We start from the raw sequence: 144,179 nt of genomic DNA on the forward strand, positions 1-144,179 counted from the left end.
GTGCAGCAAGTCACTCTGGGCTTGTCTGTACCCTCACTCCATAGCTATACCAGTGGCAGAGCCCTCATGAAGCCTGCCTGGTACAGTTTTTCCTGGTTCCCATGGTTTGGCAGCAGAGCTGGGTTACTCAGTCTGGCCCTGCACACAGCCTGCCACAACACACACCCCTGACGTGTCCACAGGGCACTTCTGTCAGCTCCTGTTCACACCTCTTGAACATAGTAGGAGAGTACAGCAAGGCACTACCCAGCCATGTGTCTTGTAGTTTCAGACCCATCAGAGTACCAGGCAGTGCTTTCATGGGCTGGCCTGCCTGCTAGAAGCCCCTCACAGCATTCAAGAGAATATTCTCAGCAGGAGCACAGAAAGACTTGCTGGTGCAGGTACCCATTTTGAAATACTTAACTGCTGTGATACCAGAAGATTGCATTACAGGGAAGTCTGTTCATGGCCATACTTGAAGGTGCAGGGCTTAATCCACACCCTCCTGTTTTAGCATTTGCCTTGCTCAGTGTGGTGGCCTTTGAATTAAGTCATGAAATCATTGCAGGTGCTTTTTAACAGAAATCATCTCCACTAAGTTTCCTATAGACAGCTTTGTAATACCATTGCCTTCCCTTGTACCAAGGGCTGCTGTATTTAACTCAGTGACAGGTTTCTCTTCATGGGTCTGGGTTCCACCTTCACAAAAATCCTTCTGTGCAGGGAACAGATTAAAAGAAACAACTGACTAGAATTTGGCTGAAGTCTCTAGACAGCAGGTGGGGAAGGTAGGTTGAACACTGTCCGCGTTTTCCTGCTGCAACTTAAGGGTTGTAGTTCAACAGAAATATCCTCCCTGTGACTTGCGTGATTTGTATTTCTCTCTGCATACACTCCCTGGTGGGGCAGCAGCTTTGGCTATCAGTATTGTCAGTTAACTTCAATTTGCAGAACCAAAGACAAGATAATTATGCTCAGAATAGAGCCAGGAATGGGAGCTTTGCACTAAGCTGCACAGAAAACAAGAGGTCACTTAAAGACTCTACAGCAAGTCTCAGCCTACTTTAAACATCTTCCACTCCTGCTGCTTTATTTCCTATCCACCCACATGTTCATTAACAGGTTTAGCAGTATTTTTCCAGCAACATGGGTAGTTATACTTGCATATTTTCCACAGCACACTCCACTTTCAATCAGTTACAAAGCAATGTCAAGGAAGTAGTTATCTGAATTATTAGGCAACAGGGTACAGCTCCCAGTTTCATTGCTGATTTGACTGACTTAGTGTTACAACATCCCCAGAGTGCACCCAGGGAATGACCAATAGCAAAAGCAAATGTCTGTAGGGGGTTACAGGTGCAAAATCATGCTAGTTAACATCCTTTCTGGGAGAAAAGAGTTTCCCTTAATTAGGTTCTCCAAATAAATAAATCCCAAATCTCCCCCCACCCCAGGCACTTGACTGCTGACAGACCACATTACCCTTTATAGTAAATCACCCCAACTTGCATCCTGCTTAGTAAATACACCAGATTGCAGGAAACTTCAGTCTGGAAAGTAAAATGAGTCCAAATTCCCTCTTTCCCACACCATGAATTCTTGGCAAAAACAAAGCTTGATGTCATTATTGGGTGGGTGTCAACAACTTGTTTAAGCGAGCCATTTGATAAGACGTGGAGCTTCCTGCAAAGTTGCTACTGTTCCGAGTAGTGTGTGCGTTTCTCACAAGATGAGTGTCTGAGGCATTTATCACCAATAAAGCAAGGGAATTATTCTGCCTAGTAAATATGTTTGCCCCTTGTAGACCAACATCTGGATTGAGTTATCACTTAAGCCAAACCACTTGACAGGTTCTGCCTTGAAAAACATCAAGGAGTTACCAGATTGATGTATTTTGCAATCCTCAACTATTGTGTGAGCTTCAGAATTTGTGCAAATCATTTTTTCTAAATATCATAGACAAACTTTACATAGATAATATCGGTCATCTTTCACAAATTTTCTTTCAGTAAGTCATCTGTTGTTTATACCTCCTGCTAAGGAAAATATGGCCTATCAATAAACAGAACAACCCATCAGCACAGATCTCATTTCTCTGATTCTAACCATGTTTCACTACCAGATGACTCACCAAGCTCATGTATATAGCTCTAAAATGAAATAAACCAAGGGACTAACTGAAAAAAATTTATTGCACCAAACAAAGCTATAAATTAAAGAGCTTTCAACATATAAAAAATAATGGGATAGCAAAGCTCTCTAAAATCATTGGAGATTCCTGCTGGATATACCAGCCAACAAAATGTGATGACAATTTACAGAGCAATCAAATCCTCACTTAGAGCTGCACTTAAGCTTAAAGTCTAAGTACAATGGCACCTTATACTTTGTAGAAGCAGGGATCTGGTTCTCAGGTGTTTTATTGAAGCCCCTTTGTTGTTATACACTGCCAGTGATAGATTGAAGCTTAGCATGCCTATATGAAGGAGCAGCAAAAGCAGGTTACTTAAGAGAAGGCAAGCCAGAATCTCTGGCTAACTATTAGCAGGGAGGGCAGTGCCCTCAGCAGTACAGGGCACAGTCCCACACTACTTAAATAAAGCAAGCACAATGAGTCTAATGCAGGCAGCCACAGCCTAAACTTTTAAGAGACCACCCCACAAAAATAAGACAGCCCCAAAACACATTCAAAGCAGCAAGACACAGACTAAAAAAACCTCCAAAACCCCCCCAAAACAGCACAGTTGCTCTAAAAAAGAAGCAAGTGCCTGAGCCCAAGCTTAAATAAGTCTGCTGGGCCAATAGGCAGAGGGTGTGTGATGGAGGCAGCAGGTGTAGTTGTTCAGGCCAGCAAGGGCCACCTGGTGCCCTCAGTGCTCTGACAGCTTTTGTGTCAGTTGTCTAGTGCAAATTCTTCTTGTAATTGTGTATAGGAATGGAAATATGGAGGTGTGAGCTTGAACAAAGCCACCTGACCTGTAATGAACACCTTCTGCATCTGCAGTTGCCATGACCCAAACAGTATGTTGCAGACTGATGATGCACCATTCTCTATGCTGCCTGTGGAAAAGCAGCCCCAAAATGCAGCAGATCTGCTGCCCTAGCTATGTAGTTTATCCATACTTCAGGAGAGAAACAACAGGGCCACTAACTGGATTGTAGTCCAGAAGAATGGAGTAAGATTTGCCTCAGTAGGAATTAGTGATATTCTTTAATGCCTGTCAAGTTTCCACTGTGTGAAAGTAACCCTTGATTTTTCAGAAAAAAAAGATGAAAATGTCTTTATGTATCTTTAGATCTTCATTAAGCTGCTACATTTAGCGAGAGATTTTTCCAAAGCACCTCAGAGGATTGAGACATTCAATTTCTCTTGGTTTAATTGAGTAGTCAATTCCCCGACCACCTTCAGAAATTGTGTCTTTAAAGCTTTGTTCATGCATAGGTGATTCTCAGCCACAAAAATGGTAACACTTTCTTAATTTATGAAAAGAAGTGACTCTATTCAAAACTCACAGGCAGTCCTCTATGGTGGGAGAGGAAGCACAGCCTTGTGTAAGTATGAAAAGAGAAATGTAAAGACTAGCAAAAGCTACAAGCGTCCAAGCATGGCAACTATGGATTTCTCTTTAAAGTCTGCAAGTGTAATGTGTTTCCATAAAACTCAGATCTCATTCACAAATATCCTCTTCTGGCACACACTTTCCATCACAAAAGCAGAGTAAAACCATTTATGGAGCTGCTTTTATCATCTTGCTTTAGATATGCAAAGGGTGGGTTTGTTCTTTTATCAGAGAAATGAAGATTTGCCTAATATTCCAAAGCAGGAATGGGATAATAGCTTCATCAATAAAAATGAATAAAACAGATACATGATGTTCTGTTCCAAGATTTATAGGTGCTTTGAGAGGAACATGTGTCCTTTCCTCTGCTGTCTTAAAGTCAGAGCAGAAGTGATGGGGGGTGAGATTCCTCTGTAGATGAGACAACGTGCCAGAAAGTTTGTCTAGCTGAAAGGCAAATGAATGGAGATTTGAACCATTTGACTTATGCTATGAGATCTCTCCCCTCAGAAGCAGCTGGCATAGCAGGGATGGGTGTCCTTTTAAGTCCTAGATTTCTCTGCCTATTACACACGTCATGACTTCAAACTTAACACATTCTGACTTATCTGTAGGAAACATGAATGTCTCCTTGAGCACAGGAAAACCTTCCAGGCAGCTCAAGAAACTGCCCACAGCCCACCCCCCCAGTCAGAGTGGGGTGCTGTGCACTGGGGCACTGAGCTGGCTGAGGCCACCTCTCTTTTTGATTCAGCAGCTTACAGCATGTTGACATGGAGCAGCTGTAACCAAGGTGGCTCTTGTTGTGGAAAATTGTCTCTCTTTGAACACAAGCTGGGCACGGTCAGGTAATTCTGTTCCTTGGTGAAAAGTAGTACTTAACAGACTTCCTCAAGGCCTTGTTGAGATGCAGTCCCTCTACAGAAGCTAATAGCTATCCGAAGGTTAAGTGCCCTGTACTGGCAACAATGGGTGGATCAACATGCCAGCTCTGTACTTTCTGGTCTCACTGGCTCCCAGAAATCCCCCTTCAGCTCTGTTTTCACATGAGGGAAGTTTTCTGTGACTCATATAATGTTCTTTCATTTCCCTTTTTTTAAAAGGAAAATTCTTACTGTCAGTATTTAGGCAGTTTGATAGTGCCCTGCTTCGCTTAAGGTGGGCTGACAACTTCACAACAAAGCATTTTATTCATTGGAAAAAGCAGCTAAACGGAATGAAAGCTTTCTGCAGGAGAGTTTCTGCAATGGGAGGAAGAAGAATTTACTCTTCACTGAAAGAAAATCTTAAATGAATATGATCTCATATTTGGAAATGCTTCTGCACTTTGTTTCATCACAAATGACGGGGTATTAACAAAGTAGAACCTGGACAGGATATTTCAATGTTAGCAAAACACAGTGTTTTAGTAGTCCCCAAAGTGCTTTTTACCTCCTGCCCTAAGCCAGCCTCTAAAGAAGTCAGTTGTGTACTAACTGGTCTGCTAACTTGACTGCCTCTCCTTGCACAGTGTGAATACCTTTTCGTCATTATCTCTGTTCTCTCTTCCAAGCAATAGACAAAAGTAAAGACATGCATGCAGCCACTTGGCTGCATGCTTAACTGCTCAAAAGGAGGAGACAAGTCACTGGATCTGTATGTATCACTTCCTTTTCTCCAAAACTAATTTTTACATGGAAACAAGCAAACAAAAAAAAACCTAGGGAGCACAAATGCAAGACAGCTTCATCCACCAATTTACTATGTCTTGCTTAGCTCTGTGGAGTCTGCCTAGGTCTCTTCTGGTTGTATTTTGTGCCATTTTGTGCCTAATTTCTCCTGGACAATGTTTCTTCCTTCCAACACCAAATCACTGCCCCTGAGCTTTTTTAAATAGTTCTAGTTTATAGGGGATGTGAATTTTCTAGCGTTGGCAGATACTTCAGCCTTCCTAAAAGCTCAGAATGCTAGCAATATAGCACATGGGAAGAATTTTTTTGCAGTGGATCCTGTTCTGCCAGTGCAGAGTCACTTGTCAAGGACAATAGTTGTTGGCAGAGCATTAATATGACAGAATTGGGCGTGCTGCCAAGGAAAGCAAACTTCTTTGTGGTTTATGCAATGTTTCACTGGCCTGTCAGTTTGAAATCACCACTGATGGTGAACTGAAAACTGCCTTTCACCATGAGTAGGAAAAAAAAAGACTACTCATCAAAATGGATAATGGACTTTGCTGAACCCCCACAGCAACAAAAGCAGGTTGGGTAGATCATGCATGTGTGCCTGCATGTGTGTGTTTGGGTTTGTGTGTCTTACAACAACTACTCCCTGCGTTGGAGGACCCCTGCACATTAGGTGAAAAGGTTTACCCTCTACAAAATGGAGGTTGGAGTGAGGTCCTCTTTGCATTGGCTTCTGAGAAAACTTGGAGATGATGCTGATTGCATGAAACAAAGAGTCTTTCAACTTCAGAGATGTTGACTACAGGGCCATCTTTGTACTTGGAAATTCTGCCTGTTTGTTGTTCCAGGGATCATGGGATTATCCAAATTGGCTTTAAGGAGCTGACTTGCTTTTGCACAAGAGATCTCCTGGTATTTAACAAACTAAATGGACAGTTGCAACTGAGGTCCATGAAGTTTCAATTATTTCTTGAGATGTCTGAGCTAGGAAGAACAGTGCTTATTGATTCTGATCCTGTCATTCATTCACGGGCAGTACTCATGAATGCCTGGAGAAAGGCTGTGTCTGAATAGCTAAATGTCTGTAAAGATTTTAATTCACAGAAGGAAGGGGGCCATGTGGCTGTGACCATGCCAAGGCGCTAGTGATATGTGTGACATCTCATCTGGCATCACAAGCTGATACACAAGGATGGCTCTTATCTCTAGACACTTGCTACTTCAAACCTTTCCTTATTGATCACACTTTTAAGGGTCTCCTAACCCTTAAAAAGGAATCCGCTTCCTCTTTACTTACACATGCACTAAATTAAGGTAAGACAAACGGATGGTACTTTATTTCTAAATGAGAATGTGCACAATGGTTCGTTGTGATCCAATTAATCCATTTTATCTTTACGTCAGAACATTCTTTCTGAGTGTTCCGGGGAAACTAATCTGCTGGTGAAGTGTCATGTCAGCTGAGCCTTTTGAGGCTGCCACTGTACAGCATCCCCCTGTATAGTGTCTTCACAGTCAAACAGAGAGTGGAAACGATATTGTATGATGCAGCTGATCTCATAATTGAACAAGCTTCTTCCAAAGGGTTACGACTGTGCCCCGTCTACTTCTAGAAACTGCCTGAAATGACACATGCAGACTGTGCACATGAAATGAAAGTGTGTGTGCTCGGAGCTTGCTGTCAGGAGGCTGGTTCCTCCCTCCAGCTGCTCGTACAGTGGTTAGCTCAAGCTGCTGTAAGCTGCAGCCCTCTCTTGGGTGAAAGGCACAACAGTCTGTATGCTGCAGAACATGAGCATGCAGAACATGGTCACTGAGTCAGCAGAAAGCCGGTTTTCTTTCACCTCTCTCTAGCTGCCTGGAGTTAGATAGAAAAATATTTTTAAGACAGCACTGAAGCATTTCCTCTTCGGCTGGAGCTTCCTGTTTTGCCTACGTGGTCCATATCCATGCTTCACACTGCCCCCTCCTTTCCCTTCCCTGTCTGGAATGGCTCTTGCTTTTTGCACCTCTAGCTCAATGTGCTCAGTGCATGAAGAGACTTGCAACGCCCCTCCATCACCCCAAAAATAACCCTCTCAAACACTGAATTCTCTGCACCATTGAATATCAAGGTGGTTTCAAAGGATGAAATAAAAATTTTCTGTAGCTTCCAGTAGATTTTATAATTTCGTTGCCAAGCCATTTTTTCCAGATATTTGATTTGTTAAGGGAAATTATAAATGTTATAAAGAGGACTTGATGGGACTAGCAGGTATTTGTGTCTCTTGGGTGCAGGTGTACAGGGAGACCAGCTTGAGTTCAGAAAGCATGAAACATCCTTCACCCTTAAGGCCTTCTTATTTGGGTGACTCTGCTTTTAGCATAATAAAGTTACCACTGGATAACACGTAACATGCTAACCTGTGCAACCAAGAGACTGCCACCTGTTCTGCCATCTGAGGCTGCGCAGATCACTTTGTTTAACCATGCCCTGTCCAGGAAGCATATCAAAACCTTCGAAGGAAAGATTATGTTACAGTTATAAAGTGACTCTGCTGCCCTGATTGACTCTGTGGCTCAGGAGTGGTGTCTACCTATGTAATGGAGCCCCAGCTCTGGGGAAGAATTGCTTAACTTTGGCTATAGCTGCCTGTGCTTTAGCTTAACCACCCTGCTAAAGACTTCAAAACCTGTAGCACATGGGACATCTGACAAGCTGGTATGAAGAGGTGAAATAAAGTAATTTTGTGCTGAGAGCTTCAGGAATGGGAGAAGCTGGGATTTCCAGTTACAGGTGTGATGCACTAGGGGGGCTCAGCAATGAGATTCAGTTCAGATCTGTTTTACATTATTAAAAAAATGCTTTTCATCAGAGATGGAGTTTGTGAAGAGCAGATTATGGAAATGCCACTATTTGGTTTTAGGATCCAAATGGAATGTGTAAGGCTTTCTGCTCCTTTTCACCTGGCATGCCAAACAAGCAGCCCTTATTACCATAACTCCCAATTGTGTGAGTGCCTCTTTAAATTCCTATCTTCCTCCAGAGCAAGGATCGCTCAGGACCCTGGATCTGACCTGTGACCAGTACAAAGGGGCAAAGGAAAGTGAGCAGCTTTCTTGCTCTTTACTTTGTTTGCGGCGAGTCTGCTCATGGGAGATAAAGTCTATTTGTGACTTTATTCGCTTCTCCTTTGAGGTATTTGTGTTAACTTCTTGTTGTATAAAGATGTAAGCTTGCGCAATGCTTTCAGACTGTGCATCACAGCACTAATGCTTACTGCAGTTGGTTCTGAACCAGTATGTTTGCTGGTCTGTATTTTGGTTATATTTGTAACCGAAAATTGCTCCACTGAAACCTCAAATTGTGTAAACGAGAGTATCTCAGTACCATAGTCCTAAAGATTCTGTGTTCATTTTAGGGGCAAATGCAATTAGAACTACTAGTTTCACTAAGCTGGTGCCTGCTGTCTCTTCAGCAGAGTTTGCAGAAGGCATCTGTGTTTATTCCTGAACTGGAGAGATTTTGCTTAACTAACCTGTACTAAGAAGAGCTTGGGAACTGCTGGACTTGGAGCTGAAGCAGATGAAGGTTATTTGTGTATAGTGTTCTGTTTTTCATGAAGGAATGATCAAGGTGGCCTTTAGCAGATGTAATAAAATAAACTAATGAATAGAAAACCCTGGAGAACATGTGTACTAACACAGATGTTGTCTCAGGCTTTACTATGGCCCAGAATTAGACAGTCACTCTATTATGGGGAGGATTGCACCAAGCGATTAGTGAGGTGACACCCAAGCCACAGGGTGACTTGCGCCTCTGAACGGGGTGGTTGTTAGTGCTGATAAGCTGTTATGGCATGCTGTTCCCTCAGGGCTCCAGGTAGGCCTTGTGCTGCAACTTATCTCTGGCAGAGGGACAACTAGACTGCACAACACAAGGTAGAGATTTCCTTGAAGGACTTATGTAAGTAGGGAGCAAATGATTTGTACTTCAAAGTAACAATGCTGCAGGGACAAAGCTAAAGGAGCTCAGAAAGACAATCCAGGAGTTAGTCACATCTTTGATGTATCCTTATCTTATCAGGATATGCAGAGATATAAGGCCTCTGTAGAAGCTGGACAAGTGACAAGTTTTTGGCTGTGTAAAGACTGAGTCGATGGGCCTTGATTCCTTAAGGTGAGCAAGTTCTGGAGGACTTTAATCCTAGAGCATTAAAAAAATAAAATGACATTGCAAACTATGAACTGTAACTCTCCCCCATAAACCTAAATAGGGCAAAAGCCTTGGCTGGATTACACACACTGTGTTGCAGCCTTGGGAATACTTACTTAAGTCCTCCCAGCTTCTGAGGTTTGAGGTCACCATCTCCAAACTCAGGTGGCTGCTCTTTGTAAACAAGATCCTGATCCACTTGCTTCAGTTATTACAGAAGAGCCAGCTCTGTGTTTGCCTGCCAGCCAAGAGCCTGGATTACTCTATGACGGAACAGAGCAAACCACTCTTTAATTTTCAGTTCAGGGAGGCTTGTCTGTGGGCTTCGTGAGGCACTTGCCCTTGAATCTGTTTCCTTGTCCTGGAGGAGAAGTGGTTAATGGGGAGATAACCACTGAAGGCTTGAGGGCTTTACTTTCCCCCCCCCCCCCCTATGTTATCTGCTTAGCGGCTAAATCAAGGAGATTCTGTCTACTTTTGTGGCTTTGTGATGTTGCCACCCTTAATCTGTTACAGGCTATATCAGTGCCGCCCCTGGGGACAGCTGTGTTTTTCTGGGAGACAAAATAGGCCTTGGAGCAGCATCACCTGTTACAGTGCTCTTCTATCCTAAGATTGCAGTGGTTTCTTTCCATGATGTTAGGGAGAGAACATTTCCTCTGAGAAAACAGGTTTCCTGTTCCTTGGCTTGTTAAATCTTCTGCAGTGCTTCTGATATGCAAGTGCCAGTGGGCACGCTGTGCACCAGTGCCTAGTGTCTGCTTGGATGCACTGGGCATGGGCAAAGAGCGTCTGTTGCAAGGCTGAGCCTCTGTGTGTGTGCAGCAGTTTGCAGAGCTCAAGCAGCTTGCGCAGCACTTATGCTCTGATCATAGAGTCTGGAAATCCTGTGCAAAGGATAGTGGGAATTGACAGGGAGCACTGGCTCTCACCTTCCTACATGAAAGTCTCTTTTGGGTCTCCTTAGAGCCTCTTTAGGGTCTCTTTAGAGCAGCAATTTTTTGTCTGTCTTTTCATTGTACTACCTATAGGCTTTAGATGAGCAGAATCTTCAGTAGCTAAGCTCAGTAGGCACAGCTCTCTACCAGAAAGGAAGTTACAGTTTTTCAGACATGGTTGTCTCATTACATTTGTTACAGATCTGTTGATTCTTCATCTTCAGATGATCAATAACCTTTTGTCAAACTTGTACTATAAAACCAACAGCAACTTTTGGAGTGACAGTCAACCAAGAAAGGGAGATATCTCACTAGTTCTCTACTGAAATTATTTTTTTAAGGAATAGTAGTGGGATCTTTTCTTTATGATCAAGAAAAGGTAATGTACTGTTGAAGTTAATTTACCCAATTTACATGCTCAAGCCAAGTTCTCAAATAGAGAAATACATAAAGTTTTCCCTTTTTTCTTTCAAAATAGTTGTCATTTTTTTTCTTCAAAAAGGGAAAAGCCCACAAAAAGATGCCTCATCTAGGTTAAGACATTTCCCAGGAAGAGACATGGCATACATTTGAAGCTATCTTCTGAACAGGTGACTGAGCATAGGGATGGGCATTGTGTGCCTTATTGCCACAGAAGCAGACCCATCTGTCAGAAGTATAATTTTGACAAATATCATTCAGGGCTTGGCAGTCTGATATGGGAGGTGCTATCACTTGCCTTCAGACCTCCTACTTGAGCAAAAAGGGATGACTGAGCAGAGCACTTCTGTAAAGAGAATGACCTGGTTATCTACGCTCTCTCAGCTCAGCTTGATTTTTCAAGTGCCATCCAAAGATAGTCCAAGTGACTCTTGAAACAATTGTGTGATCGACTCTTGAGCATACAGTGCTTTCTCTAGCCGCCTTGACCTTTGACAACTGAACTGGATTGGCAGCTATCAGTTCTGAGCATTGTGTTCTTGGGTAATCACTAAGCCCAAGTAGCCAAGGTTATGTATGGCGAGTCAAGAGCAGAGGGAAAGGCTTGATACCTGCTGCAGTCCAAGGTACAGAATCCCTGCCTCAGAGCCTCTAATTTTAAGGTTTCTAATTTCTGTCCGCTCAGGCTATCAAAATGTTCCCAACAGTTTACTTTTCTCCCTTTCAGTTGTAAGGGAAAAAGACTTCCCTTCCAGTTTGCCGAAGCAGTAAGCCTAGTGCAGGCTGAATTAGCAGCAGGGCACTTGAGTGGTTAACCGTCTTGTTTCCCATCTGCATAGGAAAATGTCTGTTCCTCTAAAGCTATTGCTCTGTGCAATAGGCTGCTGTCCTTCCTGACTCTCAGCATCCGGCAGTAACTTCCTCCCTTCAGATGAACTTTATCTATAGAATTCTTAGTAACTGGAGGGACACGTGAGAGTCATGAGATCTGCTGGTGTGAGCTAGCCTCACAACACTGAAGCTGAGCTTGCTTTCCCTCACCAGTACCCACAAGAAAAATTTCCCTTACAAAAGGGGAAATTGATGCTTGGGTCACCCAGCTCTGAGTTCTCCTACACAAGGTTGTCACGCAAAAATTTTAAAGAAGAATGCAGTGCAGTATCAATGTTAACAGTGCTGTCTCATACTTGGTTTATATACTGACTGTGGAGTTAATAAATTAAGAACTTTGGGGCTCATATTCTGTTTGTTACATTTAGATTTTGTGACATGTTTTACAGTCCTTAAAATGCACTGCTTTAAGCACTCATATAAGCACAAATTATACATACATGAACTGTTCCCTTAGCTCCTAGTCCTACTGTTTGGTCAGGAGTCAAAGGTCAGGGTTCTGGATGATGGTACAAGTTCAGCTTTAAATTATACTCTGAAAGACTTTCCTGTGTGTTTGTGGCTATTTGGAGGCATTTCAGCACTAGGTAAAGAACGCTGGCTTTTAATTACAAAAGCAAAAAAACTGAAAACAGTTTCAAATGCTATATAACATAAGTAAGATTATTTGGAAAAGGGATTTTAGGGTTGCTTTGCTCTGATAGTGGCATGGACTGTTTGACCCACCAGGCCTCTGGATCTGCCTTTGGTGACCCACATACCTGGAATCAACTGCCAATCCTGTGTGCTTAGGTCTCCACCTCTCACATACAAAGAAATTATTGTCTCTAGTGATGTTCCATGTCCTTACGTTTTTCCCAATGCTTTTGTTTTTGCTTCAATTAGAAGGCCCAAGCCCCGTGGTGGGTAATGGGAAAAGCTGTGTTGCTTAGTGCACTTTGGATCACAGTTGTGGTTTACTTGGATGAACTCTGTCCTCGCTGCAGTCCCATTCTCTACAAACACTAATCAGAACTGATGGTTGAATTCAGAGTCCTCAAAAGAGAACACACTGTGGTTCATAGGAAGGTGCCCAGGAAGGGGAAGAGGTTTTCAGACCACCTTCTTGACAGAACAGTGAAGCTAACAAGTACCTGTTTGGATAGACTTCATATGACACTGATGTCTTTAGGCCTCAGTGAGCCTGATTCCCAGTGAGAAATTTCAGTTTCGATTTGTATTCTTAGACCAGTGGGTTCTCTTTGCAGATCTACAACAGATCTTATGTCACTTAACACCAATTTGGTTCTGCCACCTCTTCTCTGTGAAGATGATCAGCTCCTTGAGACGGGTGTTTCTTCTGCTGTAATAGAGCCTTAACATCCTTCTAAAGTAGAAAGTTGTCTTAAAAAGGATAACGTAATTTACTTGATGTAAATCAAACACAGTGGCATTCTGGTATGACTTTTCTATGTCTGTCTAACAGAAAAAGAGTGGATTTGTTCTGATGATAGAACACTCTCATATCCTGAGACAGATATTAAGAGTTGTACATGACATATGGTGTAGTATCATGGATGATCAGTACCTACTGCACCAGGTGCTATACAAGGCAAAAAAGTAGTTAGGTACTAAATAGCTCTGAGATTCCTGTGGCTGTGCTCCAACACTATCAAATGTCTGTTGTTCTATAGTGTCTGACAACCTGAGAATGCTTTTGTGGGGACTATGAAAGGGTTTCTCTCTTCACTGCTCCTAATAATAACAAAAGTGTAGGACCTTAATGTCTTTGAGACACCTGACAAGTGTGAGTCCACCTTTCGAGCCATGCTTCATAAGGATCTTACCTCTGCTGACAGTTGAGGTAGGGACTTCAGTTAGGTCAGTGTCAATTCAAAGTGGGAAGGAAGCCAACGGGCAGCTTGTACTTGTTCTTTTTGTCCCTGGCTAAGATGGATTCGTAAGTTATTGAAGAGGAAGGGGGAGGGGGTAAGAAATAAAAACATCTCTAACCAGCTGGAACTAGATGTCTCCTAGCAGGACAGTTACAATTTGTCAAACAGAAACAATGCCTAACTGTTTGCCTTGCAAGTAAACATGACCAGAACAAAGCCTCAGCTGTGTATGTGTGTGCTTGTGAACCTCCTTGCACTTACTTTACTGGCTGTCCACGTGCTGGTCAGTGTGTGGCTTGTATCTTTAATCAAAGACAAAAGGAGAGGGATGGGCAAGGCAGCAACACACAAACATAACCCTTCCATGCACTGAGAGACCTGCAGTTTGTCTGTGCTGAGCCTATGGTATGCCTCTGGTGTGTCTGACAGATTTCTCTGTGTAGTTCCACACATTAGTAAAAGCAGAGTTGGCAAATTAGTTCAGATGAATTAGGACCAGATACAATTACCTCATGGAGCTCTACAAACAAAGAGCTATCCTAGTGAGGCTTACGAGCATAGCTAATTTGGTTACTAACATGGTCATTAGTGCTGCATGGTGAGAGAGGGTGCTATTAGCAGCTTAATGCTACCCATGCACCTTTATTCTAGGTGCACTGCAGCACTGTTCAGCTGCCCACTGTATCATCTCACATGTTGAGAAGTTACTGTGCTGCCTGAGTAGTCTGAAATTCCCCTTTCATTTTGTACAAGGGAACATCTCAACCATTAATCTTCAGCTCGTAAGACACAGAGCTGGGAGATGCTGATAGAGAATCCACTCCTCTACTTCATCACTCTTGGGTCACAACACAGCTACTCTGTTCTGATTGTGAAAGCTGGAAACAGTGAGGTTGATGCTTTATTTTTCCAATGTAATTTTCAACTATAGAGTCTCAAAACAGTAACAATACGTAACTCATTTGTCACTGAGAGTGATAGGAGGGAAGAATGGGAATGTGTCCCATGGTGCCAGCGTGAATTTGAAACAGAATAGTGAAGTTCTGATGAAATTAAAAAAAATTAGTCTAATTAGCCTATTCACTTAATTAAAATTATTTTCTTTTGTGTCAGTTTGTCCAGGTCAATGACATGCGGGGTGGGGTTGGGGGTGGGGAGATGATGTGTGTCTTGGAGCAACTATGACATTAGAGAGGGAAAAGAGATGGTCAGGGAATGGTGAAGTGTAGGACAGGGAACAGGAATGCTGGAAGGAGAAAAAGAAGTATTGGGAGTGCTGGAGATTGAATGCCCAGTTTAGTTGACTTGCAAACAGTGAAGGACTGTCTTGTCATCCAGGGAAAGACAAGATGACTTGATATTTCAATTTGGATATGGCGCTGAGAATAACATGTAAAGGAATTGCCCTCCCCGTAGGTGCAGGGTCAGGCTGTGTGATTAAGTATCTGCAAACTGGCATTACAATCCTTGCTCATTTTCTGTCTGCTTTTCAAGATCCTTGAGGAAGCTGAAGCACTATGGTTTCTAGTTATGCCCTAGCTACACTATTCTCTTAGAGCCTTTTAGTGTTGAGGTCTCTGCTACAACAGTGGTCTCCTCCTCAGCTGCCACCTTTCAGTTTGTTCTGACCATGGAAGACAATGCCAAATAGCAGCATAAACGGATCCTTGGCTCACAGTACTTGGCAAACCAACCCTGGAACTGATTAGCCTTTAACTTCACTTATCTGCTTAACAGCCCAGCTGTCTGAAGTAAGAGATTGGCACTGGCGCCAGCAGACTTAGGAAGGTGACACTGTATTGGCTCGTACTGAGTCTATATCCGCAAGGTTTCTTTTAGGGCTATAAGGAGAGCACTTCACGAAGGATGAAGAATGAATGGCTTATTTTCTGATGTGCATGCCAATATCCAAAGACAAGCGAGGGTTTTGAAGCCCTATATGATGAAACAAAAGCCTGGGAGCATTTAAATAGCCAAGGGTATGATTTAATGGGTTATAAAAAGATCCCAGCACAAATGAGGCTAACATATCTTGTGTGCACTAACCAGGTGCCCAAGCTTAATATCTTAGACTTCAGGGGATGCAGCCACAGTGCTCATGCAGCAAACAAGTAGTCTTTGATCCATCTGACACAGGTCCTTCACAGTGTACTTCACTAATTTCCCCTTAGGTCAGCCCTATCCTTTAAGGCACTTGCATCCCTTTTCCAGTCTGTGTGTTGTAAGTTTGGAGTTGTGCGGGTTGGGGATTTTGCTTGGTTGATCACTGCAGAAAAAGGAAAAAGTTTTTGAAAACTTTCAAATTAAAAGAGGTAATTGTGTCAGAACTGAGAAACAGGGCATTGCCAGGCTCCTGTCAGTGAGGGGAGCAAGAGCAGGATAGGGGAGGAGGGGGACATGGAGAGAGAGCACAATGGCAGTTAGTGGCGAGTCCTCGTGTGGAGCAAGACTGTCTCCTGGCAACGTGTAGCAATCAGTGGACAGAGCAAAAAGAGCCTGAATGAGGTGCCAGGGTCCATTTCAAGTGTTTTGGAGAAATTCGCTGTTCACTTATTGCAGACCTGCCTAGTTTATTAATAATGTTTCCTTCTGATGTAATCTTCACTGCTACAGAAGTGATGACAAGAAGTGTATGTAGGGCAGAGATCTGTCCGTGGAAGAGTTGGGCAGCGCTTTTGCTTGGCCCTCTTCTGGACCTGTTCTTTGGCCGTGACATTTTGTTGCCAAGCATTTGGTTGCCATGCCAACTTTTCAGCATTAAATCATAATCCAAGCACAGCAGGAGTCCAAAAGCCTTTTCAGGTCTAGCTCCTGTTCTCTCCCCAATGATCCTATAATGGGTTGTGTGAGCAGGATTGCTTGGACACTTCGATGGCTTGTCAGCAACAGCCTAGATGAAAACTTACCAGCAGGGAAATGACAGTTCCCTTTGGAAATGGGTACAAAAGTTAATGGGAGTTATGCCTGGAAGATTTCTAGCTTCCCAGCTCTGCCACCTGTCTGAAATCAAGTCCTCTCTGTCGTTCAGCTTGCAGTGCTCCACCGACGCAGACACAGTCACAGACACTGACACTGAGCCAGGGCAGCACTGTTGCTCAAAGCCTGCTTGGGGGCTGGCGAGCTAGGAAAGACTTCCATTTTCCAGGTTTGCTGCATTCATTAATGCATGCTTAGCATTAAGCCACTGCATGGATTGCCTCACAGTAAGACTGTTTCTGGACTATTAAAGACATGCTTCAGATTGGCAGGATCAAGGTCTTAAAACAAGAAATACTCCATTGATAACAACGTGTATTAGATCATTAAAATGTTGAAATATGTTGAGTGCACAGTTTATGTGTATTCTCCTTCCATAACAGATCAACAAAGAGGCACATAGTAATGCTGAAATAACGCAAAATAAAGAATCTACTCTGGGAATGAAAGAACTGAAAGGATGGTTAGAAAACCTGTGAGTTCCGTTTCAGCCAGGCAGGATTTCATGTTATTCCTATCATATGAAAATAGCTGAACTTATATCTTAATATAACTCTGAGCTTGTAAGAGCAGGCTGCTTAGTAAATGGGGGGTAAATCAGTGAGTGGAATCAGAGCAATTCTGATGAAAAAGCACTTGGTTAACAGTGAGGCTGCGTTTTGCAGAGAAGAGATGGGACCTGAATTCTCCCTCCCAACTACTTTCTTAAACTATTATTCAGCAGAAGGCTGTTTGTTCCTTTAATGAAACTGAATACCTGCAGCTTGGAAATTATCAGGTGCATCAAAACACAGGTCAAAAAATAGAAATGGATTTTTAGACTAATTTTGTCAGGAGAAACAATCTGACTAGCTTTGTGTAAGCCTTAGGATTTGGATCTGGGGTGTCAGGCATCACTAGGGAGAACTGCATTAAAAGTCTGTATTTTTTTAAATACTTCAAATTTCACTGTTAATTTTGGTGGCGTTTTTTCTGCATTTCAAAATGAATGGAAGATTTCTCTTTGCTTCCCTCTGGTATCACAACATTGGTGTGAAAAGCATCCCAACAATACAATTATATTAGGTTTTTAATTTCACTGTAGAGAATCCTGTTAGCCAAATATGACTTGGGTTGTTCTTTACCTGCAGTGTGGAGTGAAATCAGAGCAGTTCTGCTTGCTATTTTCCTGTTTTCCATAATGTTGTTCAATAATGATCTCCATGTCGATCTGCCCTAGATTTTACCTGATTTCCCTCTTAAATTGCTTTGCTAAGTCTGTGTTTGGAACTAAAGACAGTGCTGGGTAATGCCTGTGCAGGAAAGAGCAACAGCTGTCCTGGCATTGAAGAGACTTTCTTATCAGATGTAAGGTAGATGATCTTGAGTAGCTGAGGGAGCCTGCTAATGCTGTTGAACAAAACAGAAAAAGTTGATGCTGTGTCAAAGTCTGTGAATGACTGAGGGAAAACTGTATCCTATAGGACAGGGGTCCTGAGTAAGATTTTGTGTGCTTACTGAGTTCTCCTCTTGTTTGGCATTCAGAGAGCACATGTATGTGTCGCAGTCCAGTTGACAGTATTTGTTTCCAGCTTACAGACTACGTGCCATATGCTGACCTTCCACTACACCTTATGCTGTCATTTGAACCTGCTCGAAGAGGGGACACAAAATACTCGGGCTGCTTTGTGCTCCTCTTGTACAGTAAAGCCAAATGCCTTTCACTGGCATGGTGCAGCACGGTGAAAAGCAATGGAGAATCTGGCCCTTGTGCTGCAGAGAGGAATGATCTTTTCTTTTGCTCTCTTGTCTGGAATGGCATCTTAGATGTCAACAGAGCATGAGAAAAAGAAAAGGACTGATGAATATCTAGGACACAAGGGTTAAAAGAGTGCATGTTAGCACTCTGATCCAGATAAATTTTCTTGTCTCTGCACTGGTACAAATGACTATACAAAGAATAAGATACATGGGTAGGGGACAAACCTGTTAAAAACAGATACCTACGGAAGCCTAATATTTAAGGTCAAATGGAAATTGATAACTTTTGGACCTGGCCTGCTGCCTTGGGTCAATGAATTCACACCATGTTTACAATGAATACTGCACTTAACTTGCTCTCAGTCTCCAATTCTGTCAAAGAATATGCTAGCAAATGCTGCATTGAAATACTAACTATACTTCAGGCATCAAGTGAAGAGGAGCCTAATACTGAATCTTTTCTAAATGGCACCTTTTATTTAAAGTACTGGTAAATGAAAGGGCTCTGTTTATCCCTAAGAAGGAAATAATCGAGTCATGTAAAATGCAAGATTCTCTAAAGGACATAATTCCCACACTAGCAGATGACACTGGGAGAGTTTTTCTAAAAACAAATACTGTGGCAGTTTACAGGAGCTCTGGTTGTGAACGAAGACCCGTTGTACTGGCTGCTATACCAACACAGAATAAAGACAGTGCTTTAAGTGTCCAAACTCTGTTTTTAAAGCTAAAAATACCTATTCAAAGGTTCCAAAGATGCTCCCACTTAAAAGCACATGTTCTTAAAGAAAGTACTAATTATGTGGTGGATGTTAACTGTAAAGGCACATGTTGGGAAGCTCTGATTTCATGCTCTCTAGATAAGTATAGTTCAGTAGCTTGGACATGATTTGTTCTTTTCAAAACCAGAAACAGTCTAGTGAGGCATAAGTAGAAAAGGATTTGGTAGTTTGATCATAATTGCAAGTGAAAGCTTGCATGCTAGTTGAACATATATTTTTATTTCCCTCAGCTTTCATCTATGATGTACAAAGGCTCTCAAGCAAAACTGTCATTTCTGTTTGACTCTGTATTCCACCTGTACATTTATACTGTTAATCTTGACATATCTCAATGAAAATTGAATTATTAATGTATTGGATATACTTTAACAAAGTACATAGAGATTTTTATTACATGAATTAAGGGGGACCTTGACTTCAAATGCTTTAAGTCATAATTGCCAGCCCTTGCATATCATTGTGTAGTCCTTCAGTGCTTGGTTCTTTTCTCATAGACTAACATTCTGCGTTAATGCACTGATAGGAAAATCATAGTTACCATGTTAAAAAGAACAAGGCAAAAAGGTTGAGAAATGTAACCGATTCTTACCTTCAGGGCCCAGAAATCAGAAGAGTACTAGAGGGGAAAAAAAATGGAATTTTTATTAATGTTGTTTGACTGATGTCTTCAATGACTGCATGCTGAAAGGCCGATACTGGCAGTACATAAATGCAAGCCCCTGGAAGAGACTGCTTGGAGTTTTGCCACAGATTTTGGCAGTCACGTCTTGGTGATGGCTGACACTTCAGGACAAGGTTTCCTACTTGACTTCGTTAATTACTCTTCAGCTGTTGTGCAACATAATACAGTAGTGAAAATACAGTGAGAAGTCAGAGGAAATACCTGCAATGCAGCATGGAGTAACCACTGTCTGGACTGGTGTGTATACATTGGAAATCACATATCGCAGTTTATCTGCACTCTACTTCATTTTCATGGTGTCCAGGAGACAGTTTGTGCAGCCCCTAAAGCCAGAGAGCGGTCTGGATTACTCAAACCCAATTTGCTTCAGGGGACCATTTATAGGCAATGTGCCAGACAAATATGCAGTAATCAGTTGTGATTCTGTAGAGCTTCTAGTCTAAAGCAGCACAAGGAAGATGCTCAATTCTTCAGTTTCATGTCTGGTCAGAGACATGGCTGGCAGTGTGAGGCTCTCCTCACTTGCAGACCAGTTGTCCTCCTTCCTAGTCAGCACTTCTTTGAGTCAGGGTTCCCATGAGCTTAAACAGAAATGCTGCAATAAGGAGGAGATAGAGGTGCAGGAGATTTCTTACTGTATAAAAAGAAATGTCACCAAGCAAAAATTCTATCAGAGGAAAAAAGGAAGTGAGAAGGAGATTGCCTTTATGCAGTAGCTCTGTTGTTCTGTTTTGCAGAGATGTTGGCATGATTACAGAAGTGTAAGGAGGATCAAAGAGGCAGTCTTGCAGATGACAGCAGCTCTTGCCAAATCCTACTTCTTTATAGTCTTTGCTTCAGGGAACTCTGACAGCAGTGCTGAAGCTCTCTACTTATCAGGTGGTAGGTTAAAGGAAAACTTGTCTTGCAGGCTTCACGCTGTAAATGCTAGTGTTTTCTTTGCCTGTGCAGTGTGGTGTCTGCCTTAAAGGTTATACACATCTATACACCTGATTACAGGGACAACTTAGATACTTTTTCCTGGAAAACTAGGACTCCTGGATGTGGGACCTTCAGGAAAAACAGGATGACAAGCAAGAGGCTACAAGAGGCAGAACTATCCTGTGGGACTGGGCTATTTGATTGGTTGGTCATTGGTAATCCATCACTAAAGCTAGCTTCAAAACAAACTCCCCAATCTTGTAGAGGCAGAACCTGGCAGAACTACCACAACTTTTAGCTAGAAAATGTTACCATAATCCTTGGCGTGTAAATTGAAGCACGAACAGAAACGCCATGTCAGTAAGGAATCATGGCTAACCTGGATGTCAGTTAGTATCTTGGTGGGCGGAGGAGATAACTGCAACTGGTTAACCACCCTGAAATGGTTGGGAAGGCCTTGATGAAACAGGCCTTAGGAGTTAGCAGCAGTACTATACCTTGCATCACTAAGAGGTGGTCCATTACCAGTTGGAGGGAGGGGTTTTTTGCTGCAGCATCTTCTGTTATGAAACAGTTGAGCTACATGGAGATGGGATGATTTCTGTTTTTTCAGGCAACATGGCTGAAAAAGGACCATCTCTAGCTGGTTACAAAGTGATCGCTGCACATTAAGCTCCAGAAGGCTTTTTTGGAAAGCAGCTGTTGGGAATATGCACACATTTTGTTCGTAAGTGCTTCCCACTGTCTTTGTAGCAGCTGCCCGTAAGGCTGTTAGCAGGCACCAAACACAGCCTGACCACAGAATGCTAAAGAGGGGCAACTTCCAGGGCAGAAACAGAAACACTGAAAACCACCAACGGATTCTCAGTGATACTCACTTAGCAAAGAGGAAGCTATCCTTGGGCAAGGCTCTGTACTCTGGCTCTGTCAGCCAAGCCAGGAAACAAGCCTGGTTTTCAGCCCTTGCAAAATGCTGTGTGGCACTTGAACTGAGTGATTGAGGTGGGAGTGCGAGGACAGCAAGTAGGCCGGTAGGGTTGTTGGTCTAGGTTCTAGCTGAGCCACGTGATGTGGAGTAGGTTGCATCTTTATTATGTAAACAAATATCAATGGACAGATAATTTTTCAATGGTGAGGCACACAAGGCTTTATTCCAGTCTGACACAGAAGCAATAAATAATAAAACCAAGCAAGTTGCCAAGGATTGTATGGGCAGTGTAATCTGTCAGACCCTCAGAGGTTAGCTTGTGGGATAGGTGAGGTGGTAATGAAGTAGTTAAATCCTCAGGGAAGGATTGAGGGAGCAGTGGGAAAAGGGACAGCCTGGAGAATGCGAAAGAACCTAAAACTAACATGCTTGCAGAGGAAGGGAGAGGTAAAGGGGGAGTATGAGGTTGGTCAAGAACTGTATTCTAAAACCAGTCGTACCCTTGTTTTCACTTGTAGAAGAAAGGAGGAATTGAAGCTGCTCACCATTCTCAGCGTTTCCTCTAGACTACAAGACAAGTCTCAAAGGGATCTCACAAGCTCATCCTGTCTCTTCTCCTACCACAGAGCAGGATTAACTACATTTATTTGTCTAACCTGTTACGAAAACCTCCTTGTGCTGGAAACTTCACTCTCTCCCCGGGCAATTTATCAAGTACTTAATTATCCTTGCAGCTATAAAATTTGTCCATGATGTTTAACTTAAATTTAATTTTGTATAATTTAGGTACACCTTTATCTGCCCTGATTAAAGGGAATATGGCTGCACAGACTGTCCCCTTCTCATTTGCTGTTTTTGTAAATAATAGGCTATGTACTGACTCTGTCTTTTCTGGGCTAAACCACTCCTTCCACTTAATATTTACTGACAGGCCATGTGGTTTCCAGACTTCTTGTGGTTCTTGCTGACATACTCTGGAGTTGATCTGTTTGTCCACACCTCGTTTTGAAGTGCAGTGTGCTACTTGGGCACAGCACTCCTGTGGATATGGAATAGAAGGGAAGGGTTACTTCACACCTCTTGCATTCTCTATTCTCGTTTAACACAGCCCTACTTAATGCCTGCTCCTTGTCAAAACCAGATGATACAGTTGACTTGGGTCCAGTTCGTGATCTGTTGTAACCCCTGAATCCCTTCCTGCAGAAAAGAGGAGTGACTGGTCACCTCCCTTCCCCTGCTCCAGTGCATTGAGCACTATACTCTTGCCTGTACCTACCTACACTCTTGTTTTTCAAGTCACATTTAAATCTAGTTTTATTCTTCTGTGGTACACGCAGGCCTTCTGGTTCAGTGTCAGGTTTTAGAGGCATGATCTCTTTTTTTTTTTTTTTTTTTTTCATTAAAAGTGACACCCAGATTTTCTGTGGAAATATTTAACAGCACTGGGGTAGGAAAATAACCCCCTGGAAATTTGCAAAATATATTTTTCCATCTAGACAGTGGATTATTAATAACCAGAGTTTCCTAGCAGTTTTTGTACTCCCATTAAAATATTTTCCCATATACTGTTTCTTTTGCTTTTTACATTTAGAATGTGCGACAGCCAGGTCCCAGGCCAGAAAGGGAATGCTGCTCTGTCCTATCTTATCTGTACACTCGCTATGAAGTTCCCAGGATATGATTCACAGCAGCTGCTGCTTTCCAGGCAGCACTGCACTGACTGACCCTCATATGCCTACAAACTTCAAATGTCAGGATTTTCCTGAGGTGCAAAAGCAGGAAAACAGTTGTCTGGGGAGTTGTGGCTCTCTTCCATATTCATATCCCAACTAAACCTGATGGCAATTTGGGGGGGCTAGAAAAAGGTACTTCTTGGGCCATGGGGCACATACTGACAAACAATTGGAAATGCTGTTGTGCAGTAGAACTGTGAGGTCTTCTTTAAAGATGGATTTGTTATGATGCAGTGTACCAGGCCTGCTCTTCCTTCTCTACAGATTTGAGTTGGTACAGATGTTGTAGCACTTCTTGCTGGACTGTGATACTAGTATTATTGTTTCTCTCCTGAGGTTGAAACAGTCACACTGTGTGACTGCCCAAACTAAATGAGAAGATGTCACTTTGCAGCATTTCTCAGCAGCTGGATCTGAGACTAGTTTCTTTTTGTGGTTGCTGAGTAATGGGTTCAGCATTTCACAGAATCCCTGGGAGTTTTTCTTAGCCAGTGTCTCAGGCTTCTTTAGAAACATGTTTCTTTCTCCCAGCAGTCTGTCAATGAGGAAGAAGACCTTATGTGACTGGTGGAGCCCCATGCCAGTCCCCTTTGTCACTGGAGTGGCTCTGGGTAGGAAGAGGGAACATGTTGCTTCCATAAGAAATCCACTGCCTTGTACAGATCATTTATAACCAAAAGCTGTATTACCAAGGCCAGAGCCTGTCTGTCAAGTGTGGCAGTGTGGGGAAGGAGTTGGGTTTTTTACCCTCTACCCACGCCCATGAAGCAGTAAGGAGGGATTTAATACTTGTTTTATCTTGCATAGTAGGAGCAATATTCATACCTGCACCTACCAACCAACCAGTACTAGGTTCATGGCTGGGAGGCACCCCTCCTCTGGAGCTTCCCAAGGCTTTGATCACAGATGTTTAGGGCTGGGTGGGGGGAGATGTGTAACAAAACTCACCTGTAGTGATAGGCATGTTCCTCAGCTCCAAGATCATCTGCTGCTTCTGGCTCAAGGGCTGTGTGCTGTCCTGGGCTCCCCTTCTCTCCCTTCTCTTAACACTGATGCAGAGATGTGGTATAGGAATGGATTGCGGTCACTTGCCAGGTCTTGCCATATGTTCTTGGTGTGACAGGCAGCTCTAGTCTATGTGGGATCCCAGGTCTCTCTCCAGGTCCAGGAGAGTTAAAAGGTGGTTTATGGGCTTGACTGACTAGTTTTCTTAGAGGGAAATAGTTTTAAAAAACCCTGTTGTAGGCATCACATATATGTCCTTCAGCTTTATTTCAGGAACACCTTTTCTGTGCTTTTTCAGAGAAGCAGTGCTAGGCTTTCCAGAAGACTTTGCCCTAGCTGTGTTTATCAAGCATAGGGAATATAACACCAGAACTTTCCCTTTGCATGCTTCACAGTACTAGGAACTCTTGTTCAGCCTAACACCGAATGCACGGTAGGTGGTACTAATAAAGGTGCATGTGAGAGGTGTGTGATGCAAGCAGCCCTAAATCTGAATGTGCGTTCAAAAAAAGCAGCACAACGGTGTCCTGACTCTGCTGAGGGGAATGCTTTTGACTTCTGTTACACACTGGGGAGGAAATGTCTGCTCAGGAGCTCTGGAACTCAGGGGTCAGGGTATATCCTCCCTCTTGCCCCTGCCTTCCCTCCTCTATCTAAAGTGTGTGCTTGTCCAGTCAAATGAACTCTGAAACAAGCCATAAAGAAGGGAAGATAGCAATGAGTTCCTGGCCTTTTGCACTCCACCCAGTTCTTGCTCTGTTTGCTTTTGTTCATTTCCAACTCAAGTGAATAAGGCTATGGTTGACCTTAAACTTCCTCAGAATTAGGGCTGTGGTTTGGAAATTGCTTTAGGATCTAAAGTACAGAACCCAAAATCCAAATAAAATAGATATTTCTACAGCAACACATGTTACTTTCAGTCCCATAAGAAAGTGATGATTTGTTATGCTTCTGTCTTTTCTTTATGTGACACTCTTGGAACTTTCTACCTGTAAGGCTTGTAATAATCTTGATGGTTGTCTTCATACACCCAAAGTAATGCAGGAGGGAGGCTACTGGATGATTTCCATGTCCGAGATAAAAGGTATCTGCCTCCCAGGGAAGGGTCCTTTAATTAGAAGGCAGTCAGCTATATTACCTACAGTGACTGATACTGCTTTCTCTTTCTGGCAGTTGATGATCTCATGCAGCTTTCACTTCAATTTCTGGAAGATTTTGTGCTTTACAGAGGAAAAAAATATCCTTTGTTATGTCAGTTAAAGAATGTGAAGCTACTGAGAGGTGTGGCAGGTCGGTATTATTGACTATCACTGTACGCCACAAATCTCATGTGAGCTGTTCCTTGTTTGAAACAGCAGCTCTGGAAATCTTATAATTAAGGGAGAGTTTTCTGGGGAATTTTAAATAGACCTCTTTCATGACGGTGAAGAGAAGCTGAATAAGTGAATCCTAGAAGCACAAAATCCATCAACCTAAGAAATATTCCTGCTTGAAAAAAGAAAAAACCACTACGATTTGAGTGGGAGTTGGGACTCCCTGGTTTAACAATTACTTGAATACATGGTCTGCCTACTTAAAGCATATTTGAGTCATTGATGTGATGATGTGGGCATCTCGCAATGGGAGGAATAGGTTAATGGTGTAATGCTAAGTCCTCTCATACAATCTGCCATTTGCCCTCGGTGTCCACCAGTGTGCAGTCCAACCAAGAGAGCACACCTTATTCTTTATATTCAAGGGTTATGGCCTTGAGAACAGAGACCTGAAAAAAGTCTTTTTGCTAAGAGTCACTTCTAGTAGGTAGCTGTGAGGATGTAGAAATCTACACTTTAAAAGCAGAGAGATAACAAACTAGTTAAGTCAGCAGCATCAAGGCTTTTGATGTAGGGTAAAAGATTTCTTGATTTATTTTTTTTTTTTAATGAAAAGAGGTAGCTCCTGAATTATTTACATAATCCTTGCTTAAGAAGTCATCAGAATATAGTGAATTTAACCATCTGTTGGTTGTAACATTTCTGCTCTGCTACAGCCATCAGTGCAGAAAATGTTGTCTATCCCTTAGGAATACTTGAACATCCTAAATTACTTGGCTGAGGCTGGGCTCAGAGCTGAGTTATTGCTCTGTGACAGTGCTCCTCTCTCTCCCACAGTTGCTTCCAGCTGTCCCTTGAAGAGAAGGATTTCGATGCCATTTCCAAGCTGACGGGCAGCTGGGGTGGCCAAAGAATGTCTCTGTCAAAACAAGCCTAAGACCCTATCATGTTCATTTTCTTATTCACAGTGGGAATTTTGCACTGTGCTTTCTTGAAGAGTTTCTCAAAAAGCCTATTTTAGTCAGACATTTATGTTAGAAGATTTTGAAATGCAGTCCTAGTCCCAAAAGAGACTATTTTAAAAAAAATAGAGGGCGGACACCCCATGTGGAATCAAAGCATTGAGCACTTCCCTGTGTGTCTCTCTCAAGCAAACTCCAGCAGCCAACAAGCAAAAAGCTTTCTTTGGTTTTTTAACTGTCAATGTTGATTGTGGAAGCTGACATTTCAGCTGGGTGTTCTCGCACAAATCCTGAAGAGAGAAAAACCAACAAACTTTCTGAATTCATTAGCATCTCTTACAGGTGAGATGACGGTGGAGTAAAATTCTGCATGCTGTGAGTAACAGTACTGCAACTCAGTCCTTGTAGTGTGAGATGAAAAAAGTCTCACTGCTGTTACTATATTTGCTCTTCAGCTTCAAGAAGAGTAGAGAAGTAGGAGACTTTCATTTTGATTAGTCAGTGGCTGTGAATACTCACAGAAAAGAAACTAAAATAAACAGATTATCTTCATATACAGACTCACTCTGCAGAGTGAAGCTTTCATGCAAAATTGCATAGGGAACTTATGATATGATTTTCTATGGAAGCAGGTGTTAGACTGAAGCTAAAGTCCATGGCCTAAATAGTTTTTTAATGAGTTATGCTTGTTACAACATGACATGAACAGCTGACGTGTTTCTGACTGAGATTGAACACTTTTGCCTCCCACATGTTGTAGTTCTGCGACTTATTTCTGACAAAGTAGTTGCTCTAACTTAAAACTTGCTTCCAAAAGAGTACACCATGAGCAAACTGCTTTAAGATGTGAATCTGATTGTCCACTCTGGAGTTGATATAAAATAAAATTTCCCCATGGAAATGGTGTCCTTTTTTTTCACCAATGTAGACTTGATCACTGATGGAGGTGAAATGTATGAAGTGTTTATGGATATATTTCTTTCTGATAGACCAGTAGAAAAAGCCACAAAGGAAATTAATCTGGCCCTACTTCTTTCAGTCTTGAAGTTAAGGCAGGAAGTAAATCTTTATTTTCTTTTCCCGTGAAAAGTTATAAAACAGTTGTGAATCCTTGCAGAGGATCAAACAGTGGAACTAGACCATTCTTTACAAAAGAGACTTTAATTGCATGTCATCGGTTTGTCTTTGCAGCACTGCTCTAGCTGACCTTCATTTTATCTTGCGTCCAAATGTGATGCATTGATGTGTCCTGCTTGGCTGCACATTTACATTTGCACGTGTTCTATAGCAATTAGCTTTTTCTCTCTCCCTTCCCCCTTTCTTTCCCTTCAATGTTTAAGCCTCTCAAGTCATCTGCTTCCTGTCCAAAACTCCTGGAGTAAACTTTTGCAAACCTCTCTAATAGAAACAGGTATCTAAAAATGCTGTGGGTCTGCTACCTTCCCAACTGTTACAGCTCTGAGTCCACAAAACTTCCAAATTAGCTGATCAGATGGAATGTTGCTATTTTTCGACTGTTTTTGCTGTGTGTCAAGTCTTGACACCGAGCCAGTCTGAATTGGCAGCAGATCTCTGAAATAAGCCATGGGGAAAGCAGCAAAACACAGTCATTTATCTTTGAAACAAAAGCACTGAAGATGGAATGTCTGATTCTCTTCTCGTTTAGACTGGTGTAAAGCAGGCACAACTCCTCTGAAATTGAGAACGGAACTGCAGGAGGAGAGAACTGAGCTCTTGCCGCTTTGGCAAAAGTGAAGCAGCAATTTTCTGGAATAGAGAAAGATCTACTACTTCACTGAATGAGTGGGGAGAATGGTGAAAAACAAAAGCTTAACATCCCCTAGAAAGATTTTTTAGATTGATTTGGGGTTTTTAAGGTATATGCTCCCTACACTGCTGGTGTAATTCCATGATTGTAAAAGCTTCTCTAGATTTCTGATGGTGACACTGACTGAGTTTGCTTAATGTGATTCAGTTCTCTTGACAGCAGGATTTCTTGTCTTTAAAAAGTGACAGACTTCAATAATTTGCAGAATGTTGTTTATATTTTTTGCAAATGAGTTTGGTTCATCTTTTCACCCCTTTTATCCTAATAGCAATCCAGAGTAACTATTGACTTGAGTGATGTTTTGCTGGCTCAGTGCTGGTTTGAGATCAGACCTGGTGCTTAAAACTTTCCTGTGTTCAGAAGGGCGGTATTTTGAAACAATCTGATCATGACTGCCAGTATGTACAATGCGGAAGTGAGAAAATGCTGAGGAAGTAAAATGAGCTGCTGAATGACACAGATCTCACCAGATCTTAAAGGGAAACTCCAAGGTTTCAAAAGAGCTGTTTTGAGCAGCTGATGACTCAGAGTAACACCTGTGATACACAGCTCATCTAATCCAAGCTAATACAGGGATGGATCCTATACTTATTCAAGTGGTTATCAAGTGCAACTCCTACTGAAGTCAGTAAATGGGACTTGAGAGATATGTATCACTTCCATTTTACAAAGAGGCAGTCAGTGTCTTTGTGCAAGAAAGGGATTTTTTTCAGCGTCATCCAGTGGATTAGCAGCAGAGACCAGGTAAATTTAGTCCTGTGTCCCAGTAATCTGAGTACATCATACGCTGCTTGGAGATTTTAGAGTCTGAGTCTGAGCACATGATATTGTGTGGTTTGCTGTATTTGTTTGAGCTTTTGTGGTCACCTTGTTATGTAAGAAATGTTCCTTTTCTCTGTGTGTTCATATACAGGTGTGTGTTTGTACACACACACACACACACACACACACACAAGTAAACTGAGTAGCAGAGGAAAGGAAAAACCCCAAAGGCAATTCAAGACAAATTAAAGCATAGCCAAATTTTTAGTTCAAACATGACATGTATGTTTGATTAAATATATAAAATATTAATGAACAGTCTTAAAGCAGCTCTTGACTTTTGGGGGGCTTTAATGTAATTTTTCTGGCTAGAGTTAAATTATATGGGTAATAGAACTCTGGTGACAATGCTTTATGTCATATTTAAAAAGTGAAGAACATAAAAATCTATCTTTTTTTTGGTGTCTTGTAGGGAATTGAGTCATGTTTATAGTTTGTTCCTAGGTGCTGTGAACTGTGCTAAAGCCTGGGCTGTATAACCATATCATCATTTTCAGCATGGTTGCTTTGTCAAGTAGATGGGAACTAGTGTGACACAAAGACCAACCACTAACAGGCAAACTATGCTTTCCAGTGGATAATTGTTTTGCTCATCTCCAGCATGAAGAAACTGGGGTTTTTTTCCTCCTCTTAATTGCAGCTACACTAACTACAAAATGGGCCCTGTGCTAAGTGCTGTACAAAGAAATGGAGAGCTTTTGCCACTGCACCTTGCAAAACACTGCAAGTGGGCACAGGAAAAACCAGGGGTTTTAAAACACAAATTAAGCCAGGAAGGTTGTGGCAACACAATTTTTGTTATGTCCTAGTTAAGTTTTCTTTAACTCCACAATCAGGTGGGAGATGGCTTGATCAGGAAGAGGTGCTGCTGCAGAGGAAGAAAAGTGACGTAAGCTGAAGGGAAGCAAGGGGGGTGAAAAAGAGGAGAAGACAGAGGTGAATTATGTTGTGCGTCACTATTAGGTTATTTACATTAGGGGATAAGAGAAAGGGGTTATTTAAAAAATAACAATTCAACTTTTTTTTTTTCTTTCACAGCATTTCTAGCATAATTTTAAAGCAAATGTAGCTTGTCTACCAAACTTTGAGCTCTGTGGTTCACTGGGAGAAAAAGCTGGTCCTACCAAAGAAAAGAGGTGTTTTGCTTTGTCTTGTCTATGTGACAGGCATGTGCATAAACCTATGCTGGAGGTGGTTAAGGTGCCGCAGCTTCTCATGTGGAGGTTCCTGGGTTAGGAATGTCTGTCAGCTATGTTCAGCAGCTGAGTTCACCGTGCAATTACCTGGATAGTTGAACTAGCCTAGGTAAAAGGATGGTATTTCACAATGTGAGAATTAAATCCAGGATGGGAAAGCCGGAGAGAGCTATAGCTTAAAATGGTATTGCCTTTGGCAATTTTTGTACTGTTTAAGCTTAAATTGTAGTTTGGAAACGCCTACTTGACCCTGTAGTTTTAAGCACAGACTGATCTGGGAAAACAGAGCTTGGTATACTCTATTTATACTCTGTGCCTCACAGTTCTGAGATTGGACAATACACATGGTGAGAATTAAAAAAGGAATAAGAAAAAAGATCACATGCTTTAGACCTGACATTTCAGACTAAGCAGATGTATATGAGTTGATGTATTTTTCCTGAAGTGAGTAAATTTCTACTGGTTTTGGCTTTTGGGGAGGGAAGGATGAGATGCTCTTTCCCTGAGGAACTCTCTGTGGCTTTTTGCATTTTTCAGTCTTGAACAAATTTCTTATTTACAATATAAAATAGCTAAGCTGCACATTTTTCATTTTGACATGTGAAGGCAAAAATAATTGTGCTTTGCATTAGTAGGCCAAAATGGTAATATGTTTCTGTTGTCTGCGTTCATTTTTAGTTCAGATTAAAGAAATTCTTTTGCACTGTGTTGGGTGGGTTGAAAAGCTATATTATGGACTTATTTCTGTTCCCATGACAGTGTCAGTAAAGGCTGAGAGTAATTTTGGCCATGTCTAGACAGTGGTGTAAGACATAATGTCGGCATGTGCCATGACAACCTTCCATTTGAAAACAAGGTCGGTGAGTGCTTCTGGCATTGCTACAGATAATTATCTATGTGAAAGTTGACAGCCATATCAACTGACAAAAATTTTTATATGAAGTGTGTTCAATATGAAGATGTAATTTAACCAGCTATTTATTTGTTTTAGTTGGTACCCCTTCCAGGGAAAAAAGCAAAAACTGTTTTCTCTTACTCTGCAGTGTGACTGGAACATAATTTCCATGCCAGTAGGGGCAAAGGAGTGATACCACAGACAAGAGAAATTAGAGTATGTTTTCTTTAAGAAATATTTGGTATGCAAAACAAAAAAACCTCTGTTTGAAAATCTGGCAACTCACCTTAAGGCGTCTTAAAACATGTGAACAAGCACATCAGCAACTTCCTGTTGCGGGCAGTGCTGTTTAAGTGTACCCTAACAGTATGGAGAGATAATGCACAGCCCATCTGGAAAGCATGCCACAGCCTCTTCAGAAAGCTCTTTGCCTTGGAACACATCACATCCTATCGCTCTCAAAAAGCAGAGGACTATGAGAGCAAATTGTCTTCAGAGATTCTGCTCCTGTGGCAAGAGATGGGAGATCATCTGTTTCTCCTAAAAACACATGACTCTTCTTTATATTTGCAGATTTCATGGCGGTGAAGTAAACTGATGCATAAAATATTTTTATTTTCAACATAGGCAGCCAGATTACTGACTTGTTAGTCTCCTGGCACTGCAGGTTGTCTGCAGAAGCAGGACAAGCACCTGGGTCTCCTCACTGTTAGTCCCATGCACGGTTCCCTACACTGTGCACTTTTCTACCTTAAATTTCCTGTGTATTGCAAAGTGGGGTGAATATTTAAGTCTTGTCTCTGCAGCCTGTATTTTTCACAGAAGTCTAGTGTTCGTGAGCATGAAAAGAGTATAGCCTGAAAAGAGCTTGCAAATAACATTTTTTTTCCCAATGCAGTCCTGTCAGAGAACTTGTGATCAAGGGAAGAGCTGAAAGCAGCACTCCCTGAAGGGACAGAAATTCTGTGACATCTGAAAGATCCTTTCAGGAACAGTTACCGCATTGTAGATGTGCAGAGCAACATTCCCTACATTTGACAACTACTCTGCATTTATAGCCCTACCAAAAGACTTTTTTTTGTAACTTAATTATCAGAATAAAATGTTTGTTTTAGACATGACTGCTGCTTCTTCGGTCCTTCTTGTTGAGACCAAATTCTCAGTTATTTTCAGGGAAGAAAGAAGTGAACATGATAAAGTGCTTAGCCTCAGTCAAGATACCTTTCTAAGGTCTGTAGTGCTACCGCAGTTCTTCAAGACAGTGTTCATGCCGATTTGAACCTTGTGGGACAATTTTAATTGGCCTGGGGAGACATTAGCTGATAGCAAATAAAAAAAGGCACCATGCTTGACTGACCCCCATTAACAGATGAAGTCTTTGTAGGACCCCTCTTAGTACTTCTGTGGGATCTGATACTGTGGCAAATCATTGTCCAAGTCCTGTGGCTTTGGCTTCTAAGGTGCACCTCAGTTTGGTTTTGCTACTGCCCTCTGCAACATGAATCCCCTGGGAGAGAAGAGTTAGGAGGAGTTGTTATAAGGGGAACTGCAGATTAAGACCAGAGAAGCGGAAGTCTAAGGGCAAAATCTATGCGAGCACTAAGGAAGAAAAGTAACATGCAAACAACTGAAGGATGACATAGAAAAGGGTATAATCAAATGTTATAATATTCAAGAAGGTACAGCTGAGAAGGAGGAGGAGGAGGGAGTCATACTTAATGGGATTTTCTCCTTGGAATGCTTCTGGGATGAGTTATCCTAAATATTCTTTTAAGGGAGACAGGAAGGGAACAAGAGGAAGGGGTTTCCTCAGGAAGACAGGAGGTTCACTTTGCTGTCCCTTTTGTGCACTTCTGACCTCACATTTCTCTCCGCTTGCCATTGTAAGTGTCCTAATTATTATCAAATCGATTGTCCTACCCATTTAAAGATTTTACCCCTCCTCCTTAATGCTACAAGGCATTTTCCCCTTCTAGGCAAAACCATCTTGTCTGTGCTTGTAATTGTGTCTGTGTTGTTATGGACAAGGGTCTTTTCATTCCAAGACTCAGTGAGCTATTTTGGCCAAGCACACTGAATGAAGCATTTATTGCTTTCCCTCTAATGCAGTTTCCTTTTACAGGACACTACATTTTTTAAAAGCTGAGATTAAATAGCTCAGGGAATATTGCACCAAAATATTACAGAAGAGATTGCTTGTCATAGCATATAAAATATTTCATGATGCTATCCCATAAGAGACACTGATACTCTTGCTGAGGCTCAGGTAGATGAGGTCCAAGAGACATACACGTCAAAACACACCACTTAAAATGAAAGAAATGTATCTAGATGAAAAGGCAGCATGAAAGGAATCCAGTTCTGGAAAGGACCTTAGAGTGCAGAGAACGGTTTGGTTCATCTCTTTGGGAATAAACAACTTCTATGTATGCATTTTTTAAAAGCCTTTGAAATCTGGTTATTTGGGGAAATATCTATTTAGAGAGATCTGTGTAGGCTAAGTAAACTCACTTCTTAATAATTTTGTAATAGCTTCACTGGGACTCTATCTTGTGCAAAATACATGCCTTCCTCATGGTGAGTTTCTAAAGAAACAGAGGCACTGGGAATTAGTGTGGCAACATAACTCATGGGAAGTTACAGAGATATTTGGTCTTCTTATATCCAGTTGGAGTACCTCATCTGTATAGGGAGTGAGCCAGTTCTCGCCTCTGTCCCTTTTTATGTGCTCTGCTGAAAGCCTGCTGTATTTCAGTGCAATGGAGTCTTTCAGAGGCAACTGTACCAGCATGCTTTTGGGCACAGTGGGTGGACAAATCTGCTATTGCCCTACTGTCAACTTTTTTTAAGAAAACTGTGTTGCATGAAAATCAACATACTTCAAGAATTTATCTGCAGGCGTGTTTTGTAACATGGTTGCTCCCTCTCTGCCCAGCCTGAGTCTAGGGAATCGTGTTCAGGCTTGCATCAGCATGCAGAGTGTCTCAGAAGTACAACTTCAGTACTGCTCTCACAGATGGAGTTCACTGACAAGTCATGTAGAAAGATGTGCCTCAAGAGTCAGAAGTGGAAGCAGGATTTGTATGTTAATAGCAAATTTGGAAATAACCAGGTAGATGATACACTGCTGGTGCAACCAGCCATACATAGCTGTATTTTACAGCCTCATGCTGGTCTACGGCAGTGTGAGGATTTAATTATCTTCATTAGAGATAGGTGGAAAATGCCTGTAAAACCCATGCCAGTGGTGTTTTGAGGTCTGCAGTAACAGCATGCCATCATTGGGATGGAAGAGACCCGACACAGGGAAGGTACTCAGGTATCTTTGGCTGTCTTAATACTGTTCTCCTAGGAGGAGGTCAACTGGATTTGTTGCTTGTGTCAAAAAGCAGTATCAACCCTAAAGTAGGATCTAGGCTTCAGGCTCACATGGCAGCATGCTTTGGCTGAGAGGTGGCTCCTCTGTCTTCCTTTGTCACTTCCAGTGCCCCCAAATGCATAGGGACTGCTCCTCCCGATCTTCCCCTGAGTGCTGGTTTCCTCAAACCACGGCAAAGCCAGACAGCAGCCATATTGTACCTCTGAGACAGTGCAGTATGCACTCTTGCCCTCTCGTTTCTTTGTTTTATCCCACATTTTTAGTGCAAGTAACTTGGATTGAATTCTTAGAAGAAATAAGATTAAGTTGTGGAATTACTAGTCCTGATAACCCCATGATCTTCTTTACTTTGAACTGCGGGGCTGCTGTCTTCATACATTCATTTACAGAATGACTCGAGGAGCTGTGTGCTTTCCCCAGATGAGAAGTTATGCTCCTTCTTCAAAAGAGTTCACCAAACAAGGGCAAACATTGCAAGATGCAAGTTGGAGGAGAGGGAAAAGACTCAGGAGGAAACATGGTAACAAGTGATGAGGAGAAGGCTGAAGTGCTTAATGCCTTCTTTGCCTCAGTCTTTAATAACAACACCAGTTGTACTGAGGGAATCCAGCCTCCTCAGCCAGAAGACAGAGACTGGGAGAATGACCCCCCACATTCCAGGAGACAGTCAGTGACCTGCTGCGTCACACAGACACACACAAGTCTATGGGACCGGACGGGATACACCTGAGGGTGCTGAAGAAGCTGGCTGGGGTGCTCGCCAAGCCGCTTTCCATCATTTACCAGCAGTCCTGGCTGACTGGGGAGGTCCCGACAGATTGGAAATTGGCCAGTGTGATGCCTATATATAAGAAGGGTTGGAAGGATCATCTGGGAAATTACAGGCCTGTCAGCTTGACTTCGGTGCCCGGGAAGCTGATGGAGCAGCTCATCCTGAGTACCATCACATAACACATGCGGGACAACCAGATGCTCAGGCCCAGTCAGCACGGGTTTGTGAAAGGCAGATCCTGCCTGACAAACCTGATCTCCTTCTACGACAGGGCAACCTGCTTATTGGATGAAGGAAAGGCTGTGGATGTTGTTTACCTTGACTTCAGTAAGGCCTTTGACACTGTTTCCCACAGCATTCTCCTGGCAAAACTGGCTGCTCGTGGCTTGGATGGGCACACGCTTTGCTGGGTAAAAAACTGGCTGGAGGCTGGGCCCAAAGAGTTGTGGGGAACGGAGTTAAATCCAGTTGGCTGCCGGTCATGAGTGGTGTCCCCCAGGGCTTGGTTTTGGGGCCACTCCTGTTTAACATCTTTATTGATGATCTGGACGAGGGGATCGAGTGCACCCTCAGTCAGTTTGCAGATGACACCCAGTTGGGTGGGAGTGTTGATCTGCTCGAGGGTAGAGAGGCTCTGCAGAGAGACCTGGACAGGCTGGAGCCATGGGCTGAGGCCAACTGGAGGAGTTTCAATAAGGCCAAATGCCGGGGGCTGCCCTTGGGCCACAACAACCCCCAGCAGTGCTACAGGCTTGGGGAGGAGTGGCTGGAGAGCTGCTAGTCAGAGAGGGACCTGGGGGGGTTGACTGACAGCCGGCTGAACAGGAGCCAGCAGTGTGCCCAGGTGGCCAAGAAGGCCAATGGCATCCTGGCTTGTGTCAGCAATAGCGTGGCCAGCAGGGACAGGGAAGGGATCTTACCCCTGTACTCGGCATTGGTGAGGCCGCACCTCGATTCCTGTGTTCGGTTTTGGGCCCCTCACTACAAAAAGGACACTGAATGACTCGAGCATGTCCAGAGAAGGGCAACGAAGCTGGTGCAGGGTCTGGAGCACAGGTCGTACGGGGAGTGGCTGAGGGAACTGGGGGTGTTTAGTCTGGAGAAGAGGAGGCTGAGGGGAGACCTCATCGCCCTCTACAGCTACCTGAAAGGAGGTTGCAGAGAGCTGGGGATGAGTCTCTTTAGCCAAGTGATAAGCAATAGGACAAGAGGGAATGGCCTCAAGTTGTACCAGGGAAGGTTTAGGAAGCATTTCTTTACGGAACGAGTTGTCAGGTGTTGGAATGGGCTGCCCAGGGCAATGGTGGAGTCCCCATCCCTGGAGGTGTTTAAGAGTACAGTTGACATAGCGCTGAGGGATCTGGTGTAGTTGGGAACTGTAAATGTTAGGTTAATGGTTGGACTGGATGATCTTCAAGGTCTTTTCCAACCTAGACAATTCTGTGAAAACTAAGCAGAGGATGTTGGGCAAGTTAACAACAAACTGGACTCTGCCTCTAAGACCGAGGAATATAGAAAGGGTAGGGTTTGTACATGCACGTATAGAACTTTTCATCCCCCACCTTATTTGTTGAAATAACTCCTCCTATTTGAATGACAGAGCTAATGGGATATTTGTGGAAACCTGAGCATTTTGTATTTCCTATATTTGAGGAATGAGAAGCGGCACCTAATTTTTTCAGCCTCAGTTGTTTCTCCTACGGAGTCTAATATCTTCTTTGCCATCTACATTGTGGGGAAAATTTTATTTTAAAGATACTAAGAACCCTTAAGTCTGCAAATAGTAGGAAGTCTCCATATATATATAGTGTCTGTACAGAATTAATTTCTGCAAATTGAAGGCATGAACTTACATAAACACAAACCTCACAGAAGTGTAAAAGGCAAATAAAGCCTTCCTTATATTTTAAATGGGAAACAAATGAAGAAAATCTTTGCCAACTTTATCCAGTTCTGTCCAATTGGTAGGCGCTAACAAAGGTTTACTTTTCTTTTTGGAAGAAATACTTGCTGGGGAATGAAGAAAACACTGTGCTGTGGGAAGGATAAACCAAGACAGATGTTTAAATTGCTTACTGTAGTATTAAGCTGTTCTTTGTACTTTTGTTTTATTGTTTGTGCATTTTTTTCTTCTGTTGTTGCCTAACATTGACTGGTGTATGAGGATACAAAACAAATGGCTGGAATTATACTTGTGAACATGGCTTAATTCTCCACTTGAGCAGGCAGTGGAAGAAGAGGAGTTTGAAATCCACTGCCTGCTTTAATCATTCTAAGCTTGGCTGGGCAAAGGGAGCTTTGCTTGTTACTAGGATAGCAATAATGGAAGCAAAAACCAGTATAACAGAAGCTAGCTTGTGTGCTGATACTAGCCGAGAGAGACACCAGAGACATCAGTCTTCATTGTTCAAAGTATAAATGGTTCACAGGAGGTCAAGTAGTAATTTCTGTCTTAAAATATTGCTGCACATTTGCCTGCCTTATGCAGACTTGAAGCCTTCTTTTAACTTTCTATCAATTAAAAGCAGACACTTAGACAAGCTCTTGTTGAGCTAAATGATGAAGATCACTGAGTTTTAGGGTAAGGATGGCTCAAGTTCAACCTCTTCTGAAAAACCAAAAAAAAAAAAAAAAAAAAATCCATTACAGATATTTACTCTGGGAATTACAATAGTCAACAGTGAAATTCCCACTGGGTCCCGCAGCAATAATACAATTATATATGCCACCTGGAGAGGAAAACCTAAGAAATGATAATGCCAACTTGAGTCTGCCACTGTAAGCCTGTTCTTTTGTGCATTAATGTGTCTTTAATAATGCGACATTATTTCTCATCTAGAATATATTGGGCAATTTATTCTACAATTTTAGATATGCTGTGTGTTCTGTACTTCAAAGAACATCAAGCCATCCTTTATCTACTTCATCAATGACAGGCAAGCTTGTATCCTGCTTTAATGATGCCGCATATGCATTTTTCCAGAGAAAAAGCACGTTCGAGGAAGAACTGTAGAACACAACTCAGCAGAAGTTTCATGCTCCCATCAGATTATTGTGGAGATTGTTTATCAGGCTGGTACTCTTTGTAGAATGATTTTAAACTTCTCATAAGCTTTAGCTCTAGGATGCTAATATAAAGACAATTTGCTGCTAACTCAATGTTAGATGCTGAGTTCTCCTTCTTCTGTCCCAGGGACACAGGGAGGGTGGGATGACCATGTGCAGTCAGCCTTGTTGGGATGGATGGGTGTAGTATGTGCTCTGGCCCTTGGGGTGGGGAAGGTCCCCACCGTTCCATTTGTTTTTCAATCATCACTGCGTTTCTGTGGTGCCTTTCAGAATGCCCAGGCTTAGCATTTGTGTATCAGAATATTTCAATATCTGCAGATGTATGCAAACTTCAGAGCTGACAAGACAAACCAGAGGATAAGCTGCACTCCAGAAAGGGTTTAAGCTGACACTGAAGGATACACTTGCTCTCCTTTCTGTGCCTAAATGATATTGATGAATACAAACACCAGGTTGGTGTTGCAGTAAGAGCCTACAGTGAAGCTTGTGGCCAAACACCTCTCTGAGCTTTTGCAGAAAACAGTGCAAGCCCTCATTGGCTACCAGCATTAGTGTTTCTGAACAGCAAAACCACATTTATGGGTTCGTTTGTGTCCAAGTTATGCAACTTACCTCATTTACAATGAACAATGATTTCATTTGATAATAGAATGTAGCTTTGAACCTCAGACGTGGTGCAAAGAAAAAGAAGAAAACGTTTGCTGCAGTTAGCTGTCCTCAATTGGTTTCTCTCATGCAGGTTTTTAGTGTATGCTGTTACTGACTTCTGTCCTGAACATGTACACATGTTCACCATGGATATGGAAATGTTTAAGTTGATGACTTGTACTATGTTCTCCCCTTTCTCAAAAAGCTGAGTTCATATAATTGCACAAATGGCAAGTTAGCTCCTCATACCTAATTTTCTGTTATGCAAGACTTACATAGCACTAAAAGATTTATTCCTTCTTCTTTGGAAAAAGAGGCAACTTGCAAATCTCTGTATCAATATCTAAAACGTACAAAACATCCCTCTTTATTTATTTACCCTTCATGAACGGGTTCTGCAGGAATTAAGGCCTGGATCTTATTTCTGTAGACTATTCAGAAGTCATATCATGAAGCTATGACTTTTGTCACACAGTTGTTAAAAAAAGTGCATTATAATGTGCTTTTCTGGTACACACAGGTGCCTTCGGTAGAAAACTTATGCTAACACAATCTAGGCTTTGTATTCTTCCATGTCCTAAAGCAATTTATGTATGAAAGCATAGTGTTCACAAATGGAAGCAGAAGTCATTTTCTCAGCAGCAGCTAAGGCTGACAGAAGTCCAACTAGAGATTTCCATGACTTATCTAAGGAATAATATATTCCCATTTTAATATATATTAGAAAAAGGGAACTTTCACAATGCAATGCACCAAATGCTACATTTGAGTGTCTAGTGTTAATCGTGGTACAAACAAGTAATTGAAGTGATGATTGTAGCAATAGTGATTTCCCATGCTGTTGCCTGCACACAAGCCATGTGACTTCATGTGTACCATGCCAAAAGTCCATTACAGCTGAACCATGTTAGCAGACTCAAAAAGAAACATAATTAAAGCTGAAAAGTTGTTCATATCTTAGCTCTGGACAGTTGTCCATTTTAATAAGGGAGGTGTCAAAGGCACGTGAGGGAAGATGTGCTCAACTGCCCTTTGTGCTTTAGCAATGTTTCCCTTACAGTCTTTAACTAATAAACTTGTTATTTCACCACAGATATTTAAGCATTAGTAAGCACCTCTTGGTGATGGAGAAAAACTGGAGGATATGTAGGAAGGTTCTGCCTTCCTACGTCACAGTCTGTGTTTTTTATTTCCGGATAACTCAGTAACTGAAAAGTGTCTGGCTTTATGTGGGCAGTGGGGCTTGCACATGCTTTTGGAAACTATACTTACTGAATCAATTAATCCAAACTAAATGAGGCACAACTGTGAAATTTTTTCTCATTTCTCAAACTGTACCTAATGTAAGAAAGCTAAGAAAACACTAACACTGTTTCCCTCAACAGAAGACAAATCCCCCCAACAGGTTTTGCCTTTAAATAAATGGTCCATTTTTTGGAAAAGTGTTTACATCTTATTACTGTTTTAAAATTCTAGCACACACAGATAAATGTTCTGCAGATAGATGAGTTGTTTAGATAAATTAGAATATTTATAGAACCATACCAGAATATATTGTTGTTTGAAGTATAATTTGGTAACTGACATTGATTCATCTAGACTTTGAAAGTGAACCACACCAGATGCTAAAAAGGAGAAAATAAACAATATGCACTAAAGTTATTAGTGTCTCATTAATGACTGAATAATTTATCGAGCTGCTTGAGGTAATTGTGACTCTCCTCATTATCAAAATAGATGCCTCCTTTGAATATACCTAAGATCTTAATAATCTCCATAACCTTAGTGGCAAAGAGTTCTACAGGTTAGTCCAGTATTATATACATACAGAATATTATTTCCATGTATAGTTATGTATATCTGCTGTTGTATATTTATATGTTTTTCCAGAAGCAGTTTGAAGTGTCTGCTTTTGGGTTTAATTTGCTACCTTATTTTTGGAATACAAGTACAGAGCATGCTAAATAAATATCCCTGTACCAGTATCAGGGTCATAGCCTGTTGTGGTAAGGTATTAGCTGTCTTTTTCTACCTGCTAAGCCACAGAAATGCGGCGTTCAGATCACAGCTAACCCTTGCAGGAGGTTAAAACCTTCGCGGGAACAAAAGCACAAACGCCAATATGGTGGCTGCTATTTGCTCAATTTATTAACTGCACAATTGCTTTATATACGCCTTTCTGTACATCGCGAGATCTTTAGTTCCCTGTTCTTTCCGTACATCACGAGGTCTTCTGAGTGCCTCTCCCTACAATAGCCTCATCAACACTGCCCAGTCCAATCTTTACTGACTTTCCTAACACAGTCTTTTCCTGGGGTTTCTTACAGTAATGCTAACAGATATTACCTACAGACATAGTTGCCTTAGATTTGATTTGTTTTCTAGATATCTGAGTTTGATATAGGGCAGGAAAGCAACAAATAAACATGAATGCCATGCTACTCTCCGGATATATCCCTACCCACAGGGAGCAGGGGGAAATGATCTCTTTGGTAACAAATGAAGTACTTGAGTAAGAGTTTGAATAAAGATTTTGCCTTGATTGATTTAATTAAATCAGTTGAGGAACTGCTTGAGCAGTATGCACACTGCAGTGATTTAATTAAGATCACATCTAAACCAGTGCTGCTACACTGGAGTGAATGTGAGCCCCTAATTCAATAACTATAGGCAGTGGCAAATGTTTGAAATAACAGCTAATGTGTAATGAGATTTTATCATTGCTGGATCTTACTGTCAAACCTGGACTCAGCACAGTGTATAGTTGGGCTGTCCCTAAAATCAAAATGAAAGATCAAGCAGATGTCAAGAGCTTCCCTTTGCTCCCACAGGATAAACAGCTGCGCGAGTCCTTGATCCTTTCTCTCCTAATTGCCTCTTCACGCCAATGCTTCTCTGATGGTACATGTGTAGGAGCAGAGTCAACACTGAATCAGCTTGATTTTCCTGTGCACCAGCTCTTCATTTGTGTTGATGAGAAGAGTTGTAGCCTGATGGAAGCTACTTTTGCCGTTGGGATTACTAAACCCAGTGTGGAGGATACAGCATTTCCTTTATGTCCTAGCTGGAGTATAAAATTACATATGATAATTGTGACTAACATCCTGGACTTGACATCTTCTTGTCTGATCCCATGTTTTCATGAATGGTCAGAAGTTCACAGCCTTTTAACTGTGGACAGAAAGAACTAGAGATGATATAGCACCTTCACAAAACAGGAAGAGTGATATCACAGAAACGGTCATAATGCTAAGCAGCTTTTAACAATTCTGCCTGTAAGATTTAGGGAACAAAAAAAATATTAGAATTTAAATGCTAAAAACCTGTGCCTGGTCTGTTTGAAGGTCTAGAGGTGAGTAGGAATTGCTCATGAGTGATGAATCACTTGTTGCTAGAGAGCCAGGCTCTGGTGATTGCAGCCTAAAGTGCTCATGCCTTTTTGTTTCTTTCTGCTCTTGTCAGCAATAACCATGTTTATGTGGGCAGTGTCCAGGTTTTGTTCATGGTTCATTGGATTGCTTTTACTCATCTCCTCTCAAGGATGCTGAAAGTCTTAATTCATCACCCTTTGTAAAGATTAAAAGCATTACTATTATTTGGTGACACTTCAATTAAACAACCATGACTAGGTGTAAGCATTTTGTAGAGACTCGTAAAAGGCTGGAAGGAAGTGATGGGCCAAGATCCTGCAGAGAAATTGTTATTGCAATTGTGAGCTGAAAGAAAACAAGGGAAAAAATGCAGAAAGGATTTTTTAAATGGATTACACAATTTTGTTGGCATTGGAAAGCCAATGCATGCTCTGAAAAGAATGTATGTCCTAAAAGCTTGTCAGATTGTTTCAATCATCTTTCGACTTCCTAGCCAGCTTAAAAAGTGAACTTGAAAAATATTTTATGCTTTTGCTGGGTTTAGCTCACAGTCCCTCCTTCCAAATATATCTTATCACAAATCTTTATTTATGGGACTATGTTGGTATTTCTGCCACACGAGTCATTTTTCCTTCTACTGTTAAAGCTAGTTTCAAAAGCTAACCTATACTTCTTTACTGACTTCTCAGTAAAAATTGGAATAATTTCCTCAGTAAAGTCAACATGGTTTGAAGACCCATTCCAACCAAGCATAGAGGAACATGAGAGTAAATGAAAGCAGCCAGCACACTGCAGGCTAGAACCATTGATTGTCATTCTGTGACATCTTTGTTACATGTCACATTAAATTGGATTGAATTAGTGTTTCCTTGTCCTGAATGTCTATGCATAAATAAAGTTGAGAAGAACTACTTCTATCACTATGCATTAAGGAATATCACTATGCATCTACAACTCAACTTTAATCTTTTCTGAACTGATACTTGGCTATTTATCCTTTAGAAAAAACAAGATGAAGATTTGAAAATTTTAAAGCTTCTACAACCTTTCTGATAGGGATACTGCATTTAATAAGTTTTCTTCTATTGGTTCCTTACCCTAATTATAGCAAAGGTTTTCCCACTGCCTGCTTTAATTTTCTCTCTTGTAAATTAAGACAAATTATTCTTGTCTTCCTAGTAGTAAATACTGAGAAACGTTGACCAACTTCGTGTAATTAACTTTTCCATCACAGAAAATTATCTCACTCTTTTCTCCTCTTCTCCAGAGATTCTTCTTGTTTAACCTTTCTTCAGAGGACATCTTTTCTAAATTTCTTGTATTTGCTGCATTTTTCTGAACGAATTGATATAAAATAACTTAATGTGGGAGACCCAAAATAGGATGTGGTACTTCAGGTGAAGTCTCAGCAGACTAGTTACCTTCTTGTCCTATAGATGTAATTTCTTTCAATATGTGTTGGACTGTATTTTGCCTTTGTTTCTCTATTGCAGATTTCTGTTCAGACTGTGAGCCACTGTAGCTCTCAGACCATTTTTGACATACCTGCTGCCATGTCAGATACTTCTAATTTTTTTTCCTCTTGCCCTTAGCTATTGCACTTGTATTTGTTGAATCTTACCAGGTTATTTTCAGACCATTTCACCATTTCTAAAGATCCCTCTGATTCTGGATTTTCCCCTCCAAATTACTTTCAGTTCCCCTCAGGTATTGAGTCATGAAAACAGTTTGGAAGTGTAAATTCTTCTGCCATTCAGGCGATCCAGTGATCTCAAATAAAATCCATTCCAGGGGAGACTACTGCAGTGCCCCAGTTCACAGTCAAACAGGCAATGGTAGCCCTGAGTTCTTCCACGTATTTATAAAATCCTTTAAAATGTTTCTATTTCAGATTTTTGTATCATTTCCTTAGCTGTCCGTCTTTCCACTGCATCATTCTGCTGCTAAGTCTGTCATGTACCTTTCAGAAGTCATTAGGTGTTCTGAACAACTTTTTGCCCTGCCTTACTACCCCAAGGTTCCATCCATAAGTGTCATGATACTTAATGAGGTTTTCTGAAGTCCCTCATCTGTGCTTTGCCACTGCTAGTCCTTTCTTTACATAGTGAATGTAATTGTTTTGTGATCACATTCAATACACTTCACTCTTCTAGATTTACTTTCAACATATTCTTCAAAAACAGCTACAATATAATTCTTCCCCTAATAACCTTCTCTGCTTTCCAGAACAGAAAGTTATTCCCATCTCGTGCCAAAGACTTATCTATCCTATGTAATATGCACTCGGGCTGCAGAGCATGAAATGACAGTCATTAATTAGGCTATGCAATAGCTCTGCCTCTGTCTTTTTGCATAGTGGAATAATGGACAGCCTAGGAAAGGCTATTGCAAAATTATGAACAATTATTACAATATTTCTGTACCTACTTAGATCTGGCATAGCCTTGCATCAATTCTCTTTTCTCCGTCTTTTCCAATACTTCTGTTGTGGCATGTAACTTCAACTACCCTAATGGCAGATGAAATTCTTCCCTTTCCTTAGCCTGGATGCAAATGCTATTGGCTAAACAACTTGCAAAAGTCTTAATGATTTTTCAAACAAAACAAAACTAAAAGTAGAGTTCATACCTCCATAGTATTTGAAATGTACTTTCAGCTAACACCTTGTGAGTGGAAATAACCTGTTTGCAAAATTAAACAATTTATAAGCAATGTAACTGTATTTATAAGTGGGCTTTTAAAGATACAAGTCAGCAGCAATGACTTCTCTAGTTATGATAGTTATACCTTTTCAATGTTTTAATGTGCAGCAGCACAAAGACTGTTCAGTTCTGACCCAAAAGACATTCTTTCTTCCCAGGCTCTCCGTTCCAAGGATTTTTTCCCTTCCCTTCAAGCTTATAAGACTATATAAAGAAGTAAGTATTTTTAGCATAAGGATGGATGACCAGAGGTATTTTTGCAGTTTTCTAAGACTCAAAAAAAAAAAACGGGGGAAAAAAGTCTATTGCTCATTTCATCGAACAACTTTAATAGTAAAAACTATCTCTCTGAATAGGGTAAAAAGAAAACAATTTGAAATAAAATGATTTCTTGAACCTCAATGGCTGTGGCTTTTCAATGACTTCTTACTGCTACAAGTAATTTTGGGTGTTTTTAGTGATGTTTGGGGTTTTTTCTTTCACTATAATGTATTTACATCTCAAAGGTACTTAAATGAAGAATGCTATATTCTAATTTGTATACTGCTTAAATTAGGATATCATTCAGGCTTGCCACTTGTGCCTGACCTTCACATTTTGTCCTTTTTTATCTCAGCAGTAGTTGTAGAAGCAGGAGGGTAGTATTAGTGTTGGAATTTGGGCATTTTAGTTCTCTTGTAACAAAGTTTAGCTTTCAGGAAGGGGAACGTTGTGTTACCAGCCAGATCACTGTGGAGCATCATCAGACTCTTTATAAACTGTGTACTACAGTTTAACCACTGCTGAGAAAGGCCACCTGTTTTAGTCACATGCATAACTTTTCCAACTTATTCATTAAATAAGTTAGGATGGTGGCCTTCCTTCAAAAGGCTTCACAAACCACACTTCATTCCTGTAAGAGAAACTTCTAAGATATGTTTAGGACTGCAAAAGTTAGTCCTTAAAGCAAGGGTGAAATCAGGTTTTGTTTATAAGAGAGAATGAAATAATCCAGACTGGTGGTGATCTGGGAATAACCAGAAACCTGGACAATAGAAGGCAGGGAAGAGTTCAACCTCAAGAGGTCACATATAGATCTAAGAACACTCTTAAAAGTGAACAGGAATATGTTACCCTATCAAATGAAGCCAGAGTCCTGGTCATCAGGATGAACACAGGAGACTTATTCTCCAGCAAGGAAACAGATTATTATTAATGTGGAGCAATTTACCAGGTCAAGATGCAAAGAGTTCTGAGCCCATTATAACCTCTTTTCTATTCCTTCCTCTAGGGTTTCTACCGGGGACTCTTACAAACACATCTGCCTTTATGTTTACCCCACTTTCCATTGCTGTTTCGAACCAGACAAGTGTCATATCAATAAGAAACTGATATTTTGTTTGGTCCCAACGCGGGCTGTAGTACAAAATGACCGAATCTTGCATTGCAATAAAAGACTCTTGACCTCAGTGTCAATGAGAGCTGCTCTGGGTGTCACCAAAACTGATGTCAGCTATTTGTACCTTAAATATTTTCACCAGCCCCCTCCTCTGTTTCCATTTTAATGTCAGAAAGCTGTGACTTAGTTGTTTTCCACAGCTCCTTGTGTTTCTTTCCTGATTAGAATGGCTGACAGAAACTTGAAACGAATGAAAATTTGTCTCTGTTCACAAGGTCAATGCAAAGCCTCTACTGCTGCTCAAATATTCAAAACCAGAGGAGACATCAGAGAATGCACTTGCTTTCTAGTTGACTTGTGCCATCTCTCTGCACCAAGTGATTTCAATCTTTTGCTTTGTTTTTTTTTTTTTTTCCCCCACATCAACATATTTTCCATGCCAACATGTTTCACAACATACCAAAATCTTTCTGCTATGTTGTATATATAATTAAGCAAACAAACAAAAAAAAATTCTTTCATTACTACTACTGGCTCTGAGATGTGGAGCTGGGATATGATCTCAGAAAAAAGCGAAACCAAACCCAAACCAGTTGTCTCCTGGGGTTTTCTTAGCTTTTAGCTCATCATAAACATTTTGTCTGGTTTTAGTAACTGTGTCTAAAACAGACTCCATCAGGGTCAGCAGTATGAAAATAAGACACAGTATTTACTAAGATAGGAAGATTGTGTAGCTATTTCTCTGTGTAAAATGATGTTTCTCACGGCTCCCAGGGGACCAGAAGGAAAACAAACATGCAACAATGAGGTGATAAGAAGGGAAAAAGAATAAAAGTGCTTATTGGGAAAACCTTTTCTCTGGCAGTGCTTTTGTTCACGCTAACTGAATTATTACAAAATAGAACATAACCTTCACATAACCCTCACATAACCGTATAAGGACAAAAAAATTTTACTGCACTAATTGCAGTAATTACACTTAAGAGTCTGTATCACAAAGACACAGATCTGTGTGCTTTAACTGAAGGAGAAAAAAGGTGAAGTGACACTTTTTTAAAAAAAAGTTTTAATATGTAAAGAACATATTTCTCGAAAATTATAAATTTTTTTCCTTTCATTTCTAATGCTCATCTTGGGTAATGAGAATGAAAAGCATTTGTCCAGAAACAGCAAGAGACTTTTCCAAAACAACACTCACACAAAGAAAGTTTTTGACTTCTATTTTGCCTTACTAACTACTTTCCTTAAGGGATATTTAATATTTTTGCAGGAAGCTGTTTTATTCTCATGGGATTGATTTAAAACCAATTTATGTATTGTACAGAGGAAACAGTTATGAGTAGGAAGAGATATAAGGAGAAAAATGCTTAAGAAACAGTCATCAAGGTAAAGGCATGTGAACTATTCAGCAGTTTAAAGAGGATTAAATCATCACATTTCAAACTCTAAGCACATGTGAAATATCTGATGTTTCATTTTCAAGTAGTTTTCTCACCTACAGCTTTCCTCCATAAATCTTCAAAGTATTTTACAATGGAGTAAATAATCATTAAGCTATTTTATAGATGGGAAAGTTCTTCATATATGGAGTCGAAGCAGCATACTTCATGTGCCTTATTCTGACATTATAGATGGAAAACTTTTGTATAGGGAGGTGAAAGAGCATGCCAAGAGTCAGGAAGGGGACACAGATTTCAAGCACTCTGAAATAAAGTCACAAATACATTATCTGACACAAGTTATGACTCTCACTATCTTGACACTGGGAGTATGGTTACTGTTGTATGAAAAAAAAAATAATCCGGAGGTTTGCTTTTGTAAAACTGTGAGAGAAGTTTCAAGATGCATATTATGTGCTGAATAAAGACAGTAAGTGGAATAATTTATATGCCATTATAAATCTGCCGTTACACAATTATTAAAAAAGGAAGAATGTATCAGCATTCTAGATCTCAGGTAATAAAAGAAAAGAAGAACCAAGACGGACCAATACTGTGATGGAGACATACACAGCATGTGGCAGGGACTTGTTTTCTCTCTGTTATCATGCAGTGAAAGTTCACTTTTGACTCCACAGCCATAAAAAGCAGAAGCTGACCTTTATTGCTCTTTATTTTTTTTGACAATGAAAGCTGAATATCTCCTGTGACTTCACGATTCATCGAGTTGAAGGTTTAAGAAAAAAGCATTATATAGCAAACCCCCCAATAATGATAATGTGATATTCCAGCTTCAGGTGAAGCCTCTGCATTAAGATTCCCCATCTTCTCCACCTTTGTAGTTGATCTCTCTTCACTTTAAAATTCATGCTTCTGATCTGCTGTTGTCACTGGATTTTTTCTTCAGACCATCTACTGTTTCACATCAAACAGAAAATAACTGTGCTTGTGGGTACTTTCAAGGTTCTAAAATTTGCTTTCCTTTTTTTGTTTTAAAGTAATGCAAAGAACTTTCTCATCTGTCACACTGTCAAGCACGCGTTGCATTAAATCAGTTGGTTTTACTGCACACATTCCAGATGCAGAAAACCAAAGCATCCCTGCTCTGCCTGAACCAAATGTGAAGTTTCGTTTCAGTAAGGGAGAGCAAGGTTCACTTTGGGGTTCATACTGTGAGTGAAAGAAGTCTCACAACTCTTCCTTTCTGGAAAATAATGTATCTTCTAGAAATGTCAAAATGTTGTCCTGCTCAGGTGAGGAATTAATCCAAGTTGGTGGGCTTATTCACATATTCAAAATTATCACTCATTTACCTGCTTGAAGGATAGGCCCATACTTTTAAAGTGATTTGTCAAAATTTATATTATTCAACTTCATTGACCTATACTGAATAAAAGGGAATCCCTAACAAAAAGCCTCCTCACAACATGCTGGCGTCTTACAGAAAAAGACCATTTGGGTGCCAAGTTTGCAATTAAATGGGTTGTGGAACATCATGAGATAGCTGCGACGTGGCTCTTCAAGATTATTCACAGGAGACTAGCCAGTTCTGTGGCCACCTACACATTTATCACCACAACTTGGTGTGCAATACTGATACACTTATTTGCCGGTCATGCCTTGCAGTCGACCTCTACATCCTCTAGTATGTCAATACAGAGATTAGTAGAGTTAATCCCAGTATAATAGGAGTTCTCATTTTGTCCAGCCTACAAATAACTTAAGCAATAATTCAGTCTCTTACTTTAAAAAGAACAAAAATTCATGGGCTGGGATAGGGACCCCCCCAACAAATAAAACTAACTAGCTAACCTAAAAGCCAATCCTACCCTTTTGCAGTGACTTTCAGAAAATACATTATTTTTACTGAGGACAAGCAAAATTGTATTACTCACTGGCACTAAACTTATGTGCTTTTAATCCAGCTGCACTTTTTCTCAAAGACATAATTAAAAGCATATATCTATGGAGCACAGACATATCTCACTGTAAGAATGCCCTCATTAACAAAATGCCATTCCTCTCACAGTACTCTGTTCCTTTCATCTGCAGTCAAAACACCTTTCTTTTCTAAGGAAAACTCTGAATTTAGAGTCTCTACATGCTGCTGAAAAATTGATCTCCCATTACTGAAAGGGTGGCAATGACTATGGAAAGGGACTACTAGTGCAAATAGCTGTAGTGGTGCTTTGAATATATGACAAGTTGTCACTTTAATAGAGCAATATTGTCATTTTGTTACTAGGAGTATAGCAATACGATTAAGTCTAACCTGATTCGATTATTGAAACATTATCCAAAAGATTTAAGCTTCTGACTTCTCCAGAAGTTTTACTGAAGCGATTAGCTGCAACTGATATCCATCCAAAACCTACGTGTTTGGTGTGAAAGGCTGTGTTGCTAAATTCCCACTACAGATGCCAAAAATGCAGCTTCATTCATTCATAAGAGAGATTGACAGGAGATCCTGTATCAATTTTGGTTTTATTGTATGGTTTCATTCGGTAGAGGGAAAAAAATATGCATGACCACCTCTTTTGTATTTGCACGGGGGGGGGGGGGGGGGGAGTACCCCAAGAGAACAGGCTTGGAGAACAGCTTTCCAATGACTCTCCTTTCACCATTTTTGGATGGCTAGAATCACTGTTTTAAATACAAAAACTGGATGTCATTGGCATTTTGGACAGTTTGAAATTTGTTTTCAGTCAGAATGTGAATTTGAATTGGAAATTTAAGATAAATGATTTGGAAGTGTAGGGTGTTTTCCAAGTGGTGTTTCCAGGGAACTGTGTCAAATACTGCCTTAAATAGCCGCGCTTGCCATCTAGCAGCACAGTGCTAACGATGTACCTTACAGTCAGTGGCTCTCTGATTGCTGTGGCTCTTTGCCTTTCCAATCAAGCTGATAAACTTAAGTGGGACAGGGCTTCTTACAGTTCCAAAACTGTTTTTCAAAACCGGTTCTTATTTTCCTCAAAATTCCACAGCTGGAATGAAGCTTGCGTTGGAAAACTCCCAGGGTCAATGTCTATAGGTAAGATGTCCCACAGACAGTGGAAAATTTACAGCTGATATTTTCCTGTCCAGATCCATCCTTTTACCACTTCTTTTCAGTTGGTTAACTCCGAACCTCTGCTTAATGTCTGTGTGGAGACCCATCACTGACAATTTACACTTGGCGTCAACGCTTTTTACAGTTATTTCCCCCCCTGGAAGGGAGCACTCTACAGACCCCAGAGGGCCTACAGGCAACCGCCGGCCGACCACGCGTTCAGAGCCTTTTTTGCCACCGCGGTGCTTTACCACGCCAGCCCGCGGCGTTCCGCAGGCCCCTTCCCCAGGGCACTCCCCGCAGCCGGCTGGCTCGGCGAGGGGCGGTGGGCGCCCTGAGGGCGGCCGGGGCCTGGGCTGCGGGACGCCGCCCGCCCCACCGGCGCTTCCCTCGGCGGGCCCCGTCGCTCCGCGGAGACTCATGGCGGGGCCGCGGGGGGCGCGAGGCCCGCGAGGCCGCTGACAGCCGCCGCGCGCGCATGGGCGCGAGGGAAGGCGCGAGGCGGAGCGGGGTGTGGTGGCCGGGCGGGTGCTGCGCGGGGCGCCTCGCTCCCCCCCGGCCGCCGCTCCACGTGCTCGCCCGCGGCCGACAACCTCACTTCCGGCCGGGCGGCGGCGGCGGCGGGCGGCGTGTGTAGCGCGGGGGCGTGTGAGGCAGCGGGGGCTGCGCATGCGCCGTGGCGCCGCACACTGGCGAGGCGGCTGCTCCCGGCGGCGCGCTGCTCCCCCCGCTCCCCGCCCGCCCGCTTGCCTCCCCGCCTGCCTCCCCCTCCGCGGGGCCGTGGCTGGGCTGGGACCGCCCCCTTCCTCCTCCTCCTCCTCCTCCTCCTCCTCCTCCTCCTCCTCCTCCTCCTCCTCCTCCTCCTCCTCCTCCTCCTCCTCCTCCTCCTCCTCCTCCACCCCCACCCCCCCCACCCCCACCCGGAGCGGGCGTAGGGAGCCGGCGGTGGCGGGCGAGCGGGTGAGGAGAAGCGGGGCGGGGGCCGCGGCCGGCATGTGAAGCGGGGCAGCCCCCTCCCCGCTCCGGCAGCCCTTGGGCAACGGCCGCCCTTTGCCTCAGACTCGCCGCCCGGCCGGCGGCTTCTTCCGCGGCCGCCCTGCGCCGCGCCGGGCCAGGCAGCCGCCTGCGCCCGGCGCTCGTCCCGCGGGCCCGGCGGGGCCCCGCTCGCCATGAAGAAGTTTTCTCGGATGCCCAAGTCCGAGGGGAGCGGCGGCGGCGGGACGGCCTGTGTCGGCTCCGGCGGCGGGGGCGGCGGGGGGAGCGGAGTCGCCTTGGGCAAGGTGCTCGCCGTCGGACGCTACCAGGTCACCCCCGAGGAGCTGCTGGCAGAAGGTAACGGGGTGGGTGGGGTGGGGGGACGGGAGCGGGCCGTGCGAGGTGCCCGTGGGACAGGGAGGGAACGGCAGAGGCCGAGCGCGGCCGTGGGGCGAGGCGGGGGCCCGCTGCCCCGCTCCGCTCCGGGACGGGCTCCCCCGCCCTTGCCAGCCGCTGGCGCGCCGTTCCCGTCTCTGAATAGCTGCTTACCCGCTGTAAGCCGGTTAAGGGGGTTTTGTGTTGTTTTTTTATTTTTTGGGGGGTTTGTGTTTTGGGTTTTTTTTTGTCTTGACTAGTGCCTGGGGCTCGTTAGGTGGCTTAATGTTCTCTGTCATGTCGTGAGTAAAGCGATGTGAGATGTCTGAGAGCAGCACACTGCTGGTGGGGCCGGTGATTCGCTGGGTCAGATCAGTTGGGGTTAGAGACGGTGTGGCCAGTACCCGGTGCCTTCGAACAGGGCGGTTTAATCCTGTAGTAGGTTTTTGCCAGCTAATCTGAAAAAACCAAGAACTAAACCCCACGATCTTCCTTGCTGGAATGCAGTAGGCTTCTGGCAGGGTCACGAGTGAAGTTGCAGTGCGAGCAACTTCTGCTGCGGAGGATCGCTGTCCTCCCCTTGTTGCAGGGTGCTTGACTTGTCGTTAACTTGCTCTTCATGCCGTTGGACCACCACTGGGTCTTAAAGAAGAATTGTATGAATTCAGGTAGTCACAGAATTGGGTAGGCTTTGTTAATTGTATTACTTGAATAGACACTGGCATGGGCCATCATCAGAACAGCCATATTTGAGTTTTATTCTGTGTGTGGGGAACTGTGCAGTGTTGATCTCTCATAGTTGATGGCAGCCGATGTTGTAATATAGAAAGTGTAATTCACTTCCTAGGTCATTGAGCACAGGACTAGTCCTGTATACTTTGTAGTTATGGAATTTCACAGTACTACAACACATTGCTTTGAATGTTGGGGGTAAAATATTTTATCTTTGTCATTTTTATGTCTGTGTATTGCTTAGATTAGTTTATGCATAAATGTACTAGTAAACTTTCATTGCTTATGTGCATTTCTTGATGAAGACTTAAGATGCGGTTTTAACAAGTATATGCAGATACTGTTACTATTTAAAATAGAAGCATATAGATGGTACTTAAATTTTCATTGCTGTCTGGAAAAAGTTTTAGTAAAATACTGGAATTGGTAGTTAATATTTAGAAGGCAATGTTTTATCTTTGACTTTTGAAAATGAGGACAGAGCTGGTTGACTAAAATATGAGTGGTCCTTGCTGAGAGCTCCTTCAAAGTTGCGGTTTTACAGATAATTTTTCTGCAGGGTTGGTGATGGATAGAGACTTCTTAAAAAATATTATAGAAATAGGCTCCTGAACAAATTGTGGAGGTAACACAAAAACCCTGTATGTACTGGAAAGGAGAAAAATTGCATGGTGCTTGGTTCAGTCTAGCATATTATTAAAAGCTTTCTCATAATGTGCGAAGTCCCTATAGATCACTATTTTTTTTTCGTTCTGTAGCTTGCAGAAACAAATGCATAGCCCTTAAGGGCTTGGGGGCAGGGGGAGCATGAATTTTAACAGTTGAGTGTGGGGCAAATTGGCTTTCTTACTTTTGAGACTGAAATAGAAAGTTTTCTACAGCTTTGATGTGGTCTCTTAAATATGGATGCCTAGGACTAGTACTGATAAGAGTCAGGGCGGTGTAAATCTGCATCTTGGAACAGTCTTCAAAGCCAACACCAGAGCTAGTCAGTCGGGAGGACCAAAAAAAGCTTAGAGGAGAATAAAATAACAGGTGACATAACGGCATGGTTGAGGTAGTAGGGAAGTGAGGGAGCCGGGGGAAGGATACTCTTACAACTCCTCCGACTGTCGGGAAGCAGCTGGGTTAACAGTGCGTGTGTGGGGAGCAGACGTGTGCCTGTGGTGAGGGTGGGACGGCCACTGTTCAAGTGGCACTCTGGTACTCCCAGCTGACCACAGTCATAGTTTATGAATGAAAAAGTTGCTTTTTATTTAGGAATTACTTCTTGACAGTCAGGTTTTCCCTTGACTTAGTAACAATTAATAATAAGTAACTGTTTGTTATTGATGATATATTAGTCATATTTCAATCTATTATTAATACTTAACATTTTATAAATCCCCTGCTTAATAATCCTCCTCCTTGGGGGTCAGGGGAAACAAACATTTTTTTTTCTTCTTAGTACCTTTGCATAAGGCTTTTTTTCCTTTTGTTTTCTGAAACCCAGTCTTACTGAGGGTCTTAGGCTTGTCAGGCAGTTCCTGTTATTCAGTGTTGGTGTAATACCATTTACAAGTTGCCTTAAGAGGCTCATGTGAGAGTTTTAGGTTGTGTCACAAAGCATTGTTAATAAGTTAATGAATATAATGAACATAACAAGCCTAATCAGAATGGCTATGTAATATTCTGTTAGCAGTGGTGTGGTATGGATCGGCTTTATTACTAGGTATTAGAATTAATATCATTATATGTCTGTTAGATTCAAACAGTTAAACACCCCCACATACGCCTTCCAAATTTTCCGAGTTCTCTTAGGAAGCTAGCTCTTGGTTTTGCAGAGGACTTAGACTCCCGGTAACTAGAGCAAGTGGCAGTGGTGATGCCAAGAGGCTCAAGCTTGTAACTACCTTATTAGGCTGAAGCAATGAATCTTTGCTAGATTTCATGTGTTGATACAAATGTTGTCCTCAAAACACTTTTCTGTAGTTTTTGACAATATTGTTTTACTGCAGCGTTTTAAAGGCAAAAGTATGTAGCATTATAATTAGTGCTGTTGCATAAGTATGTATGATGCTGTCTAAAGCAACTGCACCTTTTGTTAGTAAAGTAGGTGTAAAGGTTAAAGGGCCTTTAGTAGACTTTTAGATGGTTTCTCTTGTTTTAAACACACCTCCTCTGGTTCCTTCTTAGCCTTCATAACTCAGTGGTCAGTATGGTGGATGCAGGTATTTGTTTTTAAGGTTTAGTTCTCAGAGATGGGGGGAAAAAAACCCAATCGATTTGGGTTAAATTTGATGCAGAAAACGAGTTCCTACTCATTTCAAGGGAATGGTGGAAGTATGCGGAATAAATGACTTACACAAACAGAATGAAGGTCTTCTCTTTATATCTTTCTGTTGAACAAGAGTATGTGCAATGCGGCTGAAGTTTTGGAAAATATAATCTGACAAAAATATGAAGAATTCTCTTAAAAATTGCAGATGGTGTGCTCAGAACTCTAGCTATGGTGACTCCAGTACTGAAAGACATTCTAGTTGAGAAATTGCAGGAAACTGGGTGCGATAAAGTATGAAATATCCTTTTAAATTGATGTAAAATGTCAGTGCAAAACAGTTAATGTTGTGAAGAGTGAAAAGGAAAGTAAAAATTAGCAACTTCCCAAAACATTTTCAGTTTATGTAAGGTGGAGGTAGAAGGTTGTTTGACATGGTGATAATACTACTTAGTTGTTTGTGTTGACTTAAACAGAAAGGAGTTATTGAAGTGTAAGAACTGCAGTAAAACTAATTTTTCTGGAGACTATAACAGACATTGGAAGGACACTTAGTTGTCTTATTTTCTTGATTGCTTGTCAGGACTTGGGGGTGTTTAAACTGAGTAAATAAAGGCTTTTCCAGGTTTGAAGTTGTCTCTGTACCATGACCAGACCAAAGTGGGCATGTTAAGTGCTGTGTTGGAATTTAGTATGCGAGTATGCTTTTAATAAAAATAAGCAGAGACACAGGTTTTTTTTTAAAAAAGGTAGAAAAGGCGACTACATGAAATGTGCAGTGGGCTCTCAAGCTTCACTCTCAAACATGACTGTCTTGGTTTGGAAGCTACTTTGTGAGTATGGAAAAATGATCATCATACTGCTTTAGTTGTTTCCTATTCAGAATTGATTAATGGAATCATGGGTCATATGCTGTTGTATTTTATTAAAAAAACCCCGCAGTACTGTGTAGTGTTTTTTGCCACTGTGGTACAACTAATAAATTGTCATCCAGTGTCCAGCATATCTTGATCTGGCGTTTAAAGTACTGTAGTTTCAAGGGGTCCTTCAGGCTGGTTGTTCTCGTGTTGTCCAGGGCAATTAGTACCATATTGAGATGCTTCCTGATTTCTTAATTAGACTGTTTTTAGTCCAATAGAGAAATAGGGTAACTCCATGTCAGGGAGTAGTCCCCTGTTGTCTGTCCATGTCTTGACACACACCCCACCCCACTTTAAGGGAGCAGCCTGTAGAGGTACTAAACATTTGTCCCATTGGAAGTATTCCACCAAAGAGGCAGAAATCTATATCTCCGCTTGTTCATTAAGCTAGAATTGCTTAAAAAAATGAGCCGGGACTTGGTCCCCTACTAAAAGAAGATGGGAGATGATTGAACAACCATCTGGAGCAGATAAGAGGGTTGGAGCTTGCATATTGTAATGGGGTACTACACTTTTGTGATAAAAGCATTATGTGGTCAACAGGTAGTTGTAAACTTACGTACTGTTCCAGTGCCACTGGACTTGGAGTAATCTTCAGCAAAGAACCTTGAAGTAAAAGAAGTAGTGTTCTAGAAATGAGCATGAGGGGGGTTTTTTGTTGTTTTGGTTTGGTTTTCTTTGTCACATATTGCAAATGCTAATCAGGTTGTGGGTGAACTTTACTGAACTGGATTTCACAGGATTATCCGATAATTACTATTTGCCTCTGATACAGATGTTAAGCCTATTTAGAGATGAGGAATATCCTAGCGTGCTATGAATATAGCACAAGAGGGTGATGATCTTGCCCCTGAAAACTTTGGTTTTTGGAAAGCACTAGGCTGATTATATTTGGAGGAAGTGAAACTCTCTTGTCATTAATTCAGTGCAGTTTTTTCCATTATAACCTTCCCACCAGCAAGCGCCTTGCTTACAAAAGCGGAGATGAGATGCTAGAGACTTACATGGAAGAAACTGGGTAATATCCTGTGCAACTTGCAACCAGAAGTACCCAAACTGGATATAAAGTAGTGGTTGGTCTCCTTGCTGCGTTTAGAAAAGGCAAGAGGCTACTCTTGAGCTTTTCTGTGTCTTAAAGCTTTGGATAGGAGGGGTTAAACATGACACATTACTGCTCTTGTGCTGTAACTTTCTCTATTTCCTTTGCCCTAGTATATGTGGAAAGAAGTTGTGTGATAGTGGTTATACTGTTGTTTTTTTACTGTTCTAGCTGATAAAATGATAAGCAGGGAACAAGCCACTGAAGTGGTGATTGCTTTTAAGTTAATTAGTTAATATTTGTATAGCACAGAATGTTTGCTTCATTTGTTTAGTATGATGGCTAAGACATAGTTTTCTGTGAAGAGGGATCTCTCAATTGGGAAGCAAGTGAAAACCTTGAATCTTCCCTTTTGGAAATTCATTCTTCTTTCTTTTAATAATTTATCTCACACTGCAACCTTTTGGAGTAATTACTGGCAAACTAGTGAATGAATGAGCTTCTTGCAAGCTCTACTGTCCTACTTAAGCTGAGTATGCAGTATTTGCAAGTACTACTTTTTATTTTCATACTAGTCCAGTCAAGGCCTAAGAAAACTGTCACCTTAATGGAGAGGAATCAGAGTCCTGGTTTTTGAGATTTTTGTGCTGTGAGTTTCTAGATTCTGATGCTGCTTAAATTTTTAGTGCAAGTGTCTTCCTGGAAGTTTTTCTTCAATTAATTGTCTAAGGGAAGAATTGGGGTTTTAAAATTTGATCAACATCACAGCTGTGGTAAAGATTAACTTATTGTCCAGAAAGGAGGTGTATTAAGTTTTTCACAATCAGTCGTAAAATAAGGATAGTCTTGAAAGTCTTGTTGTGGGTAGTTTTTTTCTGCCTTATTGTCTTAGGAATAGCAGTCCAGTTAGTAATCCAAATAGACAAACTTGTTGATGTGCGTAAGGTTCTTGCCCTTCTAGGATGCTTTGTTAAGCCCCATTTCAATGAAACTACTCTAAAGACCTAAAAATCAGCATATGAAAGTTATCTTGGGGATTTGCAACTCCATCAGCTGCTATAAATTCTTAATCATGCTGCTGTACGTCATACACTGCTTTCTCTCCTGTGAAAACGTGGCTCGTTTTGTGTGCTTTGTTCTGAAGAGGCAAATGGAGAGATATACCATTGTAATGGAGCTGTTAGCTATGGTATTTCAAAGCATTTAAATGTGGTGTGGATGGACTTTCAAACTGAGATTCTGATTGTACAGTGGGAGAGCCTGTTTTTTGTGTCAGGTGTTATGAATATAGCTGGTGCAGGGTCACTGCTGTCATGACTGTGTGGCATGACAGTTTCACATGTGGCAAGCTGGCATGTTCATTATTTTTTTTTATTAGTTTAGTGGTTACGTAGCATGTGACTTGCTGCTCCTTGCAGTAGTTACTGTTTTATTTTCAGTTGGAGTCTAGTTCAGTTTTTCAGGTGGATTATGAGCTGGAAGGTTGGCTGGGAAGATAACTTGTGGAATTTGAGTTGAAATTGGTCATGTCTGTTTTTTGTTTGTTTTTTTTTTTTTTTTCTCAGAGTGTAATATTGCTGAATCTATGTTCACATGTGACTGTAAACGTCAAGTCTATTACTCTGTTACAGTTTTGCATTGGTAATATTTGAGTAGCAGAAATGGTTTGTTTGAGTTAAAAAGAAAAAGGGGGGAAAAAAAGCACAGTGTGAGTACTTGAAACTTGGTAATTTTCATTTTGGTTAAAAGTATCATTTAATAGTCATAAAGCTCTTGCACAGTCCCAATAATAGGTATGGCTGCCTTGCTTCAAGCGTAGCTTCAGAATGGCAGGTGGTGAGATGCTGAACCCCAAGTTTTGATCTCTGGGTAATGAAAGATAGGGAGCCTCTGCTGTAGTGCTTGGGATTTATCTTTGAGCTTCTCAAGCATAATGAAGGCAGCTAACAACCTGAAACAAGAGCGTTGTTTCGCCTGTTACAGAACATAGCTGCAGTCTGTGTGATGAAAAAGAAAAGCCAGGAAGCAGTTGGGGTATTTGCATGTGATTATAGTCCTACATCAATATGTAGGTAAAAAAATCTTTAGTGTAATGTGACACACAAAGTGAATACTTTAACGTCAGTTTTGTTAGATATGTAGTGTACTGACTGAACTTTGGTCATACTTTTGGAGAGCAGTCATTCTCATTGTACTTTCCAGAGCTGTTGTGTACCTCTTTTGTATAAATGGAGAAATTAACAGATTAGGAAACATCTGTAGGATGACAAAGGTATCTATTGTACAGCAAAGGCCAAGTTCAGCTCTTCTGGACACGTGGTCTAATGCTCTTTGATTGTCAAATTATTGGTCTGTGCATCCCCTAAGGACACTCCTTTCTGCATTGCAATATACATGAACATGTAATATGCCTCTGTGAACTGCATGTAATTGTCCATTCTTCTTCAAGAAACTTATCAATTTAAGTCGTGTGTGCCCAGAAGTAGTTAAATACAGAGCAGGTACTTTGGAATCTAGAAATTCAGAGCTAAGTTTTTGGGATAGTGGCCAAGAGTCAGATGGTTATATAGAAGAAGCAACTTGATTGGTAGCAGTATCATGTTAATATGATGCACAAACTCAAGCCATCTTTCCTTTGCCAAATTTTGACAAATGACAGACATAATGAATATATGTGTCATCTACTTGCTTTATTGTGGATGTTTTTTGTTAAAGTATGTTAATGTTACAGTAGTCATAAAAGGGTTGTATGTGTGCAGGTGTTTTTACTATGAAGCTCCTGGACACCCTTGAAGGGTAAGGCGGCATGTAGTAATAGAGGATATATTAGCTTTGTCTGTGAGAGACTTGGTTTGGCTTTAAAAGAAGCTGTGCAGGATCTTATTTTGTGTGTGTGTGTGTGTTGTTGGTTCAACTGGAAGTTTTATTTTTGGCTTCTTAATTAGATATTTTGCTTGTCAACATAGAAAAGAAAAACTTTCTTAGCTAATAAAAGTAGAATTCATTTCCAGACTGGTATTAACTAGAAACCAGTGATTCTGGGAAGAGTGTGTTTATTTCTCTGAGCTTTTGTTAGTGTAATATCAGAGCTGTCAGTCATTAACTAGTATGTTACCCATATGGAAGTATTTGTACAGTTCTTCTGTGCATGGTGAAGTTAATGCCAGAGATGGGTCTCTATGGAGCAGCGTAATTACAGGCTCACTTTCCTTTCGCATCTGGGAAGAATGAGCATACTTTAATATATACACGCGTCAACTGTGTGAAGTTAGACATCTTTCTAGCTGTAGGTGTTTGTTTTGTTTGTTTTAGCTGTAAATGTGTGCATACATGCTCTCTGATGAATGTCTTGCTTCTTGCTAAATAGATTTCACCTCAGGTTCAGAGGAAAAGTGTGTTAATCCTTTCAGTTGTGCGTCTTTGCTCTGGCATTGTTTCGGTTTTCAATGTTCTTTTTAAGTCTTCATTTGCAAAACTGTAATTTCTTAACCTTGGCCTATATTTTACTTGTGGATATTTTTTGCCTCAATAATAAGTCTAAATAAGTAGGTTACCACAGACGAATGAGTTGCTGTTTGTAAGCAGAGTTGTGTTAATGGACATTATGAATGCCCTATGTCTGCCAAAATGCAGAGTGTAAGAGGGTCAGATAGCAGGTGGTTCTAGTAAACAAACTTTGTTCTGCACTTGGGACTAGCCAGGAACACAGATGTGGTCAGTCAACTAATGGTAACTCGTTTGCTTGAGATGCTGTCCTTTTTCTAAGAAATTGTTAGGTTTTCAGGCATCTGTTCTGTAATGGAAATTTTTCCTCATGTGTTTTTATAGGTTTTATCTTAAAGGCTGTTAGTATATTAGATGAAGAGCTGCTTTCTGAAATGTTGGGAATATTTGCCTATTTCTAATACCTTAAACTGAAAGTCTGAGGCTAGTTTGCAGATCCCAGTAATGCTAAGCAGCAGTACACTGATGCAGGTTACATCATCCCTAGGCTGTTGTTCTGCTGCAGTAGAGATGGCTTCTCCTGTATTTTCCTCTCCAGCTTAAGAAGTCAGGCAGTGAATATGAAACGCTGCTCCTCTTGAGGGGCTAGTTTCTGGTTTTTTTCTTCATCATTGTCTAGCTGCTGACAAGGAAGGAAGATGAGTTCCTCTTCTGCTTTCCTAGTTGGTTTGGAATAGATTTCGGTCTCTTGAGTGTTTATATGCTGGTTGAGAAGGCAGGAACCTTTCTGTTTGTCTTCTGTGATTCACGCATTCCTTGCTCACACTTGTCTAAGTTAGTTACTTTTTACTAGTAGCAGTGGGATGTCTTGGATATGGGTGGGATCAGTTGTGGAACTGAGTCTGTGAACGGAAGCACGGTGGAGGAGAATGGACAGAGTAGGATAACAAACAGAAATAAAAAACCCCCACCTTTATCCTAGGGGTCTGTTTTAATTAGATGGGGAATATTTCTTGGGTTTTGAGTAGCAAAAGAGATGCTGCTTTGTTCTTGAACAACATGAACATGGGTGTTGTAAAAGTCTGTTGTGAAACTACAAGCTGGCTAACTTGGAGTGTTTTCTCTGTAATGGTATGATAGTCTTCTCTTAACCTTGATAGTTTTTAAGTCTGCCTTGCTACTTATGATACAAGTGATAAAAATACTGAAGAAATTATGTAGTCTCATGTGAAAGTTAACACCTCTTAGCATTTTTTGTCTTGCTCTTCAAGAGGTGTCAAAACCGGTCTTGATCTGAAGAACACTATATCCCCTTAAGGACAGTCACAATTCTGCAGATGGAGAAACAAAGGAGTAAGAAGGGATTTGCCCCAAGTCATACAAGTCTGTACAAGAGATAGGGGTAGAGTTTGGAACATCTTGGTTCTGTGATGGTTTCTTCCTCGTAGCTTCTGTAATACACTATGCCTTGATTGCCATATACAGAACTATGAAAGGAATTCTGATATTCCAGGACTCGAGGAAATTTTATGTGGAATAATGCATATGTTGGGCTTCCTTCCAAGTTTGCACATTATTTTAATGGATGAATTTGTTCCTGTGGTGCCTCGAAACTTTACTGTGAAAGTCTCTTAAGAGTTATGTACTAATACAGAGGAATGGTCCAATTCTTGGTTTAATTCCTGTTCTGTTGTACTGACTCATTTTGCTTCTCATTTTTTTAAATTTATTTGACTGACTTGTATCTGTGCATCTCATCTTTCAGTAGCAGTTCCAGTGAGTTGTTATTGCAGCATTTTGCCATTTCTCTTACAAAACGCAAAATAGTTTTAAAAGTCAGTGAGTAATGTCATGTTCTTATGTGGTTTTGTAATTCTTGTGGGTTGAAAAACTGAATGTACTTTAACTTAAATTGTTGGTAAATATTTTTTCTTTTATTTTGCGTAATTACTGAATTACTTACATGAAATTATATGGAAGTGGTGTTTCTTTGGAGAGACAAACTGTGGACGAACAAAACTTGGAGGTAATCTTCATCTAACTGCTAAATTTACATAGGTTTGGTCTGTGCTGTGTAAGAACTCTGACATAGCCAAGTGCTCTTTAGAATTGCAGCGATGTAAACGGATGAGGTGATTCCTCTTAGTACTTTGGTTTTGAACTTGATGTCTTGGATACAGAGCGAATAGATCATAAAAGAATATAAGGCATTTAACTACTTCGCTGACATGTGTATAAGGACTTGAATATAGCATGTGTTTTGTGAGACAAGAATAGGAAGGGTGAATGAAATTTGGTGTGTCAGTGTGAGACGTGAGATTGGTTCTGTTTTGTGCATTATGTGCAGGAAAATAAACTTTTAGGGAAAAAGAAAATGAAGTAATTGCATCTTTGGAAGCCCTGCTATCGCTCTGTAGAGCTGAGTAGCGTGGTCTGTGTCTGTAGAGTTGAGACCTTCACCTTGAGTTGAGTTTAGACGTTAGCACTTATGTAGTATGACTTGGCTTTTATTTAATGTGAATTTATGAAAGTGGAAGGAGAATTATTTGTTCTCAGAAGGAGCTATCCACAGGTTCTTTAGGCATTTTGAAGGTAGAAAAGAAGTTTATATTGCTATGGTAGTCTAAAAGCAGTGTAATCATATAAAAACTCATCAAAAGAAAACATCATGTGCTGCATCTAATTTGGTTTAGTCATGCAGAAGTCTTTCAGGTTCCTCCAGTCTTGGTTTGAACTTAAGGTATTACCTTCCCAGATTTGTGCTTTCTTGAAATATTTGGTTGTCTCTGTCAAACTATTTTACTACTTCCTTTTGACTTGCTGTTCTGTTAAACTGACATTGAACTATATAGCTGCATTTGTAAGAGGAAGTTTTTGTTGAAGGACATCTTGGATTTAGGTGGTAGATGAGTCTTAACATTTCTGGGTTTTGAGACTAACTCAAAAACAAGTGGGCTTCTAGACTGGTCCATTTAATGAATAACCACCTTGTTCATGGTTATCATTGTTGACCGACTCTGCCTTGAAACACAGTGCATGAATGAGAGATAGTAAATGATTTTGATAATCTTGACACCGATACTCAGAATCCTGTTGCTGTTGCAGCATAGCTTGTTTAATCTAAAATGATCAAGCTGCTTATACTGTTTAGAAGTTTCAGTGTCTCCTTTTAAATAGTCAGATGTCACAGTGTGGAGTTTGAAAGTAGTATCACTGAATAAATCCCAAGCATAGAAGTGATGTAAAATAATTCACATAGCAGTTGTAATAAAGAGATGTTTTGTATGCAAATCGAAGTATTCAAATGCATTCAACATGTACCAGATAGAGTTTTAAGAACTGCCTGCCCTCATGCAGATGCCAAGGAAATAATATTACCTAAAATATTTTTTAATTCTATTTATTGGTATTAACAGGTTGAGTCTCAGATGTTTTGCTCTAAAGAAAGTTTATTGGTTCCCTGTTGTTCATATGCCAGATAGGTCTATATCTGCTCCTTCAGTATGCTCAGAGTTTAAACATATGCAAATATTTGCAGACAGCTGAAGAAGATGACATAATGAAAATCCTTATACTGATCACCCTAAATATTCATGTCAGATACTCTTAACAACTAATTCCAGCCAGTTAATCCAGTTTTGGTCATGCTCGTGTATGAACAATGATCAGTGAATTCACTGGTGATTGTACTTGGATGTGAAGATGTAAGACTATAGACTGTTTCTACCAATGAAGAGATGTGTGTTTCATCTTGCTAATTTAGTATGTGTATGATGCCTGAGAAAAATAGGAAACCAGAGAATTTTTCTGTGACATCTGCCTTGGTCTGAAATGCTTCTAGCATTATGAATTGCTTGGTTTATCTCTGCATGGCCTGGTGACTCTTTTGTTTCTATTGCAACGAAAGGTGGCACTTCTCCAAGATGCCGTAGAACTAGCCATTTTGCTGAAGCTGGGAACCTTATGATTTGACTTGTTTCTGTGCCATGGCAGCTTTGTCATATTCAGTGGATTGTTCATGTGTGAGGTTATAGATCGGTTCTCTCACTTTCTCTGCTCTGGATTCTTGCACTTGCATATTTAAATTGAAATTAAAATAGTGATTTTAAGGGAAATAAGACAAACTACAGAGCGTATAAGAGTTAAAAGATGTGTGTGTGGTATTTTTAATTGGGTGATAACCATTCAGTATGACAATGGAGTTCTGTTCCAAAAAAGTTGCGGTGGTTGCATATTAGTTACATAATGTATCTGTACCCACTGATTTAACCATTCTGGAACTGTATTTTATTTTGAAACTTGTTTATTATATTGGAGTTAAAAATCAAGTGGTTGAAAAATGCTTAACAAATGACACTTGAAATCAGTCTATAAAAAGAATTGAATTCATATGTTCTGTTGATCGTATCATAGCCTCAGTGTTGTAGAATGAGTAACTTTGCCTGTCTAGTCTGTATTTACAGATAATGTCATCATCCTGTTTTTCAAACTCCTTCTGTTTTCAGCTCAGAGTAAATTACAGCTGGAGCTGAATTCAGTGAATAAGCAAAGTCAGGAGTGATGGGGAAAAAAATCTTTCCACATATTGAAGATACAACTGCTGTTGTGTGTGGGTTGTTTGTTTGGTTTTTTTTAACTCTGCTAGGAGATGCTTGTTAAAGGTGTCTTACTGTGTCAACTTGGACAAGTTGAGAACCTTTCTTGTAAAAAGTTGGGCAGGAAACACATCCTGCCTAAAGGCATCACCTTGGTTATGTCTTAAGTACTATGATACGTCTAGTGTACTAAAGTTTAAAGTAAACATTAAACCAAAGGTTTAATGGCACAATGAAATGGAATTGAATTACCTGTTCTGGCCTGCATTATACAGCATAATCTCTTATACACATGTGTCAACAGTCTTGACTGTGACTAAAAAAAATTACAGTATTCAGGTTGGTTGGTATGGTTCTGTTATGCGAGTTCCTGTTTGTTTTTGAATGTTACTGTTTGGAAAGGGAAGCATCAGTGATGTGAAGCTCCGTCTCTTGGAGAAAAATCTTGCTTGCTCCTGCAAACAGCTCTCACCCAAGTGTTTTATGGCTTCAGAAATGTGATTTTTTTTTAATTTTTTTTTTTTAAACTTCAGTCGTTAATTATTTTAATTCCAGAACTGGTGTATGCCAGCTAGGGAGATTTTAAAATTGCCACGTTACGAATGCAGTTATGAGTGTTGTAATGAATGCACTGTGGATGGGAAACTCAACAGCAATGCTTGACAGAAATTTGTAGTCCTGTACAAAGGAAACTTGCTTCAAAAATGCTGACCTGCTCTATAAAGGGGAAGCATGTTTGTTTAAGTATACTGGGATGTGCAAGAAGTACGTTTGCAAAGGAAGAAAGAATTTGAAGAAAATAAATGGATTGGTTGCATTACTGTACATCTCAAAAGTTAAAAATCACTTGAAAATCCATGCTTTGTTGGAAGATAGTGCTGTTCCTGAGCTGAAAGATGAGCACTGAACTAGAAGATGCTGAACTAAATGCTGTTTTGCTTTTATTACTGATGTGCCTGTAAACAAGTTGTTGTACCGTCTTTGTACAGTAACCTGTATAAGGAAGCTCTGACAACTGCATTGTGCTGAAGTTTTTCCTCATCCCCACCAGTGCTGGGAGCAGACTTGATTAGTCTCTTCAAACATAAATACTTGTACTGTTCATTTAAGAGGAAAGCTCTTCTTTTTGTTAGGAAAAACTACACTACCCTTCCCTCTGTTGTTAAAAACACAAGTTGAACATAACTTGGGTAGCAAGTGTCTGCACAACAGCCTAGCTCTAGAACTTCAAGAGCTGACTTTGAATGAAGCCCTGTGGATTGTGACTTGTTGCCCAATTTTACCATAATTTCCTACTTTTCATTTCTGTTAGTATGGATAACAGACCCATTTAATACTCTCAAGTAATCAGAATCTGGAGGTGAAAAGAGGTTAATGTTTGGATATTCACAGTAAATTAATTGAACAGTTGGTGGTCTGCTAATTATGTTCTGTGCTCTCTTCCTTATTGAGAGAAGGTAGGTATTAGTTGACTTAAATAGGGGAATCTGTTGAATACAGTTGTAGAGGTAAACGTGTTAGATTTTTTTTTTTAGTGACTAGCAAGAGGAGCTGATAATATATGGAAGCAGTACAGTGGTTGTGATTAATTCTCAGGCAGCTTGATTCAAAATTTAAATGTAGAGAGAGGTTTTTCATATTTCTTCTAACAAGAGTATGGGATGAAAAAGGATCAGTTTTAGCCTAAGAAATGCAGTGTTTTATCTTGGGTGCATAAGATGTATTGCTTACAGGGTGTATCAGATGCTTGTTATTTTTTTTTTTTCAGAACTTGCAGAAATGACTATCCATTGACTGTTTCAGGCTTCCCTGCTGGTGCTCACAGGTCAGGAGGGAAATCAAAGCATTGTCAGAGGTGATGTCTACAAATTCCTGTTAAGGCTCTTTGAATGGTAACTTCGCTACCGTGAGGAATACTTTTTGGCTTTTAAAAGAGGAAAAATATGCCAATTTGGGACTGATATTTTTAATGTTCCTCTGTATTCCACCCCCTTGTCTTTCTTAGCTGTTGCCTGTCTTGATGTGAGGGGATTTCCTGTCATTTCTGGGCAACTTCCTTAGCTAGTTTTGTAGCACTTAAATTTGCATAGAGTTACACTTTTTTTCACGGTAGTAAGCTTTTGGGATCTTTTGTGCTAAGAGAAAGTATAGTTGACATGTTGAAGTCTCTAAGTATGTGAACTTCAGGATTAAAGCTTTACTACTGCTTCATGATAAAAATACTAGCACCTATTTGCATCACTGGTGTCTGGGGGTTTCGGTTATAGCTGCACACACTATCAGTTGATCTAATTATTTTTAAGTGGCTAAAAAATGAAGTGATTTGTGCGTTTGGCATTTGTATACTCTCCTTCCCGACATAATTGCTTATCCCTTTTCCGTTAAGAACGTGTGGTTTGAGCCCGGAGGGCAACGGAGTGCCATGCAGCTGTTCCCTTAGCATTTACCCCTTCCCCCTCCCATGTTCCCATGCAGAATTTACCCCTTCCCTCTCCAGTGCTGGGGAGGAGAAAATTAATCAAAAGGCTTAGGAATGGAGATAAGGACAGCGAGAGGTGTCTCACCCGTTACGGTCACAGGCAAAAGGCAGGCTCATTAGGGGAAGAAAAAGAACATCCCTTTAATTGAAAACACTAACACCACCACCACTTAACAGTCAGAATGGGACAGTAAGAAGTGTTACCATATCTTAAAAAACCCTCTCTCTGTTCCTCCCTTCTTCCAGGGCTCAGTTTTGTTCCTGATGCCTCTGCCTCCTCCCCCCAGAGGCACGAGGGCAGGGGATGGTGGGTACAGTCAGTTCAATACTGCTTCCTCCAAGGTGGGGAGGAAGCACTCTTTTGCATTCTTCCCCCTGTTCAACATGGTGTCCCTCTCGCTGGAGACAGTACTCCATGAGCTTTCTCTGGTGTGAGTTCGTCCCACAGGCTGCAACCATTGCTATGCTGCCCCAGCGTGAGTCAGCCCTGCATGTTGCAGTTCTCCCAATGCCAAACTACAACAGTGGGGACTGCTTCTCCCCTCAGAATCTGTGCTTTAAAGTGTAGTCACCTTCTCTGTGGGGTCCTACGCAGGCTGCAGGTCAGCCTCTGCTCCACCTGTGACCTCCATGGTGGCAGGAGGATGGCTTGCCTTCCCACCATGGGATACAGGGGGTCTCTCTCTGCTCTGGTGCACCTTCCCCCCCCTTCCTCCTTCCTTCCTTCCACTGACCTCAGTGTTCACACAGGTGTCCTTGTAACTTCTTCCAAGTTCCAACCCCCTCTCAGGTTCCCCTTCTTAAATACGTTATCACAGAGGCACAGCCACTGCTGCTATTTGGCCTTGGCCAGAGTTGGGTCTGACTTGGAGCTGGGGGACCTTCAAGAAGCTTCTCACAGGGGCCGCTGCTGTAGCCTTCTCCCCTGCTACCAAAAACCCCACCACGCAAACCCAGTACAGAGCACCAGATTTATTTTTTTTTCCTCAGTTTGGCACCTGGGCATGTCTGGTGCATAGGTATTACTGAATAAGAAAACTGTTCACAGGAATCTATAGCAGACCTTAATTCATCTTTCTCAGAGCACCTTAGTAACTTGAAGTGTCTTGGATGTCATAAGTAGTCTCAGGTGCTTATGTCAAAGCTTCTTGCGAAGGTGGACTGCAGTTGGTGCTTAGAGAAATAAAAAGTGCGAGTGCCTGATCATCGGCAGGGCTCACAGCCCAATTGGCAGATAGGTGTGCATAGCAGACCTGCTTTTTATGGGGTATACTGTAATGTCCTGTTGGTATGCAGTTCACAGCTGCTGTTTTCTCAGCACTGCCTTAAGATCAGATGCTGGTTTGAAGAAAGCAGTGCTGCTTGTCTAAGCTAGCCCTGATATTCAGATTGTTACACAGTGGGAATTTGTGTGGGCAGTGGGAAAAGCAACGGTGGTATGTCCCTTGGAATGCCCTGTCTGCACGCGTAAAATAAAGCAGAGAAATATTGAACTCCAAAATGCGTGTGTGTAGAAATGGATTATTTTAAAAGTAGGGAGCCATTTCTGCTCTTGATTTTGGGAATGCTGAGCTCTTGAGCTTGCAGGTAACATCTGTCAACTGCTCTTCCAGATGGAGCTGTGTCTTAGAGCCTTGTGTTTATGACTGAGACTTGCAGAATATACTTTACTAAAAATAGATGCACGTGTACACACACAAGACCATGTAGATAAATATATGAAAAATTTAAATGTGAATGAATATGTTTAGTGTAATTTAATACTGCCTTTATTTGGCAGGATAGCTGCTGTGCTTTCTGACTAGTGAGCACGCACAGGTGTTCCGGCTGTGGTTGGCAGCCATGCAGTGAGGGTGGTGGGACAACTGATGTTCAGCACCTTCCCGGTAACTGGAATGCTCTTGCTGAGCTCAGGGCTGGCAGTGAATAGGAGTGAATAAAGTGGTGGCAGTGTACTGGGACGATGAAACTGGATGACCCTCCACCCACACTCTGGAAGCCTAGCATACAACATGAGGTATTTACCAGCTGTTGCAGGAATTCTTGTTGCATTCTGGAAAACTGATACCTGTATTAATGGATGTCCCATCACCTTATGCAGAGGTGCTTCAGGAATAGAAAGGCAGAACTGTGCTCAATGGCTTCCTTACCCTGCAGAGGTTTTGGTAAGAGCTGAGTGCCATTCATCAGGCTTGAAAACTGCATTATAAGTTTCTCTTAGCATGTAGCTTCTCAACAATCACACCCTGTTTGGAGTCTGATCAAAAATTTTCAAATGTTTGTGTGTTTTTAAAGGTGTCACTGTCACAAATAGATATAAATCTTGTTAGCTTGAAGAACTAAATAGTGTTCTCGATGCAAACCTAAAGTTTCTTGCGTATGTATGCTTTTACTCTGTTGCTCCCATAAATGTGCTTGCAATACAACATCTGTAGTGACTTAAGACAGTGACTCTGTGAAGAAAGGACTCTGTTCATTGTGGGAAGGAGGGAGTTTCTGATAATTTCAAGAAGTGCCCTGTAATTATCCTAATAGGATGACAACAGATAATTATGGGCATTGTAGCAGTGTTAACACCAGAGATGAAACTGAGCAGCAGGATGGAAGAGGGGACTGTGTGCCATGATAGCAGTGTTTCAGGATCACAGAAGTACTCTGAGATCCATGAATGAACTGTTTATTACGTACTATGTGAAGATGTGATCAAAACTGAGCAAGAAGCAGTTCTTGGCAAAGGTTCATCTGCAACTGCAGCAGAAAGGAGTTTATTCCAAATTCCTAATAAAATAGCACATTGATGTGGTGGTTAAGACTTATTGAAAAATGGCCTTTCCCAGTGCTCTATACAGAAGTGCATGTGGGTATTAAGAGCTGTTTTTTCATGAGGTCATGCTTTTCTTGTGCAGAAGGACTACTACTTTCCTGATTTTAAGTGTCCTGTTCTTTTGGACACTGGCTTTGGAGTCTAGGCATCTCATAAAGCTAGAGGTCAGTGTTGTCTTTTTTTTTCTTGTAAAGAGCATGCACTTGAAACATTTAATGAGACTTTGCTGCTGTCTTTCATTATGGACTTGCAAGCAGGTTTTTATTTCTTCATATTGCTTGGAGCCTATCTGCAGGGTATTCGTGCTACTACTTTGAGAGGGGCTGGTCTTAGTCTGTATTTTGAGTGGACTCATAGTCCATGAAATGATTCATGCTTGTGCATTGGGCTTGCCAACTGTAGCACTCAGAAGGCTATACATTTTCAGGAGGTGTGTAACTTCGGAAGGAATGCATCTCTGGCTGCGGGTCAGCCTGATTTTCAAAGCTAATTGAGATGTCTAGATGACTTTTGGCTCTAGAATTAACAGAGAGCAGACGTGTACAAGGTGAACCAGGCATAAAATGATACAAGGTAAGGTTACAGTGAACGTTTTGCTAAAGGCAGAAGTTTATTCAGAATATAGATGAATACACCTAAATTATTCTTGTATATTAGATTATCTGAAATCCTGATCTGGTATTTTAAAGAATATTAGTGTGTGGACAGGTAGCCATCTTAATGCAAAGGGTAAAAAAAAAATAAAAAAAAAATTTAGCAGCATATGCGTGGGTAGATGGGTCACTGGAAAATAATTTGCACTTCAGCCTGTTTATCCAGCTCAGTGGAGAGAGGGACACAAGGCCATCTCGCTGGCTAAGGTCATAGGAAGCTGAGAATCGAACTTGTGAACTGGCTTCAAATTAGAAATAGACTATTCTTTAGGTTATTCAGCTTTATTAAGAACAACTTTACATAATAAATGTAATGCCAGTTCTGAAACTGTGCCATAATGGAGGCAGTCATATTGGCCTTACAACTCCTCTTACAGCTTACAGCTCTAAAGGGTTAGTTTTTTCCAAAGCTTCCCTTTTTAAACTCAAGATTATATTTGATTGTTGAAGAAGTCTAGATTGTGCAGGTACAAAAGAACGAGTACCTGTTGCTTCCCACATTTATTTTTTCATTCATTTCAGGTTTCTGAATTGTACAGGAAAACGGTGTGTGACTATTATATCTGAAAATATGCTTTTATATAACTCTTAGCTTTATAAAAACTTTTTTTGATTATTTATTTGTATCTAAATTGAAATGGATGTTTAAACTTGGCCACCTCTCTGTAAGAGACAGGTTTTAATCCATTTGTAGAGAAGCTTTTATAACTTGATGGTTTTGAGAGTGACTGTAGTAGCTGGTTTGGCATTTACAGGTGTGGGTAGTGGTTATTGCGTATTCCTATACAGATAAAATCCTTCTGCTCATGAATTTGTTCTGTTTGTCTGAGACTTGAGTATGTGGTGAGTAGTTCATCAGCTGGAGGAACGGTGTTTCTTAATGGTATATTAAAAAAACTTACTGTGTATCTAAAATAAGCATAACTTTGTTTAGAATACTTTTGTTGGTATTCTTCTAGTCTGTCTTCACAAAAGGATTGTCAGCAGTCTGAAAGATGGTAAAGGCACTGGAAGATTCTCCAGCCTAGTTTTGTTCTACCTGAGTAAGCAAATAGGATATTTTGAATTCTGACAGCTATGCTGTTTCTTAGTTGGAGTTTCAGGAATGTAACATGGTAAAGTATATATAGAAAGTCGAGGCCTGTGAAATTTTTCAAGGTTGACCTTAAATATGCATAGGAAAAAAAACAGACTAGAAAATGTGGCTGATACAGAATTTTGTTTAAACCCCCTCCCCCCAAAACCCCAAATAAAACAAAACATTGCTAGTTAGCTTTTTAATAAGATCTCAAAAGTGGATGATTAAAATGAAAGAAATGACGCTCAAGGTAAAGAGATAGGAATTTCAACTTGCTGAGCTTTGTAATTAGTTTATTTGTCAAAGCTTCAGGGTTTTAATTCTGCTAAGTATCTACTGATTTATATAATCATAGATGCTATAGAAAGGCTTTTGAGCAAGTATTTCGAGGAAAAGTGATTTATGCAATGTCACTTTCCTGCATAACTTTTGAGTACTTAAGTCTTGAACGAGTTCAATGGAAAAAGAAGATTGAGACTTTTGTAGTTTAAGCCTGGATGGCAACTCAGCCCCACACAGCTGCTCAGTCCCTCACCCCCAGTGGGATGGGGGAGACAATTGAAAGAGCAAAATTGAGAACACTTGTGGGTTGAGCTGGAGACATTTCAATAGGTAAAGCAAAAGCTGTGCATGCAAGCAAAGCAAAAACCAAGGAATGCATTCACGACTTCCTATGGGCAGGCAGTTAGTTGTTCAGCCATCTTCAGGAAAGCCGGGCTCCATCATGTGTAACAGTTACTTGGGAAGACAAATGCCATCACTTTCAATGTCCCTTGCTTCCTCCTTCTTCCCCTAGCGTTTATTGCTGAGCACCATGTTGTATGTTCTGGAATATCCTTTGGGTCATTCAGGGTCAGCTGCCCTGGCCGTGTCCCCTCCCAGCTTTCTGTGCACCCTCAGCCTCCTGGTGGTGGGGTAGTGTGAAGAGCAGGCAAAGCCTTGGTGTTCTATAAGCACCATTCAGCAGTAACTAAAACATCAGTGTGTTATCAAGGCTATTTCCAGCACAAATCCAAAACAAAGCCCCGTATAAACTACTGTGAAGACATTCAACTCTATTCCAGCTAAACCCAGTACAAAATCTCAGCTCTGGAAAAGGGTATAGAGATAATTTATTTCAAACTGTACAACACACAATTAGAAGTATGTCTGTATTATGAGGGGAAAATAGCATCCTGATGGCTCTCTGTGGCAAGGTCGGAGTGTAACAGAGATGAGTCTTGGTTGTGAGGCCCACAGACGTAGTGCCTCACTGATTCACACTTAGCAAGGCCATGGGATATTCTTGAAAAGTTACTGTAGGCCAACAATATTGTAGGCCAGCAGGCTGGCTAAATGCAGTGCTGCTGTCACCATGTGAAAAGGTACTACTTTTTTTGTGTGTATGCTTTTGCTTTGCATGTGAGTGTCCTCAGAAGTGCAGTCAGTCCCATGCTCAGGTCTGGAGTGCTGACTGTTACCGGCCCTGTGGTTTCTGTAGTTGCTTTTTCTGTGGCCTTTCAATTTACATTTTGAGTTGGTTCTTGAGGATGTGGAACAAAGGTGGAAAAAATGGGACTGTGATGTTATGCTCTCTGTCTATGCCTGGTAGCCTTATGTATGTTGTCTTGAATATGTTAGTGGCAATTTTTAGATGGTATCTAAAATTATTTACTGACAAGTAAGCTAAAGGACTTGCTACACTGAAATCATGAAGTAGCTAAGAGGGGTGAGGTTCATAGAATTGTATTGCCAAACCTGCAGACAGCTTGAGCATGTATGCACTTTGCTAGTTTATTACGCTTGGTCACTTGTGCCCATTCTGTCGATTTTTAAACAAAGGTGCTGTAAATTTTGATGCTCTCATAAATAAGACCACCCAAAGTTATGTTGCTTTTTGATGAAAAGGCCTCAAAGTTGTCAAAACTGTTGCTTGCTGCCCAATAAGTGAAGAATATGTGCTAGTCAGTTAATGCCTGCATGCCTGTCAAGGGTCCAACTGCAGCACTTCTTGTCTGTGGGAAGATGGGGAGGTACTTGTGGGGTGCTGTGGGGGAGTTGTGACTTGACTGTATCAGGAATTTAAGAAGGCAGCCAGAATTGTGATGGGTGGTAAAGAACCAGGCCTAGTCAGCATGGGTTTATGAAATGCAGGTCCTGCCTGACAAATCTGATCTCCTTCTACAACAGGACAACCTGCTTATTGGATGAGGGAAAGGCTGTGGATGTTGTCTACCTTGACTTCCATAAGGCCTTTGACACTGTTTCCCACTCATTCTCCTGGCAAAACTGGCTGCTCATGACTTGGATGGACATACACTTAGTTGGATAAAACTGGCTGGATGGCTGGGCCCAAAGAGTTGTGGGGAACGGAGGTAAATCCAGATGGCGGCCAGTCACGAGTGGTGTCCCCCAGATCTCAGTTTTTGGGACCACTCGTGTTTAACATCTTTATTGATGATCTAGACGAGGGGATCGAGTGCACCCTCAGTCAGTTTGCAGATGACACCAAGTTGGGTGGGAGTGTTGATCTGCTTGAGGGTAGGGAGGCCCTGCAGAGAGACCTGGACAGGCTGGAGCCATGGGCTGAGGCCAACTGGAGGAGTTTCAATAAGGCCAAATGCCGGGGGCTGCCCTTGGGCCACAACAACCCCCATCAGCGCTACAGGCTTGGGGAGGAGTGGCTGGAGAGCTGCCAGTCAGAGAGGGACCTGGGGGGGTTGACTGACAGCCGGCTGAACAGGAGCCAGCAGTGTGCCCAGGTGGCCAAGAAGGCCAATGGCATCCTGGCTTGTGTCAGCAATAGCGTGGCCAGCAGGGACAGGGAAGGGATCTGACCCCTGTCCTGGGCACTGGTGAGGCCGCCCCTCGATTCCTGTGTTCAGTTTTGGGCCCCTCACTCCAAAAAGGACACTGAATGACTCGAGCATGTCTAGAGAAGGGCAACAAAGCTGGTGCAGGGTCTGGAGCACAGGTCGTACGGGGAGTGGCTGAGGGAACTGGGGGTGTTTAGTCTGGAGAAGAGGAGGCTGAGGGGAGACCTCATCGCCCTCTACAGCTACCTGAAAGGAGGTTGCAGAGAGCTGGGGATGAGCCTCTTTAGCCAAGTGATAAGCAATAGGACAAGAGGGAATGGCCTCAAGTTGCACCAGGGAAGGTCTAGACTGGATATTAGGAAGCATTTCTTTCCAGAAGGGGTTGTTGGGCGTTGGAATGGGCTGCCCAGTGAGGTGGTGGAGTCCCCATCCCTGGAGGTGTTTAAGAGTACGGCTGACATAGCGCTGAGGGATCTGGTGTAGTTGGGAACTGTCAGTGTTAGGTTAAAGGTTGGACTGGATGATCTTCAAGGTCTTTTCTAACCTAGATGATTCTGTGAATGGAAGTGTGTAGAGAAGGTGGTGGCTTAATATCTGGAACTTGCTTTATGTGTCATAGCTTATGACAGTTTTGTTTTAAGCTTGTTTTGTATGCATTGTGTTATGGAAAACTGAGTGGAGATAACAGAAGATTTTTTTTTAGCTTCTGAAAGTGTCCGTGAAATGCCAGCTCCTGTGCTGACAAATATGTAGAAGTGTAGTTCTGTTCAGCAGTCTCTGGGCAAAGCAACTGCTCATTTCTGGTGGTGTTTCTGTATAGGTCAAGGCCATGTATGTACCCAACTCCTTCCCCTGACTCTGGATGACAATGTTTAGTAAGAGTTTTTATAAATCTTTCAGCACTGATTATTGCTTGCTTTGGTGCTTTCAGTGAGAAGTTTAACATCAGAAACAACTGAAAAAAGCTTTAAAGTTTAATTTCTCAGGGTTTTGCTGGATCAAGATTCCCAGTAGATTGGTGACTTAATTTTCCTGTAAATATTTATATACTTATTCAGGTTTTTTTCACAGTTATGTCACTTGGTCCTTTGAAAGGATTTTTATAGCAGTGATATTTATTAATGGAAATCCATTCAAGGTCACATAACTACTTATTGGTAAAATAGGTCTGCTTTTATGGCTCTTTCAGCGTTCGAATATTGGTTAATATTGCCACCTAATGGCAAGAAGAGCAGTTGTCTGAGTATTTAGATTTTTTTTCCACTGTCTAATGATTGATTGTCTTTACCCAGTCAAGTCTGCTCTGGTTACATAAAAACAATTGTTGGGGAAACTTGAAAAGAGGCATTTTGTTCTTGTTCTCCTGCTAGTCACAGAGAATTTTAAGGCTATAAAACTTGTTAAAAAGCCAAGAGGTTATTTTTGTCTCCTAACTGTTAGACTTTTGTGCTTTACCCGAGTACTGCTTTGTATTTTTTGGTCAAGTACTGGTGCTTAAAAAAGGTGCCTTTACTGAGAGGGTAGTACAAAAATTCTTCCACTAATGAAGGTCTGCACATCACTCTTAATGTAATTCCCCAGGCTGGTATTAGAGGAGCCCTATAGGATCATTTCAACTTCAGCTGGAGCTTGGCATTACAACTTGAGAAGCTTGAGAGGGTGTCCTGTTAATGTTTAGGGAAGGCCCTATGTAAACTGGGTTGAGTATAAAAATTTTGCAGAATTTAGGCTTTTGTATTAAAGTTGGCAGTAATTCTGTTTTGACAGCATGTCATCTCATTTAGCTAAATGAGGAATTAAGTTAAAAAATAATATATATTTAATATTCAGGAAAGTTTTCTGATAAAACTTAGCTTCAGTTAGTTGTGAATTGTTACTTGCACATTTGTTCAAGTACATGAGTCTTGTATTAAATAAGGTGTGTTATACTTAAATGCTGCTTGCAGATCATATCAGGAAACATGAAACACATGCATTTCAATTGGCTGCCTGATTATCGGAGTAGTTAATTGTTCTAATTTATATATTTGTCCTGATTGTATAACTGAGTGTTTGCACTAATTAAAAGCTCCCATGGTAATAGTTGGCTTACCATCAGATAGCAATCAATTAAGGAAAGCATGGATTTATGTGAGCTCTTCTATGGGGCACATTTCTTAAAACTGTGGGAAAGCTGTGCGTGTGAACCTTGAGGTGATGCTAATAAAATCTGCTTGAGGCCTTGAGCAGTAGTTAAGACTAACAGAAGACAGATAAAACAGGAGAGTGTTGCTTTTCCCTTCCGTTTGCCTGAGTGTGTGGAAGTACTTTTTGTGTAGGCTGTTTCACTTTGCTTCTTTGTATAATTCCTGTCTGCATGATTATTCTCTACTAATGAAGAGAAGAAAAACCTAATTTTGGGAAGCTAAGAGGTGGGTTCGAGTATATGGCTCACAGTTCATGCTGCTGTTGGACTTCTGATGGGACTAACTGTGGGAAGGTGTTTCGTTCTTAACTCTGTATTTAGTATGCGTTTAAATAAAAACAGCTGATTGCTTTCAGTGTCTGTGACTGCAGGGATATTCTAGCTGTCTTTAGGTGATGCTGAAAAGTTGCATGACTAATTCAGTATCCCTCAAGACTTTCTCTTAGTATTTTTATTTTTAGATTTTTAAAATGTAGGTGTATGGCATTAATATTAACCTTTATCAAGATCTGGGAGACTTAGAAATTATTAATTTCTGGAGAATACTGTCACTTTTTTCAGATTTTTGGATGACTCTGAAAGTACTTCAGGATTGACACCCGAATACATAGTTTGCGCTAGGCTTTATAAGTTTATTTGAATGTGAAAATGCTTTTAAAACATGTTTGTTTAATATTGTAACAAAATAGTAGTATCCTTATGGTTTTGTGAAGAGTACTTCACTTATATGAAATGGACTGAGGTAGGAAATATTCAACTTTTTAAGTGTCGATTACTCCCTCACTCCATGACTGACATAGACTTCCTTATTAATTTCTTAGTGTGTAGTGATGCTGGCTAGAGGAATAACAAAAACTCAAGTAGCTTCATTTGCTTGTAATTGTTTTTTCCAGGTGGCTTCTCAACTGTGTTTCTGGTACGTACCCATGGTGGGATACGTTGTGCGCTGAAACGAATGTATGTTAATAATGTGCCGGATCTCAACATATGCAAGAGAGAAATCACAATTATGGTAAGAAGCCCATTATTTTTAACTGAAGAATGTATTAATTTGTAATGTACATGAAATACCTCTCCAGAGACAATTTTCTTTTGACCTCGCAGTCCTGATTTTGCACCGTTAGTTTCAGAAATGAATGCTGAGTTGATGTGTAATAAACTGAGTTGGTGCATAATAGGGTTGGTGGGTAAGAAACTTCTAAAGCAGTTGTAAGAAATGTATTTGATAGCATGGTCAATTTGGCCAGTACATCTGGTTCCCAAGTGAGAGCAATTTTTTCCAGTTCTGCAGTGGTAACTCAGATTCTCAAGGCCTCTGTGTGCCACAGCTCTGTTTGCTGAATGATGCTGCTGATGGCTTCCCCAAGTATTGTCATCCTGAGTAGGTTTAAGAACCTTGTTGAAGTTGTTAGTCTAGTGTTGAGGTAACTGGTACGTACATAGCTGAACTCCCCTATGTCATCATAGTTTCTATTGTTTTTCAGCAGATGACTGGCAAGTAAGGAGAAAGTAGAAGGTTTCATCAGACACACTTGGGTTTATGGTTATTTGACAGGTTAAAAAAAATTAAGAAAATAAAAAAAACCCTAGTTGCTGATTAGGCAAGAGAAAATGTGTTGTATTGCCTTCCAGCAGATACTTATGAAGACTATTTATTTCCATACACTTCTAGCTTACATGTGTTCTAATCATAGCAGAACCTATTTAATTATCTGATATGAAGCACTTTTATGTTAAGATTAAGTTATCTTATAGGCAGAAACTCTGTAGTACAGATGACAACACTTGTATAGTTGTCATGTGAAATAAGCATTGCTTAATTCTGCATATAAAATGGCTCTTGAAAGTTGCTTGGTTTTTTGTGTGAGTTTGTTTTGTTTTTTTTTTTTTTTTTTTCCTTTGGGAACACCTTCAGTTGCTCTTGTGTTAAAACTTTGTAATAGTTCAGAGTACAGCAGTTGTGGCTTTTTTCCAGCTATCTTTTTTAATAACTATGATAGACAGATTTTCAATTTAACTTAGGATGGGCATGAGTAGCTCGATCCTTCTGTATTTCTTGCACATAAAGGCTCTAGCTATTACTGCTTCAAAACATTGTTTTAGAATGCAACAGTTCACATGTGTTTGCACTGTCCAACAAGAAGCACGTAAATGTTTTTTTTCTGAATAGTAATTGCATTGTGTCACTCTAGCATTGCTGGCAGGAAGAAGCTTATATCCAGTGACTGCAGTTCCTTTCTCAAGAGTAGTGGATGTGGGACAGAGGCCAACTTGAAATCTTAAATGGTTGTCTGAGAACTTGTACTGTCTTTTATTTGTTTACATATTTCTGTGCTGAAATGCAGTGTGCATTTTCTTTTTCAGAAAGAGTTATCTGGGCACAAGAATATTGTGAGCTATTTGGATTGTGCTGTTAACACTATAAGTGATAATGTTTGGGAGGTACTCATTCTCATGGAGTACTGTCGAGGTAAGAGTCAAGTCTTAGATTTTTGGAGTAAATGCAGGGAAAATGTTTGCTTATCACCTGGGATTTTTAGTTAGAATTGTTCACTTAAAATAAAAGGTTAACATACATATCTCACAGCTGGAGTCTAATTAGCTCTTTTTGCTTTTTCTGTTTGTGTTTGTTACTTAGGCACTGAGCTGTTGAACACTGAGAAAATGTAAAAAAGTTTCACATGGCTTTGTAATTAAATATGATTAGAAATGAGGAAATTGTATAAGTATAAAGTGAAAGTGTTCTGCTGTTTGTGCTAATCAACATGTAGCTGGAACGTAAATAGATAGGAAAGATTGGCAAACTTTTCACTGCTATTCTTCCTCTGCTATTTTTGTGTTAGATAACAATATTAGAGATGCTTCACTTTTATCTGACAGGTGACTTGTTATAAATGAGCATATCATAGTTTTGATAATGCTGGCCATGAAAATAACAATCTTGTGGTCCTGCTGTATATTGTAACTTTGTTTCAAACAATATGTAAAAACAAGTAGTTTCAAGTTTGTTGTGTTTGTTTTTTTTTTTTTTCTTTACCAGTATGCATTGGAATAAACTTGCAATTGAGTTTAACTTCTGAAGTTCATCAAAATTTAGGGTAACTAGCCACTGACCTCATAATACGAGAGAGTGGTTAACCCAAATAGGTGATGATTAGAGTAAGTGCTATAAGTACAAACTAAGTATGTGCAGACTAGAAAGAATACCACACACACCCCCACCCCCCCCCATTGTCTGTAATGTTTGAAGATGCTTTCAGTGGAGGTTTACATTGGTTTTATTTGCAGTCGAAGCGGTTAGCATTACAGTTTGTGCAGTCTCTACCATAAGGACACAAAGACAGTTTTGATGTATGTTTTGGGGAAGGGAGTAAGGAGAACTTGAAAACTAATGGCCGCATTTTTGACCCTCCACCCTGCTTGTATGGAAGAATGTCTGTATCCTTGTGGGAGCTTGCATCTGACTCTCCTGTTGATAGCACTCATTCCTTAATTATAATGGTCAGTAGCCATGTGGATGTCAACTGTCAGATGACTTGACAGTGCTAGGCTTTTCCTTTTCAAAACATTCTTCTTTCGATGGAATGCTCACTAAGGCCCTGCAGATATTGAATCTTGATTAATCTCGTAGTGTTAAGTGAGCATTGTGGTGGGAAGAACCTAGTATTATCTGGTCAAATTACCTCAAGAAATAGGGAAATAATGATGCTTGGTCTTAGAAAGAAACCTATGAAGAGGTTAAGTGAGGTCTGTCTTGAAGGGTGGATTCAGGGCTTCCCCCCCCCCCCCCTTTTTTTTTTTTTTTTCCCTTTGTCTCTCAGAAAGACAGAGAGATGGTGTCTAGACTATGAATTAAATTCAACTTGGTTGACTGACAGGGTTTTGGCTATGGATCTAGATGCAAGAGACTCTTTTGAGGTAACATCTTTGTGTGATGGGTGCTTCTTTATGTTTGTGACAGTTTGTCCCGAACAGGTTTCAGTCATAGGGACTTTTTTTTCCCTCACTTGAGACAATAGTTTTTCTATCTAGGATGATACAAGAGTGCACATTTGGAAAAACAGGTTTGTTTTATTTAAATACAGCAACTGTGGAAGACTTTCTTGTGTCTTATTTGTGGACTTTTTGCGTATCAATAAGTCTCTGTACATGATAAGAATTACTAAAAAAGAAAATTAAATAATTACCTTGTTGTTCCTTTAGCTGGGCAAGTTGTGAATCAAATGAATCAGCGTCTGCAGACAGGCTTTACTGAGTCAGAAGTAATGAGAATATTTTGTGATACTTGTGAAGCTGTTGCCCGGTTGCATCAGTGCAAAACACCTATAGTTCACCGGGATCTAAAGGTACGAATTTCATAAAAAGGAACATCTAGGTTAAAATCAATGGCCTACTTAAAAAGGATTGAGAATATAGGAGGTATTTCACTGACCGACTTCTAGTTAGGGGGGCACTTGCTGTTGGTGGAGCTGTAAACAGAGAAACTAAATTGTAAGACATCACTTACTGCTAATGCCAACTCTATTAATTGATTTATCAGAAAACTTTCCTGTTTGTGTGTGAGAATGGGTAGTAACAGTTCACTTGGAAATAAATGTAATTCTTTTCATCTAATGTTTCTATGTGTTGATTTCCTTTCAAGGTGGAGAACATATTGTTAAACGATAATGGGAACTATGTTCTCTGTGATTTTGGCAGTGCTACCAACAAATATCTGAATCCTCAAAAAGATGGTGTTAATGTGGTTGAAGAAGAAATTAAAAAGTAAGTTCAGTTTTAAGTGGCTATGGTAAACAATGATTGTGTGCTAGGAAGCTCTCAAGTATTATTGTACAGTGTGCGTGTATTTTATATTAATATGAATTTAATTTGATTGAATTTGAACTAATGTTGACATAAATATACTAAAACAGTGGAAATATTTGGTAAAGTAGTTTTCTTCCATTTATTCACAGATTGTTTTTGTAAAACAGACTCTTAAGAATAGAACTGTTGGAAGAAAGCATGCTGTTTTGAAATTCAGTTGTTGAAAAACATATGGCTACTGGCCATTTCAGAAGTTTGATATTTTGAATTTGTTTTATTTTAATACAACTAATGGTATGAGAGAGAAAGAACTGATGTAAATAAGTGCTGAAGTTCATTATCCTAAGACTGATCAGAAAAATATTTCAACTTTTATTACAGGCACACTCCTGAAAATATGTCCTAGTGTGGTTTTCAGGGTAACTACTGCATAGGAATAAATACAAACTACTTGTTAACAAGTTTTAAAATGATATGGGTTTTTTTTTCCAGCTCTGACTGATATTTTAACTATCGGTGTGGTAATTATTTGAGATGTTAGTTTTTTGAAGTCTTTTTTCTGTATGCTTCAGTATGTGATAATAGATAGTCCTGCAGGACTCTTATATTTCATCTTTCAAGTGAATGGTTATTGCACTATTTAAGCCAAGTGACTTGCAAAAGGACATGTGCTGGGGAAATAAATATCAGCTAAAATTTGCTTTTAACGTTATTAATGTGTATGATAATTTTTGGTGGCTACTCCAGATACTCTGTGATGCTGCAAATGCAATAAATGACTTGCATTGCTTGAGACAATTCCAGGTGCGTATCTTAAACTTGGGTGTGAATGGTGTATGTGTGGCAGATGCAGGGAAACACACTTTCAGTTCTGAGGCACACTTTTCATCTCTTGTCCTATTCTAATTATATATTGCTAGGTATACAACACTATCATACAGAGCTCCTGAGATGATTAATCTTTATGGAGGAAAACCAATTACTACCAAGGCAGATATCTGGGTAAGCAAAAAATCAGATACTATAAAATATGGAATTAAGATGGTGGTGGTGGTGGAAGTTAAAAGCATCACTGACTAACTGAAAAAGTAATTCTTTGAAAGCAAAATATAACATGCAACTGCACAATACAGAATATGGTACAGGTATCTTTGGTAGTTGTGTCTTCTGTAAATAAAATGAATGCTGTGTGTGATGATCGTTTTGAGTTAAGGGAGGACATGATTTAGAATTTTCTTCCGTTCTGTCTGCTCAGGTTGCTACTTGATAGTGACCAGTGATTTCTTGTGGAAACCTGTGGGTGGCATGATAAGGAAAGGTATTTTTATTAAGTACTGTCAAGTAAATAAAGACTAAATTCAGTGGAAACACTAGTGGTATCTCTGAATGATACAACAATGTGAATGCAGCCCTTGGGTATGCTCTAATTTTGGTAGTTCATTGCCTAACATAAGAGTCAGTGGGAAAGAAAGCCTTTTTAGAGCTGCTTTATATATCAGCTTGTCATGTCAACACAGTGTTTCGTAATGCAGCTTCTACCTAACAGTGTAAGCATCAGCTGTAGCTAGGATGCACTTTGTTTCTTGTTGGTGCTGCTTTGTTGTGTAAAAGGCTTATTCTCATTCCTTTACAGTGCCTGTATTTGTTTTTTTGCAGGCACTTGGCTGCTTGCTCTATAAACTTTGTTTCTTCTCACTTCCCTTTGGAGAAAGTCAAGTTGCTATTTGCGATGGAAGCTTTACCATTCCAGACAATTCTCGATACTCCCATAGTATACACTGTTTGATAAGTAAGTATCTGAGTAGCATGGCGAGTCTTTTGCCTTGTGAATCAAATAAAACACAGAAGATCCTGCTAATGTAGGCGAGTGCTTGGATGGGTGGTGTAGACTGGCTAGGTTCTTGAGTGAACAGCGGGAGTTGCTCATGGCTACTATCTGTCTTGGAACTCCTGCTCTTGCCCTTGAAAGGAGGCTTGCTTATCCATTTGTTCAATGGAGGACTGCACCACAGGGTATGGAACTGAGGTGCCAACCCAGAGAGGAATTTCAGAAACCTAGAGGAAACTTCTTTGAAATGGTGCTAGAAGTGAGCCAGGTGGAAGAAGTACAGACAAATCTCTCTCCTGGACAGGTGGCATGTTAAAATTGGCTGCTGTTTTCTGGCCATTTAATGGGTTTGGTAACCTCTGAATTGAAATGGAATAAAACACTGGTAAGACTAAATTGTTTAAATTTACTCTTATTTAGCCAGATTAAATTGTTCCTCTCAACTCAGAAGACCTTTGGTGAAGTTAAAAGAACTTTTTGATTTCTTTGGGAGGCTTGGATGATTTTTTTTTTTCCTTAGGTGACACCCCACAGAGGGCTAAGGGAATGGAAGGAGTGGTTCTTAATTTATTCATAGTTCCTTTTTGCTCTTGTTTATTTTCTATGGAATGTCAGACCGTTAACAGTATTTTCTAAGTTGGGCAGTTGTGCTTAGTTGAATTTGAAGTGCAGGTGTAGTGTAGAAACATAAATGTACTGAGATTAGTTGCACTGGGGAGAATTTGATAGTAGTTTTGTGGTTTATAATGGAACAAAAATCTGATCAAGTTTGTGTAACGAAAAGTGCTGGACATGAACTCTGACAAAATTTTGAAAGCACGGAGTATGAAGGAAAATTTTGGAAAACAACACACTGAGGCTAGTGTTTATTGTTATCCAGGTACAAAGATACAGGATCTAATATTTACAGTAATAATGAGCATTTTCACTTGTCTTAGTTTTCAATTTTGAGCAGGTTAACTTGACAGAGTATGACTGACAGAATATGAAAAATTCAGAATGCTTGAATAGGAAGGAGCTCATATAATTTAAGTTGACCACATAGTTATGCTTTTGTTTAGATTTGGTATTTCCTATTATACCACTTTTTTGAGCACACATTCATAACTGAGAAATAGCAGTTACCACGGTAAGCGTTTACCTTCTGCACATACTTAAGTGCCAAAATGAGATTAATTTTTGAAGTGATTAAATACTTTTCTCTGTGTCACAGTGCTACTTTTAGAAGAGTACAGGTTTTAATCCTGTTTCCTTATAAGTATGAATGCTGATTTATTAAGATTCAGTGAACTGCTGTGCCAAGATGAGCAATATTGGCATGGAATATGTGTGGGTGGGGAAGAATCTCATAATGTAAAGTTCCCTTCTTTCCATTTGGAATGGAAGCCAAAAAAAGCTGCAGCTGGTCATAAAAGGTATTTCAGGGACTTCTGGCTTTGTCTCAGCTCTTTCACAAGGTGGGGGGTGGGGAGTGACAAGCTGAATATTCTCCACTTCATAAATCTAACATTTTAGAATCAAGTGGCAGAGAGTTGTTGCTTCATATATGTTCTGTTTCCACTTAATGGTGCTGTCCCTGCAAGCTTATATCTGCTCTGTTTTGTAAAACCCATTAAAAATAAAACTTGCAATGAATTACATTGGCCATGAAATAATGCCTTTGAGTAAAATTCTAAGATCTATCTAAAATTATATTTGTTTTAAAAAAATATTTCTTTTTACAAAATCTTGTTTAAGGTTGGCTGAACTACTGGACAGTTTTGGAAATGTAGTGCAATTTTTTCATCAAAACCAAGAACTTAAGGAAACTTAAGTTGTTTGTTTTCTTTGTAGCTGAACATATTTTTGGAGGCTTGGCTTGTTTAGAAAATATATTTCACTGTTTATTTAGATTCTCTATTTAAGCAAGGTTTTGGGTTGTCCTCTGTGTCATACTGTAAATAATCTAAAGTAATTTCTTTCTGAAAAACAAATAATTTGGGAAGGTAATGTTTGAAAGGGACATCAGAAATTCTTGTGTCTTGTCAGGAATAAGTCCTCCTATTGTGGGACTATTTTTTTTTTTAAATATACAAAAATGTGTATAGCCAACTAAACCTGTAAGCCAAAAGATGTTGAACCATAGCCAGATGCAGTTACATCAATCTGTGAAACTTACTAGCTACAGTGAATTTTGTATTAACTTTAGAAGATTCTAGTGCTATGCGTTGTTTTTTTGTTGTTTTTGAAGTTATTAATCACTACATAAGTTTAGCTGCCCCTTCCACAACTGTTAAAATATCAAACAGCATACGTTTCCTGAAACTGTATTTGACTCTAAAACCAATTTGACTTCACAAAAAGTATTTAAAAAATCCAAAAACCCAATATAATAAATTACTCTTTTTGCGGTAAACTCATTTGGCAGAGCTGCTGAATTTCTTCTTGCTGGTGGCATGCTGTCTCAACAGGCTTTTTGATATCCAACAGTGATAATTTGGTCTTCTCAATTTCTACAGGATATATGCTTGAACCAGATCAAGAACAGAGGCCTGATATCTTTCAGGTATCTTCCTTTGCCTTTAAACTTGCCAAAAAGGATTGTCCAGTGTCTAATATTAATGTAAGTAGTCTTTAATTTTTTCAATATTTTTAGTGCATATTGTAGGTAGCACTGAGAGAAAGCTATCAATTCACCTGAGAGATTATATCAATTTCTTAATAAACCTTACTCTTATATTGAAAACATAGAACAGAGTACTCTTTAACCTGTTATTGCATACATGCGCCATTAGCTCTCTAAACAAAGTATTTTTTTAATTTTGAGGGATTGCTCTATGAATTACGTGGATACTGCCGCAATACTTGACTTACGGTTTTAACCATTACTAATCTCTCGTGTCTAATACAATGAATGTGAAATATACTACAGAACTTAAACTTGTTTGACAATAGAAGGTTTAATGTTGTCACTGTAGTGTGAAGAGCATTTATGTTCTGGATAAACCCTTTTTCTTAATCATCTTTAACAATTATTTTAATCCATTGGAAGGACTACAGTGAACTGGAAGGCAAACAGAATAGTGCCTTGGTTAGCCTGCATTCTTACCCTTACTTTCTGTGCGAGTTTGAACTTTGTTTGAAAGTCTGAACTTTCAAAGATCATCTCATTCACAGATCTGATTATTGTGCAATAGAATTTGGGGGTACATCAATAATGTCCAGTATCTTAAAGTGATTCTCAAGATAAGCATCAGGAAAAATCAGTCTCAAAATTCATTTTGGCACTAATGTCAATTATAATAAACTTTGCCTTCAGAGAAAGACACATAAAGTTAGTGAGATCCCTTTGAATTCCTATCATTGATCCTTGTAGAAGGAGGTGCTCAGTAAATGTGAGTGCTGGAAATTTAAGTAAAACGGAAAACCTTAAAGTACTTGCTATTACTAGGTAAAGGCTAAATTTCAAGTTTGAATGGTTTTGCATTACGCTGTTGTAATGTGTGAATAGGAGGTGCAATAACTGTACTTTCATGCAAAGACTTTATCCTGAAACAGAAGCATAACTTGATGTAACATAATTTGGGAATTTGCCTTGTTACTCATTGGAGGAGTAGTATCATCTTGCTCACGTGACTTGAAAATGTCTCTGTTACTTGATTGATTTTTCTCCCTGCCCCTGCAAATAGGAATTGCCTGCTTACTTAGCCTTTGCCCTGAGACAGACATAGAAAGGTAGAAGGGCCGGGAGTATTCTTACAATGTGAAGCTGTTTGGTGTGTATGTGTTTTCCACTGACGTGTTAAAACAGCAGTAAAAGCAACAGTCTGTGCCCTGGTTTCTGTTGATTTCCTTTGGTAGTGCTTGCCCCTCTAGCACCCATGGCTGCCTTCAAAGAAAAGCAGCACAAAAATGTGCACATGGACACCCCAACCCTTCCCTCTTGAAGCTTCCTGAGAATATAAGAATGACTGTTGCAGGTTAGAAGGGAGGCTGGCTCAGTGCAGAATATGGTCTTTGACAGCAGCTTATCTTTTCAAGAGGAAGTCGGAAGTATGCCTGTCTATCTCTAAGACTTGACTAATTCCAGTACTGATGATAGTCTTCAGAAGCAGTATTTGATAATTGACTTTCTCTACTATTTGTGACCAAATTTAGATTTGTGTTGTTTATGTAAGGAGGCAGTGCATGTGTAATGAGATAATTGACCTTCTCCCTCCCCCAAAACTGCTATTTTCCTTGGTTAAATGTGGTTTAGGTGAAATGTAATTTATTCAGGAATTGGACTGAGATGGGGTTAAGTTGAAGTACCATAGAAGCTTAGATATGGCATGTTTTTCTGGAATTTGTGTTGGGGTGTAAGAGCTGAATGGACAAAAAACCTACTGTTGTTCTATCCAAAGGTTAGACTTTGGTTTAGTCCTTAACTTGAGGTTTAAACTGTTCTGTGCAGTTACGAGAAAACATTTGGAGAAAATGTTTTACTTTATTGTTGATAGTTGGTAGTGTGTGAATAAAGTAGTTGACAAAACAGACAGACCAGTAATGTTTTTATTTTACTTTTGCTACAGGTAAGAGAACAGAGAAATACTGTTAAATTGAAATACTTTTAATCTGCAGCAGTATGAGTTCTGCATGAAGCCTTGTAACATGAAAGACTTGAACCCAAGTGTTTGTTTTGAATATGTAATGATTTTTTTTATTTCAGGATTTTGGGTTTTTAATTTATTCAAATTTATTTTTCCCAAGAATTCTCCTATCCCTTCAACTCTTCCTGAACCCATGACAGCTAGTGAGGCAGCTGCTAGAAAAAGCCAAATAAAAGCAAGGTAAGCAGTGAATGTGGCTTTACTTTGGTTTTTTGCTAATATTGTTAAGCTCCATGTTTGTCTAAAACTTGTTTTCATATGCTTGTTAATAAATGAAAAATTACCTTAATAGCAGAGGTCATTAGAACACATAAGCAGCAATTCTGAGAGCTTCAGGTCTCTCTTTGGTTTCCACTCCATTGCCTTTTTTTGTTGTATTGAGAATCCATGGAGGGAAAATGAGAACCCGTTTTGTGGTGGAATAAAAAAGTGCTAGCAGTCTGTTTCTGATCTGTCTTATTTTCACTTAGTGTGATAAGTGAATTTTGAAATAAAATATTTCAGTTGTAGGTGAGGATAATACGGTACACATAAACTGTTCTTAGGAATTTTATTTAAATATAATTGATGAAAGTAAATGGATTTTGTTCTTTCAAAAACTCTGATTTTTATACTAAATTTTTTTTTACTTGTTTTGTTTTTATTAACATCAGGAATTCCTATTCATGCTTTTTTACTTCTGCTATGATGTATGGTGTATGCTTAATGTTAGTGCTGAAAGAATCCTTTACACTGCTATTCTTTGTTTAATGGAAGTTGTTTGGGTTTTGAATCTACCAACGTGTGTGACTTAGGTACTTTTATATTTAGCTGTAACTATGAGTTCTATTTCAACTCTGACTTCCTTAGCCTCTTGTGAATGAGAAGCAAATGAATGGGCTCATCCAACCTGCATTTGAGCTATGTAGATATGTACATACCTTTCTAAGGTAATGTCATGGCCTGGCCTTGGTTGGTTTTGCTGGCTCTGCTGTCAGTTGGTAATGTACAGCAGGTGTAGAGTTTCTATGGAATAATCTTTTAAACTCCAATGAAATCTAGTGCCAAGCAAGGTTCATAGTTCTTCCTAAATAATATTTTCCTGATGGCTGTAAATTACAGCAGGTTAAGGCAGATGGTGTCTTAATATGGTAGGAATTAATATGAGGTGTTACATACTGATGGCTCAGATGGTGAATTAGTGTTTTTAAGCAGTTGGATAGTTTTAAAAAAATGCATATACTGTAACCTGATAATGGCATTAAAGCTCTCAAGTACAAATACTTCAGTTTTGAACATCTTTATTAACCCAGCAGACTGTTATACAGCTCTGAAATACTTGAGGAAAGATGCAAATCTTTTGAGCAGTTTATAGGTGTTATAACTGCTAGAGGCTAAAATCTCTAACAAAAGGTAGAAATGAATGGACTTAACTGTTTTTTCTTAATCTTATTCCCTTTTAAGTATGAACAGTTATCATACCTCTAGTCATGGGATTGCTGACTCAAGTGCTAGACATAACTTTCACTCATTAGTGTGAAGCGAGGAAAGCTTTTACAGAGAGATTTTGTGTAGTGCTGTGGTCTCTTTGGGAGTATAGCTCCTTCTTAATGGTGTTCTGCAGCAATTGTATATGCTATGACTGCGATGAGTGGGGAGTGGAATTTAGGAAGCAAATTTTAATGTATTACAATCCAATTCAGAAGTAGAGCAGCCCATGGTTAAGACATAATTGAGCTATTAAGAGATACACTGTGTCTAATTTGAAGAAGAAAGTCTTTTTTTAACATGACTCTTCTGTGGGAATGCTTGCCATTTCAGAATAACAGATACTGTTGGACCAACAGAAACCTCAATTGCACCACGACAAAGACCAAAGGCCAATTCAAGTACTGCCACTTCTAGTGTGCTGACGATCCAGAGCTCAGCAACTCCAGTCAAAGTACAAGTCCCTGGTGAATTTGGTAATCGTGGCCAAAAAGGTAACTTAACAAAGTCTATGTATAGATCAAAATAAATTAAGAATTAATATTGTCTGTCTCTTCCTTCTTGCTCTGGTAGGGATAACATTTAAAACTCAAGTTAATCTTCTTTTTTGATATGCTAAAACCCAAATCTTCATCCTTTCTGAAGCATTCTAAATGTGCAAATAAGTTTGACCAGATGCCACAAAAACTAAATGCAATTTGCTGAGAAGTGAAGTTATTTTTGGTGCTTAACATTGATTTTGCATGAACTTCTGAACTTCCCACTGCGGATTGTGAGAAGCTCGTGCTCAGTTATGACTTTCAAATAATTAATGAAAAATACTTTCTTCTGTTACAAACTGCTTTCATGGTGTAGTAGGAGAAATATTTTCCCTGTGCCTCAATAAGTCATGAGATATCAACAATATGTTGGTATTATTTGTAGGTTGGAACCAGGCAAAAAGTTCACTTTTCTAATGACTGACTAATGAATTTCACATTGATCTGTGGGTGCAGTAGAGGGGTAACAGGAGTAACTGAAGGAGGCTTAATCGAGTGAAATGGTATTTAAATAAATCCTTTGAGTTTTTCTTCACCTCCTTTAAAAAAGAGTTATGGCTCCAATAAATATTCACTTAAATAGTTTTCATTTACTTCTCCAGTACTTTCTTAGTTGAACTGTGTGATGTTACAGTACAGGAAGAGTAGCTTCAGGGATGGTGTTGGGAAAGCCTCCAATCAAAAGGCTGCTGAGAATGTTTGTGTCCCAGGTGTAAACAACTTTTACTAGGTAGGATCCAGATAACATCCAACTTGGAAAGCTTTTCCTGTTATGACAAGTAACAGATCATTCCTGGGCACTTCAGAATATAAATAGAGCACGCAAGAGAGATTGATTTATGTTAGTACTGCTTACTTAAAAGGCTGCAAAAACAATTGGATGGCAAAATCAATCAGGTGTTTTGTTTAGGGAATTTGACAAGTGAGCCAATAGTTCCCTTAAAAAAAAAAAACAAAAACAACCCTCAAACCATTGAACGTGTTGTGTGCATAGAAAACTGTATGTTTTGAGGGTTAGGGTTTGAGACAGTAGAAGGTACAACTCAAGTGTAAGAAAAGCAGAAATCTTGAACCCAGCTTCCTCTGTTGTGAGACTAAATGAAGCTTCCCACATCTTGTAAGTAGAAATTGTACCTTGACAGGCATGTAAGTATTTTTGGAGAAGTTAGTATCTACCAGCTCTACTAGTTGTCAGACTGGGAAGGGAAGTTAATAAACTGTTTCACCTTGAAGTGTTAAATAAAGAGGTTAACTGCCAGGGGGGGCTCTAGCTAAACTTCAGAGATCAGTATATAAATGGTGTTGTCTGACTTACAGGAACCATGCGCCCGGGGAATGGACAAGAAATGTTACAGTCCCAAGGGACCAACCAGCACCCCCCGCAGCAGAACAGAGTTCTGCAGCAGCTGCAGCAAGGGGACTGGAGACTACAGCAGCTACACCATTTACATCACCAGCAGCAGCAACCTACAGTTCAGGATGCTTACATTCAGCAGGTACAAGTTGAATCTGTTAGGTTTCTAAGAAACACATGTAATGCTTATTAATAACACTTGGAATCATGTGCTAATTAAACATTTCTGCTGTTATGGCCTGTGTTTTTTCCTGCTAGGATAAAGGGATCATGGCTCCTGCAACTTCTTTTTAACTTTGATTTGTCTCTTCATAGGCACTGTAATGTTTACCCTAGAAAGCTGCATTCTTTGTGCTATCTTGTTTTTTCAGTTTGACTGTGAATCCCATCTTGCTTTGAATCTCCACCATGTGGCCCAAACAAAGGTTTTTTGTGTAAATGTGCTTAAGATAAATGTTAGGAATTATCTAGGTGATGATGCTATGCTTGCAGTAGATGGTTGTACCTCCACCACCTGAGTAGGATTTTTTGCTGGTTTTGCTTTCTTTGATTTTTCTTGGTCAGCAAAGAGCTTCATTTTTGTAATTGTTCTGTCCACCCAGATTTTTCGTGGATGACGTGTATTCTAACACTGTTCAGCTTGCATACTGTCAAGTATAATCACTTAAGTTGTGTAGCATGAATAACTATAAACATAATGAGAGAGCAGCTAGGTCAGACAAGAACCTTCAGATCCTGTCCAAGGCACCTATTGCTATCCTCTTCTTTTCCTATTTTGAGACGTGTTATTCTTTAAAGCACAGCTGAATTATTTTCCAAAGTGGCTCAGCACTGGTGAAAACTACAGAAGTTGGGATGTTAATTGGCCAGGCTCAGAAAAGGCAGTGCTGAGTATATAGTTTAATTTTTTGTTAAACAGGCTGGTATTAATTGGGGGGAAAAAATGGAAAAGCTTCTAAACACAGAGTCATTAAAATGCTGTCACTGAACTGCAAGGTGATTCTTGGTTATGTGACGTCTTAAGTGAAAAATGCTGTTGAGTCACAGAAGTCATATTTTAATTGATGCTGCTTCTAAATATCTGGATATTCCTAAAGGGGAGATCACGACTTCTTAAAGCTGTTTTCTTCTTTTCAACTATAGTATCAACAAGCAATGCACCAGCAGATGGTCCAACAGCAGCTGTTGATGCAGTCTGTGTACCAGCAGCAACCTTCCCAATCTCAGTATCCTGCTATGGTATGTCAAGAATGGAACGTAGACAGTACAATCTTAAAATATGTGTTGTGTTTGTAAGTCTGTTATGAAGATGCAGTAAGAGGAGTTTGTGAGCAGGTGTAATGAGCTGTAGATATGGTAAATAGCATGGAGTTCAGCATCTAAAATGATACTCAGTTGGGGAAAAAGAAGTTAACCCAATCTTGGTTGCAGAAGCTTATCTGAAGTTGAACTTCTGTATTAATTGGATGGGATATATCCTAAACTTCATAAAGTAGGTATATAGTAATTTGAAACATACTTGGTGCTTAAGGCTTCCAAGTGACCACAGCAACAAATGTATGTTAGACTATTAAGTGATACAAGGCATTGTGACTTGAAATTCCTACTTTAAAAGCAAGAAAACAAACTGCATAATCTGTTTTTTCAAAAGTCAGGAGTAATTATGAAATTTTCATTATTAATAATTAAGAATAAGGTATGATGAAAACTAACTTTTTAGTGCTGCAGTAGCATATGCTCAGTTTGCAGTAATTACAAAAATCTAAGGGATAATGTATTGGAAGAGAAAAATGGTATTACTGACCTGTTAGGACAGGTCTGGCTTCTTGCTTCTGCTGAAGCTACCAAGTTTTTCTGGAGTGTGGTGGTGGTTAGAGTGTTTGACTGCAAGGCTGGTATTGTTACTTAGCAGAAAAGATTAATGCTGACCCAGGTGACTTGGTAACATGATCATTATCTATCTTAGGTGCAGCAATATCAGCATGCTCTCCTACAGCAGCAGATGCTGGCTCAGCAGCAACAGCGGTCGCAACAGGCGCAGTCTCCTGAATATATCACTTCTCCACAAGACTTCTCACCAGCCTTAATCTCCTACCCTGGGCCACTTCCAGTGCATGCTGGAACAGTGGCAGATTGTCCCTACCCTGCAAGCAGGCAAGTATTCTGACACAGATGTACCCAAGGGTTACTTAACTGATTACATTGATAATTGTGATGAGTACTACTGAATCCTTTCCTCAGAAATTAATTGCTTCAGTAGTAAGGTATTAGTTGAAGCAGTTGGATAGTTGCTGTTTAGTAGTAAAGAATATTTTAGGAGGAGGGTGAGACACTGAACCTGTTAGCAGATAAGCCTGGTACAACTTCTTAAAGAACCTGTCTTCCTCTTTTTCTTGTTCATGGATTTATTCCAGGAACTGACTTTGCTTAAGATGGTTAGTAACCAGTGTTGCATGAGGTTATGGGCATGTGAAAGTCACCTTAAACACTCTTAAAGAGAGGTCTTATAGTTGGTATTTATTTGCTAGGGCTTCTAACTCTTGTGTCTATTGATCAGAGGTCTGACCTAAGTATGTTATTTGATAGAGTATACCTCATCAGAGGTATAGTCCCTTTGCAGGGGGATGTGGACTTAACCTTGCTTAATAAGGTGTAATAAATAATGGCTTTCCCAAGAATTCTTATGAAAAACTGTGTGTGGAATAAAAACCCTTTCTTTTCTGTTTAAAAACGAAAAAATCACAGATTTGTCCAGTTTCACTAATGTTAGAAGCTAGGTTATGTATTTGTATAGGTTCCTACTATACTATATTGAAAGATAAGTGCTTTGTAATTGTCAAAATGCTGAGTTTTTGGTGCAGTCAGTCTTGACACAGGCTTTCAGTTAATAGTGTGGCTACATCTTTCAGGTGCTGCTGTCAGTCTCTTCTAGGTTACAGTGTGTTGAAAGTGTCAAAACCAAAATATTCCCTGATGTGGGCTGGATTGATATAATATATCACCATGACCAGTTTGGCTTCATCTTGCCAATTAGGTAGTCTAATCCCTAGCAGAGAGTGTCATCCTGCACTTCTGTGCCCATATCTACCAGCTGTACTGCAGGCAGGTCTATTGCCAGAGTACTTCTGTCACAAATAATTTCTAAGGAGTCATTCCAGTCTGGAAGTAAATATGTACATTTCCAGTTTCTCTTCTCTGTGTTTGGCTGAAGATTTTGTTCCTGCTGGTTAGCTTTGAGTCAATGACTCTGAATTAGCAATGATTTGCAATACATGAGATTGATCTTGTAAACAAAAAATATACTTCTTGTGTACTTAATACTTCTTGTATTAAAGGAGGGGGTGATGAGTTTCTTTTCCCTTGCCATATTAAATGCATTGCATTGTATTGCATGGTGTCATTCTTTCAGTGGAAAGAGCCTTTGGGATGTTAGCACCCAAGCTTGATAGGAAGAAGTCCCTTCTCTTTTCTCTTGTCTTGAAGAGATGGTTCCACATGAAGCTGGGCTGCAGGTGTGGCCTGCAGAGCCTGGCTGGGCATGGCAAGAGAACCAGTTAGCACACTGTAACTTGCTGATTGCTGCTTTTCTAGTCTGCTTCAGACAAACAGAGAAAGTAGTAGGTGTAATTTGCTAAACTTGCATGAAAAGAAAAATGCATCTGGTCAAAGGTTTATCTGTGTAGATAAGACTAATACAAGCAGAAGCTATTATGTCAACTGGTTCAGTTATTTCTATCAGTTGGATGGATGTAGACCTTAAAGGCACTTAATGTGTCTGCCAAGAAGAAATAATATGAAAATAAAGAGAATTGATGAAAACTTCAAACATACTTAGTAGGGGTTTTTTTGAGGAAAACAAGTCAGTCTCCTGTGGCAATACAGAAATAACCACAGGTGGAATAGAGTTTTTGCCATTGCATGTCAACTTGATGAAGGATTCTGTGCTTTGGCTACAATTAATAAATTGAATAATGAAACTCCAAGGATTGCATAAAGAAATCATGTGATCAAACCACATATTTCAAGTGATCTGTTTTCCCTTAAGTTAGCTTTCCAATGCTTTGGGGATAAGCTGTTAATGTACGCGTGTTATTTGTATGTAGTATTTTGGCCTAATAAAGCCTGTTAAAGATTTTCACCCTGATAAACAATCTTGTAATGTTTCCTATGCTTCCATGAACTTACTTTACAGGCCACGTATTCTTGATGCTGAAGCAATTGCCAGTTACCCAAAGCAGAGCATCAATAACCCACCCGATATGTCAGGCTGGAACCCATTTGGAGAGGACAATTTTTCCAAGTTGACAGAGGAGGAGCTGCTGGACAGAGAATTTGACCTGCTAAGATCAAGTAAGGGACACTTGAAGGCTTATTTTGCTTCACAGTAAATAAGGGCTCTGTAGTTGCTCAGCAGTTCCAACACCTGTCCTGTCGAAGGGCCGTGCGGTCTGTGTACAGAAAATTCTTTCTGAGCATTTGAGGACAGAGTTGGGCCTGTCTTCTTTCTTTTCCTTTCTCTTTTTGAAAATGTGTGCAATAGGAACTCACTGTCTAAAATTGGTACTTATGGGCTCAAATACTGCAGTAATGGTAATAACTTAGCTCTTAAATACTGCTTGCGTCACCTTGATTGTCAAGAAGCTCTGAATAGCAGAGGTATATTGTCAGATAGGAAGAAAAGTTTGGCTGCTTGCTTTGTTCCTTTACAGCTTTTTCTTGCACACCAGAGCAGAAGAGTCTGTGGGTCTGATTTGTCCTTTGAAAATGCCTGAAAGAAAACTGATCTATTACATTATGTTAATGTTTTGTAATGTCCTTTCTGATGAGTGGCTACGTGTAAGGGCTGCTTCATTGTTCTGATATGGCAATAGTTGAATAAACTTTTTCCTCTTCAAGTCAGTTATCTCAATGGTTTTTACTTGAAATTACTTCTTCGTCTTAATTGCTTAACACATGCTCATGAGATGATCTTCCTAAAACTGTTTTTGTCAAGATCAGATTTATTAGTGAGACTTGTAAGATGTGCAGTGTTTAAAACCAGATTGTATATACTTGGCTGAGTATCAGCAAGTTCCTTGCAATTAAAAATGCAGTAAAGTTGAATTTCAAGTAATTGGAAAAATTGCCTTCAGCTAAGTCTTTTTCTTCTTGGATTTCTGCGTCCTCAAACGTAGCTGAACAAGATGCGCACATTAACTGATAATCCTTAAGGAAAGTGACTGGTTGGAGGTTTTTTTGTGAAACTCCAGTTGATTGTTTTTACTTGTATCCTGTGTTGACCACATAAGACTCCTACTTATGAGATGTGGATGTAGCCTGCACACATTTTGGAGTACAATGATTTACTGCTAGCTGTGGAAAATGGATAAAATACCAGCTGAAAAATAAGCATTCTTTCCGAATCCAAGTTTAGAATTTGAGATTATTTAGTAGTAGAATGGAATATCTTTAGGTATGCTGCTTCCAATTGAAGGCTTAGAAATCTTCTGAAATAATACACTCTTGAATCTGGAGAATGTTAGCTTTTGAACCAAAAGGTTAGCACATTACCTGTTTCCAGAATCTTTAACTGACTTTTGGGCCGCTGACTGTAGTTATGGTAAGTTTTATTGGATTTTTTTTGATTAAACCACAGGTTTTGAACACATACAAGTACGGAAGATGATATTAACCAAGGATAGATTTCAAGTGGCTTTACGAAAAAGCTGGAAAATGCTGTACAAGAAATAAGCTTGCCTGGAGTAGCTCAATAGGCTGGTTATAGTAAGCTGGAGAAATAAAAAAATCATAGAATTATTTATGTTGAAAGAAGCTTTAAGATCGAGTCCAACCATTAACTTGTCTGTGCCAAGTCCACCAGTAAACCATGTCCCTAAGCGCCAGGTCTACACATCTTTTAAATACCTCCAGGAATGGTGACTCAACCACTTCCTTGAGCAACTTGTTCCAGTGCTTGATAGCTCTTTCTGTGAAAATGCTGAATTTCATGCAGACAGACTTAGTAAAGGCCTGAATAACTTGGAGCTAAATGCTGCTAACTGCTGTCTCTAAATCTCTAGCAGCAGGAACAATTAACTACTGCTATATTCTGTTATCAATTTTTTATACTATACATGTAAAAATAGTTTTGGGGTTTTTAAAGAATAAATCTACTTAGGCATGTTTTTGGCACATATCTTAGTAAAGATAATTCAGTGCACAGAAGAGCTGGAGGTGATAATAAGCTTCATATGCTGTATTGGAAAGTTAAACCTAACAGCACAGTTTTGCTTAGTAATAACCAATGTTAGGGGATTTTAGTCACTTGAATACAGAAAACATAAAAATAAAAAAAATTACTAGCTTGACCGATTAGTACACTAGATGGCAGGCTTGCTTATACATAATGAGATGCACCTACACCTTTTTTTGGCTTTTGACTTAATTTCTGTGAAGAGGTCCAATGGAGGGGGAGCTAGTTTTAATATCAGTGTATGTGTGTTTCTACCTACACATAGATATGTATATCAAAGACTTCAAAAACCTTTCAACTGTTTTTTTATATTAAGGATGTTGTGCCAAAGATCGTATGAACTTACCTTGCAGTGTTAATGCCTTTACTGGAGTAAAATCAGAAATATTTATACTTAATTTTGTCTACTGGTACGTTCTAAAACTTAAGTGGATTAATGAGAAATTGTGAGATTTATTGTACCTTTAAGCTTTATACTTATAAAATTGTCTTTAACTGTATAATTATTCCTGGAATTTCCCCAGATACATCTTAAGGGTCAAGGCTTAATTCTCTTCAGATGTAGGTTATTTCTTATGAGAGAAAACTGTTTACTACTGAGTAATTTTTGTGCTCAATTTTTGAACTTACCGTGAATCATTTTGCCATCTAGAGGAAGGAGAATTGAAGATACAGCTTTGATAGTTACATTTTCTGTTACTAAACTGAGTTGCTGTCCTGTACTTCATAACTCATGTACAGTGTTGTGTTTGTCTTTTTGTCAAATCGTGTGATGCTGAGTAGCATTCAAAACATTGATCCTTTTTTCCATTTCCAAAAGCCTGTTTTGTATTGAGCTGATGCTTTATACATAAATCAAATTTTTTAAAAAAAATCTGTCAGATATTTTTAAAGCTGTTGTGTTCATGACTAATACATGAGTAATTAAATATACACAGCCTTTGTTAGTGGATCAAGATGATGTCATAATTTGTCAGGTTAACATTACTGTTAGATTTCATGCATTTAGTAGCTTAAAGTCATAGTGCATATAGTGATGGGTATTGCTGTGATGATTAATCGCTTTTCCTTTGAAGAGGAAGCTAACTCATAGAACAGAATAGCTTGTTTACTCTTTGTGAAAGTTTTCATAGCAAAAAGATGACAGGTGTGATAAAATGTAATGTGCAACTGAATGAAAATTTCTGAACTGTGAGCACTTTTGTGGAGAACTTCGATAGGGAGTTACAGTATGGAGTTCCTAGTTGTTGTGTACACTGTTTTTCTGTTGTGGCTGTCATCATGAGTGTTAATGCTGGTCCTGATGCACATATAATGCAGAGGTTCTGACAACGTTGTGAAGAAATGGATTTCTTACAAAGAACTCCTGTAACCACTTATTCTGTGCAGAACTGGGAGCCAAGATGGGTCTGCTTTCTCACTGGGAAAAATGACCATCACAGCCTTCACACTGAACTGAACAAGATTCTTGTTAGGCCCAGAATCATCTCGGTGCTGCAACAGATGCACCTGTGGGTGCAAAGCCTACGAAGCTCTCTGCCCATCGCCTTTGCAGCACGTACAGTATGATGGAACTACCTAGACCACTTGTGCAGGAAAGAGCTGTGGTTCTTCCCAGGCTTGCTTTGTGTACAAGTGCTTCTTGTACTTCAACAAGTCCCAAGAGAGCTGTCTCCTGAGGGATCTTGGGCCTGTCAATTGAATGGAAAAAGCTGGTTTCCTTGTTTGTAGTTTTAAATAACTGCACTTTTCTATGGAAGGGTCCACTGTACCACGTGGCATGTGATTGTGTCTCTCGCAGTAGTCTGGGCTGCATATTTGTATGATTATTTACTGCTGGTAAAAAACCTTGGAACTTTATTTTAGGAAGTTGAATCTGAAGCACAATAATATCTAATACTGACAGTCCCACTGAATCTACTTCTGCTTGTGTGAAGCTGGAGAAGCCATCACTGTCTCTTTTTTTTTTTTTTTTTTTTTTTTTTCAAACACTCTCTGATAAAGAGAAGTGGATTGTGTTTCAAGGTGGACAAATTGTGTGCTTCAGAAGACTGGAAAAATGGCTTGTCCTTTTCCAAGAAATAGCCTTAGATTTGATGAACTGACAAATTTTAAAATTCATTTTCCAGGGAGATGTATCCCAGTACGTGTATGCCTGGGTGCCATGGAGGAGTTGAAACCTTGTATTTACTCACTTTCCCTAATTTTTCTTGCATGCTTAGCATTTCAATCCATTTTGTTTTCTGCTATCCCAAGCCCTTCTTCTCAAGTTGAAAGATCTGATCATCATCCAGGGGCTTGAACTTGCATAGTCTTGCATGCCAGCATTTGCAAGGACTCTCCAAAGGACAGTTCAAGTTGTTGTACCCTGAAAAATTGCTCTAGAGTTTGATTGCTGTGTAGCTGTTGACTGGTTTTCCTCTGGAGGCAAGACACTAGGGATAATAGAACAAAAACATCCCTCAGTCTGCATTTGTAAAGATGCAGGATGAAGGTCATGTACATTTCTTTGAAGACAAAACTCAAACCACGCCTCCCAAATCAACAAAATAACACCCCCCCAAACAACCAGCCCATAACCCCCTGAAACCAAAACCCAGAACCTGAGGAGAGAAAGCAATGTGGATATGACTGGTCAGAAACAGAAATAAGTACTGCTGTTGGATATGATGCTTGGCAGTTGTTTGTCTTCAAGGCTCAAAGCTGATAATATAAAACATACAGCTGCTAGTCTTTTGTTCATCTTCTGCATGGCTGTGTCACTGTAGGATAATTTTGTTCGGGTTGGTTAGTCTCTGCCTATTTCAATATGTGTATGTTGAGGTAAGAGCAACTACTTAGTCTTCTGCACCAGGAATCCCCAGTTGGGATTATATTTTAAGGGGGGGTTGTCTGTAATAGAACAACTCCCACCTGTCTGACTCTTACCTACTTTCAGAAATACAACTCACATTATGGACACTTGAATACGAACAGAACACTTGTCTGTGAAAACTGGTGTGTAATTTCAAAACTCTTGGGCTTTGTACACAGTTAATACGCATCTGTCTGAAGTAGATTAGTTTGCTGTCTAGTCCCTGGTGGTTGTCTTAGCAGAGCCCCCTGGCTGCTGCATTGAAGGACTGAATAGAAAACCTGCAGGTAGCTTGGTACATAATTAGAGCAGAGTTCAACTGTATCTCTACAAATTGTCAAGAAAGTGGTGCTTCAAACTGTTCAGAAGAGCAGCTGCTTGCTGTGGAAAAAGGGGAAAGCAAAATGCTGTGTCTTCTGCACAGAGGATGTAGGACATTAGCGGCTAGTGGAATGCTTTGTCACCATGGTATTGTTAAGGCTGATAGGCCTTGTTTGGACCCTCCTGAGCTGCAGTGTGGTGGTTAGGCTGGATGGGTTGGATCTCGAGTAGGCAGCAGGTTTAGAATAAGAGCTTAGACAGAAAAAATGGTATTTACCATTCCTAGTGCTTTGAATTTGTGGCTGTGTTAAAAACCTTTTAATGTGTCTTCTGAAAGAAAAAAAAGAATCTTTAAAAAATCAGTTTCCTAAGGTTTGAAGACCATACCAAACAGACACTACATTTCTCTATATTACGTGACACTCATTTTTATTTTTGGGTACCAACAGGTGTTACAGGTTTAATAAAAAGTCCTCCTAGCTATTTTGCTGTGATCGTCAACTTTTCTCTTTTTGTGTCAAAGGCTGGGCAAGACTTGGATAAAATGAATGATTTTGTGTTTTGAATAAGCGTAGTGATTATGACTTCAAAACCGCAAGAGCACAGAGGACAAGTAGTTTCTATTACAGAGTGCATAGGCTGCATATAATATGCAAGAGTGATCCTCATTTAAAGCATTCCATCATTGCATACATACTGCTTTTGGTGGGACAGGGGTATTAACAATATGTTTGTGCAAGTGAATTTTCTTGAATGATCAAGGAGTCTGAATTCAGGATATAGGATAACTTTAAAACATCTAAAAATCCCTAATTGAGAGTATATTCCTCCCTCACCCTGTACAGTAGATATCTTTGCATAGGCATAAGACCTGCCATTTTTATTTTATTTTATTTTTTGTTCTGTTTCATTTTGTTTTTTACAGACAGGCTGGTGGACAGGAGAGCATCTTCAGATAAGAATGTGGAGCCCCATTCTGCTCCACAGAAAAATCATCCTGAAGATCCGTTTGGTTCTGTTCCTTTCATTTCTCACCCAGGCAAGTTACATCTGTAACATCACTACCTCATATATATGTATACCTATGTATACATATGTAAATATCTCTCTATGTATCTGTTGAAGTATGTACATCCAGTTAAATGACCAAAGGAACGATAAAGGTGTTGGCTGCCCTATGACAGCAAATGGGTTAAAGAGATTTGTTAATATGTTGATTACCTCAAATTAAAAAATACTTTTGCATTCAGTTCCTGGTACTTCTACAGTGTACAGACTGTGTGGTGTTGGCAGTGCAAATACACTGGACCAGTGCAGTGTGAATCACTTAGGCAGAACCAGAAATGCTTTTGCTAAAGGCAAATTATTTGCTAAGACCAAATTTTGCTACTTTCCTGTAGTCTGCTTCCAATTCATGCTGTTTCTTGAGTTCAGTTCTCCAGCCAAGTTAAGACTGCAAGCTTCTGCTGCTTTTTATGGATAGTTTTGGTGTAAATTGAGTGAAAGCAAACAAAATATCTAACATTATCTGTACATTTGGAGGGGAGGGGGGGATTCATTATTGTGTTTTAGTTTGGCTTTGGCTATTTTTTTACCTTGGATAGAAGTAAAAATACCATTGTATGTGAACACTGACCGTGAACATGAAACTGCATCATCCTGTAACTTAATCACCAGTTTTAATGTTTGCTTGATCAGCACTTTAATTTAGCAAAGTAAAGCCTACCTGATAGTTAAATAGTAAAAGGAGCTTCAGTTACTTATGGAGCCACACCTACCTAAGTTTTGTTGAGAGTGCTTGTGTGATAAAGGTGCCTTAATATGACTTTTAATAAGTATTCTTATGGAAGTATAAAAGCTCAGATAACGTGCCTTAAAATAAGTCACTTGGGGTCAACCTAAGTTAGCACCTGCGTTTCCTTTTGCTTTCATCTTGCATTCCTGAAGATTGTCTACTAGGGCTGGTTCATGCACACAAGTGCTCTTGTACTATACTTGGTGAAGAGTGAACAGGATAACGCTCTTGTATTCTGCAAGGCAATTTTTAAAAACACCTCTGCATCCATGTCTGCTCCTGCTGTTAGACTTAAATTAATTCTGTTTGATCTATTAGAGGGTTCTCAGTTTTCTCTTTTTGTTCTGCTCATTCAGAAAGGAAAAGTTTATCTTCTGTCATCCTGTTAATATTCAGTAGTTCAATATAGTGTGAAAGCAGTTCTTCAGTGAAGAAATGTTTGCTCCATAGGTGGCAGTTTGGAATGATTTACCCTAGAGTCTTCATTAAAAAGGTTGCTTTGTTTTGTAGGTGAGCCTAAATTCATATACAAAATGAACAGTAATACTTGTATTTAATCTCAGATGGTGACTATCAGGTGCTTAGTCTCTTGAGTATTCATACCCATGTGTCTAAGGATTTTTTTCTTTCCTCACCTTATAGATCTTAGAAATGTATTTGTTTATGCTGTTTTTCAGATAGTTATAATACAGCTTAGATTGTAATTAATGGCCTCACTGTATTATGTCATGTTTTATTTTTGTTACTTTGAATCCCAGCTTTCATTCTTGAAATACTAAAAAACATAAAAAACCAAGGAGAGATGGCTTATTTAAAAAAAAAAAAAAAAAAATCATTCATGGCTGAAAAACGAGACTGAGAAATGTTGAGTTGGTTGTGAACTGTTGCCTGTTCCATTGGAAAGAAAGAATATGTTTTTCAATAGCTTTTTTGTACTGACTCACAACTGGAGTTTAAACAAGTGTACATACTGGCTTGATTTAATGAAGGTATTTTTAATTCTGTATGAATAGTAATTTACACTTAGCAAACAAATCTGATATGATAAGTCTTTAAATCTGAAAATCTATCTTTTAAAAGCTGGTTTCTTTTCCCCATGAATTGTTCTTGGAAATGTCTTGAAATGAAGTGGTGTAAGACAACTAAGAAAAGGAGAATGGTGTTGACTTAAACATATTTCTAATTGAGAGCTTTCTAAGACAAACTTGACAAATGTCCCTAACTTTTTGATTTACTCTTGTACTTAATCTTTCTGTATAATATGTTTTTTCGGGTTTGCTCCTTGTGATTGTAAAAGATTTAACAGAAGTAAACCACATGTCCACCTTACTCAGGGCATCAGAGGTAAGACAACTGATAAGAAAGTGGACAGACGTTTAATACCCCAAGCGCAGTTCCAGTGTTTGGGTGAGATACTGTCTCAATTTAGTTAGAGCAGAAGTTTCACTTCCTTATTGTAACATGTTTACAGTTCAAATATGGAGGGTGTTACCATTATTCACCCAGGTTTCTGACAACAGAATTTTGACTTCTTAAGTTATGATGAGATGTAATGTTGATATTACCAGTACAGACTACTTAAAAATGAAAAGTTTTCTTCCTTAAAAAGTGACAGTTCCTACTGAAGATGTGTTCTGTATTATCAACGTTTGAACTGGAACTGTGGTCTTTTTCTGCCTCTTTTTTTTTTCCCATGTGTAATTCAGGTCTCATATTAGTAAATGTTGTTTTACATGGACTGTAGCTGAGTAGAGTCACCCAGAATATTGCTTTTGTTTCAGAGCCTTAAGCGTTCTCTGATGAAATCAGCACTTGTAAATGTCTAACTAATTTCTATCATCTGATGTGAGATAGCAGCAAGAAGCTGGAGATCGTGTATCATCTTTTGACTTGACAACTTAACGTAAAATGCTGGTAGTCCTGCAAAATAAGTGCTGTCAGGTACATTTACATGTGTATGGGAAGGTGATGCAAGGAAGATGCAGAGAATGAAATTTGAAACCTTTTATCATCGCTGGAAAGGACCATGGGGTGCTGTGAGTTGTGACCCCTTGGGATTTTCCCTGTGGAGCTGAGAGTGCATTTCAAGCCACTGCTGCTGCAAGGATCACTGGGAAGGAGAACCTGGAACTGGATGGACTAAGGCTGCTTATCTGTCAGAGCTTCTGTGCTTATTCTCGGGTGGGAATGGAGAGCCAGCACCAACATGTATGTCACTTGACATGCTATGCAGAGGGCAAATAGTGGTGTGAAATGAACTAACATATTACTGGGTTCATATAGATAATAGGAAAACAGTGTAGAAGCACTCAGTGTTACTCACAGTGTATATCCTATTAAAAGTGTTTTCACAAGTACAATATGTAAACTTACTATACACACTATGCCTAAATGTTTGTGGAAAATAGTAATGGCTTAGAACTTGAGATGGCTGGAAAAGAAAATTGGCTTGATAAATAATTCCAATGCTCCGTCTGATAGAAACAAAACTAACATTGGAAACTCTTTCATGAAAAAGAGAGAAGAAACCATAGTTCATTAGCCAGTAATGGGGTATTTAGGACAGGCACCTAAAGTGGCAAACAGATCCTGGTTCTTGAATGCCTGAAACACTGGGTGAGATGGCGACAGTGGAAAAACTGTCTGTTGTGGTCGTCGTTTTGGAACAGAAGCTTTTGATTCAAGTGTGTGTTAACTGGCTTGTGTTGTAACATGCTTTTGTTAACATCAAGTTGAGTGTTTCAGAAACTGACACACATGTTTTCTGCTGTCTTCAAATTATAAGAAGGAAGTGTCATGAATATATTAAGTTTGCTGTTGAGTTGTACTTGGTAGTCTTTTGCCATCTTATTTTTGTTTACATCAATTCTTCCTGGGATTAAACTGGGCTAGATTGCCTTTTGCTTTCGTTGGCTACTGGAATTCAGAGAAGTAATAAAAGATTTGAAGTAACTCTCAAAATGATGCAGGGGACTGTGTGATAAGTGTAGATGTTGGGAAACATTGACTGGAATTTCTTGGCAAGTGCTGAGCTGAAACAGTCTGCTAGGCATTTTACTCCTGTGAAGAATCTGAGTGAGCTGCCTTTTGGCTTGTCTTATTGGGATAAGGCTCTAGTTCAGGTCATGTATTTAACTGTTCTACTGAATGTTTTTAAAGCTCATCATCTGTCTGTAGACTTGGTGCTGCTTGATCAAGTCACGTGTTTTTTCTAATATACATAGGTAACCCCTTCCCAGTCACTGCATGCATGTTCAGACATGTGTGCAGACTGGGGATAAAAGCAAGTTCAGTTCTGTAGCTGTTTCCTTTTGATTTGCTCAAAGACTTGGTAGTGTCTTTAAATGATCATTATAGGTGTCTGTCTTGGAATAAGAGCAATTTTGCAGTGTGGTATACTATCAAGTGTAACTTGATAGTCACAGCTGTATGGATCTGACAGAAAACCAGCCAGCTGCGTGTGAGAGCGCAATACACTGGAAAGCATCTGGAGACTTGGAGACAATATGTCCCTGAAAGGACTCTTCTGCAATAGCTGATTATTAGCATTCACCATGTTACAGCAGAAAAGTACCTTCTTCTGGCACGAAGAAATGTGGGTGATGACTGTTCATTTGGTTACTCTTGTATACTGCTTCTAACAAGGTTTCAGAACACTGCAAGTTTCTGTACCATGGCTTTGGAGCCCTTGGACTATGTGCAGTCTGGAGCTTTAAGTGAAACACAACTCACTACGATTCAGCAAGAAGTTACAAACATGAGAACAGGAGAAAGAAAGACTTGAGCCAGCTTCCTCTAAAAACAGCTCATGCCATCAGTTCACGTTTCTTTGGCAGCTGATGTTCTTGAATTGTTTGTTAAAAGATGCCCAGACCCACAACTTGATATGGCTATTGTACAGTGTTCCAGGTTTAGGTAACTTGGCAATTAAAGTTCATACCAGTGTTTGTAATCACTCAAAATACTGTTTATTTTACTCCATAACCTGTCCTTGGATATGCTTTCAAGTATTGCTGAATACAAGTTCAGAATCTTTCCCTCTATGAAGATAATCTTTCGATTTTAGCCTTTCTAGATAACACTTCCAAAGTAACTTGAACTTACTCACACACACATCACAGGAATAAATGATATCTATGGGCTGTTCCAGTGGTGTGCTTTTTCTCTCCAAAAGAATGCAGTGTGGTGGTTTTTTTGTCAAATCTTAGAGCAATCACAGTCACCTTTCACTTTTTTAATAACACATTTCAACCTGTAGACTAACTATTGAAAGAATAACTGAGCAATAGATGCCAGGCAAGTGTGGTGTTCTCCCATTTTTGTTCTTCTTGAAAATAAAGGGGGTAAGCAGTGTAAATCCTCATTACAATATTCAGCAGCTGCTGCTCTGGCTGCTGTCAGAGAAGTAGCACAGATTTAGTTGCAGCATGCCGGTAATCCTTGGGCCTGACATGTGGCAAATTGTTCTGAAATGATGGTGGCAGTATGTTACCAATTCAAAGAAAGCTTAAAGCCCTTATGCCCCGCTCTTTTGCCACCCCCGCAATACCCTAAAATGATGAACTAGCAGAAGGCATGTAATTACTGCAGTTGTTAGAGGGAATTCATCCTCTTATAATCGGATATCTCGAAAAAGAACATCAGAATAGAAAATTTCCTTGAAGATTGGGATCTTCTTATATGATTAAAGATGTTCCACCTGGCTTGCATTTGAGTGAAGAACAATTGTCTCCTACAAGATGCAAACCTGATTAGAAGTGTAGTAATCTGAACAGTACATTGCAAACAGATGTTACTCAACAATTTGCAGCATTTTTTTAAATAAAAATAAATATCTGAACAGTCTCTGCAGTGGTTTAAGTTGAGACGATTGCATGAAATCAACATGACAGAACACTTCATTTTTTAAATCTATTTGGCCAGAACATTAAATTGTCATTAACCAGAGAATTTTTCCTTTTGGGGCATTAAGTTTCTATTTGTAATGCTCTTTGTATTTATTTAGTTTGTAACTTCTTTAGGAGTGAAAGAGGGGGAATTGTAGTGCGGAAAAACAAACCAAAATATTCCTGTCATGGGTTTAAAATTGATATTTTGTTTTTTTCGTTTGGTTTTAACACAAGTCTGCTGCAATTTTATCCCTGTTATTGGGACTAGACCAATGACTGCAGCTGGGAAGGAGCATGCGGAGATGGTTTCTTCCATGAGGTTTGGCTGTGTTAGACTACAAAGTGTTTATACGTTGTGTCTGCTTGGAGCAGATGGCTCTGTTTGTTTACAACACCTCAACACAAAGTGAAGAATAAAGAAAGGTACTTGCTCTTTCCTGAAAAATACAAATGTGGGAGCAGTGAGGTCATCACTCTTGAAATGCTTCAGAAATAAAAGTGCTTTCTTCAAAACTATGTAGCAGGAGCAGTTGCTTCTCCCAGCATCATCTGATGGGTGCCACATGCTTTCCTGTTGAAGTTGTGCATGTAGGGTCATACATGCTGGGTCTGAAATCTGAAAAATATGGAGCTGCTACTGGAGCTTGTCGGTTTCTAATCACTGCAAAACTCATTGTCTTTTTGATAGTTTTGAGTCTGTAGACAATACAGGAATATAGATACCTTGCTGTGATTAAAGAAGTAATATTCATAACTGTCAAGGAGATGGTGCATAAGGAGGAACCTCAGGGCTAAAGAGCTAGAAATTCAGAAACCCTGTTCAGAAATAATTTGTAGTGAAATGAGGGGTTTGAAGCTGATGAGCTAATAGGCGGTTAATTGCCTGGTGTTGTGATGGTACAGCTGGGAAAAGAAACACAATCTTTAAATGGCCTCAGAATATAAATACTTCAGAAAATGTTTTTGCATGTACAGGGACAGACATTTACAAATGCAGAGGCTCAGGCTTCCTTGTCCAGTGTGCTGCTTCATTCTTGCTGTTATTCAAAAAAGGTGGTGTGTGCTTCATCCAGTGTGTGATGGCTTAGCCCCCTTACCTCCATTGCTCTTAGAAGAGGCCACAAAACTGACTAGTGCCAAGACAGATTGCTGTGTGGAAAGTACTGTGGAAATGACCAAGTACTTCAAAGTTTTGATAATCTCACTAGCTATTCCAGCACCTCCCATGTCTCCGTCAATGAGTAATGTGCTCAGCATTTCCTTGAAGAGTGGTTCAGAGCTCCAAGTATGTGAAAACGCATAGCTTCAGACATAGTGAGCAAGCGCTCTCTGTGTTCACTATAGAACATAAATCTATAGCAAGTAGGGTCACTCAGTGAATTGTTCCTGACTTTATCCCAGATTTTCTAGAGATGGTAGTTGTTGGACTACAGAAAGGAAATTTAGGATGCTAATATAGATTCCTTAAAAACTAGGTTGTCTGGATGACTGATTCCCCAAATCATTTGCTGTGTATTGTCAGCCTGAGTAACAGTTATAGGTGGGTGTGTTATGAGATGTTGGAATGGCTTGTGTGTCAGTACTAATACATTGAGTATGGTTTGGGAAAGTGCTTTAAGTGTTTTGCCATGTATTATCAAGTCCTGTTTGATCTATGTTCTGTCCAGAGAGGTGTGCTACAGAGTGCTAAACGTCGTGTGGCTTAAATTACTTGTTCAGCAAGTCAGCAGCTATTGGTAGAGGTTAGAATTTTTTGTCTTGTTGGTGTCTTTTGCAGTTTGTTTTTCAGTGAGTGTGACTGTGACAGCAACTAACAAATAATATTTAAACCTTCTGGGATGTCAGGTATATTAGATATACTGTAGTTCAGTTTTTGTCTTTTAAAAAAAATATGATTTGTTTTCTGCATATGTGAATTAGTGACAAAGGTATAATTGTTCCTTGGGAGTATAAACTCATGTGGACGTTGACATACATAAAAGGTTTGGGTTTTTTGTTGTGTAAGTGGTGTTGACATCTAACCTAGAAATATTTATTTTTTCTTCTCCTTTTAAATCTAATTGCATTTATGTTAACATTAGTGCTTCAGTAAATACTGGGAACAGCAGGATTTGAAAGATAGGGGGTTACACAGTGCAATGTGAAGGTTGTACCTTTGGGAAATCTAAAGTAAGCATCCAAATAATCCAGATTCTAATTTAGTGGGTAAAGCAAATATGTAGTATTTAAAATTACAGTAGATAAGAAGCAATCTGACACCAGAAGCAAAGAAGAAACAGCTCAAAACCCTAAGCACCTGATGGTTTTAGTCATTCTTATCATCTTGTTTTTAAATCCATACATAAAATATATTGCTGCAGAATTTTTATTGTTATTTTAAATGTAATTGCGAAACAGCAAAATGGCTACTGTATGAAGAAATCTGCTAGTAATTCCTTTTATAAAAGGAGAAACTGTTTTTGTAAAATGTAAAACTTGATATTCTGGTCTAAACTGCAGCACAGAAAGACAAAATGTGACTTTGCCTGTTACATGCTGATTTCCTTGTGAAAGAAGACACTACCTGAGAAATTACTGTGTATATTGTAAAAACAAGAGAGTCACAAGCGGGATTCTGGATGAAGATTTTTTTCAAAAGAATTAACTGATGCACATATTCATCCCCAGCCTTTTCAATCCTGTTGAACATATTGAGTCAATTAAGTTTCAGCAACTTTTTAATACAACTATACGTGCAAGGTATTAATTTTGGTTAGGTGAGAGGGTCAGCAGTCTATCACAGTGCTGTCAATAAAGCCCATTATTAACTGCTTTAATGAGGACCAACCCCTGTCGCCAGGTGTGTGTCAGAGTGTTGCGCAGTATCTGAGGAGTGAAGGCGGGTACCTGGGTGTTCCTCGCTGGGTAAAAGTGAACTCGGTGTTGGCCATTAGGCAAGCGTAAACTGGTTGTCAGTCCAAGTGGTTCAAGCATAAAGACAGTTGGCTTTGCCATTGTTCTGGTCCCCATCTGAAGGTTGGTACCCACCTAGTATCAGCCTGGAGTGACTGTAATATAGCATCACTTCAGAGTATTCCACGCACATTTTCAGTAGTTGCTCTGTGTCTGCAAAAAGGTGAATTATCATTGCTTTATTAGTTACATATTCAATTACACATTCTTAAAGCAGCATGGCTACTGTGTGATCTTTGTCCTAGAGGAAAGGACATCTCTAGTAAATACGCTTTCTTGAGCTGAGACCAAGTGTTTTGCTTTTCCTTCTACTAATTCTCTTCAAATAGAAATCCAACAGTCAGTTAGACTTCTGAAAACATCTCTGCAGCAGCAGGGCTCCGACATAGGGAGAAACTTGTTTGGTGTAAGTCTGTGTGCCATACCAGTGGCACTGTGCAGGCTTATCTGGTCTGCCTGCTCTTGCCATCTGTTTTGTTTACTGATGCAAAGTTTTTACTGCTCCCAGTATTTCTAAGCCAACCACCCCATGAAAGAGTCATCAGTGAATTGTTCTTCTTAGCTCTAGTTGTCAGATAGTAAATAGTGAGAATGAAGGTGTCAGAGTAAAATGAATAAATTTCCTTCCTGTGGAGAAACTGATCTGAGTGATCCTATTTTAGAAACAAACAAGAAAACACTTCTCCTCAAACTTAAGTTAAAGCATAGCTTGCTTTTTTTTTTTTTTTTTTTCCTGAATTGCTACACTGGAAGTTAGAAGGGGCTCAATGTGAAGTTTCAGTGTCACCAGAGAAGAAAATTTTCTCTAAGTATAGGTTTGACACACCAGGGCAAGTATTGCTTTCAAAAAAAATAATAAAAGCTCTTCCATGTTGCTTTTGCAGTTGGTGCTTCGTTGGCGTTATTGTTGGGGAATGCCCTGATAGAGAGAAGCCTTTTTGAATGCCCAAATGCCAGTAGCCGTGAAGCTTAATTCTCAGTGGGATTTATGAGTCCAAATTACAGTTTTGGCCCTGACTGGGTGGAGGGAGGATCTGAAACCAACTCACATATTGGAAAAGCCAGCAATTAGCATCCTTCTCCCTGCATCTCTATTTCTGTATAGTTATGTTAGTTCATTACTTTGTGATCTCCCCACAGGGACTGCTGTCTTATCTGTTTCCCTTTGTATGCATCAAAACACACTCGGGAGGCAAAAACCCCCAAACTCCATATCTGTTGTGGCTGTTGGCAGGCTCCAAGTCCCACTTCAGCTTGTGTATGGAGCTGGTGCCCATGAAGGCAACACAGACAGATCATGACCTCATGTAACCTTCCCTGCAGCTTGGACAGGAACAAGCTTTTCTCTTGCTCAGTCCCTGATTTTCATAGACCTTAGAGGAACCTAATTATCTTGGGGATATTGTGTAGGATTGTCTCATGCTATGAAAGCTTGGGAAAGACTGGGGACTAACAGGGTGTCATGCACTCACTTCTATTTTGAAACTACATTGAGTATGTCGGTATTGCCACATGTATCTGTGTGGTAAAAACCTTAGTACAGTGGGTTAGTCTTGGAGAACCTCTTCAAAAGGCACCTGAAGGGGTATGTTTGTCAACAAGGTGCATGTGCTTTCTGGTATACAGAAACTGCACAGCAGAGTGGTTGGTAGCCCAGCAGCCCTTTGAGGTCTGTTGCTGTAAAATGGTACCCAAGATCTGAAGTGAATTAACTGAAATTGCTAAGTACTTTTCTTTTGCTGATGCTGATAGTTTTCATTACTAGAGTAATAAGCTGACAAACTATCAAAGCAGAAGCATTTCAAGAAATACATAGTCTGTTTTTAAAAGAAAAAATGAATTCAAATCTTTCAAGCACACTGGCTCCTGTTTCCCTGGAGAGGAATGACTGTGTAATGAGTGTTTGAAAAGCTGGCTCTGGAGATCACCCGTGTCCATTGGTCCCTCCTTTATCCCCCCAAAATACTAGTATTGCATTTCCAGACGTCTTGTGTTTGAGGAATAAATCTAGAAGGTCTGACTCTTTATCTATTTTGAGCATTGTTTGAAATATTAGATACGACTTTTAGCTCATTGCCCTCATTAAGTGCAAAGCATAATTTGCATCAACTCTTGGTATGTATGGAATAAGTGTTGACTTTAAGAGTGTATTTCAAGTTTTATTTTACATTTTTCTTCGGACCTGCAGGTTCCCCTGGAAAACAAGTGGATAACTCGGCCAGCAATCAAGGAAATAACTTAGGGACCCCAACCAAGGCTGGAAAACTGAGCCATGCTTTTAGAGATCCCCGGCCAGGGAGGAAAACTGCAGAGGGACAAGTGACAAAAGGTGGCGATGAGTCAGAGAGTGATTTTGAATCTGATCCTCCTTCTCCCAAGAGCAGTGAGGAAGAAGAAGAACAGGAGGATGAAGAAGTCTTGCAGGGAGAGAATGGAGACTTCAATGATGACAATGATACAGAACCAGAGAATTTAGGTCACCGACCTCTCCTCATGGACTCTGAGGAAGAGGTGGAGGAAGAGGAGGAAGAGAAGCAAAGTTCTGACTCTGATTCTGATCGTACCAAGCAAAAATCTACAGAAGGGCTCCTGAGCAGTAGGTTCAGAGATGGTGTGGGCAGTGGTGAAATCAAAGAACCCAATTCAATGCATACGTCCTTGTCTGAGGTGCCAAATACTGTAACCAAGGTGAAACCTGACCAAGAATTTGATGTGTTTGGGGCAGTGCCCTTTTTTACTCTGCAGCCTCAGGCAAGAGAGAAGATGGGCAAAGATGTCTCTTCTCAGATGGCTTTTCCTGGCATGAACCAAGAGCAGGATGATTTTGATGTTTTCACAAAAGCCCCTTTCAGCAGAAAGGTGTCTCAGCAAGATGGCCAGGTGGCAGGTACTGAGCCTCTGCTCTCCTCCACCTCTCCACGGAGTGTTGATATTTTTGGCTGCACACCATTTCAGCCTTCCCTTCTCCCCAAGACTGGTGGGAGTAAAGAGGACCTGTTTGGGCTGGTTCCTTTTGAAGAGATCACAGGGAGTCACCAGCAGCAACAGAAGGTGAAGCAGCAGCGTAACCTGCAGAAACTTTCTTCCCGCCAAAGGCGCATGAAACAGGAGGTCTCAAAGAACAACGGAAAGCGCCACCATGGTACCCCAACCACCACGAAGAAGGCATTGAAACCGAGCTACCGCACCCCGGAGAGAGCCCGCAGACACAAAAAAGCAGGCCGCAGGGACTCACAGAGCAGCAATGAGTTCCTGACTATCTCGGACTCCAAAGAGAACATAAGCGTTGCGCTGACTGACAACAAAGATCGAACCAACCCTCTGCAGACAGATGAGAGTCTGCTGGATCCTTTTGGAGCCAAACCCTTCCACCCACCGGACTTGATGCGGCATCCCCAGCATCAAGGGTTTGGTGACAACCGTGGGGATCACGGCACAGTAGTAGTGGCTGGTAGACCTAGGCAGAGCTCCTTGCATGGAGCCATTCACAGTGGTGATGGGCTGAAAACAGATGACTTTGGTGCAGTACCCTTCACAGAACTGGTTGTGCAGAGTGCGCAGAGCCAGCAGCAACAGACACTAGAGCTAGATCCCTTTGGAGCAGCTCCGTTTCCTTCCAAACAGTAAATGCTTCCAGTGGGTTCCACCCCTCTGACTTACTTGATAGAGATTTTAATTAGTGGAGTAATTTATCTGGTTGAATTGGCAGGGACCTGGGCTGTACAGTTTGTTCAAGTTCAAGAAGGCATGGCCAGCTTGCATGATGACATTTAGAGGGATGGCAAATTTTTATTGGGTTTTTTTTTTTAGAAAAATAGAAAAAAAAACAAACTGGGAGCGTCATTTTGTTATGACACGTGCCTCCCAGAAAGAAAAATCAGATATGTCATTGTCTGCCACTGACTTTGGGCCCTGGAACATACTGTCGTTCTGCACTTTTGTGTTGCCTTTTCAGTCCTCTGTGATGTGCTGAGATGGAGGGAGAGGGACAGTCAGAGATCACATGAAAGACATTTTCCATACATACAGGTAGGCTAATGGAACTGTGCTGGTTCTTTGTGTCTCAGTTGCAGTAGACCTAAGAACCAAAATGTACTAATACCCAGACTGATCTGCTGGAAATAGTCAAGTCGTTGCTTCCTACGTGAAAACTACCTTTATTAATCATAAAAATCAAGAAGCCAAGTCCTCAAGGGGCTGTCACCCACAATTCCAGAGCACGGCTATGGCTTGAGACCCAGTAGATGTCTATGCAGCTGCAGAGATGAAAAGCAGATTTATTTTTTTTTTTGAGTGCCTAAAAGTTCAAGGTTTTTTGGTTTTTTTTGTTTTACAGTAAGTGCCATTAATGTAAAATAGCAAACTGGAAGTATAGTGTTAAAAGTAAAGATACAGAGAATATAATGGTTTGCGAGATGAAAAGCCTGAATGTAGGGGAGTAAACCAGCAGGGATGCAGCCAGTGTTTGCAGCACTTTGAAGACTACTCAGTACGCTGGGAAGAGGGGCTGGTTTACATGAGGAAATCCTTTGGCACATGTGGAGTATTTCAGATGATTTGTACAGTTGACTCTGAGATGCAACCATCAGATTTATTTGATTACAAATTGGGATTTGTGTCTGAAAATACCTTTTTGTTTCCTCTTGGATTTTTATTGCAAAGAAAACATGTATTCTTTCAGACCTGTTTTTTTTTTAAAAAAACAGTAATTTTATGAAATGACTGTAACCTAATGTTCCTTTAAGTTCTGATGAATCTATTATTGTACTTAAGTGTATTTTATAAGAAAGTTTTGCTAAACGCACTGAGCTTTGAAGAAACTTCTCTGTACCCGGATTTGTTCCAGAAAAGAAGCAGTAAGCAGCAGGTAGCTTGCTGAAGCTGATTGCTACTCTGCCAGTAAACTGCATTTCACACCACGAAGCCTTATGGGCAGGACTGCTGTCCTGCTGCACAGTACCTCTGAGACATCAGGTGCTTGGGAGCGTGCGGTGCTGGTAGGTGATGGAAGGTGATGCGAACAGACTCGTTGAGGACAAGATTTCATTACCGTGTTGCAGAAGTGTGTGCTGTGTAGGCAGGACGGCTTCTCAACTGCCTCACAACTTGTGCCAAGCCACGTACACTGTCTGCAGAGCAAGTACGACTCGGGACGGTCCAATCTGCCTTTTTTCCGTGGCAGTTGTAGAGAGGAAGCAGAAAGAGGTGGTTCCTCTGCTTGTCTCGACGTTGTATCCTGCTCTGCTGAATGCATATGAGTAGATAATTGGATGTTTTTATATGGAGGACATAGGCGTTTGTGGTTGTCTCCCCCACTTTCACAGGAGGTAAAGTGAAATATTTAGGGTTGTGCTTTGTTTTTTTTTCCGAAGTTTCCTGATGGTTATACAGTCATCTTAAGACTTGTGAGGGTGGGGCTAGATCCATTACAGTATCTGTTGAAAACAACACATTAAAAACGTGTCACTTGACTCCTCTGGGGGTTGGTTTGATAAAAGGCTCCCTCAGATATATGTGAGATTGCTTCCACTGGTCCTGGAATTTGAAAGTAACACATACGTATATGTACACTGTCATTACCTTTATCTTCCTTGTTTTCATCTTTCTCACAGTGTGAAAGTGAAATATTACAGCTGTGCTTGGTTAAATATGTCTTTTTCAGGCTTAGAAATTAAGCTTTTAAGAGATTATAAGTAGAAATGTTTCAACTCTATTTGCACAGGATTTTCCTAGGCTTTATTACTACTGTTCTCACCTGGTTTTTTGTGCCAAAGGCTGTAAGAAGCGCACGCCAAGTTGTGTAGCATTTTCTGATACTCAGGTTAACTGTCTTTTTTTTTTCTCTACGCGTGCTTATGAGCTGCCTTCCTACAGTATCCTTCTGAACTGTTACTTACCTGCCTAGAGAGCTGTTGGAGCAGAATAGGACGTGACAAATGGGGCAGGTGGGTGGAAACAAAATGAAAATAAAACAGGCAACTGACCCATGGTCTTAAATGTGGCTAGTCCTCGCCAAAGCCACGCAGGTGCTGCTTTCCCTGGTGGAAAAGCAACTTCGGGGCTTGCTTGGCTGTTTGGTGCCAGAGGACAGGTTAACAACGTGTATGGGACTAGGGCTCAGCTCCAAGCAGAGGGAAAAGGCTGTGCATCAGCAGACTTATCGTGGGCCTAAATATTCAGGTAAATTAAGAATAGGGGAAAGTGTGTTTGGTTTTTGCCTCTTTATCCTGAGACTTCAGGCTGAGGAGCACTACAGGTTTTCCTTGTGTGAAAGGTTGGTTTGTTTTTTGGCAGAGGGTCTTTAAGTGGTTTATATTACAGTACAGGAAAGCTGGAGTGAGGTTGTACACAGAAACTGAGACCTGAGATAAAGCAAGCTGTAAATCCAAGATACTCTACAAGTGGCATAATGCCTCTGGCTGCATATGAGTTATGGCTGATATTTACTTCCCGATGGCCTTAATAAACCTTGTTCTTTGTATTCTAGTTATGAAACAGGTTTTTGCATAAATGTAACTTTTTTGTTTCTAGAGTTAAAATTATTTTATCCTTTCTTGTGACTGAAAAGAGATTAGTATGCCTCGCCAAGTTGTCTTTGCGTGGTACATATTGTTTGTACACAACTAAACCCAAGTTTGGGTTTAATTTCAGCTAAGATCCACTGTTCAACAGAGACAAAATACGGTACTGCTGGGGAATGTGACAGCCTTTTGCCTTCATTTGGTGTGTGTGTGTGCTTGCCATGGAGTGTATCATGACCTTACCTGAAATACAGGAAAGACCTTGTTGCACTAGACATGTATCATACTGTCTGTGAAGACAATAATGGCAAGGTAAGGAGCTGACACTTCCTTTCCCACTGAAAATGTCGATTGATTTTTACAGCTTTCAGCATGTTGGATGACCGAATCACAGGCCTTTTAGAATCAGCTGCTTGAGAGAGATATTCTGTCCAAAGGTACTAAGAAGCCCTTAACAGTTGCAGACATTGAAAGAAAAGTAAGATAGCTATGTTTCTCTGCAGACTCTCAAACGGCCTTGAGATGTCCGCATTTTGCTTTGGCTGAACTGTGTAATGTGGGATTTGTGGATACCACCTTTGGAGGAGATAACTGTTAATCATTCTGGATGTCCCAGTTAGTAAAACCAAGTACTGTGAAAATAAGTCGATATATTTGCTACTGTGAGAATAAGAGTTTATCTGGAGTTTTTTATACTATATCGTGTATTTTTATATATGAAAAGTATATATAAAATATACACATGCTCGCACACATCATGTATCTCTTGAAGTTGCTGTGTTTCTAGTAACACAGCAGCCACAATCACTTTCATGTGACTTGAAGGAGTGAATATGAATGAAAGCTGCAAAAGAATAAAGAATGGCAAAGGGTGGCTGCTGCGTTACTTTTCCATAGTGCTTATTTTGAAAGGAAAATCAAGGAAATTGTGTGTATAGCTCAATTTGTGACTAAGGCATCACATAATATTAAAGAGCATAAAAACTATGTTAAAATTGCTGGCATTCAGCTTTTAAGTGCACTTTCCTGAACTACACTTCCATTTCTTGTTAGACTTCCAAGTTTCTAAAGCTTTTTTGTGTACCACTAAACAGAGAACTTTTAACTTTTTTGTGAAACTGATGTACATCATAAAATACTTGCAGTTGTTAAATAAACAAATGTGATAACAGTGACTTTGTAGATCTCTTTAAACATTGCTTTATTAAGTATTCACATTTAGGCTTTAATTTACTCTGCTGATTGCATTTTGTGGCTGTAGACCTGTCACTCTCTTGAAAATGTTTTAAAATACTTGTATTTGCTGCCCAGTCGTCTTTCTTTGTCCAATGTGTTCAAAACCTGTTGATCATGGACTATTTTTAATTTCTTATTCCTCTTTAGAGCCTTCCTGCAGAAGTTTCAAAAGGATGTGTTCCAATTCCTAGGTGGTAACTGAAGCTTGGTCCCTTTTCTACAGCCAAAATGTTAAGTACAGTCTGCAATGCTACCTCTGTGGACTTAGTTCTGCACCTAATCTTTTAGACATAATTTTCATGTGATTTGACCCCCTTCTGGCAGCTGTTTCCCAGAGCAGTTTTTTTGCATGCTGCTTATACTGATTTTACTCTTAGGTAAGCTGAATGAAAATGGTCAAAGACAGAGTGGCAGCAGGACTCAGTTACTAAATAGTAGCTCATGTCCAGGCTGTTCTCTCTCATGCCTACTGCCCGTTTCAGTCTAATTTTGTTACAAGGAAACACGGTTTAACTGGAGGCTTTATCTTAAATGAACAACTGTGGCTATTAAATTCTTGCTTTAAACAGTTAGTTTTTCATGGATAATGAGGTCGTTCAGTCTACATGTTGTTCATGGTTTAAAGGTTTGGCAGAGTGCAAGTGGAAGAGGTCCTGGGGAGCGATCCTGAGAGTTACTGGTAATAAATGTTCTATGAGCGCTGGCTGTGTGCTGCAGAATGGGATGAGAACAAGCACTGGTAAGAGGGGACAAAGTCACCCCTGCTGCTGGTGCAGCTGCCTGCTGCAGGCTGTCTGCATAGGCAGGACACACATACGGTCACAGCTTTTCTGCCTGTGCCATCTCTGATAAGAGGGTTGGTTTGTTTGCAGCCCCTGCAGTTACAAAAACAGTTTAGAAATGTTCCGGCTACATTTTTTTTTGAAGTGTGACTGCTAGCACTTGATTTCTCATCACAGATTTTTGTGTGCAGTTGAACTTCTCCTGTTAGACCGAAAGCACATTTACAAAGTTGAGGTGGGAGAACTGTTGTTTCTGTTGAAGCAGTCAGGATGAGCCCTTCCTCCTTTTGCTTAGGGCACAGCAATGGGCCAGAGCTCATAAGATACAAACAAGGCCCTGCTTGGAAACTGTCTTGATCTAAAGATGGTATATTTCAAAGCTGAGTTCATCAGCAGCTTGATCTAGAGACGCTCCTCCAAAAAGGCAAATAGACACTCCCTAAGTACCCCTAGTAGACTACACTGCACACAGTACTGGCATAGTGTAGTTCAAACACCTGCCCTGCCTGTCCCTGCTGTGCCTTGATAATTTAAGACAGTCTCCCTGTATATTTAAAACCCTGGGGAGGTGACAGAAGTTGCGTGGTTGAGCAATTCACATCTGTCGCTTTGCTATGTGAGATGTAAGTATGATGTTACTCCAAGTAAACATCCAATGAACTGAAATTTATTTACATGTTCAGTATGTACATAAAAGACCATCATGCAGCTTGATAAATTTTGTCAGGGTAATAAAAACGCACAGCTTTGCAGTCAGTTTCCTTCTCCAGTGAAAACTGCTACAGTAGTTGGGAGTTTACATAAAAAAAATACATTAGCAAACTATAAAGTCAGTATGCTTTCAATACACAAACACACATTCTTCAAATATTATTGTTCACATAACACTGGAAACAGGCTTTTATACTTGCACGTTCCTTATCAGGCTTCAGTAGTAGTAATCAGTGCACTTGAAACTTGCTTGGCTGTCAAGTTTAAAAAAAAATAATTTCAGTGTTTACACTGAAAGGCTCAAAGGTCTGGGAGTTGAATCTTAAATGCAGTCAGCTCTTACCACTACTTGTTTTTGAACTTGAAAAATAAAAAAACCAAACCCAACTCCCTGAACTTAACAGACAGTTGGAACTACTCTCCAGCACAGCAGCAGAGAAGGTAGTATCCTGCCTTCTCCGTGCCTGACAGTAAGTTCCCACCGATATTCCACATGTTCTTGGCACACCCCGCCGACAAAGGCGGGGACAGCTGGGCGTGTGTAGTCCGGGAGGCGGCAGCGGCGCTGAGGGGACCCGACAGCAGCCTGCCCGCCCCGTGAAGCGCACTGCACTAAGCCCAGCCTCGCCCTCTCTGCCTAAGGTAAACCCCAGCAAGGGAAAACGCTCCCCCAGAGGCAAGGGCAGAGCACTAGTTAAGGCCGACAGTTCATTAAGGGCTTCCCGACTGTTACACGGCTTTTGGCACAGTTGTGTAAGGTCTCTGCCCCCGCTGCTGGGCAGTGCTGTCCCGTCCATGGCCGCAGGGGTAAAACAACGTGTTTGACACCTTAGAAGGCCCATCAGTGTGCATTAAGCTGGCTGTTGGCAGATGGTCACAGAATATGAGAGAAGATGCAGGGGTACTATCAAAGGCCACGCTGCAGGTAACAAGGGGAGGTGTAGCGAGGTGGGCTAGGACAGTTTTTAATCCACGACTGAACATTTCTGCCTGTAGTCACAGCAGAAACAGTTAAAAAGTTAAAATCTGCCACTTTCCTACACTGGCCATGCTGATGCAATTGCATCCTGCAACAGCTCTGGTCCCAAACTTTAACCGCTTGGGATTAAGTTGTAACAGCATCTTGAAGCAAGCAGAGGAATCTCTAAATGGCTAATGCTGACTAACACTTGATCGCGCGAGGTGGCAGCATTTGCTACCACTGCTTAACTGAACTGTAAACAAAAGCACAGCTGCTGTCTAGAAGTCACTTAAAAATGTTGTGTCTAACCCAAAAATCCAAATAATCTCAATCCTGTTTGAAAAACTGGCACCCATTGAGGTTAATCATGCTGAGCTACAGCTATTTAATAACCTGTGTATTTTATGTCTCCCTAGTATTGAGTTTATAAGAGATGGTTCCAAGATAGATTCTAAAACCCAAGGCAACCTTTTAACTGGGGAAAGCTTATGGCATTAAGTCTTTTTCAGTAACAAAGTCTGCAAGAACAGTATAATGCATCACACGTTAAAAGGCCGAAATTCAGTGATTTGAATCCCCAGTGGGTTCAATACTTGAGGTGTTACTCCATCCTGTTAAACAAATGTAACTTTAAAAAATCATTAGCAACTCTACTGATTGCAAGATAGTAACAAATATGAACATCCAGGCTTAGTGCTACTCCTGAAACACTTTAGAATACTAATTCCAAATTACCATGATCTAGAGAAGTTTCTTGAAGTGATGGCACTACCCATACTGGGAGAGGCAATTTGTAAGATCTGAAATGAAAATACAGCTATGGTGGATGACATGTGATCTCATCTTCCAGAAAAAGAGCTTGTTCAGAAGGGACAAGAGTCCTCTGAATTAAATTTCATACGTTACCATACTGATGCTGAAGTGTAAGCACATCATTCAGACAAGGATGCTGAAGGATGCAACACACTGTACCACTGTGATTTAGATCCAGGACCAGGTCCCACAGTTACCATGGTTTCACAAGCACGCTGTCAGGAGCACTTTCTCAATTACGCTCTTGAACAAAACCTGAAAACCTGGTATATGGGCCTGTTAGCTCAGCAAGGGTAATTACTTCCGTTGTTCATGTTTACCAAGCAAAAAAAATACTGCTGTGATCTGACTGCTGAGTCTTACAGCCCACCTTTCCATTGTCCCAGTGCAGGAAGACCTGTTTTGGACTTGATTGCAGAACAGGAAATTGATCTCAGATCCCAGGCAATCCTGTTGGTTTTTCAAAACTCCTAATAATATACTGGCCCAGCCAGCAGGTAACAGTCCAGAAGTCAGAAAAAGAACTGCCTCAGTGCGTAACTTCATAGCTCTCAGCTCATTAGGTAAGGTCCAGAGCCTCAAAGTCAGAAATTTCATTGAAGTGCTTCTGAAATACAGTGGGAAAAAAGTTTAGTCACTTACCGTGCACATGAAAAGATCAACTCTTCCCTGATTTCCAAAAAATCCAGATCAATGCTTACTAGGCTGAAAACCTGACAAAAGCCTGAGGAAAAGGCTACTTAGGAACAAATACTAATGATGGCTTGAGGCTATTAAAATTGTGAAACAGCTGAAAGGGAACTGGCAGACCTCTGTCCTGCCTGTTCTGAAAGTCTGCTCAAGGGCACTGCAGCCTCCTGCCATCCAGCAGGATAGAGGAGCAGCCTGCCTGGCAGCAAGATCAATACTTCTTTATCTCCAAACAAGTATTACACCAATCAGCATTTTCTTTGGGGAAGTTAATTAGGGAGGCTGACTGAAACTTGTGACAAGTTAAAACCAGGATTATTTAACCGTATACTTTTTAGAATATCCTATTCCCACGAGTATGAAGACTGCTCTACCTTCACTCACAAGTCTGGGCTATACTCAGGACAGGGCCTGCTGTGTCGATATTGCATGATGTACACTGTGGACTGATGCCACCAATACAGCATCACCACCGCAAGGATATGCCAGACTTGGTGACTCGAGCCGAGGTAGTTCAACTGTCCTGTGGGGAAGAAAAAGGGCAAGTGGTTAAATTGTTAAACTTCACAGTAACTCATGCAATGCAATTAGCAATCAGTCGGTCTCGAAAGCTCAACTACACGCTCCACTTACTGGGAAGGCAGTGAAAGTTCTTTAACAAACTTGTTGAGAAGTTGTCTGCCTTCTTTGGATGCAAATACATGCTGCATTTTACTCTATATGAGAATACTTGATGTAGAACATGGTCAACCTGTTCCCTCACAGGAAGTTCAGGAGTCAGAGCAAGGACTGCAACACTGCAGGAAGCTTAACTGCAGAAAAAACACCCAGAAGAGAATGTCCTACCTGGGAAGTATCTTTCTGGAACTTTGGAAATATAGAAGAGAAAAGCTACAGCAGCGATGAAGTACATGACAACTACACGTGGAGCAAACTCCTGCAAAAGAAAAGGAAGCTCTCCTATTCTGTTAGAAGGTAAAAATAGAAAAAAAAAAAGTCCCTAAAGATATAAAAGGCATGACAAAACTGAATCTTACTGCACTGCCTATGTTATGTATGGACAAAATCCAACAGCGAAGCAAATGCCAAAGTTTGGGAAAATCTCAATGCGAAAAAAACTACCTTGGTTTATCACCACCTCTCTGCTTCAGTATACAAGCTACGTTGTGTTTCTGTGCAGCCTGCAGCAGACATGAAATCTGTCAGTAAATTGACATCTTCCAGTACACCGATCTGACACAGAATGGCCAGGATAAGTGAGGCTTCAGTGCAAAATCTTATTTACTGGTTGAGACTGCAGTCGCTAGGACCTAAGGCCCCAGGATTACTAGATACTGGATGGTAGATATTCAAGGAACCCATTCATGAGTTGTGTTCTGTTTTCCTTAACAGAATTTTTCTTTTATCAGAAGTGGACCTTTTTCTGAAGTATGGAAACAAAATGCATACCATACATACTGCTGTACCAGGAGAAACTAAATGGGGGAAGATGTGAGGGGAAGACTACTGTTTATCTGATTTTTAGGCCAGCATTAAGTGGCCATAAAGGTTGCTCTTCCACATTCAACAGCAGCTCTGGACTGGGCTAAACCACCACCCCAGGTGACAGTCCTCCGTAAGGGCCAGTGTAAGAACGTTCAGTTACTGCTTGCTATGAAAAGGAAACGTTTTCTTCAGCACAGTTGGGTCCCTGGGTAATTGCAATGACTTCTGTGCTTTTTACAGTGGGGTGTACTTTACTGCCTTCAGCTGTACTGTGCTGCTTGTTTTTCAGAGCATAACTCTAAGTGGTAAAACAAGAACAGGAAAATAGTGCAGTAACTTCACAGCCATGTTAAATGAGGGCTGCAGAAGAGAGAGGGCTGAGTAGGCAAATACTGATTTTTGCTGCCAACCCAGGGAACAGAAGAGGAAGCAAATAATCATCCCATCAGTGTGTTCTGCTTCCCCTCCCTCCTCTTGAGCTGTGGAGGCGGACAGCCCAGAGCACTTGTGCAGCCTGACAGACTGCTTCCCACTTGCCAGCCGGCTCAGCTCCTCTGCTCCTGTCCCTTGCCCTGGGGTGAGCCAGGGTGCGGCCCACCCACACAGGCTCCTCTGTCCCTCACTCACACTTGGATCCAGTTTTCCTTCTCTTGGTGCGCTTTTAAAGCAGTAAAGCAGATTTAATCTACTCAACCTGTTTACTACTTCTCAATTTCTAAGTGTTTGCATTTGGACCATATAATCCAAAAGAAGTCTGTGCTTAAAGAAATTTTAATTCCTGCTGCTTCCCCCTCATTTCCTGAAGTGTAAGAGGACTGAAGGAAGATGGCAAGTGAAAAGCAAAAAGGAATCTTATTTGCTCTTTTTTTTTCTTTTACCTGTACAATAGATGCACCAATGCCGCCGTTGAGCCAAACCCAGTGGATGGTGGGAATAATTCCATATCCAGACACTGAGCAAAAGATTATGGAGCGCAGTCTGTGCCACTGTTGCGTGAGGTAACTGGGATGAATCTGAGCAAAAAATACTGCCAAGATCATTGCCAGCACAGTGATTAAATATACCTGACGCCAGTACTGAGGAAAAAAAACACCAAAAAACAAAAGCAAATTTGTGGGTTTTCTCATCATGTGTAAAAGTAAACTCTGGGTAGAAAGTTTACATTACTAAATGTAATGATATATCAAATCTGTCACTGCTGTGAGCACAAACAATGGGGTTTGAATGAAGGGACTTGTATTTATCAAATGACAGTGAGGGAAAGGGACTCTACTGCTCAGGTACACCTGGTAGATCATCATTTTTTCCAAGGAGGGCCTTCACCAAACATTTTAAGCGTAGCTCTGCCTCAGCAGACTTGTTCAACTACCTGATCTCTGCGTCTGTTGCAGGCACAGATGTAATCTAGGCCTTTGAAGGGAACTAATTTTACTTGTCCTCTATTAGATGAAGAGAAAGTAAGCTTATTTCTGCCTCTGTAACTACCTAGTGGGAAAGGATGTTTGAATTACTCGTGATGAAGACACATCCCATAATCACCCTCATCTATTTGACAAAGGTAGGATCTGTAAAGTTTACCCTGCCTTCATATAAATTTCAGTGTTTTCTTGAGGCTTGTGTGATTCACAGCTTGAAAGGAAAACCTCAGTTTGCCTATCACTTCAGCAAGCACAGTTCTGCTGCTGTCAGAAGGAACTTGTTTTGGTCTCCTTCTCTGTCTCCCGACTAACGTTCTATTTGGACACCCTGCAAGGAACCCCCTTCCTGGGGTGTAGAAACAACAGTGGGACCAGAGGAACTAAACATTACATGAACAAGTGCTTCAAACTTACGTTATTGCAATAAAATGCATAAAACACTCCTGACACATAGCAGCCCAGGATACCAATGGAAATTCCTGCATAATCTAATGCCATCCATCGTCGGCTGGTCTTCTCTGAGCGGTGACAACAGAAAAGATGATATCCTACTGAGCAAAGCATACAGACCTATACAAATGTTCAAACAAGGATCCATTAATTTCTTAAAAATTCACAGAGAGTAGAGCAAGCTCAAACTCTGAAGCTCAGAGCACGTGATTGACCTGTTACATGTTTTGCAGTGCAGTTTGGTGCAGACAATTATGATTTCGGCCAGTATTCAACAGAAACCAAAGTTTCTCTTGCTGATGGAAGAACAGAAAAATTTGCAAGATGTGATAACCCCAAATTGCCCAGCTAAGAAAACTGGGCCACTGAGGCCTAGACCTAGACCCTGAGGCCAAGTGTGGAGACAGTATGCAAAGGAGCAGGGCCATGTCTGCACGACTACAGTGGGATGATGAATTCTGCTTGGCCAAACTCCCACAAGCAGAAATCAAAGCCCAAATCTGTCCTGACTGCCTGGCACCCATGTCACTTTACTGCGGGAACACACAAGAAATTTAACTCCTCTGATGCACAGGCTGCTGATTTGCTTCTAGGCTGGCATCAGAATTTTTTCACTGACAAATGTTTGTGTTTCTCTGCAACCCTCAACAGGAGTAGGGATGAGCGCAACAGCAGTGCTTTCCAAGCCTGCAAGGGGGTCTTCCCTACTCCTAGCCATGCAAAGGCATCCTATTCTCTTCAGGGAATACAGTGATCTTCAGCTCTTCACACTTTTTTAGGGACACATGAAGTCTGCTGTTGAGAACAGATTTCATCTGATATGGAAGCTGTTGCTTAGAGCAGATAAAATGTTAGAACACAAGACTGACTGCCATCCCACACCAGCAGCAGGCCACGGCTGCTTTTCATGTTCTAGTGGGTGACCCTTTGCAGCAGTAACTGCTGTTACCTGGGGGCCCCATCAGACAGTACCGAACCACAACACTCAGCTGAAGCTGTGAAGTACAGCCTTGGACAGTTCAGTTGTTTTTCACAGAGTCTCTCCTCTGCTAGCTACGTTCAGTCCTCCCTGGTTTATTCCATGTATTAAACGGGTCAAACCCAACTCACCCACAGAGCTAGCCTGCTGCCTTTAAAAGCAATGCAATTTAAAACATTCTTTCCCAGGTCTGACCTTAGTCCATCTTGCTCCACCGTCCTAACCGGCACCACTGCACGTGGAAGTGCTGCGAGTGGGCTTTACTGCTCTCCCTTCTCAAAGAAGGCCCTCCCTTGAGTAAGCTCCCCAGCCAGGGCTCGGGCACCCGTGGCAGAGCCGGCACCCAGCCCTTACCTGGAAGCAGAAGAGGCAGACGGAGCAGATGACGAAGTCCTCTCGGGAGGCGCCAGCCGCCGGCAGGACGGCCGTCAGGTCGTAGATGCCCAGCGTGAAGAAGAGGACGAAGCCGAGCAGGTGGCTCCAGATGTTGACCGTCTCGTTGGAGAGGATGAAGAGGCTGCGAGGAGACACAACGGGGCGGGGGGTAGGGCCGGAGGGTGAGCCGGGGCTCGGCCCGCTAGGCCCGGGGCCGGGCGGCGGGGCTGCCCTCACCTCTTGAGGCAAAGGCGGGAGGGCAGGTAGGCCCGGTAGCCGTCGGTGATGTAGGGGTTGTCCTTCAGGAAGACGGGGATCTGCTCGTAGGTGTAGAGGCGGATGCCGCGGGGCACCAGCACGGGCCAGTACTGGTAGCTCCCCAGCTCGATGTAGTGCGCGCTCCGCAGCAGCTTCTGGTGCATCCTGCCCGCCGCGACGCCCCAGCGCCCCGCCGCCGCATCGGACGGCCCCGCCGCCGCCACCCCCCTCACGGGCCGCCACCCCCCTCACGGGCCGCCGCCCGCGGGGACCGCCCGCATCGCCCGCGCGGGACTCCCGGGGCCGCCTCCCGGGGCCCGGCCGTGAGGGCGCGGAGGGAAGCGGGAGCGGCCGCGTCGCGAGGCGATGGCGTCACCTCACCGCGCCGCACCTCCCCACCGCCGGCGCGGGGGCGGTGGCACGCGGCGGCTGCGGGCGCGCGGGGGCGCCCTTCCCCGCCGCGCGCGAGGCGGCCGTGAGCCCTCAGCGCGAGGGCGGCGCGGCACGGCGGCGCCGCCGCGGCGGGTTTGTTTTCTCGAAGCCTTCTGAAGGAAGCCCCTCTCAAAAAGCGGAGATTTCCACCTGGGGTGAAAGGCTGCTGCGTGGCGCTTCGGTGGGATGTCCGCAAGCACCGCAGGCGGCGCGGGTGCGGTGCGAAACACGGCGCTGCTTGGCAGCCATCGGTGTGGGCATCGCTAATTATCCAGTTAGAGCTCACCTGGCGTAAGGCACACAATAAAACGTTACATTCCTGTCAAGGCAGAGAATTTTGTCTGGAAGGAAATGGTGCGCATCCCTGAGAAGCTGCTGGAGAAAGAGGTTTCTTTGGGAACATCAGCCGTTTCTTTGAGGTAGACCTGACGATTGCAAACCTTTCTAAAATACAGGCTAGAGACAGGTGTGAAGTTAAAAAGTGCTGAGGTTTATCATTGCTTATGGGAATTGTATTTGCACCTTGCAAAAGCAATCTCTGGTTAATTAAGGTAGTTACTATTGGCATTTTTTTTTCCCTGTGTACTTCATGAAGTACCAAAAAACCAATAATCTTAGTAGTGAAGTAGACTCTTGCAAAGGATTTGCATTGCCTAAATAAGAAAAGTTGTGGGTTGTTTGCCAGTTGCTTTTCAATATTTTTCCTAATCTAAAAAAAAAAAAAAAAAATCACTAGGTATCTGGCTCTCCTTTTCAAAGTTGACAAGTGTGCTGAATGGTAATCCTCATTCACCTGCTCCTCCCCTCCAGTAACATGCCATGCGGAATTCTTCAAAGGTCTTTTGTCTCATTAAACAAAATGTGAGAGCTTTTCTCCAAGATGGCATGACAAGTATGAAAGATTTTCCCATGGCAGAGAGATTTGTATTGCAAAGTAAAAAATGTAGGGTGATGGGCATTTGAAATCAAGAATGACAGTGAAGACCAGGTGTTCAAATCCTAGATGTTGCAATATAACCAGCTGTGCTACATCACCCCCAGATTTCCATGTTACACCATTTGGTTACTCAAATTAAGTTGGTTTTGGTCAACAGCAGCTCTTGACTATTTCTACTCATCAATCATTCACTGAGATTTCTTAATGTCAGGGCTCTAAAGAACATATTCCTCCCACCTCTCCGGATACTTCCTCATGCCTTTTCCCTCATTCTCAGCTGTTCCATGTGCTGGCTGTCTTTTTCTCCCCCATATACCATAGGACTTTGGAGAGTTATATGGAGGGATCCTATTCATAGTAATAATTCAGCAGACTTAACTTTAAGAAACTTCCTCATGTTTTCCCCTTTCTGGGATGTACCTGAAGCATGTCTCTGAATGGTTCATTCCTATTTTACTTACTTTCTATCTTCCTTTCCCTACGGCTTCTCTGTTTCTGTTTTTTCCCTTCACTTGAGCTTGCTATTAATTAAATTAATAAGAATAATTTAAGAAAAATACAGAGAGAAAATACATTCTGAAAGAAGATCCTTAGACATGGTTCTTCTGACAGAAGGGGAGAGATCCGGATTGCTGCTGGCTGTATTCAGGAGGGAGCACAGGATACCCCTTCTGCAGACAGCAGTGGCCTCACGTACCCAGGGAAGCATGGTGTAATAGAACGCCTTGCAGGCCAGTGCAGTGCTAAGAGCTAAGTTGGCTGATACTTGGGTGATGGCTTGGTGAGTCTCACATGTAACAGGGTCACAGGAGGACTAAGAATTCAGATACTAGTGTTTATTAGAAATAAAACCTTAGGAAGCCACAAAGGTGTTATCTGGTAGCTTGCTCAAAAAGGAAATAATTCAGAGGCTGTTGATGTTTCTCTTTGGTGGTGGAAGAACAGTTTAGTTCCTAGCTGACCTGTATCAGCTGTACTAAAAAGAGGAAAATGGCCTATTTTGGTCGACCTAGTGTGCTTGGAAGCTAAAATCTCTGAACCAGGCTAGTGGGGCCAAGCTAACAAGAACAGTATTTCTATGGTGGCAATCTTTTTCCTAACAAGTGTCCCACTGTTTTTTCTTTTTGCAGTGCTCACTTGGACGAGGGAGATAATACATGTTTATTCAGTCACAAGTATGTAAAGGAGCAAGAATATAGCTGCCACATTAATTCAGGTGAGCGAACTCCAACTATCCTGAGGAGCCTCTTGCTGCCCTGGTGAAACTGAGTTGGGGAAGTCAGGTTCCTGCCAGCTCCCCTTGATAAATGAAGAGATTCATGGTTCACTCGAGTAGAGACTTGCTTTCGTCAAGCCAAATAACTGCTTAGAAAGTTGCTAGCAAGTTAAAACCTTAATTAGTCTTAATTGTCCATTGAATCATTAGCTCACTGAGAACATTATACCTGGAAAAAACACTTTGTTTCTAAGCCCTGTGCAATTTAAATGATATCCCAAGTGCTTCAAAGAGTTCAGTCAGAAGGAATCGGAGCTGACAGCACTTTTTTTTATTATAAAAGAAGCTTTAATTGGCTGTTAAGTTAAAGCTTTGAAGCTTTGATAGGAGAAGTGTTATAGGTTAAATTAATAGGGAAAATTGAGAAACAATTAGGACAGCTTTAAATTAATTACTTACACTATTTATTTTGAGCTTATTGAACAATTGTGTTGTATGCATAAGTGATTAAAATTAGCCATCTGTGCAAGATAGCTTTGACCTAAATTGACCTTCTTGAGTAAGTAGCTTGCCCTAATTCCTATACTGTATCCCTAATTTTACTGGCAGATAAGCTTAATTGGGAGTAAAGATGAAAGTACCCAAGAGGTTTCATACTTTTCTGTTGAAACTGAAATCACCTGTGCAGACAAAGGTAGGGAAGGCTCTCCTGGAGAGATGTCTGAGGAGATCACAAGTGAGCTAAACTGTTTCTTGTTAGCCCTAACTGCACCCTGCTGAGTTCCATTCTCCTATTGTCAGCAGTGTCCCTGTGCAATGCCCTGATCAGGCGCATGACCTATAACCCCGTAACCGCTGTTTAGCCTGCTATTTGAGGGAGACCTAGGAAAGAACAAGTTTATTTTAGCTAACTGGTATTTGCTCTGTAATACCGACAGGATCTTTTAATGCCCTGCTCCATTCTGCTGTGTTTTTTTCAGGGAGCAACAGGGGGCAAATGACTTGAAAGAAGAATGATCCAAACAAAGTATCTCAAATGCTCATGACAAAATGGGAGCCAAAAAAACCCCCAAAAAAGTTCAGTTTTGAAGTTGAAAGGGTAAAAATATTCTCGGTGCTGATTTTTGAGACATTGAAACCTTTCACACGCACCCCCTTGCTTTTTCTGTTTCTCGCAGGTCGGCTGGACAAGCGGAGGCTGGCTCCCCGGGCGGAGGGCGGGAGGCTGCGGGCTGTGAGCATCCATCGCCTCTCTTCTCTTCCCCTCCCCTCCCCGGGCCCATGCGCGGTTCTCCCTCCAGGTGTCAGCCTGGCACTGCGCTACCCACCGCCGGCCTGCGCCCAGGAGGGGCCTCCTCATCCCCCCTGCTAATTAACACGGCACCCAGGCTGTGGCGGGGGCGGTCCTCGGCCCGGCACCCCCCGTCCTCGCAGACCTGTAGCACTTGCACATCAGGTCAGTGCCGTTACTCCTGAAGTATCTGGGTCGGTGATCCTCTTCTTCGGAAGTGCCTGGCAGAACACCTCCCGATTTGTGGTTGTGGGGATTTGGCTTTTCATATGTGTGTTGCAAGCAAGGAGATGGAAGGTGCCCTGGGACTCCTTTTCCCACTGTTGGAATCTGTTGCCGTGGGAGAATGCAGATTGCACCGAGTTTTCCAGAAAAGACAGTTTAGTGCCCGGGAATGACATCTGTTATCAGTCTGACCTTAGTTGAGAAAATACATTTGAGAATGTTGGTCAATAGTATGGCGTGGTGTGTCTTCCTTCGTACAGCTGAGCCGGTGTATATATAGTTCAGTTTTTCTTTGCCCGTGATTAAAAACAATTGTGTTTTCCCTGGGGATAGGAAGAAGGAGGTATATTTCAGAATACTGTGTTGAGGAGTACATTTCAATGCAAAGCCTGTGAATAAAATACAGGCACTGGCTTATGACCATAGAGACCATGTATTTATTTATGTGCATAAAGCACTTTTGGTTCTGTATCAATGTGCAAAGAAAGCTTGCAAAGGGCCATGTATACTCTATGTGTTTACTGACAGTTACATCAAGACCTAGAGATATTTAAAGCCCCTTGTCATGTAAAACAGATAGAACCTGTCTCATCCTTTCTTGGAAGCAGCCAGAGCATCTGAGAAATTAACTACTGGATATCGATATATGGTGGAGTTCCATATAAGCAAATAAGGTTCATAGTTTTGTGGAAGTCCCAGAGTCTTTCAAAGAGTGTGTGTGTGTAAGAATAGAAATCCTGGGGCACCCCCAATCCACAAACTCCCTTCATGAGAGAGCATTAGGAACACAAGTACCTTGTGTTTGATGATTAGAGTGACCTTAATACTAAGAAAGCTGTATTTCAGTGTCCTCTTCCCTAAAGATCCATCTTTCTTTCTCGCCCTGTCCCTGCTAGGATTTTTGTGGTGAAGTTCTCTATGGTTTCCTGTAGCATGTTCCTCAGTATAGAGCCTGAGCGGCTTCCAGGAGTGCCCAAAACAAAAACGCTTGACATCTGCCGTGGGGGTTCAGGCTCTCTTTCCTCTCCCCATGGAGAGATGCATGTGCGATGTGTGCAGTGAAGTGGCTTGTTTTGGTAGGGCTCTTCCTCTTTTTTTTTTTTTTTCTTTTTTGGCGTTTTTGTTTTCTGATTCAATCCCTTTGGCTTTCAGCTCCAGCTTCTGAATCTCAGCATCTGTCAGTGGTGCGATAAATTCTCTTTGGTGATAAGAGAACAGCTGCCAATAGCAAGAGCAAGGATGGCATTTGGGCTTTTTCCTGCCGTACGAGAGCTTACAGTCAGCAAAAATGCACTGTGCACACAATGGAAGAAGGCACCTCTTCTGTCCAGCCTACTATTTTTTTTTCCAATTCAGCAGCATCTTTTCCCTCTGTATTAAAGCAGACGCACATGAACAGTTGTGCAGCATAATAGAGTCCTGAACCTAAAGAAATGGAATTAATTGACAAATGGCTTTTTTCTGGAGAGATTCTGAAGGTGAAAGTAGTGAGAGGACAATAAAGCTTTTTTTTAAGAAATTAGGGAATTTTCAGCGAAAGAAAGAAACTATTTGAAAGCTTCTTAATCATGTGGGATGGTGTTTCCTAGCACAACATCCTGCTCCCAGTGAAATTGGTAGGGAAAAAAATGAATTCCTTTGTGTGGAGTCCTGAATTTTAGGAACATAGGGTTTGGTTGTTTGGGGTTTTTTTGTTTGTTTGGTTGGTTTTTTTCTTATTTAAAGGTCTCCCTAACTCCAGCTTGTCTATAAAATTTTATCACAGCTGGAATTCATGCCATGACAGAAGGCATTTTGAGACAAACTGTTTTGACCATAGAGGTTTTGATTTTGTTTTTCTAGTTGTGGTGAGTTTAGTTGATTTATTTAAAATGAAGGTGAAACTTCAGGAATTGTGGACAGCTTTGGTCGATATGGTAATTTTACTCTTGGACAATCATGTGGGTTTCTGACTTTGCTAAAGTAAGAACCAGACCATTCCTGGAAAAGTCTTGGGTCTCCCCATACCTGGTCAAAGTCTGACATCAAATTTCCCAAAAGGGGATCATGTTTCTAAGACATTGTTAAAATTGTTAAAAGTCAAAATAGTCTTTCTGTAAAGTAGTCCTACAGTTGTTGCTTACACAATTGTAATTTCTTGAGTAGCTTCTCTAGTGCATGAGAGAGGCTGGATTTTCAGTGATGTTTAAGCATGTTTTGGGATGTGCAGACACTTGGAATGATTTCCTGGTATCGGGAGGATTAGGTGCTCTTTCCAACACTGCTGTTGTAAATCCATACTGTTGCTGACTGACCTCTATAGGTATTTGAATGTTATTGTAAATGTGACAGGGGACACATGTTCTCATTTGGTCCTGATGAGGATTTGTATGCCTAAATCGATTTGACCTTTTCCAAAACCTCTTCCAAACTTCTAATGTGCTCTTAAGTTTGATCTGTGAAGTGCTGCTTTAATCCCAAACGAGGCCTGAGTACTTGCCATTTGGGATCATCTTGCCGCACTTACTTTTGTCTTGTTTTTTCTTCATCTGCCAAGATGAGTGCATGCAAATCATGATTTTTTATTTTTTTTTCCCGACTGTGTTGCAAAATGCCAAAAAATCTCTGCTAAGTAGCAGTGATATAGTTAGAGAGCTGGAGATGTCAAAATAAAGGTTTGCCTTGCCTCCAAAAATGCTTTGGGATGGAAAGATCTGGGAAATGGGGAGGAAACCATTATCTCATTTTGCTGACTGCACTGTGGATATTGTTGCCTATCTGCCAGGATTAGGTTTTTCCCCTTGCAAGTTAGTTTGTCTTAGGAGATTTTAGGTTTTCCTCAGTTGTCTTGATTACTAAAATTAGAATCCCATGATCTTCTGAAGACATACAGTTCACCTTCCCTCTCTCATCCTTGTCTGTCTAGCTTCACTGAGACCTTTAAGTGCAAAGTTGTGTGTAGGAGACAATGTATTAGGAGGCACTGGAAAGTCAGTGAAGAATGAAGTACAGTATAACTAGCAAAATCCTGCATTTGTTTTTAATATATTATTTTGTATTGTCTTTTGTTTGTCTGCTTTTTATGCTGGTAGATGCCTCAGTCCCATCTCGGTGTGAGACTGGGAGCTCTAGAATGCTTCTTTTCAGCAATCACTTGGACTAAAAATCCTCTGCAGAGAAGAGAGGGAACAGGGTTGGTAGCCTTCTTTCCTGCCTAATCTTCTCCTTTTTTATTTATTTGACTGTTTTATCAGTTAATCACACATAGTTAAACTAATGTATTCATTATTTTTTTTAGTTATCAAACATTAAGCAAAGTCCATACAAGATCGTTTCACGATCTTAGAAGCATTTGTTAGAATTTTTCTCTGTTGTTCTCCAGTTGCATCTTCCTTGCCATGTCTGTTGGTTCACAAACCATGCTTCATACCGTATCTTGTGGGTCATACAAGAGTCATCAGTGTATCCCAAAAGCAGCTGCAGAGCTCTTGAATTTGACCAACCCTGAGAATTCTATTATGCTTCTGCTACTTTTTCCATAACCTTGGAATAAAGATAATGCAGTCTCTTCTTGCGATGCCACACTGGGCTAAAATGAAGTGGTAGTTTAACTCCCTGTTCATGCTGTACACATTAAACCATAAGGAGTTAGAGTTCTGTTACTCTTGCCCAAAGCCCATCTTTATTCTCTTTCATGTTTTCCTACAGTCTGCAAAACTGATGGATGCTTTCTGACAGTATTCCTGCCTTCTGAGTGACTGGTGGATTGAAAGCTTTTTACATATCACTAGAGCTACTATTTTGTCAGCTTCTGCTGTGTCACTAAGAAGTGATCTTACAAACATTTGAAGTGTGCCTCTTCCCCTTCTAACATCTTCTGATTCTCATAGACATGCTGAATGATGTGAGGGAGTTATGAAAGCTTACAGCTAACCCGCTGGTCTGTGCTGCCAGGGAGGGATTTTGAGTGGTAATTGGAGTGCAGCGTGGATATTGCTGTGTGATAGGAAGTGAGCAGAGCTCAACAGCTCTCTTGCTTGTCCTACAGCCACGTGTTATGGAGAACAATCGGCTTGGCTATTATGGGTATTTCTGGCAAGCCAGGAATTTTTTCGGCAGCCTTGCAAGGAGTTGAACAGCCACAGATGCTTTTCTCCTGACTGGCACTGGAAGTTTGAAGGGCAGCTGAATTTGCTAATGTTCGTGCTTTGATACAGAGTGTGAGAAATGTTGATGAGGCATGAGGCAGAACAGCTTGCTCTATTGCTGCTGTATTGACTCTGCAGTGCTGACAGTAGTTAAAAAAATGGCTTTTGTACATAAGCTTAGTTAATATATAGAACTTGGAAGACAGCTAGGAACAGCTATGGGCAATGGCTACTGTCTCTCTCTTTTTAATAGAGTCTCTTCCCTGCCCAGAACTGCACTTTAATTTTCAATCACTTTAGTATCATTAGGAAAGGCTGACATTTTGGGAACATTTGTACAGTATAAGTACAAATAAGAGCATGCATGCTTTGTCATACAAGGGGATGCGCAATGAGGTCAGGATTATTTTCCTGGTTGTTAGCAATGGTGACTTTTTTTTTCGTGTGTAAAACGTTGTGTTCTTTTTCCTGAAGAGTTAGTCCAAAGCAAAGGCTCAGCTGGAGTCTTTTAAAACCAAAGACCTACTGGATGGCCTGTGCTTTCTTGGGTTGCCTGGACATATTTGTGTTGAACTTCTCAGAGGAAACCTCTGCTGCAGTAGGAAAGCCATTTTAACAGCTGTTGAGTTAGTTCTATCTGTTCTCTGCTTGCGCGTATCAAGTAGGAGGAGCAGATAACTCTACCAGCAGTGAGTAGTCTGGCTAGGCATGACAGGGCAGAGACCAAACACAAAACGGCTGCCACCTCTGATCTGGGGACCCGCCATCCTGCTTGTATTCAGGTGGTCCAGTCTGCACTCATTCTCACACCCCCGAGCTGCCCTTTGGTATCCAGAAGCAGTGTCAGTGGTCCTGGGAGCGAAACCTCTTAGTTTCTGCCTGGCCTTGTTGGCCATGCTGCTGCATGAGGGAAAAGCCTGACTGAAACATTGCATGCACGCAGCTATAAATGGTTGCGGTGTTTCTCAGCTCATTCCAGACAGAGTGAGAGGGAGTTGCAGCACTAGCAGCAAGTATCCTGGGAGAATAGATAACTAAGACTGTGTGTCCATTTCTCTGTATCCAAGCCATCTTAAATTTATGTCAGAGTTTTTCAGATAATTTTTTTAAATGGTTGCAGACATACTAGCTGTTTCTAGGGTAGGATCAGATGGTAAAGTCTGTTGCTCACCTTAGTGATCAGTTATTCCCTTGGTAATCTTGCGGACTTCAGTGGGAGTACTTGTTTGAGAGACAGAGCTTCACCCATGAAAACTGGAATTCTTCCTGTGAAATACCAAAGGCTATCCTTACACAATGCAGATGGGTGAATGGTAGAAGAGACAGGGATTTTGACTTTTTTTGTTTAGCCTCCTAGCATTCATTGCTGTGTTCTCCAAGTTAAGACATGCATCAGCTCATGGAAGCAGATACCAAATACCTGTGGAATTGCTGAAAGAATATTTATTAGCATTTCTCTCTCCACCACATTTAAAAAAAAAAACCCAACCCAAAAAAACCCACCCAAAAAAACCCTCCCAAACACCCCCTGCAGCCTCATTATTATTTCAATGTAACATCTGACATGAGGAGATCAAGCAATTATCTCCTTTTTGAATGTCAGTCTATGATTGTCAGCGTGAAAAGACCAACTGTGGCTGTATGTGAGAGCAAGTTTCTGAGGATGCTACGTGAGGGGCACTGGTGAGTTTCTTTCAGGCTGCTGGAATGCCTTTTTTTAAACTTCTCTCTTGTTTCTCTTGGGGTTTGGGGTTTTTTTTTGGTTGGGGTTTTTTTTTTTTTTTGGATGGATTAGTAAATTTTTAGGATGTGGATTTATCAAACAGGCTTGCCAGGTTTTTAGCAGTCATCCCAAGTGGACTGCCTAAAAAAGGGCTGGCACTGTATCACATGGAATGACCGATGATATGTCATATATTTTTAATGGAAAAAATGTTTTAATAAACATCCTGCCTCCTAAAACACTGGATTTTAAAATAGGTTTTAGCCTTGAGCCATGTAGCTACCCAGCTGTGAATTTTATAAGGCAACAATCTCCACATCATTAGATGTTATGACTGATATGCCAGCGATTGCAATAGTAAGTTTTTCCACACATTTAAAAAGTTTCTGATAACAGTTAAAGGAAGTATGGCTCTACTTGGAAGATTTTCTTGGCTCAAAATGAAAGCAATTTTCCAAAATTATGAAGACAAGCATGTACTATCTTCTAGTGAACTGCAAGTATCTGTTTATTCCAGCCATGCTGATATTTGTACCTGACAGCTTTAATCACGTTGCCTGACACTTTTGAAAATCAAAATTATTTTTCTTTTCGTGTGATTTCTACATCTTCAACCAATCAAAATTCAGCTGAAACGTTGCACAATGAGGCAGATTAGACTGCAGCTTGATCTACCATAGTTATATTGGTTCATAGGAAAAGCATGCTTGCGGGATTTTTTTGGACATTACAACAGTTATCTTGTTTTATTTAGAAGCATGTGGGACCAAATTTCAAGTTGAAGATGATCCTGTGAGCCCCCTTTGGGCAACCTAAGTCACTCCTCTACAATGAGTACTGTGCAGTTGTCAGTAAATCATGCAGTCTTTCTGAGATCTGTTGGTCAGCCTAAACCTACTACCAAGTTAAACCCAGTCCCTCTCAAAAATGGCATACCTCTTACCATGTCTTACCTGTCACTAAACTGAAGAGGGTGAAATCAGAGTCTTTATGTCTGAAAGACTGAGCTGGTAGTGGTGAGAATCTGCTTGATCTTGTCCTTTCTTGCATCCTCTGTGAACTGTAATGTCCTTTACAGATGGATTAAGAGAGTTTAAAAAGTTGAAGTGTTGTTTCTGAGCTTTTTGCTATTTGTGGTGGGATAGAACAGATGTATTTTCTGTGATTATTTTTATTTAAGTTCACCGCTGGGCTATTTATTTACTTGACAGAAAATCACCTTTCTTCAAATAAAAGTCATTCTGTTACAATTCCAATAGCCATTCAGAAATTCTCACAAAATTATTCTTTTAATAGTTTACAATTAGTTTCAAGCTGTGGAAGGCAGCACAGGCCTTCCGTCCTGTTTCTATAGGACAAGAAGAGAAGCACAAATGTTGTTTGAAAAATCTGGCCAGAATTAATTTCACAGCAGTGTTAATCTTTTACAGTGTGCATAGTTTCATTCAACGTCAGTGCTGTCAGCTAACTAATGAACTGGATATATAGCTATATTGAACAGTATAATAGGTTAGTTGCATAATGTCAGGTTTTTCTTCTGGTGTCGGTAAAAGGTACTTGCATTTCTGGCAATGCAGGAAGAAACTTTTCATTACTGGTCACACAGTGATTTGTTTTACCAGCAGTTAAGTATTCCAGACATTTAGATTTTTCTTTTCAGATTTGATATGTCTCTATTTTACACCCAGACATTGTGTGTCTCTGCATACACCTAGACTAAGTAAAGATATCTTAATTTCACAAGTACAAATGTTTGCTCTGTATCAGTTTTTACAGAACAAGTTAGCCATTCTGAAGACTCATACTGCTCCATATTTCCCCTGATGAACGGGGCAACTTCTCACAACACGTCACTTTTCTATCTGAGGGGTTCAAATACACAAGCACTGAATAACAGCTTTGAGGTATGGGGCCCCAGAGGGAACACCATGACCAGTCTCTGTTATAGCAGTTGCTTGACATGATCATGCTCATGTGAAGAAAATAACCTTTAGGTCAATGTCTCAAAAAAATTCTGAAAGAAGCTAAACCATAAGAGCATTGAAAAGTTTGCCATTTTCTTGTGCAGATTCACATCTTTACTGTATTTAGATGGACAGTGGCCTCCCTTCCAAAGGTGAATGAGTTGCTGTTACTCCCTAGTTTTGACATTTTCTACTGTGGTGATGACCAGACAGAAAAGAAACCAGGCATCCTGAGTGCTAGCTGCTGTGAGGGCAAATAGCAAACAGCAGCCTCTGTGTCACTGGACTTTCAGTCCAAGAGATTAACCACAACAAGAGCATGAAGAGAACCCCATTAAAAGATGGGAGAGAACAAGTCACTGAATTGAGTCCCCACTCAGGAGAAGACTCTTCAGTTCCCCCAATGTTCTTATGCTGCCCTTTAGCAAAGAAATGAAATTAACTTTGCCTTACACTGTGGTACAGGGGAAGACTTTGGAAAAGTGTGTTTGGATGCACCTGTTGGTTTCAGGTTGTTTTTCAGGTAATTCCCATTTCTTGTATTTCAGAGCTAGTGGGAGCACATCCATAGAACTATAGCACTGTGGTCTTTAAAGGTCTCTCAGGGATTCGTGCAGCCTTATCACCTTAAGTCACGAGAAGGGTTAGCACTCTATAGGATTGGATTTGCCACTGACCAGTATAAAGCCTTCATACTGGTTATCTTTTGCAATGGGATTTTATTTCTTGCCACTAGCCAGGTTTCACTCAGTCCTGTATCATTCTTCTCCTTGTTCCTCAGGCAATGTCTGTAAGGAGCAGTTAGTTAAATGGCAAATAAATCTGATTCCTTTTAGATGAAAAAATGAGTCAGGGAAGTTGCTGCTTGGTTTTGCTTTGATGGCTGTGTCTATTGGCAGTGATTTCTAGCACTTTCTCCTTGCTGCTGTCACCCCTCATAAAGTCTATTCCCAGGGGCCTGACAAACTTGTGTGGCCTCTCTGCCGCAGGAGGTTATTCCTGCCCCAGCTGCTGGGCCTCGCTCTGTTCCCCCTCTGGAGCTTTGTGCCAGGGGAAGAGCTGAAGAGCTGGTTGCTCTGCTCTGGCATTGCAGAGGGCTCGGGCTACAGTGGCTGGTGGGGAGCACAGGATGCCAGTGGTGGGGATCGAGCAGGCAGTGATGGGGAGGAGAAGCTGGGCTTTTGCTTCTGCTGCATTAATGCCAAAACTGGCTTGGGGGTGGAGGTGGAGAGGGAAGGAGCAATGTGCTGGGCAAGTGACCTCCCTGCGTGTTTGTTTGTGTGGTCAGACATCCTTGTGGGTTGAGGAGAGCCATTTGATCTTGAAGACAAGGGCAGAGGGACCCTGTGGTTCGGTAAGTATTCATAAGCAACCGTCTCTTCCTCCCTAGCATATAAAGTAGGGATGGGTGAGTTCACTTCCTCCCTGGAGGAAGAAGAGCTGTGCAAGCGCCTCCTTTACCTTCCGTTTTATGGCATGTGAATACCCGATTTCCAGGGTGAAACCAGGGTGCCATATGCTTCTTAGTGCACTGTTTAGATACCAGAGGGGAGCACTGCAAACCGTAGCACAATATTTGCACAGCCTGCGCATGGATTCAGTTAAGTCTTGAAAGACTTTGTGGGTTATGACATTCCCCTAAATGTGCTGAGCTTTCTTTAACCTTTCATAAAACATTGTGATCTTTATGGACTGTATCATATTGTGCAGTAATGTGCTTTATTGTCCACAGAATAAGCTTTTCTTAAAGATAATTGGAAAGCTGGAAATGGCTGCTATCGGCTGATTTTTTTTTTTAATACATTATTTCTGAAATGGGCCTGGTGTAATAATGACCCTATCTGTTCAAGATTTAAGATTTGTCTTGGCAGAGAAAATTGATCCATTTCACCTTTGTCTAATGGAAATTTTTATCTGGGATTATCTGTTTATGTAAATGAATGTTCCTCTGAAAAGAGAACTTGAGGGGGCTGTAAATCTCAGTGACACTTTAGTTTCATGGGGGGAAAATTGGAAAGGATTCTAGTATTTATCTGACTGAAATTGGTTATAAAAACAAAATTATCTTCATGTACCTGCTGCATCTGATGTTTCCTGGAATTTCATTACCTTTTTGAATAATGCAACCTTACACTATATACAGGTTTCTCTGTGATTAGCCTCAAAATTGTTGGAGGGTCGCTTCCTACCATTATAATTATCAGGAAAAGGCAGTCTGTTTGGGGCATTGGAATTCTGATTCAGTACCCTAATGGGTACCAATTAGCACAGCCACATTATTCATAGCACTCTGAGTAGAGCAGTGAAAATACATGACATGACTTTTTTTCATTATGAAGTGTTTTTTTGGTTTGATTTTTTTTTTTTTTTTTTTTTTTTAACTGAGGAGTGAATCTAATTACAGGGGAAAATGTCTTTGGCTAATCAGCTTTTGTTTACAGTTTGCAGAGCAGGACTGTGAATGTAGCATTTAAACTAATATTTTAAACATAATCTTTAAAAGCGGTTTCACTGTTAAAGAGAGAGACTGGGGTTTTTGCCAAGTTGCCTCTTGAGATCTACATGACACAGAACCGACCAGGCTAGATCCTTGCTGGAGTAGCCATGCTGAAAAACAAAATTTGGCTTGTGTGTGCTATCAGTGAACATGATTGTCTAACATAGCTGCTGTAAATAGTCCCTCTTTTCTGGCACTCAGTGGGACTGATGAAGAATAGAGTGCTGAGTTGATTTTGTACCTATTATTGTATTTAAGAAGGTGCTATACAAGAAGTTGCAACTTTTGATTATTTTAAAATTAAACAAGATGAAAACCCCATGTATTTTCACATGAAGCAAAGCTACTTTGTAGCTATCTAATCCTTGCCATCTTTGGCAAGCCAAAAAGGATTTCAGTGGTATAATGACATGATACTGTCAATTGTACATGCCCAGAGGGAGCAGAAGAACACACACTAGACATAAACATGCATTTAACATGTGAAACTTCTGGTTGTTATTGCTTACGATCAAATAGCTGCTTTCCTAGAGCAGAGGAAAAGCAGTTTGTATCTTCAAGCCATGAAAAACTACACTTCAAGGTATAAAATAGTAGCCCATATTTTTACATCTAATTAAGTGGCCTAATTTTCAAGTGTTCATCAGAGCTGCTGGTTGCTCAGAGATTTCAAAAATCAACTCCTTTGCCTAGCTGCCCTAGTGAAAGATAGGAGCCTAGCTTTGGAGACTTGTCATCCGAGTCTTCCTGGGCTGATTTCAATGGGAGTTGGGCCAAAGGCGTTAATGAAGAGGGGATTTCCCCTCTGCTATTAGAAATCATAGCTGTAATTGATGCTGTACTGAGGTACATCAAGACTTCTTCAATGGTTCAGCCTAGCATAGCAATTAGTACTTAAACACTTAACCTCGGCTTTCACTCTGATATCTGGCAGATTTCTTTTGAATCTTCCATGTCTTAATGTTGCTTAATTTTATTTCTGTAAAACTTCAGGCAGCAATGTTCACTCTCCAAGTTCTTCACTTTTGTGACTTTCTGGTCCACATTTCAGACAGCCATTTCAGCTGGAAATATACATTATTACTAGCTCATTAAATCCAAAATAAATGAAGTGGAAAATTACAGAACTCCATGGATTACAGTGCACCCAACTCAAAATAGAAGTGTGTGATTAAAAACAAAATGGTCTGCATTTTAAAAATGGACTAATAGTTTTGGGACCAGCTGGCAAAATATCACATGAAATGTGTTTTCAGAGTAGGACTAATGTAAATTAAATCTCACTAAGGATGCTCAAGGTGGGCCTCTACAACTGCAGGGCTTCCCAGTATACACACACACACACACAAAAAAAAAAGATGACAGAAAATATATATTTGTAGTTTAAAGTAATGAAGTACACGAAAGCCACTTGAAAAATGTAGTTCAGTAATGATGGTGGCACCCTGCAATAAGAAGTATGCATGGAGATCATTGTAAATTCAGCCTGCTCTGGAGTGAAAGAGGAGTAAGCGTATAGCAAGGCAGGGCTGGTCCTGGAGAATGCATTGCTGAAACTGCCGGGAAACAAAATACATGGCATAGCCATACCTGCTAAGCTGGAAAGTGATGGGGTAGTGTGCATCACTCAAGGTGGTCTTACAAAAGCTGTTTCCCCCATGGCTAGGTGAGGTCAGGACTGCAGGGGGTACTTCTCTCCTGAAGCATAACTCTTCACAGGGCTCAATGCCTCTGAGCAGAGACACAGGATGTGGAATTAGTTTGTAAAGGAAAAAAAATTATCTGTGTCATGCCTGGTGCTACTTCCCTCATGCTGAAGCATTAGGTGCTGCAGTCCCAGGCATTGTAGAAAAATCCTAACAAGTTCAGAGGTCATAGTCCTTTGTATGCCTGCTCACATGCTTGGCTTTACACAGGCTCCCCACTGTGTAAAGCTAATACAGGAACCCCACTGAAAA

General features: G+C 40.8%; 2 protein-coding genes across 4 annotated transcripts; one reads left to right on the forward strand and one right to left on the reverse strand.

The window, feature by feature from the left end:
* The first annotated feature begins 52,060 nt into the window (after positions 1 to 52,060).
* BMP2K (BMP2 inducible kinase) lies at positions 52,061 to 118,826 on the forward strand. Of its 2 annotated transcripts, XR_012633587.1 has the most exons (17): positions 52,061 to 52,446; positions 78,359 to 78,477; positions 79,830 to 79,935; positions 81,669 to 81,811; positions 82,108 to 82,229; positions 83,192 to 83,273; positions 83,928 to 84,060; positions 86,598 to 86,701; positions 88,828 to 88,907; positions 90,528 to 90,688; positions 92,051 to 92,229; positions 93,231 to 93,326; positions 94,054 to 94,241; positions 96,280 to 96,437; positions 102,420 to 102,533; positions 113,319 to 117,075; positions 118,016 to 118,826. XR_012633587.1 is itself a non-coding variant. In XM_074905359.1 (16 exons), exons 1-16 carry the CDS (start codon positions 52,284 to 52,286, stop codon positions 114,755 to 114,757), a joined length of 3,387 nt encoding a protein of 1,128 aa, XP_074761460.1. In that variant the 5' UTR covers positions 52,061 to 52,283; the 3' UTR covers positions 114,758 to 118,826. The 2 variants fall into 2 exon arrangements, 1 of the variants encoding a protein (XP_074761460.1); XM_074905359.1 differs by having other exon boundaries at positions 113,319 to 118,826.
* A 1,494-nt stretch (positions 118,827 to 120,320) lies between these two features.
* PAQR3 (progestin and adipoQ receptor family member 3) lies at positions 120,321 to 128,026 on the reverse strand. 2 transcript variants are annotated; one of them, XM_074905360.1, is made up of 7 exons: positions 127,789 to 128,026; positions 127,531 to 127,693; positions 126,162 to 126,317; positions 125,208 to 125,405; positions 123,691 to 123,781; positions 123,229 to 123,367; positions 120,321 to 122,761 (listed from the first exon to the last, which is right to left on the reverse strand). In XM_074905360.1, the coding sequence occupies exons 1-7, from the start codon at positions 127,971 to 127,973 to the stop codon at positions 122,452 to 122,454; spliced, it is 1,242 nt and encodes a 413-aa protein (XP_074761461.1). In that variant the 5' UTR covers positions 127,974 to 128,026; the 3' UTR covers positions 120,321 to 122,451. The 2 variants fall into 2 exon arrangements, with proteins under 2 accessions (XP_074761461.1, XP_074761462.1); XM_074905361.1 differs by having other exon boundaries at positions 122,630 to 122,761; positions 123,219 to 123,367.
* Between the last annotated feature and the right edge of the window lie 16,153 nt (positions 128,027 to 144,179).

This window comes from Athene noctua, chromosome 4, assembly GCF_965140245.1.
Source record: "Athene noctua chromosome 4, bAthNoc1.hap1.1, whole genome shotgun sequence".
In the NCBI taxonomy this organism is placed as follows: domain Eukaryota; kingdom Metazoa; phylum Chordata; class Aves; order Strigiformes; family Strigidae; genus Athene; species Athene noctua.

Coding starts and splice junctions, on each gene's coding strand:
- BMP2K (XM_074905359.1), top strand. CDS start 52,284: ATGAAGAAGTTTTCTCGGATGCCCAAGTCCGAGGGGAGCGGCGGCGGC. Junction 79,936..81,668: donor TCTCATGGAGTACTGTCGAG/GTAAGAGTCAAG, acceptor TTGTTCCTTTAG/CTGGGCAAGTTGTGAATCAA. Junction 82,230..83,191: donor GTTGAAGAAGAAATTAAAAA/GTAAGTTCAGTT, acceptor ATATATTGCTAG/GTATACAACACTATCATACA.
- PAQR3 (XM_074905360.1), bottom strand. CDS start 127,973: ATGCACCAGAAGCTGCTGCGGAGCGCGCACTACATCGAGCTGGGGAGC. Junction 126,318..127,530: donor TCTGCCTCTTCTGCTTCCAG/GTAAGGGCTGGG, acceptor ACATTTGTATAG/GTCTGTATGCTTTGCTCAGT. Junction 123,782..125,207: donor TTGGTGCATCTATTGTACAG/GTAAAAGAAAAA, acceptor TTTCTTTTGCAG/GAGTTTGCTCCACGTGTAGT.